This window comes from Poromitra crassiceps, assembly GCF_964638095.1.
Source record: "Poromitra crassiceps genome assembly, chromosome: 30".
Taxonomy (NCBI): Eukaryota; Metazoa; Chordata; class Actinopteri; order Beryciformes; family Melamphaidae; genus Poromitra; species Poromitra crassiceps.
This window is the reverse complement of record NC_139652.1, coordinates 21,487-165,665: the sequence shown is the minus strand read 5'-3', so window position 1 is coordinate 165,665 and position 144,179 is coordinate 21,487. Positions and strand designations below refer to the sequence as shown.

Genomic DNA, 144,179 nt, shown 5'->3' with positions numbered 1-144,179 from the left:
CCTCTCACCTGTAGTGCTATTTATCCATCTATATCGTTTTGTGTTAGTTGCCTGAGTTTTGGAGATATCAGCTGCAGAGTTTCTGCCTTCTCTCCAATACAATGGAACTGGATGGCACTTGGATGGCTTGTGGTGCTCAAAATGCCAAAGAAATACATTTGGAAAAACTCAACGGCAATATCTTTCCAGAAATAATGACCCTGTTAGTCAAGATAATCCACATACCTTGTTATGAGCAGTTTCATGGAGGAACTATTTTCTTTTGACCGAACTACACCCGCTAGCTGCTAGCCATTTCCTACATGACTGCAAAAGAAAATAGTTCCTACATGAAACTGCTCACAAAATCTGTGCATTATCTTGAGTGAAACGTAAATGCGTTTATGCGATTTTCAGAAAAAGTTTCAAAAGTCATGGTCCTCATTGTGAAGATTATCTTGAACACAGTTCATTGCTTCACAGACATATGTTAACCACAGACATTATTTCATGCATTCAACTGAAATTACCATACAAAACTACTTTTACAGGTGGGAACCAGGGACTTCTAGGTAAGCCTATAAAAATAAGTACTCGGTACTCTATAGTGTCAACAGTAGTTGATTGATATTCAGTGTCTGGGTTAGGTTAAACAAGATATCCAACACCAGACGGACAAGCCAAAACCATAATTCCTCTTGCCCGGCTATCGCCGGCGGAGGAATAATAAAACAAATGTCTGAATAAAGTTCACCTGAAGGTGTTGTGGACTAAGGGCAGGAGCACACGCCAACACACGACATCTTCGTCATGATCAGTCGTGGTCGTCATCGAACGAGCAGTCAAAGATATCCAACTCACTGCCGACGCATTCCAGTTCATCCAGCCAGATGGGACCAGACCCTAAAAAAAAACGACAGCGATGTTAAGAGTCAAACATGGTAGTGGTCTGACGACCATGGTCTCTCATATGGACAGATTACATTATTGATGGCAGGAAAGGATAACTTCTAATTTACCATAAGACTTGGGTTGGGGAGAGATACAGAAAGCGCAAGAGTGCGTGTGAGACAGAGGGAGAGAGACCCTGTCCACTCTTCCCTTACGTCTCCATTTAGTTTGAATACAGGTTTTTACTTTAGGCCATTTAGCCAACGATGTTATACAGAACTATTAAAGAGTATAGCAGGAGAATAATGTTGCTGTTGGGTGAAAACCTCAAATCCAATTTTGGTGGTTTTTACTCAATATTTGCACTTCTGTTGAACGATTACGGGTTGATAAAATTCAACCTCTTGGCTCTTATAGAACCTAGTGGATAAAACCAAACAAACGAAAAACTTTTCTCCTTTAGTTTCTGAAAAATGACAGTGAAGATTCAAGGTTTTCGTCCAATAGCGACGATAAGCTCAACTCCTAAATCAACAAGCAGGTGACAAACAGAACGACTCAAGTCAGAGACTCCTGCCAAGATTCAACTAAGACCTGGGATGGGACAATCTGCTTTTCTCCTGAGACAATATGACACGCAATGGGGTTCACGATTCAATAAAATGCATAGAGAAAAAGTTCAACAACAACAGTCACTGCATAATTATATTCATTTCTGAGCAACAAATTGTCCTAGTGATGTCATTGGCTGCTAGAATGTAAAATCAATTTAATAAACATTTCTTTACAAAATGACTACTAAGTTGGATGGAGAGTGTGATGATCCAACGTCTAATTTGTGATTACTACAACAGAATAGAACAAAGCCAATATTAAAAATCTTTTTTTGCCTCTTGGTCACATTTTGTATCGCCATGTATAAAATGTGTTATATTGTCCCATCGCTAACCACGTTAGATAGAATGATGATCTAGAAAGCAATGCTAGAAAGTTTAATAAAAACAAGGCCTAAGGATCGGAGTGGAAATGATTTTTCTTAATGAATACAATGAGTAGAGATGGGGGGGATGTTATGGAATGGCAGGGTAACAGCAGAGTTCGGTGTTCCTACCTCCACCGCGAGTCCCAGCACCATCCAGATCACCGTGGCATCCGCAGTGTCGAACACATCGTCACAGCCTGTCCCCAACTCCCCGTTACTCATCACCTCTACAGCGTAGTGGCAGCCGGCGTAGTGGCAGCTGCTGTAGTTGTAGCCGGCGTAGTGGCAGCTGCTGTAGTTGTAGCCGGCGTAGTGGCAGCTGCTGTAGTTGTAGCCGGTGTAGTGGCAGCTGCTGTAGTTGTAGCCGGTGTAGTGGCAGCTGCTGTAGTTGTAGCCGGTGTAGTGGCAGCTGCTGTAGTTGTAGCCGGTGTAGTGGCAGCTGCTGTAGTTGTAGCCGGCGTAGTGGCAGCTCCTGTAGTTGTAGCCGGCGTAGTGGCAGCTGCTGTAGTTGTAGCCGGCGTAGTGGCAGCCGGTGTAGTCGCAGCTGCTGTAGTTGTAGCCGGTGTAGTGGCAGCTGCTGTAGTTGTAGCCGGTGTAGTGGCAGCTGCTGTAGTTGTAGCCGGTGTAGTGGCAGCTGCTGTAGTTGTAGCCGGTGTAGTGGCAGCTGCTGTAGTTGTAGCCGGCGTAGTGGCAGCTCCTGTAGTGGTAGCCGGCGTAGTGGCAGCCGCTGTAGTGGTAGCCGGCGTAGTGGCAGCCGGTGTAGTTGTAGCCGGCGTAGTGGCAGCCGGTGTAGTTGTAGCCGGCGTAGTGGCAGCCGGTGTAGTTGTAGCCGGTGTAGTGGCAGCTGCTGTAGTTGTAGCCGGTGTAGTGGCAGCTGGTGTAGTTGTAGCCGGTGTAGTGGCAGCCGGCGTGGTGGCAGCCGGTGTAGTTGTAGCCGGCGTAGTGGCAGCTGCTGTAGTTGTAGCCGGTGTAGTGGCAGCTGGTGTAGTTGTAGCCGGCGTAGTCGCAGCCGGTGTAGTTGTAGCCGGCGTAGTGGCAGCTGCTGTAGTTGTAGCCGGCGTAGTGGCAGCTGGTGTAGTTGTAGCCGGCGTAGTGGCAGCTGGTGTAGTTGTAGCCGGCGTAGTGGCAGCCGGTGTAGTTGTAGCCGGCGTAGTCGCAGCCGGTGTAGTTGTAGCCGGCGTAGTGGCAGCTGCTGTAGTTGTAGCCGGTGTAGTGGCAACTGGTGTAGTTGTAGCCGGCGTAGTGGCAGCCGGTGTAGTTGTAGCTGGCGTAGTGGCAGCCGGTGTAGTTGTAGCCGGTGTAGTGGCAGCCGGCGTAGTTGTAGCCGGTGTAGTGGCAGCTGGCGTAGTTGTAGCCGGTGTAGTGGCAGCTGGCGTAGTTGTAGCCGGTGTAGTGGCAGCTGGTGTAGTTGTAGCCGGTGTAGTGGCAGCTGGTGTAGTTGTAGCCGGTGTAGTGGCAGCTGGTGTAGTTGTAGCCGGTGTAGTGGCAGCTGGTGTAGTTGTAGCCGGTGTAGTGGCAGCTGGTGTAGTTGTAGCCGGCGTAGTGGCAGCTGCTGTAGTGGTAGCAGGTGTAGTGACACCAGCAGTAGTGGTAGCAGGTGTAGTGGCAGCAGCAGTAGTGGTAGCAGGTGTAGTGGCAGCCACTGTAATAATAATACTTTAATATAACAAATTTGTATTCACCTTATGTAGCCCCGCCCACTTGACCCATTGTGTCATGACTTCCTGTTCAAAATGCCGGCTGTTTTACCTGCTCAAAATAGTCTGACTCACCTTGTCAAACCTAGTTTGACTCACATATGAGTAAGACTAGGTTTATGAGTCACAGGAAGTGTAAACATAATCAGAACTTGATTGTATTTACACTTCCTGTTAGTCTCTCAAGCCAGACTGTCTCTTCTACATAACGTGAATAGCACTTTGTAAAACAGTTAAAGTGCTTCAAATATAAACACACGAAAAACAAGTATACTAGTCTATAAGTTTACAAGCACATGTACAGTACAGGGTGGGAACATGTAGGTTAGGGTAACCCTAACCCAGGGTACACCCTGTACATATGACAGAAATTTAAGCCAAGAACCAAAAATAACACGGAAGTAAAAAATAATGTTTTATAAAAGGCTAACAGAGAAATTAAATGAAATTCCAGAAGCTGCTTAAAACAAGCCACAGCAGATGTGATGGGGAAGGCTGTTCCAAAATGTTGGAGCTACACCTGCAAAAGCACGATCACCTCTGGCTTTAAAATAGGAACGGGAACAAGTGATTGGAGTGGCCCGCCAGCTAGAATAGGGGCTCAACAACTGTTATGAAGCAGGGGCCAGACTGTGCAAGGCCTTCTACGTAATAAGTACAATTTTGACGTCAATTCTGTGCTTCAATGGGAGCCAATGAAGGGAGGCAAGATTTGGCATTATGAGCATGAGAGGACTCAGTAATGCAATGAAAAGTACAGTAGTGAGAGAATATCGAGTGCCAAAGTCATGCCCTCTTCCAGGTTTGGCATCTGCACCAAGGGATTTCATCCAACATTTATTTTTCATAGACATTTTGTAAAATGCATATAAAACATTTTACTTGGTCAAACCAAGCAATTCAGCTATATTTAGAATCAGGAAAAAGGCCATATAACAGGGGTGGGGTGTCCAAACCTTTTTGAATGGTAGCCAGATTAGATAATGTGAAAATACCAGGGGGCAGCTGCTTCTCGCATCATATGGGTTATAAAAGTAAAAATCACATACGATATAAGGATTTTGTTTACCATCTGAAAACATAGTTCTGCCTGTGTTGTTCCTACTTGGTGCTTGTGTACAAACTGTATGCTAGTGCCATCATTGTTAGGTGAATGGAAACAAATGCTAATTCAACTTGCTTGATTAACCAATACTGTGTGTGAAGGGGCACATAGTATATTTTGAGAGAAAAAGCGAGGGCCCCTTCAAACTGGCCCCTGGGCCAGACTTTGGACATGCCTGAGTTAAATGATTTTGCAGTGATTAGGAATTCTGTAGCTAAGGAAGTAGATGGATCATCTCTATATCAATATTAAAATCACCTGTAGTTGGGGCATCCCGGTGGCTCGCCTGGTGGATCGTGTACCATTAAAAAAAGGGACACTCAAGAGTTTTGCAGGCATTCATTTAGTTTGACAGTTAATTTGAGTGAAGTTGTGGACCAGTGATGTAATTCATGCAGAAATTACATCACTGGTCCACAACTTCACTCAAATCAACTCAATAGGCTTGGTCCTTCCCACAGCGACCCGCGTTCGGGTCCGACCTGCGGTCATTTGCTGCATGTCCTCCCCTCTCTCCCTGCTTTCCTACCTATATACTGTTGTATAAAAAAAAATCACCTGTAGTTGCGGCAGCTGGCGTGGTGGCAGCAGGCGTATTTGCACAAGGTGGGATGGCAGCAGGCGTAGTGGCTGCAGGCGTAGTTGCACAAGGCGGGGTGGCAGTAGGCGTAGTGGCTGCAGGCGTAGTTGCACAAGGTGGGATGGCAGCAGGCGTAGTTGCACAAGGCGGGGTGGCAGTAGGCGTAGTGGCTGCAGGCGTAGTTGCACAAGGCGGGGTGGCAGTAGGCGTAGTGGCAGCAGGCGTAGTTGCACAAGGCGGGGTGGCAGTAGGCATAGTGGCTGCAGGCGTAGTTGCACAAGGCGGGACGGCAGCAGGCGTAGTGGCTACAGGCGTAGTTGCACAAGGTCGGACGGCAGCAGGCGTAGTTGCACAAGGTGGGGCTGAAGTGGTGGTGGGAGTTGCTGACATTATCGCAGTGGTGCCAGTATACGGGCCTATGGGTATTTCTTCAAATCCCCACATGTTAAAGATTCCTGTGACAACTGTAGTCAACGGTGTTGGGGCAATGCTTGAGGCAGGTGAAGAAGTGCTTGACATTTTTGTAGTTTGAGCTGGGGGGACCTCAGTGAAGCCCCACAACTCCCACAGTGGTTGTTGTTGTAACTGCAGTGGCGGTTGTTGTAACTGCAGTGGCGGTTGTTGTAACTGCAGTGGCGGTTGTTGTAACTGCAGCGGCGGTTGTTGTAACTGCCGACGTAGTCGCGGCGGTGCTCGTATATGGGCCTCCTCTAGAGCTCTGGAAACACGGTGCGGCTTGATGTTTCCCAATGAGTTAAGGGGACAACCAACCACTGTTGTGCACAGCTCTCCTGCAGAGTTCATATAAGTCAACTGAAAGCCTGAATCCTGTGAACAGTCAAGTTGTCAGTCATACTGAACAAGTTTACAAGTTGGAATATAATTTACACAAAACATTTTACTCCTCCCTTACCATGTCCAATGATGTTGATATCTCTATGAATACGGCACCAGGTGTTGTCCAGTTTCTCACAGAGTATCCTTTGTCAACATTCACCCAGTGCTCAGTCCCTGAAAGTACATTATCTGGTTTAAATATGGTTTACAGATGGATTTTAAATACATCATTGTCATCTACTGTTTCTCAAGTACTACAAGTTGACCAGTCCCAATTCCCAAAAGACTGGCTTGTTTTCATATGGATGGATTAAAAATCCCTGCCACTCTTCCACACCTCTTCGTTTCCTGTGTGGTGGTGAGCCCCTAATGGAGCCAGTCGGCGTTTGGTTTTTCCCTTTTGACCAGTGGGCATGGAAAGTTAATCAGTTCTACGTTGTCTCATGACGTACTTCCCTACAAATTTCATGCAAATCCCTTCAAAACCGAGATATCCTTCTGACAAACAAACTAGGTGAAACATGACCTGGCCAACTCCATTGGCGAAGGTAAAAAAAACCTGCTCTTACCAAGCACTTTCACTTTCCGGAGGCTACTTCCAAAAGCCAATTTCACAGTGATGTTTCTTCTTCTGCAAGAAACCAGTGGTAGAGCTGCTGGCACAGTCGAGGCTGACGACATCATGGGACTTTCACAAGTGGCGGCGCTCATCACATTCTTCTGCAGGAGACGGTCAAAATACTGCAGTTTCAGTGAGCGAAACTCTGCTCCATCCTGAATCTGGGGCGAGAAACAAGTTGTCTGTTACATACAGCAGAGGATTAAGAAACAAGTTGTCTGTTAGGATTAAGGTTCGAGGGTCGTCTGACCTTTTTGCCTCATGCGTAGCCTGAACCCCCTTTTGCAAATTAGTTTGTGTTGTTATTCTGAGAGCAATCTGTTGATTTTAAAATTAAGTCACAATGACATGAACAAGGTGGAAGACAATCTTGTTGTCCCATCTTCTATGTCATAATAAGTCAGCTATTCAACAGCAAAAAAAAGCACATTTTATTGCAGACCCGGAACGGTTGGCCAAGAAACATCTCAGCGGCTTACTGACCCCATTGTTGTTGCCAAACCCGGACGGCTGCCGCTGCTGCTCAACACTCGCGCATGTTTTCATCAATGGGGAGTCAGTCAATCAGCCCCTCAGACGTTTCATGCCCGGCACCTTCGGGTGCCTCAGCAGCAGCGACGTGGTGCTTGCCTAGTCTTGTTTTCCTAATGAAAATCAGATTTTTTTCCCCCTCTTGGACAAAGTTTTTTTTTTTAAATGTCACTTTGTCTTACCGTTGGCAACAAACTCCAACCAATCATACCATCACACATCCTGATGCAATTTATTTAATGTTGATAAATTAGGAAAATCTGGATAACCGATATCTACAACCTATTCCATCTGGCTGTAAATAAATTTACCCATGCCAGGTTGCAGCCAGTATAGGAAAGTCTCAGCAGCAACCAAGGCCCATCAGTACGCATGTAAGTGCAACACCAGCCAGGCAGCGACAGCACCCACTTCAGCTCAACCCCATCTGTGAAGAGAGTTCAAGAAATGTTGGCCTCCAACAACACTACGTTTTTCAAGCAGGTGGACAAATCAAACTCACCTTTCAGATACAGACGCGTGTGTCTGAGCAATGAAAACCTGATTGAGAGCGCCTCTTCACCGCAGCGATACTGTGGCTGGTTCAAGTCCGACAACTCTCCACTCCCAGAAACTGGAAAACAGTTTGTCATGACAGTGTTAAAAATAATCAAAATGAGTAAAAAACTAAATCATTTGTATATCCTATATATCAAGCCTTTTTTGGGGGGGGGGGGGTCCAAGTTTCTATGGTCATTCGGAATAGCTTGGTTTGTCCAAATAAAAGTACGGATTTTAATAAAAGTAAGGATTTTCGCACTATCTGGCCCTTGGGTAAAAGGAATACACATCTTGCACGGCTTATCCAAGTGAAAACACTCTGCATAGAGTAGCTTTCCATTGTGATTTTTTTGCCTGTTTTGGGAATTTGACGCTTTAAAAAGAGGAAAAACGCTTTAACAAACTAATCATGACGTTAACTTCTCACCTGGCCGCAGGTACTTCCAGAGTGCTCTCACAGCCCACCAGGCCTGCGCTTCAGATGCTGGATCAGAGCCAGCATCAACTCGCTCCTGTTTGGCCGTGTGGCTCTGTTCTGTGCTGAGCCGGGCTAGCGTCAAACTGAGACAAACCCAAGCCATCACTGCCAGGGCTGTAGTGGTTAAAAAAGGGTCAACTTTAAGTGTCTGCAGCAGCTCTACCATGCCATCATAAAAAGGGTGGTTAAACTATTAACTTAGTCACCTATAGACCCTTTTCACAGCAACCGTTAGGGTGGTAAAGTAGGAAATTAAGCAGGTTGAACAAATACCATTAATGATGTTCCATTCCATTTACATGTTCCAATGCCAGGGTCCTCATTAATCTTATTGGTTACACCTGCTTTACCACCTCAAAACGGTTGCTGTAAAGAGGGCCTATATATGATAGAAAAACTGAAACAGACCAAAGACAGGCTACTTACTGTTACCATTACATAGAAATAGAGTACAAATAAGAAAAACAGAAGAAACAGGAGAAAAGTGACAAAACTACAAACTTTGCAAATAAGTGCAAAATATTAAGGTTTTTACATCTGCTAGAAGTTCTCATGTTATGGCTTTCATATAAGGCTATCTGGCTACTAACACTGAACCCTCAAGAGAGCAGTAAAGCCAATGATCTACTGGGGACACATGGATGATTGATTTTGGTGTAATTAAAGGTTCTCATTGGATCAATAGCTACTTTCCTTGGAAAAGAGTTGAGTGCGTGTGTCTGCTATCTCAGTTTGTTGGATCATAGGTTACCCTCAGGCTCTTCTAAATTCCGTGTCAACACTGCAGTTGGAAGAGCCCTCTCATCGAGCATAGGATTTTCGTTAGACAATCTGTGTTGGGCATTAAACTCACCTTATTTCTGCACTTTGAGCGGTTCTTTTTTTTAAGACAAAGTTTGACGAGAATCACCCAGTTGCCTGGAAACCGAGTCCAGACGCATGCGCACTGGCATCATTTTGTCTTGTACATACATTCTACAATGCATTTAGACAGACCACCACCGCTCACTTTTTTCGGCAACTAGGCTTCCGATATAATTAGTTTGCCCCACCCGACCCTACCTGTGACTTCAAAGTGCAGAAATAAGGTGAGTTTAATCACCCGATCTACTAGAATCACCTCATTCAATGGAAAGGAATTGCATTCAAATGCCCCCATCGAATGGAGAGGAGTTGTACAATCTCTACAACCCAGTTTCCCTGGGGTTGTAGAGATTACTTGCAAAACCGATTGTCTAACGAAAATCCTATGCTCGATCAGAGGGCTCTTCCAACTGTAGTGTTAACACGAAATTTAGAAGAGCCTGAGGGTAAGATCATAGGCATCATTCTGAGGTGGACTCAGGAAAAATATAACTTTCTATGGAAACTCACCCATCTTGGTTGCAACCCACATGATTCTAATCAAATAGGTGATTGTCATATAGGCTACCAGACGCTTTTCATGGCGCCATTTTGTGTTGAAAAGGCAGGGTAAACACAGGTGCAAGCAAAACAGTAATGACAGTCATGGAAGTTGGAAACCCTCAGTGCTTTGCTTGCACCCGTTTACCCTGCCTTTGACACAAAATTCCCCTGTGAGAAGGAGGCTATTGTATGGCAAACACGTGATGGGAATGAGTTTGTAATTATCTAGCCTACATGACAAAGTTAGTAATATTTGAATGTATAGGCTATGTACAGTGTGATGGAGGACGTGCAGTTGCACAATATCCTAGCAATCAATCAATCCACAAACCATCATAAAAAGGTGATTAAATGCTATAGTGTTCTAATTGTAAAAAGGTAGCCTAAACGGCGTTTACCCCCCATCACTGCGGACTGTGCCATGCTATCGTCGTCTTCCCACCAGACAAGATCAATGAGCCACTGTGCGCGCGCCTCTCCACCAGGTGTTTAAATTGACTTCACGTGGGCGCGCATCATTAAGCCAGAGGGAGGGAGGGACGGGACACTCTCACACTGCAAATTGAGCTCGACCGTCATGTGACTTTCCGTGACGTTTCCAGCCCAGAAGACAGTTCCCCAAATCCTTACCTGACGAGTTTTAAGGCTGGAAGTTCCACTTTACCCAGGGGGTAAAATTTGCGATTTTTTAAACCTGCTTTTCACTTAGTTTGTAGCCTAATTCTCGTTCACACTTTCTGCAAAACACACTATCTGCTCTCTCTAACTGTAAACTAATTTTATTATCAATATTGACTGTAGCCTATAGGACAAATCAGCGTGATGTCACCTGCCACCCAGAAATGCAGGACCCCGTGGCAGTTAATATGAGTTGTGCCAAACAAACTAATATCTAAAAAACTATAGCCTACATGACATCGCTTATATTTTGACATTCCGAGTGAGAGCACAAGTAGCTCAAGAGTTTGATGTAGGCCTATGCATGTCTTGTAAGTTGTGTGAACTGTGCAGTTTTTAATATGTAAACAGAGTAATGTATCGTTTAACTTTCATATTGTGCTCTAACGTTTATATCATTGTGTTACAAATCACACGCTTTGCTTTCTCAGTGTTTACTCACCACCTCCACACCGCACCAGACTGTCAACACGCCCCTTGCATCTTTGAATGACACAAATCAGCCAGTGACTTGAGCAGAGAGAAGTTACCTCCAGTCCTCTGCCTACCGAGGCATTTGCGTGGCGTTAAAGGAACACTCTGCCCATTTTCAACCAGCTTTGTATCATTAGAACATCAGTAGTATATCAGAAAACTGTAAACTGTTTTGAAGTCTGTCATTTAATTTGACCGTTATTGAGTGTTAAAGTGTGGACTGGTCCACACTAACTCAAATTAATAACTCATTAACTCAAATCAACTCTCAATAACTGTCAAACTAGATGAATGACTTCAAAACCGTTTACAGTTTGAGAGTATAAATAAATTAATAAATAATAAATTTGACTTGGCTCTTTGGTCTTAAGGGTCTTATACTCTACTAAAGACGGAGACAGAGACGGACAGAGCCTTCTGTCTGTACTCTGCGTTCATTTCATGCGTTTTCTGTCCGTCATCTGAAAGCTTACGGATACGCATGAAACGCAGCAAAACCACACATACACACTCATGCATTTGACTCTACTGTACTGCCCCCTGGTGAATGTATTGCTTAAGATGATACCAACGTGAAAGATGGTGCATGTGGGGCAGTGACGATAACATTTGAAACGGACGCATCTATTTACTTATGAAAATGGAGTATAAATGAGCCATTAGTCAGCACTTGTGCAACACAATTTTGTAGTACAGTAATTGTAGCTGATTTATTGTATTTGTTGGTCGAGCAGAAAGGAGTGTTACAATAGTCTAGTCTGCTAAAGTGCAGCAGTCTCTCTGTGCTGCTCACTTTAAAGTCCACAAAACAGTCCTGGAGTTTCACAGCAAAACATCATTGCAGCATTCTCTCAAACAATTGAAGTGGATGGTGACCAACTTTCAAACATAAAAAAGGCATATTCCAAGTCTCCAGAAGCCCCGATATGCCAAGTTGACTTGAAAATACGTCGTTTACAGCATTTTAGCCGAAATCTTCACTGTGCCGCCGCTGCCCCTCCCATTCTTCTTCCTTCTTCCTATGGCTACAGTTAAGATTTCAGATAAAAACGGTGTAAATTATGTCTCTTCAAATCAACTTGGCATATCGGGGCTTCTGGAGGCTTGGATTACGCTTGTGTGTGTGTGTGTGTGTGTGTGTGTGTGTGTTTTGAAAGTTGGTCACCATTCACTTCAATTGTTTAGGAGAATGCTGCAACTGTTTCCCTGGAAAACTCCATGAATGTTTTGTGGACTAAAAATCTTCACGTGTCCTTCATAGGCATTCCTGACGCCTCCTCACTTCAATGCAGGAGTGTCATCATGGAGCCTATGCTAAACTTTAATTCTGTTTGTATTATAAATATAATTATATTTATAATATACTATTAAATAAATATTATATTTATATATATATTTATAATTAGAATTATAAATATTCATTGAAATTTAATCCTAGTCTCTCCTGATTTAAATCGCATATGGCTCAGTGTTTCCCACATTACACTTTTTTTTCTTTTCAGATTTTTGCCCCATTGTCTCCCAATTGTACTTGGCCAATTTCCCCCTGCTGCCCCGGTCGCTGCTCCACTCTCCAGCCGCTTCTTTTCACCTGACAGTGGGGAGCTTCACCGCCAGGATGTAGCGTGGGAGGATGATACTATTCCCACCAGTTCCCTTCTGCCCCGAACAGGCGCCCCGACTGACCAGAGGAGGCGCTTGTGCAGCAACCAGGACACATACCCCTAATCCGGCTTCCCACCCACAGACACAGCCAATCATGCCTGTATGGACGCCCGACCAAGCCGGAGGTAACATGGGGTGTGAACCTGCAACCTTCGTGTTGGTAGGCAGGGAATCTACGCTACACCCGGACGCCCTGCCCACATTACAACTTAATCAGTCAAATCTATAGTATCAACTTCTGCAAAGAGTCTGAGATTATATTTCAGGAAATATTGTAACAAAGTCATATTACTGATATAAATAAATAAGTAAACAAAATGTTTAATGATAACAATTCCAAAAGACCATATTAATGGAATTAATGCAAATCAATCCTAATGATTGACTTCATGGTTCTATTGTCAGTGAAGAGACTAGCCAATACTAACATCTAGTGTCTGAACTGAACATTGTATTTGAAAGAAAAACAAAAACAAAAGCAAGATAACATTCACTCTTAATTTCATCATCACAAATGATCCGAATTTTACACTGGGGCGGTGTTGGGGGGGCGGGGGGGCGGGGGGGGGGGGGGATATTCAGCTAGTTCACATCTTGAATTATATATCGAACATCCAGCACAAGATTAGCAGTTTCCACAGCGACTTGCATTGCATTGATCTGGCCGTGAAGGAGTCCAGGACACGTGGCTGCACATTAGCCTTTCTAGACAGGGCTGCAGGGCAGAACTCTGAGTATTTAGAGTTTAGAAAGGTCCACTTCTCACCAGACCAACTCTCTAGAAGCCCACAGCCACAGCAGCCCAGAGTGTCCTCCCTCTGGCCTTCCACCACATCCGCAGGCAGAGTCCAGTGGTAAGTGTGGGTCTGATCTGCAGGCAGAGTCCAGTGGTGAGTGTGGGTCTGATCTGCAGGCAGAGTCCAGTGGTGAGTGTGGGTCTGATCTGCAGGCAGAGTCCAGTGGTGAGTGTGGGTCAGATCCAGCAGATAATGTTACTTTATGAGGTGCTAGGCTCTGTGTGGTTGCACACTTCACACAGCCCATGCAAAGGTTCTCTACATACCCCTTTGTGAAGATTTGTTTTCGAACCCTGTTTTCTAACAGTGTAGATGTAAAGAGCCTCTCCAGGCTCTGTATGTCAGCCAGGTTAAGATAGGGCTGCATGCTGGCACCATGACGGATCTGTTAATTGAATTGGGAACAGAGGAGGGGAGGTGACATAATGACACCTTTATGATGATCTGACTTCCTGTCTGTCACTCATTACTGCCTCTTTAACAAGACTAGAGAGGATGGATGGAGAGAGGGGGGTTGGAATGAGGGATGAGGGAGACAAGCTGACTGATATTGTTTTGCAGTAATTATTTCTTTTTTGTGTGTGAATTCAACCTCTCAATTATCGAAGTGTCAAAATATTAAATGATGGGGGAAGTGTGTATGGACAGCCATGTTTGTGTCTCAGTTATTCACTACTGTACATGAAGTAGCCTACTAGCTGACAGTAGAAATAGAAAGGTGCAGTTATTTTCCTCTCTTATAGTGCTGGTCCAAAAAACAGATGATTTTGAACAAACATAGTAGTGGTATGTGAGTTGACCATGCCGTAACAAACAATGCTATCACATTGTTCAAGATTAATTTGTATTCAGTATATGGCTTACGTGAAATTCAAGAACCTGAATGAAGGGCTACTTTGATATTGGGTGAGTTTTGTGCGTATACTGAACACTGGAACTTGACTTGACATGGTAGCAGTACTGGAATATCTGCTTGTCACTGACAGCCTGCAAATCATACTGTGGCTGCGGTACTTTTTGTAAGGTCGATAAGGTGATAGACATGTTTTCACTGAAATACTATTAGTGTTAGAAACAGGAAACTGTTTCTATACCCCTTGAGAATGTCTGAAACAGCATTCGTAAGGTTACTCTGGAGAGTTACTTCCGGTGTTGTTGCTGCGCAACACTGGGGGTACGGTGACCACACTCTTATGGGTTGGTTATGCCCACTGACGCCAAACTCAATACAAAAACCTGACCGTTTTACTATTGTCTTGTCATTAAGTGTGCCCGACCGCTATAACATGACTTTAGACCTGTTATGAATCACGGTATAAAAGTCGGTAGCTGCGCGGCCTCGTCCGCCGTGCAACTCGCTGAGCTGGCCCTGCAGCTCGCATACGCAGCTCGGCATCACCCGCCCTGCAGCTCGCCCGCTGTGCGGGCTCACTTGCTCTTATGACATCACTGATGACTATCTCGTAACGGGACAAGCCCCGTCTTTTATTGTCACACGAACACCACAATACATGCATGCGGCCACAACACACTCATGCTGACGGTGGCCGGTGAAAAGTGTCCTCTGCATTTAACCCATCCAGGCATGTCCTTTCCTCCGGGGGGCAGGCCAGGAGCAGTGGTCGCTTTCTCGTACAGCGCCCGGGGACCAACTTCGGATGTTGTCGTCACTGGTCGGATGACGATGACGATCTGATCTTCTGCATGTTTTTAGTGGGGGGGCTATATACGGAGGAACCCCCTGGGGGAGCACGGGGAGAACATGCAAACTCCACACAGAGAGAAAGGCCCTTACGACGAGATACCCCACCTGGGCAGTAGGCACTGAAGATATGGGGGGGAACACAACCACAGCGCCCACAGTGTCCCAGGCGAGAATCGAACTCAGGACCTTCTGACTGTGAGGCGACAGCTCTACCACTGAGCCACCGTGCCCCCGACCACTGCGCGTTGCAGCCTTGCCTGCTCTATGGCATCACTGATGAGATCATCACGGATGACATCCGGGGCGGCTGTAGCTCAGGAGGTAGAGCGGGTTGTCCACTAATCGCTTTGGATAAAAGAGGTCGGTGGTTCGATTCCCGCCTCCTCCAGTCTGCATGTCGAAGTGTCCTTTGGCAAGATACTGAACCCCAAATTGCTCCTGATGGTGTGCCAGCACCCTGCATGGTAGCCTGCCGCCATCGGTGTATGAATGGGTGAATGTACCTACTGATTGTAAAGCGCTTTGGATAAAAGCGCTATATAAATGCAGGCCATTTAGGCCATTTACAATTAGGGAAATCACAGAATAAAAAAAATGTCATGTCACCCACACGTCTGGTTCCTCCTCGATTCTACCTACTTATACTCCCATCACTTATCCTCAGACAGATGACATCACTGATGACATAATCACTGATGGCATCATCACTGATGACATCACTGGTGACATCACTGATGACATCATCACTGAACTATAGCCTCAGCCTTAGGGCAATCAGCTTTATGGCAATTAATCTGCCCTAATTTAAAAAATCTGGCTTCTTCAGGTCACCGGCACGGGTGCTCTTTACACTTCCTGAAAGTTTCAGCCTGATCGCATGTAAAACTCAACATGTTCTCCAACTTATACAACCAAAGACGTTGTATCAGTGCAATACAACCAAATATCACGTCTGCTAGACTAGCAGCGCCCCTCAGTGGCAGGGAAAAAGTACTACACAAAATCAAGTTGAAAGCAAGTTGAAAAAGTAACTTTTATTCCAAAAAACGAGCTGACAAAGGTTTTAATGTTAGGTTTAGGGTGGGTTAGGGTTAGGTTTAGGGTTACGCTGTGAGTTAGGGTTAGGTATTGGGTTCAAAGTAACTTGGAATGGGTGCTGGGTGGATATGACATGTGACTATGCGTCTTTCACGCTAGGGGCGCCAGGTTCAAATCCCACACCAGGTTACAATTTTACCAAACTCTGAGACTGGGCTGTTATTCACATGAGCGCTAGAGGTCACTTAACGTTGAAATGTGATTTTAGGTCGTATTGCTGCTTGTAAAAACCACGTTTTTCGTATCCAAAATTCTTGAAACAAACAGACAGAGTACACATTGCCAAATTTATAGATAGATAGATAGATAGATAGATAGATAGATAGATAGATAGATAGATAGATAGATAGATAGATAGATAGATAGATAGATAGATAGATAGATAGACTATGGCTGGATGTAATGGTTGAAAAACGAGAAATCTGTTTGATAATCATAAGGATTATGCTGTTTAAGTAGCATTTGCCTGCGTTATCAATAGATAGCAGAAATGTGTCACCCTTTGTTTTGTTTGTTTTGCCCCTCTCCATTAATCTGTCTCTCTTGGTCCCTTGCCCCCTCTCCTGTAAAGCGACCTTGGGTTCTATGAAAGGCGCTATATAAATTCAAGTTATTATTATTATTATTAATAACACATTTTCCTGTCGTGTGAAACACTCAAAACAGCACGATTTGGTGAATATAATGCTAACGTGATGTTATGTTATGCTATTTGTTCACTAATAGAATTCAACATTGCCTAGATAACTGCAAGTATAATATGAAGACGTAAAAACAAAACGTGCCTCTGTACAAAAGCTTCACAGCAAACTTAATTTAAGGAAAAGTGCAGTGTCCTGTCTTGTCTTGTCTGAGGTTAAATGCAAATACAAAAATAATAAAATCAAACTGCTTCATCTCCACTTCAAGCTGTATTGCGCAGTCCTACTGATAATCTCATAAAGCACATTAATATGAAATCAATAAGCATATAGCCTACATGTTTCACTTTATGCTCTGGAATTGTAGCCTACCTGAAGGGTCCTGATTCTAACAAGTTCAACACCACCTCCAGCTCTGCAGGAGCACCTGCTGCAGTGCTAGTGCTGCTTTTGCCTCCTTCTCCACTTTTGTGAAGAAAACCCCAAAAGCAATCCAACCCATACTTTCAGTTTAGCCACTACTGTTTACAGTTGACCAATGGGATTTTTTATATAGCCAAATATATATAAATAAATAAATAAATAAATAAATAAATACAAATTAGCGTTATTAATTAAATTTAATTGATTTATATTTGTGCTTTGCTTCAACCCATCCCCCAACCCATTCCACAGATCCACCCCACAGACTGAAATACACATACTCTTCTTTGTCATACGAACACATTTTACGAACACATTTTTTTAAATTAAATTATTCTCTTAAATTATAACCCCCCTCCCTATCATTTTTTAAAATATTGCCCGTTACTGAATTATTTCTTGCTTTGAACATACTAAGTGCAGTTTTAAATTTGACCAGATCCATGAATTTCAATGTATGTGACTTTAAAAACAGTGTGTTCATAGGTTCCCTATATCCGACATTATATCTTGATTGCTCTCTTTTGTAGTACTAGGCATCTCAAGCGCTCGATTCCTAGGCTCACCCGATGCACGGGCTCACCCGCCCTACAGCTCACCGTATGTGTACATAGGTGTACTATGTAGCAGAATAACTGAATATGCCCATTCAGGGTAACATCATATTTCGACATCAGCTGGTCGTTCCCACATAGACGTCTAAATCATCCCCAATTCAGCTGTGATTTGGCCTATAGTCCTGGACGTCACTGAAAGACGTCATCACAACGTCATCATGACGTAATTCTGCTTGCTGGGATTGCTGGTCTAAATGGAAAAAAAATATTTTAATTTGTACTATTTGTCATGGGGAAAGCTTGTATGTATGCACTTATCTTGCTTTTTTATCTAGATCATCTAAATACTCTCATTTCTATTGCAGTAATTATCCTCTATCATGTTGATTAGCTGCAGGTGTGCTCAGGTGTGTCTCTGCTACTTAGGCTGTTTCCCATTCTGTCTGCACATGACTTGACAAAGTCCACCAGGCCAAAACGTCTGTCAAATAAATTTTAAGTCTTGTGCTCACCTGGTAGCACACGTAGGAGGGAGACTCGGTCCTTCGCACGGCCGACGCAGGTTCGAATCGCACCCGAGGTCCTTTGCCGCATGTCACCCCCCCTCTCTCTCTCCCCACCTTTCCTGTCTGCCTAACTGTCCTATCCAAATAAAGGCAAAATGCCCAAAAAATTATCTAAAAAAAAGTATTTGCATCTGAGCCAGAGTGCGGTTTCCTCTTTTTCACTGGGTGCCTAGTATAACATAAACTAAGCTGAAAATAAGGTCCAGTTGTAAAAAAAAACAGGAATTCTCCTTTAAGCCTAACCCAAAGCATAATCCTAACCTTAATCGTTATTTTACTTGTCTAAACATATCCACAGTTGTTCAATTGGTTTTTATTTGCGTTTAATGTTGGAAAGGCAGTGAGCTTTTCAAATTAACCACTGTTTGGTTTAAATTTGTGTTGTACGTGTCCCATGGATTGCAAAAAGGTACAATGCCAACATTTTATTCTGATGTTTCGGTTGAAGAAAGGGGAGAAAGAAAAATAGAGGGATAGGAGAGGAAATAAAGTTGGGGTTTGACAAAGAAGAGGTGCAAGAATCCCCTCTAAACTCTTGTCAAAATCAGCATAGTGAAATATCCTCATGGTCAGCGGTGTAGTAGACTCTACACTATAGAGGACTGTTTGTAGAAGAAGGGGGCTGGGGGGGCAGAGAGAGGGTGAGAGAGAAGTGACAGCTGATGCCTAAATCAGGGGTTGGTAGAATATTGATGTGACAGAGACAGGCTGGGACTCCAAACCACTTTCACCACCTGCAATTACAACACTTAGATCACTATAGCCTATCCTACCCCCACCTCTCTCTCCCCACCTCTCTCTCTCTCTCTCTCACTAACCTCCACCTCTCTGCAATTAGACCTCTTTAGATCACTTTCTATCCATCTCTAACCCCCACCTCTATTTTTCCTCTCATTTATCTATCCCCTCTCTCTTTCCAACACTGCCTGCCCGCAAATATACCTATTTAGAGCAAATTCTACCCCCTTCAATCTCTCTGTCTCTTCATGCCCATCTGTGTCTGCGTTCCTGTCTCTCTGTTGTGATGGCTGACAGTGATCTGGGCTTGATGGGGAGGGGGGATAGACGTGTTGATGAATGGAGAATAACTGCCAGGATCATCTGTGTGAAATGGTGGCATTGCCCTTTAATAAGGGATGTATGAATGCTACTGTTAGCTCAGATTGTCATCTCTCTTTCCAGGCTTTCATCTGAATTTTTCTCATTAGATTTTTTTTTTAAACAGATTGTATGTATGTGTCTGGATGTGTTTTGAAAATTTCATTTTAACATTGTATTGTATTGTATTGTATTGTATTGTATTGTATTGTATTGTATTGTATTTGTATTGTATTTTGTTCACCACTTGAAAAGTGACAAAATTGTAGAGTACCTGGTTATCTTCAGTTACACCACCGCTTTAGTCCTATACACTATGTTTGGATCAGTGGGCAACAGAATGGGGGAATGTATGAGGCCCGTCCTGGAATTCCATTAATTTGAAAGTCCGTAGGGGGGGCGCACGTCAGGTCCGGAAGTGACGACACGTACATTGGCTCCAATTTGAAAATGAGCCGACTTCTCTCTCGTTCTGTGTCTTAAATAAACATTTTCCGAATGAGCTTATGGTCTGAATAAACAATTTCAAGTCTTTTTCATGCTCTCCTGGGCTCCGTTTTCTAAATTATGGTCCCATTTCGAGTAAAAGAGCAGATAAAAATTATAACTTTGGGGGCGGGATTTTCCCTGATTGATCTCATATTGCTTTGAAAACACCACATGTAGGTGTCTTTTGTGTTTTTGTTGAATAAAATGACATTTGATTGACAATTTACCTGTTGTGTGATCAGATAGTCACAGTGTGACATGCACTCCGCGTGCAATGACGACTTTTATTGAACGCCCTTTTCTTTTTTTAATATGAAAACACGTTTATGTCATATAAGTGCAAGTGTCTCTTGCTATGGGCTTGTATTTATCACAAACTTCCTGAATCCTGTGGTGTATTGTCCCATTTCTCTTGCCGTAACTAAACGCAGTGTTGTGGGTTTTGGATGTGCTATGCTGTCTGCTAAAATGGCCAAGTCACATTGGTTACATTATCGTAAATGATATAAATATACCTGTCTCATCGCTGGTTGAAATCATGAAACAGAATTAGCGAGGCAGCTAGCCTAGCAAATAGCAATGCAACTTCCAGTAGGGACCGTCATGTCAAAATGCCAAGTTCTCAATGTTAAGTATCTCTATATATGACCAAATCCGTACTATTTCTAACTAAATCCATAGCGTAATGGTTAAGACACAGGACTGCGAAGCGGGTGCTGCAGGGTCGAATCCCTGCCCCTTTTTTCGATGTAGCAAAAATCGTTGATTCTGGAGATACAGTAGGATGTATGCAACGCTGCTGCATGCACACTGTGCAGTTTTGTATCTGAATATAGCCGTTGTGGGAGCGGCATATTTCAAGGTTGTGGGGAAGTAGGCGAATTACGTCGCTACGATTTCCATTCCGGATATATTTTTAGACCCTGACTAGATGTAGTGGTTTGATGTGCAGCAGACGGTCGTTATACGTGAAAATGTTTGCTGGGTAGCTAGCAACATAGTAACAGTATAGATCCCCGTTATCAGGTCTGTTGATCAAAAGAACACCTAACGCTTAATCGTTATGTAATGTGACTTGTGACATGATCACCACATTTCAATAAATATAACGTTTTTGCACATTTGAATGCTGCTGGTCGTTTGTTTAATGCTGTATATATTGGACATTTCAAGCTGATACACAATTGTGTTGAGGTAATTCCGCAAAGCTCAGTTAAAAATATAAGGTGTAACACTTGAAACAATCAAATGTAACTTTTTCAAAGCAATACATACAGTCCAGCCCACCATGGTATGGGAAAGGAACCATTGTTTGAATTATATCGAAATATATTTGCATGGTGTAGCATGTAAATGCAGTCTGTTAAGATACTCTAAACATGCTAGATACTCTGTGACACAGAAAGGCAGACGAGCTAGCAGCAGGGATCTTGTCACCCTGATTTCAGATAAACTCGTTTGTCTAGCTAGACAGCTAGACAATATTACTGTACCATAATACCACAAGCTAAAGGCAGCATACACCAATGGAAGGATGGGTAGCATTAGCTAACGTCATCCAGGCTATACAGTAACGTTAGGCTATTATAAAGTTATGAAACGCTGATTCAGACGTTACAATAATATGACATAATATGAGCCAGTTTGCCTAGCTAGAGAGAGTAATTTCAGACCACCAGATATCACCATATTTCATTTCAATAAATATAAAGCATTTGTTGATTGAAGCAGACTGTTTGAGGTAGTGGCAGCAGAGTTAAATTGGCCGACAGAAATTGGCCTTTGTTAGTGCAGAGTGTCCTCGACGGCAAAGCTCAGAGAGCAGTAGCTGCTCTTGACATGCGCACAGGTTTGAAGTATGAACACTTGAAGAAAGCTGTGCTGGAGGCATACGGTAGTGTGCCGGAGGCGTATCGTCGCCAGTTCCGTGAGTTAAAACATAACAAAGATGAGTCTTATTTGGATGTCTGGCGTAGACACAAGGGTGGGTTTAGACCCTTTTTGGGTCCTGAGATAGTCTCAGCCCACCCTGGAAGATAGAGGGTATTTTTTTTTTTTTTTACAAAAATAAGAATAGCTGGCCCTCCTCTATTCATCTCTCATTCATGCTTTAAAGCCATACAAATAATAATAATAATGGTATTGGTGATTGGAGTATGCAACATACAACCTTTATTTTGAAAATATGGTTAGGTCTAGAGGAAGTTACTTATCTACACTCCTGGAAAATTGATCACCCAGGAAATAAAGAAGTGTTCTATTTCTCCTTGAGAGCCTCAGACTGACAACAGAGACCACCAGCAAGCCAATGTAGATTATGTCTCTTTTCTATAGTGAGTAAGATGTTAAACACCATGATCATTGAGTTGGTTGACAAACGAAGTCTTTATTTTAAGTTATATTTTGTAAATGAACTTCTTCATTAGTCAACCAGAGTTTACTATGAAGTGAATGGGGGCAACATCATGCATCTAATGTATTGGGTACCTGTGATCATCATTGTGGGGCTACTGAGCTGAGGTGTAAACTAGGCTACTAGTGCTCAGCTGTTTGTTAATGAGTCTGTTGATATGCAAATGCACACTAGCATAATGCTAAGTGGCCAGCCATTTTGGTAATGTATTAAATCGTAGTTTAGAATAGTCCCTGATATGACTGTTGCAGTGTTGCTTGCTATGTGTGAAGGTTAGCTTTATTCATGGTTGTTAATGTCATACAGTTTATAAAGTTAATTTCTTTAACTTCTTTGGTACCTCATTAACCTCAAGTCACTCTTAGATTATTGTTTTATTAATTGTGTGTGGAGGTGGAGAACAGAGGAACTGTGAGAAGAAGCTGTATCTGCTAAAAAGTACACACACACAGAAGAAGAAAAATAAGAAGACTGAATCTGATAAATTGATTAAGCTTTCTTCATAGATCTAGTCTCTTCATTTTGATCTCAAAGTGCACCAGATTGATCATTTTTTACTTTGAAATGTACAAAATCTTCTCCCGGGGGGGCATGCCCCCGGACCGCCCTAGGGGGTCTCCGGTCCACCATAATATATATATATAATATATACATTCTTTGGGGGCTGAGCCCACCCAAAGGTGTCATCCTAAAACCGACCCTGGTAGATAGGAAATCCAGTTTGACCGCTGGGTTAATGCATGTAAGGCAAATGAGTTTGTGGGGATTTCAGATTTCTCAGTTTCATTTTTTTTTTTTTTTTTTACCATTTAAAACAAATTTGTATAGTAGTCGGACACTGTCATATTGTATGCAACTTATTTGAAGATTATTTGTTTTGGGTTGTGTCCCATCTATGGTTGTGTTTTGGAATGATTTCTGAAAAGCGAAACAATAAAATAATTATATAAAAAAAGGCATTTCTACAACAGCATGAGTGAATACTGGATTCTGATTGGCTAGCAACAGTGGTAAATACGCCAACAATCTACAGTTCGGCTCCAACCGCAGTATCACTCCGCTCCCTGATGCTGACTCCGCTCCCTGTGCTGACTCCGCCCACTGTTAGCCTGTCAGTCTGCAAATCTTTAACAAGGAAATGGCCGATCTCTAACAAGGAAATGTCCGATTTCGTAGTAACGTTTGATTTACTGGGTGGATTGAGTTTTGAGCAGTGGTTAGATGAAGATGAAGGTGAAGTGAACAAAGAACGACATGGTGAAATTGGGGAGAGAGAACTGGCTGAGCTTGAGTTGTCACGAGTTCGGACTAGCGGGAGGTCGGACTAGCGGGAGGTCGGACTAGCGCCCGGACCCCGAACCTGGGACTGTCAAACAAACAAACGCCCTCTGCCGTCACCAGATATCAACACACCACCACCAAAACGGGCTGCTTTAGATAACTGTTTAAATTACTGTACTTTTACAGGCAATGTATCAATAACTGTGAATCCCGTTAAGGAATAGGTTAGTTGTTTTTTGGCTTAAAGGCAACTAAATGTTTAGTGCAATCATTGATCTTGTGTATGGAACTATATTCTGTGGCGGAAGGATAAATGTATTCTGAAACCAGTAATGATTATAAATCAATGAATTGGATGTTACAATTGTGTATTTTTTATATTATTTGGTAGCTGTTGTAGAAAACAAATTTACCACTCGAGGTCGGGGTTTGTGGGCACATTTACCACTGGTACAGGGTTTATAGCACTCGGCTTCGCCTCGTGCCACAACCCTGTACCAGTGGTAAATGTGCCCACAACCCCCTCCCTCTCGTGGTAAATTTGTTAAATTCATGTGATTCATGTCATATTCATATTCATGTATGCCACCAGCTGCTCCTCCAGGCACCAGTCCGTTAAGATCCTAAAGTTTCTGGATGACACCACCCTCATAGGGCTCATCTCAGATGGAGACGAGTCTGAATACAGGCAGGAGGCCAACCATCTTTTGACTTGGTGCAGTGAAAACAACCTGGTGCTAAATGCTCAAAAGACAGTGGAGATTAGTGTAGATTGCAGGAGGAACACAGCCCCACCTTCCCCCATCACCAGTCAGTCAACACTGTGGAGTCCTTCCTCTTCCTGGGAACCATCGTCAGCCAGGACCTGAAATGGGAGCTGAACCCCAGAGCTCTCACCAGAAAGGCACAGCAGAGGATGTACTTTGTGTGGCGGCTGAAGAAATTCAAAGTGCCAAAGGCAACGATGGGGCCCTTCCACACCCCCATCGTTGATCACCGTTATCACCGTCTGCAGCGCATCATCTGCTGTGCTGAGGTGATCGGATGCAACCTGCCATCCCTTCAGGACCTGCACACAGCCAGTACGCTGAAGCAGTCTCGTAAGATCATGGCCGACACCCTTCCCCCCCCCACGACCCTGGTCGCAAACTCTTCGAAACACTCCCCCTCGCCAAGAGACAGGTCTGTAAAGACCAGAACCTCTCGCCACAGCTTCTTCCCAGCTGTCATCGGCCTCATCAACAAGGCCCGAAAGCCCCTTCTACCAAGGACCCTACCAACCCCCCATCCCCCCACAAACTCCACTACCCCCCGAACTCAGTTGAATCCCCCCCACTGTCATGAAGCCCCCCTATGAAATGTCACTTTACAGCTACAGCAGCTGGACTACACTCTACTACTTTAAAGTATAGCTGCTTCTCCTAGCAGAACTTCTACAACATTAGATTACTCTACAGATTAGATTACTAATCTGTTACATCTATCTAAGTAATCTAATTACATTAGATTACTTAGATAACTACATCGAGCACCGCTTGGATTGTAATTCCTAATTAATTTAACTTGGACTGTGAATTCATATCTAATGCCTACTCAACACTATTCATGCATGTATATATTGTCTTTGTTTGGCTGGCAATCAAGCTGCTAACAAGATGATGTTACATTAAAGAGTCAAGCAGAGAGTGTGTGCGTGCGTGCATGTGTATGTGTGACACTACTGGCAGGAACTGTTATGACATGCCTATTGCTATAGCAACTCCAGGTGGAGGAGGGAGGGAGGATCTGTCAAGGACCATTTTACACTCCCACAGGGAGTGTACACATACACACACACACACGCGCGCGCGCACGCACACACACACACACACACACACACACACACACACACACACACACACACACACACACACACACACACACACACACACACACACACACACACAGAGTTGTTTACAAGTGTGTGTGTGTGTGTGTGTGTGTGTGTGTGTGTGTGTGTGTGTGTGTGTGGCAGGCTGAAACATGGCAGAGTCTCTTGGGTTTTCACTGTGTCAGTTTGGCCCTAGAAAAACAACTGTCCTCTCTCTCTCAGACACACACACACACACACACACACACACTGCCTGCATGCGAGTGTGTGTGTGTGTGTGTGTGTGTGTGTTTGCATGCATCTGTCATGCTTGCTAATAGGTGAGAAACCGCTTTAAAGCAGTTTGACACCTGCTCATTATGACCCAGTGGTTGTCAGTGTTCCCCTCTGGAGAGCCACTTTGAAAAAGATGTAAACATTCTGGAAAGGAGGAGAAAGGCATCAAACACATGGCGGTTTGCTTTGTCCCTCTTCAACCCTGGTCCCATCTGTCCATGGAGTCAGTCATTCTAGTGGTGGTGGACCGGTTTTCCAAGGCCGCTCAGTTCATCACTCTGGACAAGCGGTCGACTGCATGCAGGAGATGGCAGCGTTGATGGTGGAACACATTTATGTCCTCCCTCGTGATTGTGGTGTCAGAATCAGAATTATTTTATTTGGCCATAGTATGTTTGCACATACACGGAAATTGTCTTTATATTGGTGATATAACTATTACATAATACATGATTTGCAAGTCCTTTGAAGTTCTACTAGGTATGGGTTTATAAAGCGGGAAAGCAGCTCTTCTCAGTTTGAACTGTAAGTCACAGGTCGGCTCTTAGGTTATGACAAAGATGACAAATGGGCAAATGCGGAGAGCCGCTGCTCCTTTGCGTAAAAGGAGCCAGTTGGTAGGGATGCCAACTACTCGCCTCCCTAGGGAGGTTTTCCAGGCACATCCAGCTGGGAGGAGACCCCACGGGCAGACTGAGGGCTAGGTGAGATTATGTCCACACTGGCCTCGTAACACTTCGGGATCCCCCAGATCCCAGGCAGAGCTGGCAAATGTGGCCTGGGAAAGGAAAGTTTTGGGTCCCCTGCTGGGACTGCTACCTCACCTTGGGATCTCACCGGTGTTGCGATCACTGACGCAGGCTCCTTATGAGCCTATGGAGCAAGCAGATTTTAAGTCCCTCTCTCTTAAGACGCTGTTCCTCTTGGCGATGTGCTCAGCGAAAAGAGTAAGTGAGTTACACGCTTTATCTGTGAGTGAGCAGTGTTTGAGGTGGAAGGCTGACGACACTGGGGTGTCACTATGGCCCAATCCCTCGTTCCTCCCCAAGGTCGTGAACTTCCAGACGGTGAACCAAGTGTTGAAATCAGCTCGTTTCAGCCTGGGTCGGCCTCTGCTGTGGGCAACATAGACCTGCAAACATTGTGTCCAGTAAGGGTGTTAAGGGCTTACGTGTAGGGATGGGACTCGTTTTTATTGATATTGATACCATTTTCGAGTCTGCTTAACGAACCGGGTCCTTATCGGGTCCACTATTGATACTTTTCTTTTGTATTATTTGGTGGAAAGACATGATGACAATTTTTTTTTTACAGAACTGTTTTTTGTATTGCTTAACTGTGAGTCTGTGACTGTTTCATTTCTGAACAGAAGGATTAGCCTCACCTCCAATAAACAAAAACTGCTGATGCTGTTGCTGTGCATTTATTTGAAAAGGAATAGGGCCCACATGACATGCAAATAGTGGGTAGGCCCCATTCAAATTATTATGAAATTGATGGTTGTATTTTCATTTAAATATTTGCTTTGATTGAAACAAAAATCTTGGCATTAGTATTTTGTATAGCCTATAACAAGCTGTTAGGAGTTAAACAGGTCATAATTCCCTCTCTCAATTTTATATTGCTGTGAAAACACATTTATTGTGGACTGCAAACTATTTGGGCTTATTATTATTTTTACGGAATACACATTGAATATCCACACTGTGTAGAATAGCCTCTATACCTAATATATACAATCAATGCTCTATACCCACGTTCACCTACAGTATTAGGCTACATTGCCGCTTGCCCTCCTAATGGTGGGACAACGGACAATGCATACCTTGGGTGGATGATGATGATGCTGCGATTGGAGCAGACGGGGTTTCCTTGTGAAGACAGTCAAAGGTGCTGCATTTCGCTTTTATTTGATGGCAAATGTTAATGTGCTTATTCTTGGAGGATGTGTTTCCACCCTTACAAGCAATCAGCGTGTCACAGATTTGGCTAAAGGCTTGTCTTTCATTTTGGTGAAGTGAAGCCAAGCTTTTGAGCGTTTCAGACGTTCAGCCATCCTGTCGCTTCACTTCCTCCTGTGTCTGTGTTCGCAATCGCAACCAAATGAATGATCAAAGGAGAATCACGTGCCTGATGCACGTGATTCAATCCTTAATCGAATTAAAAGTTGTATTACAGTCACTCACGTGCACGACAGGGCAGCACACAGGCTTGACTGAGTCAGTGACAGGGCGCTTCACAGCGAATCCAGCGCACAGATCAGAGAGGGGAAACACTCGGCGCAGCGGACCAGCAGCGCAGCGGCCATTACTCGATAACAGTATCGATAAGGTCGGACCTTATTGATTTTCGGGTTTCGGCTTATCGATACCCGGGTCCTTACGGACCCGGGTATCGAGTCCCATCCCTACTTACGTGGCACACACTCAGTCCCTGAGGCACTCACACTCACAGCTGTTTGTCTGTTACGGGGGTAACAAACTGGGCTTTCCCGTGTCTAAACAACGGTTATCACATTGGGTGGTCGACACAATTTCTCATGCCTATGACGGGCAGGACCTTCCTGTCCCTAGTAATTTGGTGGCACATTCGACTAGGAGTATGGCCACTTCCTGGGCTGCTTTAAGAGGGGTGTCTATTGCAGAGATCTGCGCAGCAGCATCATGGAGTGCTCCATGCACTTTTGCTCAATTTTACAGGGTCAACGTGGCGGCACCGGCACCGTTGGGGGCTGCTGTACCGTCAGCTGCTGGACGGAGAAGTGACTGCGTGGAGTTTTCCGTTCCTGGCGACCCTGATGGTATGAGTCATCCACTGTTAAGACCGTGGTGACGGTCTGAGTGAGGTCGAAATAGATAGTAAGTTATGACTATAACCTTGGATCTATGAGACCAAACGATGACCGTCACCATCTCGGGCTGAGGCGTTCCAGGCAAGAGGAAGTCGGCGCGGACACCTAGGTGTATTTATAGGCTCCGCCTACGGGTCCAGCCTCCTAAGGTCAGTCACATGACTTTGTTGATATAGAATCTCGAGGATAAGTAGAAGGAATGGCATTCCTTCACTGTTAAGACCGTGGTGACGGTCATCGTTCGGCCTCATAGATCCATAGTTATAGTCATAACTTACGTTTTCTTTCAGCCCTTGGTGTTTAGCAGTAGGTGCTGTGCTGCTGCAGTCCGTCCATGTGTGTGTATGTAGGCGCGCCCGTTGTAATGACGCTGCGTCCCAAGCGGGCGGGGTCAGGCGTATTGAAACCCCCCAACCCCCCCCCTTCGGGAAACGAGAGTGAAACTCACCGAGCATCCCCGAGAGTGAAAAGCATCCTAAAAGCGTCCTTTGCGTAGTATGACTGATCCCATGATCCTCACTGACTTTCTGGCGATTTGACCAGGTGCTCCGCACGTGGTAAAAATAAGAAGAAATATGATCACAAAGTTATGAGGCACATAAACACTTCATATGCAAGCATATAACATATAACACTATTTATTAATTGATGCTTGCAGCTTTGATGTACATTTTAATTTCAATTTGGGATGTCGAAGATCGATTAATTAAGTTAAGGATTTGCTTGAACACGTGAAATTGACTCGATCTACTGTCAAACAACGTGTCTCATATTATATTCTAGCTGTCAGTAAATTGTGTATACTTTCAAAGTAACCCACCAGAGGGTGGACCCAGCGCAATATAACTTTGACGAGGCAGCCACCTCAAGGTCTGGAAAGAGAGGAAAAACAAAGACGAGAACAGCAAATCTTGAAAAATAAAGCGGCAAACAGAAATGAGAAAATAATGCCACCTGCAAACACTGTGTACATACAACGCGACAACCACAATGCTCTTCCACTTGAACAGCTTGCCTTTTTATTAACATCATTTACTTTTTATGTTCAATACTTAAGTACATTTAATATCCAAAAATTACTTTTGATACTTAAGTACAGTAAATATCAGATCACTTTTACTCCAGTAATACTAATAGGTGACTTTAACTTTGACCAAAGTCATTTTCTGGTAAGATAGGCCTATCTGTCCTTTTACTCATGTGTGGCTTTCAGCTAATTCACCCCCACTGAGCTTTTCTACTATAACAAAACTGACAAACAATGGTAGCATAGCTGGCATAGTTGTTTCTGAACCACATTGTTTTTTGTCACTCCATTTCAGCTGAAAGCACTAATTTCAGTCAAGCTAAATGTTGGTGATGTAACATTATTGTGTGTGTGTGTGTGTGTGTCTGTGTGTGTGTGTGTGTGTCTCTCTCTCTCTCTGTCAGATTCTCCATGTCTCTCGCTCTCTCTCCCTGCCTCCACCCCCCCTCCTGTGGTAGAGTTAACATGTGGCTCCTGCTGTTTTAATCTTTATTGTCGCCTCTTCAGCTGTGCAAATCCACCTCCATTTTATTAATGACGTTTTTGTCACAGTAATTGTAAGAGCTGTTTCTGTGTGTGTGTGTCTGTGTGTGTGTGTGTGTATGTGTGGGTGTGTGTGTGTGTGTGTGTGTGTGTGTGCGCGTGCGTGTGTGTGTGTGTAGCTCCACTATACACCCCTGATCACTGCCACTCCAGTGTTTCCCCTATGCATTCAGCAGCGGTACACCACCGCAGAAACAACGTTATCTTTATTATGTTTTAATAATGTTAGTAGACTGTATAGGTCCCCACAAAATAAATCGTGCTCGCGCATAATAAATAAATAAATAATATTTAGGCTTATCTTCTGAATTAATACATTTCTCTAATAGACATGGGAATGTAGTGAGCCAAACTCAAAAGGCTGGGCACATGCATGTTTGAATACAAAATTGTCAAAGTTGTTCTCTACATGTGTTGCTGGAGTTGTTGACCTCTTGAATTTATGGAAGAGACAAAACACACTTGAATCAGATTACGGTAGTTTCATCAACAAATGACAAGCTCAACGTTGATCTTGTCTACAGGCAGCAGGAGAGAACATTGAGGGGACAAACATAATGACTTTCAGCAGTCTAAACAGGACCCTAATTGTGTTATTGACAATATTGGCCTAAATGTTGATACTCGACTGTAGTAATTCTCAGGCTGTATGAAGCAATGGAGCTGACTTCAATACAGTGTGCGGACTCTATTTATTTTCTATGTTATTTGCTTTTTGTCCTGCACCTGAGCCCTACAAGCGGATGTGCACGCCCTACCTCTCTCTTCTGTATGAAGCAAACCCACATACTTCTCAGTTAGTGTGTGGTGACACCCTATTTGGTTTGTTAAGTCAGCGTTCAGCTCCTGCTCAAATAAGTCAAGCTCAACTCTTGACTGAGCCCCACATTCTGTCATTCATTCATCCAATAAGCCAGGGACTGAGAGAAACAGACCCCAGGCTGAAGGCTTCCAGGTAGCCGGCCAGCCAGTGGAGAATACTGAGCTGTTGAATGGTCTTCTAGAACCACATTGAAGCTGTATTTAGATCTAGTTGTATTGAGATGTACTGAGCCGTATTAACATGTAGGGATGGTATTCCTGAGACACATTGAGATGCATTGAAGTTGAATTGAGATGTTTGGAGATGTTTGAAGGCATAGTGGAGCTGTATTGAGATGTACTAGAGCACAGATAATTGAAGCTGAGCAGCAGAGAATGTCGTGCATTGTGTCTGAAGGGATTGCCCGTGCTGCAGCAGCACTGCATTGTGGGTAAAGGGATCCTCTGTGGTTTGGTGGCTAAAGGAGATTAGCCACCAGGAGCACTCGAGCTGCCAGAGGGGATGTAAGCTGTTCTGTCTGAGCTTCCAGGCCTAATAGGAGAGCAGAGGGGAGATGAAATGTGTCCTAATGTGTGGCCCAGACCAGTGATTCTCTCTTTTTCACGTCAAGGACCCTAAACTAACACGAATTAGACCATAGACCTGATCTGATCTGATAAGATTTTTGGTGTAGATGTTTTATTACAGAAGGTGTGTATGAAACCCATGACCAAAACAGTCATACATTCTGTCATTGTGTTACTTATGGATAGAAAATTAATTATTCCCCTTTATGGGGACCCCCTGGAACAACCTCAATGACCCCCTGGGGGTCCCTGGACCCCACTTTGAGAACCACTGGACCAGTCCAACCTCCTTACTTAATGAGGAACAGCCTATCCTTATTGTTACGTCACTGTACTTACCATAGGTACTCTCGGAAAATTACTAAAGATGTTTTTATATTCACTTTTTTTTGCCAGGCAGCAGGCTGCCGGCGTACATCTGGCTTTGTCTGAAGGAAGGAAGCTGACTGACAACCCTCAAAGGTCAGAAGGAAGCTGACTTCTTCTTACTGGTATTAAACTTGTTTTCGAGCTACCCACTCAAAATGCCATCTAAATAGTATATAATATCAACTTTAGGACACAGGCTGTTGCTTGTCTTAGCTACTCAGGTCTGCATGAAAACTAGGTAAATAGAAATATTATAGGGCTACATGAGAGTCGGTGGTGTCAGTGAGACAGTAAGAAGTAACAGACGGGGAAAAAAGAAGATTGCCAGCATAAAAAAACAAGTTACTTTTATTATACAGTAGAAACCCTCCCAGATCTCACAAATACTTTACACGTTGACGCAAGAAACATTCATATTGAACACACAATTTATTGTTCACTATCTTTAAACTAATGTACCAAAACACAAGAGTGGTCAGTAACCAGTGAATGTGTGGATTTACGAGCTTTGGAGTTTCAGAGTGAAAAGACGCCCCCTCCCCCGACAGTTTAGGCTACTTCAGTTCAGGATCAGAGCAGTTTGCAGATCATAATCATATCCAAGTCATTTTTACAATGCCAAACATACAGTATCACCAGAGGCAAGGCTGGCACTTTTGGAATCTGCTGATGAAACAAATTCATGGCAGACAGTTCATTTCAAGTTCCATAAAGTTATTCTCTACATGTTCAACTTTGTTGTTTCATTATGTAATCCTTATTACTACATACAAATGGCCAAATGACAAGAGAAAAATACACCATGATATAAATTAACAATAGTTCTTCCCACAGAATGTTTCAATGTGCATTGAACAAGTTAGTCTCTGTGGTCCAATCAAAGTTCATCAGTCTCTGTGGTCCAATTAAAGATCAGTGCCAGAGGACATCAACCTTCCTGAGGGTGGTACTCATCTGTCCTTCCTTCCATCAGTTAGTGTAACCAGAGCTCCACATCTGTCAGCAATGAGTGGTCAAGTTTTCCTTTTGGACTACCCTCTGAAGAAACCTCTTGAGAGGATTACAATTCTGTTCAAATTAAACTCTAAAATAAAGGAGACTCCCAGAAAATAATGGAGGGTTTGGCAGCCAATATAACATATATAAATTCTGATTTACCAGCCCACTGGCTTGTGGGGTGGCAGTTTTCCTTGCTGACAAGTGCTTTTTCATCTGGACTAGTGCACAAGTGTCCTTGGATCTGATGGAGATGGATTGGAGAGAGATCTCACTCAACTTAAACGTGCAATGTTACTGTTGGTGTACTGCAATGTTCAAATCCTTAAACAGGAAAAGTATCCAAAATATTTTTGCCCTGCTTGTCTCAAGAATTTTTCTTGAAAGTTGTTCTGGACAATCAAAACCTTATATTTTTTTTTTAAAGTCCCTGTTTATCTATTTAGGGCTGTGCCGTCTGTTTCAGCAAGTTAGCAGTTCTATTTGACATTCAAGATGTTCTGTTTGATGTCACTGTAGGTGTGGCCAATACTGTGACATGTCCGCTTCACTTCCTGGGACTTGGACTGGAACTGAAACCCCAGGGGAGATCAGACCTGACACAAGAAACACAGAGCACCCATTAGAATACATTTACTAAACAGCCATGACTTACGGAGTGACACAATGGACAACAATGGCAAAATGGCCTGCATTTGTATAGCGCTTTTATCCAAAGTGCTTTAGAATCATTCACCCATTCACACAGACATTCATACACCAATGGGGCAAGCTACCACGCAGGGTGCTGACACACCATTGGGAGCAATTTAGGGTTCAGTATCTTGTTCAAGGACACTTCCGACTTGCAGACTGGAGGAGCTGGGGATCGAACTACCAACCTCTTTTATCCATAGCGATTAATGGACGAGCCGCTCTACCTCTTGAGCTATAGCTGCCCCGATGCTGCGTTCCATTTGCACGGGGATTTCCCAGTTCACAAACGGGAGCATCACCTGAAGTTGTGGGTTTCCTACTCTGAAACTCACCGGAATCTCACCAATCCCGACCTCAAAATCCAGGATGGCAGCTCCCACACCAACAGTAGTGAAAGCTTTAGTAAATTATTATTATTATTAGCACTTCTGTCTTATTTGTGTCTCATTAAATCAGTCATACTGTCTAACTTCTATCTGTGGACATGTTGTTACGGTGTTTGTATTCACAAAACACTGCAAAATGCATTGTTATCAAAAGTTATTGCTATTGTAACAATTAACAAATTAACTTTTTGATTCACCGGCCAAGTGTCCAGTAGATGGAAAAAATCCACTCACCAAGCACGTATCACATACTGTATATCAAATCGGCAATACGTCATTTCGTACGCGGCTCATGATCTCGCCCCCAAAACACAAGCACTCGCCCTTGAGTTCAATGTAAAATAGCAGTACCAAATATATATATATATATATATACTCAACGCGTTCTACGCTAGGTTTGACCCGTCTGCCAGAGCGCCCACCCCCCAACACACCACCTCTCTCCCCCACCTCTCCCCCCCACCTCTCCTCCCCCTCTCCGCCACCAACAGGAGCACAGTGGATGCAGTAGCACATGTACTCCACACCGCCCTCTCTCACCTGGAGGGGAAGGACACCTATGTGAGAATGCTGTTTGTGGACTACAGCTCAGCATTCAACACCATAGTACCCTCCAGGCTGGTAAGCAAGATCAAGGATCTGGGACTAAACACAGCAATGTGTGACTGGATCCTGGACTTTCTGACAGACCGCCACCAGGTGGTGAGAGTGGGCAACCTCACCTCCTCCCCACTGACCATCAGCATAGGAGCGGCCCAGGGATGTGTCTCCAGCCCCTTCTGGTACGACCCATACGCCCACGACTGCGTGGCGACTCAAACCTCGAACACCATCGTGAAGTTTGCAGACGACACAGCAGTCATGGGGCTGATCTCCAGGAGCGACGAGATGGCCTAGAGAGAGGAGGTGGAGGCCCTGGAACAATGGTGCCAGGACAACCACCTCTCTCTAAACGTCTCCAAGACCAAGGAGATAATTGTAGACTACAGGGGGGGGGGAGGGCGCACCCCCCCAATCACCATCAATGGCACAGTGGTGGAAAGGCCAAAAATCTTCAGGGACTTCTACAGAGGCACCATTGAAAGCCTGCTGACTGGCTGCTTCACCACCTGGTACGGGAACTGTACGACTATGGACCGCAGGGCGCTAAGAAGAGTGAGGCGAGCGGCCCAGCACGTAACAGGATGTGAGCTGCCAGAACTGTACAACCAGTGGTGCCTCAGGAGATCCCTGAAGATCATCAAGGACACAAACGACCCCCACAACAGCCTGTTCTCCCTGTTACCCTCAGGGAGGAGATACAGGGCCCTATCTTGGTACAGGCCTTAGGCGCAAAAACTGGCGTTAAACGCAAAAAAACGTGCCTTACGCCTGCCTCAGGAAGATAGCAACAAGGTTTTAGGCCCCGAAATGCTCTTTACGCCAAAGAGGCGTGGCGCAGTGCCAGAATAGGCCAGAATGGGCGTTTCGGCCTTAAATACCGGCCTAACGATATCTTCCGCCCTGGCGTTAATTTAGCACTTAGCGCTTTTCAAAACTAGGCCAATTCAGTGCGCCGGTTGCGCGGAGCTCTCCTCTGCCATCTCACTCTCTGTCCCCCCTCTCTCTCTCTCACTCCCTCTCTCTCGCGCATCAGACAGGCACAAAGCCACACATGTGAAATCTCCCAGTATGCATTGACGCCAATACGTTTGACCAGAAATAGCAACCAAATCAGCTTAAATAGGGTAAGTGGTAGATCGAAATAATGTTTCTCTTAACACAACATGCAATTGTGGAACATTTCAATATTGGACAAGATAAAATCGCGAAATCAAAACACAACCCTATGTGAAACATATAATCCTGGTGGTATATATATCCCTCGCAGATTTAACATGATTTAGATGAGTGACAGCCGTAACACGGTTCTACTGTGACTTCCTACTGTGATGTTGCTCCTCCAATACTTCACATTTACTTTTACAATAAAAACACATTTCTGCAATGACTTTACATAATGTAGGCTATATTTATGTGCATCATCCTACCTGTGCAGCAGGGGAGAGAAAACGATATTATTCTGGACAAACTTTCACCAATCTAATCTCATCATGACATAGGGATAGGCTATATTTTTCTAGCCAATGCGTTTAGAACATTCTTTTCACTTTGATCTAAACACGATTTCAGACGGAAGCCCGTCTTTATTGTCACACACGTTCTGGGATGTAACAAATGTGTGTTGGGACAGGGATGGGCGGAGTCTAGGGATGTTGCAGATGTGGAAGAAAGCAGACTGGGTGATGTTTTTTATGTGGGGTGCAAAGGAAAGGGTGCTGTCCAGAATGATGCAGAGGCTCTTGACTTGGGTGGAGAAGGGAACAGGGAAGCTGTCAATGATGATGTTTGGGGCAGTGGTGTTTTGAGCTTTGGAAAGGATGTTTTTGGAGCCGATGAGCAGGGCCTTGGAAATTCCTGCTCATCCAGCTCCTGATGTCCTGGAGGCAGGCGGTGAGGGAGATGGGAGGAGGAGCGGTGGTGGGTTTGGTGGAGATATAGATCTGGGTATCATCGGCATAGCAGTGAAACTGGACACCATGGTGATGGACGATTTTACCCAGGGGGAGGAGGTAGGTGAAGAATAGGAGTGGACCCAATACTGACCCCTGGGTCAAACGGCAGAACACCCGGAGGTGTGGTTCCCTAGTTGGACAAACTGTTGTCTGTCGGTGAGGTAGGATGCAAACCAGGGAAGTGCAACACACCAGTGATTGGTTCGCCAGGTACTCCAGAAGTAGCGGGTGGGAGCATCATCAAAAGCAGCGGAGAGGTCAAGGAGGATGAGGATGGTGAGTAGTCCAGAGTCAGCTGCACGGAGGATGTCGTTAGTGATTTTTACCAGGGCTGTTTCAGTGCTGTGATTAGGGCGGAAACCATATTTAAATGGTTCGTGGAGGTTGTTTGAGTCGAGGTGGGACTGGAGTTGGGCGGCAACCAACCTCTCAAGAGTTTTGGAGATGAAGGGGAGGTTGGAGATGGGATGGTAGTCGTTCAGGTCAGATGGGTACTGTAGCCTATAAGTTAAGAATGCTCACTCTGATGGTCATCATATTTGGAGAGGGAAATACCAGGTGGCTGAACTACATCACCAAATTGTCAGAATGTGGGTAACCCGATAATATAAAGTTTACTTAAATTACAAGCCTCTAAAACATAGAAATACAATGTGTAAATATTGTTGAAGTTTTATTGAAACTGGAACATTAATCCAAAGTATATAAATCAGTAGTATCTCCTGTCTTCACATGACAAAATAATACAAGTATAATAGTTATCATAATACATTTGTTTTATGGTCGTCTCAAATCTCAGTGTTTCATTTCATTTCATAAACAAAAACAGGAGAATGGACTGGAAAACAAAATAACCAAGGCAAAAATAAAACAACAGATCCTGCATCCTCTGTTGGCGTTAGATTTGCAGAGGCTGCATATGTTGTTGATGCAATTATGAACCTCAGTTCATCCAAGTCTGTGAACATCAGTCCATTTTCCTTTTTTTATGCCTCCGCCGGCGATAGCCAGGCCGGAGGCATTATGGATCCGGGTTGTCCGTCCGTACGTCCGTCCGTACGTCCGTCGGTCCGTCCGATGTTGGTTAACGCGATATCTCAGGAATGCCTTGACGGAATTTCATCAAATTTGCCTCAAACATCGACTTGGACTCAAGGATGCACTGATTAGATTTTGGTGGTCAAAGGCCAAGGTCACTGTAGTCTCGCGAGCCAGCCTCTCTTCCCTTCCGTCAGAGAGTCTGGCGCCGCAGGTTTCCATTGTGGGATTGCGAAAAAAATGGTCTGTTTGGGTTAACCAATCATCCTCGTCTTGGGCGGTGCTTAGCGTTAGTGCCCTTGGAAAATAGTTTTGGGGTGGAACTTGTGTCGGCGGAACATTTACACAGGAGGAGGAGAGCTCACAGGCATAAAGTCACTGTTAGACAGCAAATGTTCTAAACATATTCTCTTGATATCTTTACAACCATCCACCGAAAGTGCCGAGCAGGCCTTCTTTATTGCACAATCCAAATATTCTTCAAAACTAGCCATTTTCAGCGTGTAGCAATGAGTTAGCCTGTAGGTTTCTGCCGTTAGCTTTCTACGCTAGCTAGTTAGCATTCGGCGGGAGCATTACAGCGACACACATGGGAGCGGAAGCCGCTCTGATTGACATATGGTCGGAGCCAATGACAGAGCGTGACAGAGCTTGCAAGTGGGGGAGCGGATATCCTGCTGCCACCGAAACAGCCGCTCGAATGGGAGAGCAGCTTTAGAGCAGGGGAGGGCTGATCCCCGTTGCCTGTTTCCACGGCGCCAGACTCTCTGACGGAAGGGAAGAGAGGCTGGCTCGCGAGACTAAGGTCACTGTGACCTCTCGAACGCCAATTTCAAGCTTGTTAACGCGATATCTCAGGAATGCCTTGACAGAGTTTCATCAAATTTTCCTCAAACATCGACTTGGACTCAAGGATGAACTGATTAGATTTTCGTGGTCAAAGGTCAAGGTCACTGTGACCTCACGAATGCCATTCCCAAGTTCGTTAAAGCGATATCTCAAGAACGGCTTGATGGAATTTATTCCAATTTGGCTCAAACGTCGACTTGGGTGCAAGAAATAACGGATTACATTTTGGTGATTAAAGGTCAAGGTCACTGTGACCTCTCCAATGCCATTTTCAAGCTTGTTAACGCCATATCTCAGGAATGCCTTGGCGGAATTTCATCAAATTTTACCTCAAACATGGTGGTTGTCTTTCCTATTCTGTACAAACTTGTTGTGTCACAGCCAGTGAGTGCATGACATGCTGGTAGACAGCAAGAGCAATGTATCAGACAGTGATATGGTGTCACAGTCACATGCCCCAACCCCTGTTATGTAGTCCTATCGGCAAGGGATGGATTGCCAGAGATGGAGCAATTTGACCAGTCCTATTACAAAAACCCCAGCACCTACAGAAGTGAGAGACATTACTCACTGGTATTGCAAAGATGCAAACTGTGGAAAGAGTGGAAAGTGCCAGTGCTTCTCTGTTGGCCTTCCAACATCTTATGTACCCGCAGCAACAATGAAAGATCCAAATACTTTGAAAAAAGGTTTACAGTATGATACACAGAAGAGGGAAGAATGTAACATTGTGATAGCTTAATCTGACAAATGGACAATGATACCAAGGATACAGTATATTAAACATGATTGTCTCCAGATTGACAGGCTGCCTACAGACTGAACAATATTTAGACAGTTTTGTTTGCATCAGTCTTTTGCAATCCTTACAATTGCAGTCCATGGAGTATAAGCTTGTGAATGTGCCCCAGACTCCCAAACACTGGCACAATAATCTGGTAGGGTCATAATACGTTCAACAAAGGGCTGATACTGTATTTCATATTTTGATATTTGGACTTTGCCTGTGAAACAAGTGTCCATATACCAGGTCAAATGAGCAGCCACTTTTTATTCCTCTGTTCTGTTTTATTTTTGCCTTGGTTATTTTTTTTTCTAGTTCGTTCTCCTGTTTTTGTTTATTACATTAAATTAAATGAAACACTGAGATTTGAGGCTACCATAAAACAAATGTATTATGATTATTATACTTGTATTATTTTGTCATGTCAAGACAGGAGATACTAGGCCTACTGATTTATATAGTTAGAATTAATGTTCCAGTTTCAATACAACTTCCAATATTTACACCTTGTATTTTTATGTTTTAGAGGCTTGTAATTTAGATCAACTTTATTTTATTGGTTTACCCACATTCTGACTATTTGGTGATGTAACTACATCACCAAATAGTCAGCCAGCCACCTGGTATTTCCCTCCCCAAATAAGATGACCATCAGAGTGAGTATTCTTAACTTATAGGCTATTATGCCACTTATCCCCCATTCACTCTGGCCTAATTTGACTGTTTCAGAGAAGAGGTAGTAGGCCTATGTCTAAAGAAATCTCATTTGCAATAGTAGTAACTGTACCAGATATCTCCATACAACTACTGGTTAGTGTTCAATAGCACCCTAGACAATTCAGTAATGGTATATTTTTTAGGGATTTCTGTTTTTCTGATAGATGAGAGAAAAGTGATGGAGTCCTATGTTTCTATCACCACAAAGTACAATTTCCATCTAAACTAAAGCTATCTACAAGACTATAATTCATGATCTTTTTAGGTAAATCATTTTCTGAGTATTTGGTGATGTAGGACAGCCACCTGGTTCATACCTCAGCAAATCTGATGAGGAAAAGAGTGAGCATTCTCATGTTATGGGCTTTTTTGTCACCTTTCCCCTATTCGGAGTCTGAATGAGACTAAAAATGCTCAAACTTTTGGTCGACTAAAACTTGACTAAATAAAAACAGGATGAGGTTGACTAAATATGATAAAGACTAACAAGGACATTTAACACGGGACTAAGAGAGAGAGAAAGAGGGAGAGCGAAAAGATAGCCTAGATGGGGAGAGGGAGAGAGTCAGAGAGAGGGGGGGGGGGGGGGGGGGAGAGAACGAGAGAGGGAAGAGATAATTGGAGGATGAACCAGTTCAGATTCGTAACGAAAATTGATGCTTTTGTAATTAGTAGCCTTTCAATTAGTCGTTTCGCTCATATAGGCTATAACATACACATTTAAAAATATCCGTTTCTTTAATAGGGTAGGGATGTGTGAGATTTTATTTCAATAGCCTATACCAGAATTGTCCACTCGGGTTAAGCTATTGCTGCATGGTTACTGTATACTATCAATGGTTACTGTATAGCCTACTGGTCGGTGTTGTGTCAGAAACTGATTTTGATCCACGGGACCACGAACAGTGCTGCCTCTGTGCCTCGGCAGTGCCTCTACCCACCCCGCCTGCCTACCCGGCCCAGCTCAAACGTTATCCGTGAAAACCCCCCTTCAGGACACGGCACTAGCCGAACACAAAGCACCCCTCCCCGTGCTACACACAGACTCCCGCCCCGCCAGACCCTCGTTCCCCTGGTAATCCAATTCAAAATGCAAATCACTTTTTCACACAAAACCATGACGAACAAATTCTCATTGTTAAGTCAAGGTGTGTTTTTTTCTGCAGTGTAGGTTAGTTGAAAATCAACGTGGCATTGGAGGGAAGTGTGTCCGCCCGTGAGCTGTGCGTAATGCTGTCTGCGCTCAGGCGTACGCCTGGCGTAGTGGGGTTGTTTGCGCTAAGACCAGCTATTTGCTGGCATTAAAGGAGAATTACAGTGTATGGGGTTACAGTGCCGATCTTCCCCCTCTGTGAAACCTTCTTCAGAGAAACCACAGAAGGGGGAAGATACGCACTGTAACCCCATCCGGGGCAGATCAACGCTGACTGCTGTGTTGTTGTTAGCTTAGCTTCTAGTTATTAGCTAAATAATTATATTTACAACCATAATGAACCGTGATCTGACAGAAAAAGTGTCATTTAGAGAGCGCGTGCACTCCCGTCCAGCATGCCCCACGCTGGCCGCAGGCTCTCGTTATAGCCTGTTTGAGGAGACTACTCGGAGCTCAAAATCTTCCGTGGGCATCCGAATGAAGCCAAACTATTTCGGTGAGTAAAACATCATATTTTAACCTGGAAATGAGGACCGTGGTGTAAAAAACCGAAATTCTCCTTTAAAATTGAGAGCACCCACGGCCCCTTTTTCTAACACATTGCGCTGGAACGCCTATTTTGGAACGGGCAACGCCCAAACCTCTCTTTGCGCTCGGCACATATCGACGGTATCTTCCCCACAGCGCTAAATGACACTTGCGCAAGACACATGATAGGCTAGAGGCCCACCGCCACGCCTGAGCCATGCCTACACCTGTGTCACCCCAGCGCAAAACTGGACGGTGGAGGCAGACGATAGCTTAAGACGCTGGGAAGATAGCAATAAGAGGCGCGCAAACGCAGTGCAAACGATAGCGCCGTACGACGATAGGGCCGTACGGATCAATGATGACATCACAATTCCTCAAGTGAAATCACTGATGACATCACAATTGTGACAGACACCACCACAGACACCGCCACCCACTTAGCCAATTATAACTAAGATGGCACAATGAAGCAATGAGACACATCATTCATGGAGGGTTTCATCAACATTCAATCAGTGGCATCCAAGATGACAGACCAAGTTGTTTGCCCGATTTCATGATGGGGAACAATTGAAGAGTTCATTTGCAAAAACAGGTATTTCCGTTTGTATTTTTTATGGTTTCAAATTAGATATTGATGTATTTATATTGTAATTTATTTATTTTTGGTACATTTTTACTATCAATCACAACTAAAACATATTAATCTGGTAATTTTCACATAAATTACCTCAAAAATGTTTTGTATGTGCAGTCCAGGGAGTATCAAACAGGTGTTGTTTATTCATTTTAAGAATGGCGTTTACCTGTTTTTGCAAATGAACTCTTCAATTATATATACATTATACATGTTATTGATCCCCAAATGGAAATTGAGTAATGCTACATTTGCTCACACTCAGGTAGGGAAAAATATAAATATAATAGAGACATTGGTAACACTTTACAATAAGGGTACATTAATTAATGGTTAATTCATTAACCCTTAATTAACAGGGCTAGTAAAGCTTAGTAAGCATTCATTAACCCTTAATTAGTGTTAACTAATGTGTAACACTTTTCAATAAGGGTGCATTAATTAAAGCATTAACCAGCCCTTAAAGGATAATTCAGTTTTTTTCCCTGCAGGGAAGATAGCAGTCCGCCTTGCGCAAGTGTCCAGGTGTTATGCCGAGTTTTGCACCCCTGCCGCCAAACGCATCCCCACCTCATGGGAGCATATTGTAATGATGTTTAAAAATGATATAATTGTCTGGGTAGACATGGCCTCCCTGTTTTTTAAGTTAAAACAGCCACAAAATATGGTGGGGATGGTGGGGATTCTCGGCGGGGGTGCGGAACTGGGCACGGCACCTGCCGCAGGTGCAAATTGGAGGCGTGCCAAGTCAACTGTGCCCCGCAAATTGCCAGTAATTGCTGTAATTCTCTCCATGCGCAATTTGGATAAACCTATCTCACACCATCACATCATATACCTGTTAAGAACATCTGTGATTTGATGCAATTCGGGTTATTTTGTTGACTGGGAAATAGAACCGTGTTCGCAGCGGGGAAACGGGGGAGACAATAGAAAAGATGGGAGGATTTAGAATGGACTCAATTAAAACTCCTTTCCCATTAACCCCTCTTTGCGATGTGATAAAGGTTTTTCAGTGAATTATAGTTGATTGCCTCACTGAATAATCTGCTGGCAGTGGTTACCCAATTTTAGCAGCATAATTTGATGTCCTGGCATGGCACGTCCGTGTGCAGGGGCACGGCCAGGGATTTTGGGCCCCATATCAAGGATACCATATCAGGCCCACTAAAATTTTGGCCATTTGAAGCCCGATTTGGAGGAATATCTCATTTTAAATTAATATTCAGATTAGACTATTGTAATGTAATTATTTGCCCTTTCTTACCTCCATATCATCTATACCAGCTCTCTTTGCCCTGTTGAATCATCATGCACTCTCTCTCTCTCTCCCTCTTTGCTCTGAATACCCCAGAGTGAACAAAGAAATACTACTCAGTAAACTAATGCAGTGGTTCTCAAATGGGGGTCCGCGGACCCCCAGGGGTCCGTGGCACTTCGCCAGGGGGTCCGCGAAAAGTTGTTAATTTTTTTTTTTTTTATTAAAAAATAAAATGCTACATGTTAATTCTTCCTTCTCAAACTACTTCCTACATGGTGCTAGTCTATCAAAATATCTTGGCTGTCATTGATTGTGTTGCATAGTGGTTTTCTGTACTGTTGACAAATTGTGATATTGTAAGTCGCTTTGGACAAAACAAAAGTGTCTGCTAAATGACGTAATGTAAATGTAATGTAATAAAAAAAAAAATTTTTTTTTTTTGCAAAATCTTCATAGTTCAACGAAAATAGTTTATGCTTTAAATCTAAAATAGTTCATGGATTACAGTCTAATAACAAACCTATCAAATTAAAAGTCAAGCACGTTACCGTGGAAACAATTAAGCTTAGCCCAAAATCGACCTAGGACCAGAGATGCGGGCATGGCTACACGACACCGAGTTGGACCTCTGACGTTACACGAAAGAAGAAGCCCAAAATCACAAATCAGAATGAGGGGGTCCCCGGTATATTTTCTATCTTGTAAGGGGTCCTTGGCTGAAAAACATTTGAGAACCTCTGAACTAATGACTTAGAAAGAATATTGATACACATATGAGTCTCTATCATTGCAACGGCCTAAAAACTGCGCTTAGTGCCAGGCGAAGCGCAGATTAGTGGGTGTGGACCAGGGCACTCGATATTTTGGTGTCGGCGCTACAGGCGGCCTTAAGCATTACAACCACGCCTTTTAAGCGTAAAATTATGAACAATCTGCTCATTGGAGAAGTGCAGTAAACGAATCACAAGCTTCCCTTTTAAGCTCCAATTCCACGGAGTGATCCAGTCCGGTCAGAAAAGCCAAGCGCTCTGAGCTCCCCCCCCCCTCCCTTTCATCCCCGTCTGTCTCATATATATTATTCCATATTATTATGCTTCTCAAACCAATCTAACTGCAGTTTAAATACTGCAAACATGTAAATACGCTACACTATAGCAAGATCAAAGTGAAAATAATGTTCTAAACGCATTGGCTAGAAAAATATAGCCTATCCCTATGTGGCCTATGTCATGATGAGATTAGATGGGTGAAAGTTTGTCCAGATTAGAATGATATTGTTTTCTCTTGCTACCTTTTCTTCTCCAGTGCTGCAGATGATGCACATAAATATAGCCTACATTATGTAAAGTCATTGCATAAATGTGTTTTTATTGTAAAAGTAAATGTGAAGTAAGCCAAGTCTTATTGGAGCGGAGCGGACATCACAGTAGAACCGTGTTACGGCTGTCTCTCATCTCAATCACGTTATATCTGCGATATATATACCACCTGGCTTGCATATATGTTTCATAGGGTTGTTTATGGATTTCTATGTTTTATTTTGGCCAATATTGAAATGTTCGAGAATTGCATGTTGTGTGAACAGAAACATTATTTCTATCTACCACTTTAGGCAATTTAGGCTGATTTGGTTGATATTTCTTCTCGAAATGTATTAGCCTCAATGCATGCTGGGAGATTTGAGGGAGTGAGAGAGAGAGAGAGAGAGGGAGAGAGAACAGCTTTTTCCATCTGTCTTTGTGCTGCGCGAGAGAGGGAGTGAGAGAGAGAGAGAGAGAGGGGGAGAGAACAGCCTCTGAATGACAGGGGCTCAAAACTACGATATAACAACTTTTTTCCATTGGTCTTTGTGCCTGTCTGACGCGCGAGAGAGAGGGAGTGAGAGAGAGAGAGAGGGGGGGAGAGAGTGTGAGATGGCAGAGGAGAGCTCCGCGCAATTACGCACCGGCGCACTGAATAAGGCCTGGTTTTGAAAAGCGCTAAGCGCTAAATTAACGCCAGGGCGGAAGATATCGTTAGGCCGGTATTTAAGGCCGAAACGCCCATTCTGGCCTATTCTGGCACTGCGCCACGCCTCTTTGGCGTAAAGTGCATTTCGGGGCCTAAAACCATATCTATCTTCCCGAGGCAGGCGCAAGGCACGTTTTTTTGCGTTTAACGCCAGTTTTTGCGCCTAAGGCCTGTAGCAAGATAGGGCCCATGGAGTCCAACAGGAGTCTGTTATTATAGACTCTTGTAGGCCAGGGACAATTGATTTATTATGAATGGCTTGCAAAAAAAAAAATCCCTGCATTGATTAAATATTGGCTAGAAGAGGAGCAAAATTTAAACACTTTTCTGTGAAGTAACAGCCAATTTCACTATGGACTAACAGCTTAATTTCCAGTATGGATATACAAAAGTTGATTAACATTCACTAGGACAGTTCTATGGTTAGGGCAAGACAAGAGTTTCACTATAAACTCTCAGGCCCTGTAAGTCCACTGAGTAGGAAATTATTATGTAGGACTAGTATAGTATAGCTATCACAGGAAAAAAGGAGATTTGGACAATATCACAGCATCATGTTCAATTTAACATACATTATCTTGAATATCACAATCAAATTAATTAATATCCATAATATTTATTACTCTTATGGAGCACAGGAAAGTTTTGGAGAGAGAGAACGGAGATGTCTGACATCTCAGAGCAAACAGGTTTGGAACTAATTAAATTACTACTTATTTTTCGTTCTCAGGCTTTCATATATTTCTGCTTACGTGTAAAGTGTAAAATCCTCCTTCTTTTCAACAAAATAAGGTATAACACTCCATGGTTTTGTAATGTGATTATCTAAACAGCTGTTCTAATCATTCTGATTGTGATTCCATAGGGGAAACCGCATTAAACTATTTAGAAATACTCGGGCAGGGGAGGGGGTGCCTATCTAAAATACCTTAAATGTCAATGACAACTTTGACGATTTAATTTGTTTAATTGGCTCTCTTGCCTTATATAGACATGATGCTGCTGCCTGCTCTCACTCACTGCGCGTTTCTGATAGAAGCCAGGGCAGGCAACAACTCTCTGCGTGGTTTGGGGGCGGACTTGATTGATTGATTGATTGATTTATTCGATGAATGAAAAAAGTAGAGCACATCATACACAGGAATATAAAGGCCACTCATACATCACCATCAAGGATAAAAACACAATAAAGTCCGAGGACTTGTTTCCATTGTGGTCCTTGGTCTCGGACAAACAACTCAGACCAACATAAAAACAGGCATAACAACAAAGAAACATAAAACTACTTCAATCATATAGACTATTAAAAAAAAACCATTTAAGATGTTAAAACAGTTTTACCAAAAGCAATATAAAAGACATTTGAAACAAGACCCAATCCCGAAAATAAAGAACACATTAAAAGGCTAAAAAACCAATCTGACTAAGATAAATAAAATAACTTTAAACAGGCTATAAATTAACAATACTCAAAAATATTTACATTTACATACCAGAACCAGACATGAACCAGTTTTTGAGAGAAGTTTTAAAGCTGCTCAAGGTGTCAATCAGCTTCAGGCTGTCCGGAAGACTGTTCCACAACAGCCCGGCTGAGTATTTGAAGGAGTTTTTGTTCATACAGCTCTTAAATTTAATGGGGACAACGTTGTGGGAGCTCCCTCTGGTGGAGTAGTTATGAACATCACTTACCTTGATGAAATAATTTTGGAGATATTTAGGGACCATGTTATGCAAGATCTTATGGACCAGGCACAGCTTGATTTGATTCACTCTTTCCTCCACTCTGAGCCACCTGAGGCTGGAAAAGTGGCCAGGCAGGAGGTGGGTTCTGGGATGGAGAGAGTGTAACAGCCGTACTAGTTTGTTTTGTGATATTTGAAGTTTGTTTTTGAGGGCCTTGGTGATGCCGGTGTACCAGGAGGTACATGCGTAATCAAAGTGACATTGTATCAAAGCGCCCGCCAGAATTTTTAAAGTACTTTTGTCTAGGAAGGAGGAAAGTCTGGCCAGGAATCTAACCTTCTGATTTATTTTGGAGATGGTTTTTAACGCCATACTCTCTCCCGATACTTTATTGTCCAGGATACAGCCGAGATATGTGATTTCCTCCTTGCTTTCAACGGTCACGTTGTCGACTGTGATGGTGAAGCCAGGGGATTTTTTAAGTTTGGCGTTAGAGCCAAACAGGATTGACTCGGTTTTTCCTAGATGGAGAGATAATTTATTATCTACTAGCCATGTACTTACTTTCTGGAGTTCTTTGCTAAGGATAAGTTCTACCTCCTCTTTCTCTTTGTGGGAGACCAGGAGAGCCGAGTCGTCCGCAAAGAGAAACAGGTCGCAGTCACATGCCGACTTCATATCATTTACATATATTAGAAAAAAGAGTGGACCCAATATACTCCCTTGGGGCACCCCGCACCGTAGGGGGAGAGGGGAGGACAAGGTACCGTTCACATCGGTAACCTGCTCTCTTCCCTTTAAATAAGACCCCACCCATTTGAGGGAGGTGCTGTTAAATCCCAAGGACCTGAGCTTGTACAGGAGGATGTCATGGTTCACTGTGTCGAATGCCTTCTGAAGGTCCAGCATGACCATCCCACAGTATTTACCAGAGTCTACTTCACGCCTTATGGAATCGTTTAAATAGAGCAAGCAGGAGTCTGTTGAATGTGACTTCCTGAAGCCAGATTGAAATTCATACAGCAGATTATGCAATGATAGATAACTTTCTATCTGATCAAAAATGACTTTTTCGATTACCTTTGATATTGAAGAAAGAATTGAAACAGGACGATAATTGCCTGGTTCCAGTTTGCTTCCTTTCTTGTGTAACGGGGCTACTTTAGCCAATTTGAATTCACGGGGAAACTGACCTTGTGTTATGGACATATTAATTATAAACGTTATAGATGGGGTGATGACTTCAGCTGCATCTCTTAGAAACCTGGACGGGATATTATCAAGACCGGTTGCTTTAGATGGGTTCAGGGCCTTGAGTCTTTTAAGCACCTCCCCTTCAGACACTTCTGTAAAAGAAAAAGCATCTGGCTGAACGTTCATCTTTTTGTAGAATGAATCAACATGGCTCTCACCAAAAACCCCTGTAAAGGTTGGAAGTTTGTTTACCAGGGTGTCTGCTATAGTGGTGAAGAACCTGTTGAAGCAGTCTGCAACTTTAATTTTATCTGATGTAACTGTACCATCTATAATCAGGGTCTTATTTATAGTTTTTGTCCTAAGTCTGTTATTTTGCCCTAGGTGTTTCAAGGTTTTCCATAGTTGTGAAGGATTATTTTTGTTTTCTGCTATAGACTCCCTGAAGAAGTTTGCCTTGGCTTTCTTAATAAGCTGATTTGCCTCATTTCGCAGTTTTTTAAATGTGCGAAAAGAGGCGGGATCTCTGTGTTTTCTAAAGTGACCAAAACTGACATTTCTTGCCTTTATAGCCTCTATTATGTCAGAGTTGACCCAGGGTTCTGACCTGGCTTTGATCCTGGACGTCTTCAGGGGAGCAAATCTATCAACAGCAGACAAAAACAATGTTTTAAAGTAGCACCACGCTTCCTCCACTGAGGAGCTAGAAAAGACATCTGACCAGTCCAAACTACCCAGGAAGTCTAATAGAACCTCTGTATTGTAGTTTTTCAGAGACCTGGACCTCACTGAGCTGTGACAGTTAAATACAGATCTACGGGTTTTTCGAGTGCAGAAAATCATCGAATGATCACTAAGACCATATTCGATGACACCACTATTTGATATTTTGGACTTGTCAGATGTCAACACCAGGTCTATGATGGTCTGAGAGGAGGTAGATACTCTTGTAAATCGGGATATCAATTGATGCATGCTGCATATATGGCTGAAGTTCCTTAAGGATTTATAAATAGAGGAATCCTTCTTCAGTATATTGGTGTTAAAATCTCCCATCAATATCGCCTCTGTTTTACCAAAGTTTACTGAGTTTAAACACACCTCCTCCAATTCATCATAGAAACGGCTTTGATCTGGTGGCCTATACAGAGCTCCGAAAATAATGGGTTTAGAGTTTGGAAATATAATATCGAGCCAAACGGCCTCGATGTGGCCGTGGTCAAGGTCTGCCCGTACATTATAACATATATCAGATCTAACGTACACACATACACCCCCACCGTTACGGTTTCGGTCTTTTCTTATCACAGCATAGTTTTCTATCTCAATTTCAGAATCATTTATAGTGTTATCAAGCCAAGTTTCTGAAAAAGAAAACAGGCAGGACTGAACCATTCTCTCGACAGGACTGAACCATTTTATGAAAATCGAATGATTATTTTTTTGGCCAAAATACAATAAATATAAAAATAAACCATTAGTTTTATTCGTACAATGTGAATAAAATATTATAGTACTGATGATAGGTTAATCATTTAGTACTGCAAAAATGTTTTGTCTTCAATTTCTTTTAGGGCCCCTGTCAGTCAAGGGCCCTTGGAATCTAATACAATACTATACAATACTGCGCCACTGTCCGTGTGTAATGACGTATCCAAAAGGAATTCCTCTGCACTGCGCTGCGCAGCGCGGAGATTATGGTGCGCTCAAGCGCAGCGAGGTATTTTTGCGCTTAAGAGGTGCTTTTCAAAGCTCTTAGCACAAAGTGACGCTGACGATGGGAGAATGCCATCTGCAGGGCTCAAAATTCACTTTGCAAACTAGGGGGGAATTCCCCCCTTATGTTCTTCAGATAGGGGGGATTTATACATTTTGGGGGGGATCTATAGACTTTGGGGGGGATTTATAGACTTTGGAGCGAGACACTAACCCGAGTTCAACTATGTGTCTTACATGGTCCTATTCTTCCCAGGCACCGTGGCAGTACACAAATTCCCAGTAAAAGTGCAAATATTCAACTAAAAATAGACAGGTAGAAGTTGAAGTAGGGCTTCAAATCCTTTAGCCTACTCAACTCATATTATAAAAGTATAGTTACAGAATGTTAAGCAGCTGAATTCACTATGTTATTCACACAGCACCATGCATTTTAAAAATTGAGCAGCTCATTTCACCCTCCTTATGCTCAAGTCATGGAAATAGTATGTACCATTTCTGCTGAAACTTATCTTTAGGTTTGATCTTTTTCGTCTTTACATTGTGGGTGCTGCGTGTCTCGGGTTCATTAACGTTGTTCTCGTTCTCTGGATCATCAACAACGTCGACATCACTGGCACTCGGCATCGGGAGAATTAGCAATATTAATGGCATTGTCACTATCGATTTCTTCATCGTCAATAACGTAAACATCACTGACACTGACGTTATTCGGTGTTACGTTAACGTTACCACTAGAAGTGCTTTGTTGTTCGACTTGTCCCGTTTGTTTTTTCTGAGCAGATCCCCCTTCTGACGACCTAGTTTTCCTTTTTAGCCAGCGATCCATCACGTTTGCAAGCAGCTGTATCCACCGAGAAACCAGCGTTGATGTCGAGAGAGGACTGAGCGGACAGAGCTAGCGTGCTAATGTTTGTTGTCAACTGGCCAAGGAAGTGAAATTCGGTCCGCGCGTGTAGCGTCCGGCCAGTCGTTTGAATGCAGCGTGTCCCCGCATTTTGCGCGGACACGCCTGGTTTGGCATGTGGCACGCCTACCCCATGCATGTCCAGTACAATTATAACAGGCATACAGGCAATAGCGTGGCAGGGAGAATACAAATGCACTTGTGCACGCCCCCAATTTGCATTGTGCACGGCGTTAAACGAGCGCAAAACAAGCGCAAATGCAAAATTAACAATTTTGCGATGACAGGGCCCCAAATCTCCAGCTACAGTATCCAGTCGGCTAAAGGGCCAGGCCTGCTAGCGAGCGGACATACAGTACAGCTGAATTATGTGTTACATGTGTCCGGGGGGGTAGTGGTAAATACAGAGGTGAGTAAACTATCCAAGCTGAGTTAATCACCTTGTTTCCCTTCATTGCTTGATACAGTTGATCTGAAAATATGTGGGTAAACTCTGCCTCATTTCTCATTTCCAAGAGGTGGGTAAACTGCATTTACCCTCCACTACATGCCTGCATGCGTCAGGAACGAGGCTCAACTGGGGGAACTTCCGCAACCGTATTGATTGAGTCAATCACCTGACTGAGACCACACTGGAGAGGCCAATCCCACCACCGCGACCAATGGACGGGTCTCGAAGCGGGGATCTCTCGCACACTCCAAACTCCCAGCCGCAGTATCCAGTTGGCTAAACGGCCAGGCCATAGCGAGCGGACAGCTGAATTAAATATTACAAGAGTTGAAACTATTCTCATGGTAAGCCAGCTAATAACTTCTTACCTGTTGATGCTGTCGCAGAGGTCATTGATTGGCTGCTGATGCATCGTTGCATGTTTGGGGGAGTGTATGTTTCATAACTTCTCCCATTTACTGTTGGGTTGGTGGGGAGCATGCAGGAATAAGAGGTCTGACTTGATGCCTGGAAATATAAATATTACATATTAATATCACAATGAGCCATTCACCATTGGACTGGTAGGTATAGCATGTAGTAATAAAAGTTCTGACTGGACACCTATTAAGATAATTACTTGAAAATTAACAATCAATGAACATTAATTATTAATCAATTAATAGCATGACCCATTTACGGACGGCTTTAGCTCAGGAGGTAGAGCGGGTCGGCCAATGACGCAAGGGTTGGCGGTTCGATCCCCGCTCCCTCCCAGCTGCTGTCGTTGTGTCCTTGGGCAAGACACTTAACCCCAAATTGCTCCCGATGGTGTGTAGGCACCCTGCGTGGCAGCCTGCCGCCATTGGTGTATGAATGGGTGAATGTAGACTATCTACTCATTGTAAAGCGCTTTGGATAAAAGCGCTATATAAATGCAGACCATTTACCATTTACCATTTATGGCATAAAGCAGAAGCAGAAGGGGTTAAGGCCTACACTGTAACCGATTTTTGTAATTTGAACAGTATATCACTGTAATATGTACAGTAATATACTGTAAAACAGTATACAGTATATTACTGTAAGTAGCAAAGGATTATGGGAAAATATTTGCTCACTAATGTAATTCATCTCTACTGTAAACCAACTCGTGATTGGACAGTATATTACTGTAATATGTTCAGTAAGATACTGCAAAGTGTGTATACAGTGTATACGAGTGGATTTACAGTAGAGATTAATTACAGTAATTAACTGTAATTAATCTCTACTGTAAATCCACTCGTACTTTGAACAGTATCTTACTGTAATATGTTTAGTAAGATACTGTAAAATGTGTATACAGTATAATTGCGTAATCAATCTCTACTGTAAATCCACTTGTATTTTGAACAGTATCTTACTGTAATATGTTTAGTAAGATACTGTAAAATATGTATACAGTATATTTACTGTAATTCATCTATACGGTAAATCCATTTGTACACTCTTAAGACTAGCTCAGCTATTATGTTTTGACCCTGTTTTCTACTCATTTAAATGTTATATTTTACTCATAATAAAATTGCGTTCTCTTCTGAGTTCTCAGCAGCATACCCCACAAGTTTGAAGTCCATCAGATGAACAGTTCTTGAGATAAACTGCTTTTTGTGTTGCCTTTATATTAAAAGGGAGCAAGTGGACAATGTTTTTTTTTTTTTTTTGGCCGGACACAGCTATGCCGTGCAATCGGGCTGGCCAAATCTGGAGTCTCGGCGGGCGCAGGGGCCCTAATAACATAAGGCAGTTTTTCTCATGAGTCGCCCAAACGGCAGCAAGTAGCCCAAATGGTACCAACACCGTTTAAATGTAAATCTGACTACAACTACATCTACACTATAATGACAGGAGTGTCTGTCTCTCTGTCTGTCCTTCACGTATCTCAAGAACCGTTGGTCGGATTGACTTCAAACTTTGGGAGTGCGCTTTTATGGAGTGCAGTGCCCTGTTTTCGTGCAATTCGGCATAGCGCCACCTACTGGCAACAATTTTTTTTTTTATCTTGACAACCGTTTGTCCAATCGACTTCTAATTTGGGGAGTGCGCTGATGGGAACTCGACACAGTGCAGTGCCGAATTTCGTGCAATTGGCACAGCACCACCTACTGGCAACACAAAAAGTGGATTATCTTGAGAACCGTCCGTCCGATTGACTTCAAACTCGGGGAGTGCGGTTAGGGGGACTCAACGGAGTGCAGGGAGCTGAATTCTGTGCAATTTGGCATAGCGCCACCTATTGGCAACACAAAAAGCGGTTTATCTCGATAGCCATTCATCTGATCGACTTCAAACTTCGGGAGTATGCTGCTGGGAACCTGACATAATGCAGTGCCGAACTTCTTGCAATTTGTCATAGCGCCACCTACTGGCAACACAAAAATCAATTTATCTCAAGAAACGTTTGTCCGATTGACTTCAAAATTGGGGAGTGCGCTGCCCCGACCCTGATGGAGTGCGGTGCTGCATTTCATGCAATTTGGACTTATGCATAGTCATAGTGCCACCTACTGTGTACACAAAAAACTTTATCTTGAGAACCATTCGTCTGATCGACTTCAAACTTGGTGGGTGCATTGCTGGGAATCCGAGGAATTGCAGTGGTAAACTTTGTGCCATTCAACCAATAAGATCACAGCTTTCACGTATATCCAGGACTGTCCATCCGATCGACTTTTTATGTCTGTTCTTGAATGTCATGAATGTCATGAATGACATGAATGTCATGAATGTCATGAATGACATAAATGTCACTTGGTCTAGTTCAAAGACCATTACACGTATACCTTTCAAATCTGTTCTAGATTACCAAGGGGACCCTACACTCTCACCAAGAAATACTTTCAGATTTGTGAAACTTTTATCATGGTATGAGCACACTTGAACACTAGACTAGGGAGGAATGGTGGCCATCTTGGATTTGAGGCCAAATCTGACTTCCCTCCACATCTGACAATAAACCTTATGGTATTCACTCACTATGTGAGAAATGTCATGCTTTTTTGAAGCAGTGCACAAGTGTTATAAGCACATTTGTACATTAGACCCGAGGGAATGACAGCCATCTTGGATTTGAGGCCAAATCTGCCTTCCCTCCACATCTGACAATAAACCTTATGGTATTCACTCACTATGTGAGAAATGTCATGCTTCTCTGAAAAGGTGCACACTTTTTACAAGCACATTTGTACATTAGACGCTGGAAAATGGCGGACATCTTGTAATTTTGGTCAAATCTGACTTCCCTCCCAATCTTAAAATAAGTCAAACCACTACATCTAGTCAGGGTCTAAAAAACTATCCGGAATGGAAATCGTAGCGACGTAATTCGTCTACTTTCCCACAACGTTGAAATATGCCGCTCCCACAACAGCTATAATCACATATTCAGATACAAAATCTGCACAGTGTGCATGCAGCAGCGTTGCATATAGCCTACTGTATGTCCAGATTCAACCATTTTTGCTACATCAAAAGAAAAAAAATATCACCTCGGCAGAGATTCGATCCAGCGACGCCCACTTCGGCGTCCTGTGTCTTAACCACTAGGCTATCGATTTTGTTAGAAAGACTTTGGATTTGGTCATAATAGAATCCTTAACATTGAGAACTTAGCATTTTGACGTGACGGTCCCTACTGGAACCTGCATTGCTAGGCTAGCTGCCTTGCTAATTCTGTTTCATGATTCCAACCAGCGATGAGACAAGTATATTTATATAATTTACGATAATGTAACCAACCATTATTTAGCAGACATACAGCAACATCCAAGACCCAGAACACATTGCGTTCAGTTACGGCAAGAGTAATGGGACAATACACCACAGGATTCAGGAAGTTTGTGATAAATACAATAAGAGACACTTGCTATGGGCACTTATATGACATTAAAAAAAAAGAAAGTGCGTTCAATAAAAGTTGTCATTGCACATGGAGTGCATGTCACACTGTGACTATCTGATCACACAACAGGTAAATTGTCAATCAAATGTCATTTTATTCAACAAAAACACAAAAGACACCTACATGTGGTGTTTCCAAAGCAATATGAGATCAATATTTTTTGTTTTGAAGTGACAGTGTAAACGTTACTTTGGAGGAACGTGGAGAGAACGTCAGACTTTCTGGGTAGATGCCAAACCACAATTATATCGTCTGGTGACGTCGCGGTCAAGACGATGTTTGCTGGGTATGTGTGAAATTTCACATTTCTCTCCAAAAGTGCACAATTAATTTACATACATTTACATTAGGTCATTTGGCAGATGCTTTTATCCAAAGCGACTTACAATAACACATTTTTGTCAGCAATAGAGCAATCAACTATGCAACACAGTCTATGACAACTACAACCTCTGAAGGAACAGTGGTACAAGTTTAGTTAAGGTTAGTGTTTTTTTTCTTTTTTTTTAGAAAGATGGAGAAAGAAGTTAGATCAAGAAGGGCCCAGATGGAGCCTGAAAAGGTGTGTCTTTAGTCTTTTCCAAAAGATCGGCAGTGATTCAGCTGTCCTGACCGAAGGTGGAAGCTCGTTCCACCATTGAGGTGCCAGGGACGAGAAGAGTCGAGATCGGGATGAGTGACTTTTGAGCCCCCGAAGGAGGGGCGAGGCGTCCAGCGAAGGGAGCGCTGAGAGGTTACCATAGATTGCAGGTACAGGGGAGCTGACTGGTGTACTGCCCTGTAGGCCAGTACCAGTGTCTTGAATTTGATGCATGCCGAGATGGGAAGCCAGTGGAGGTCTTGGAATTCCTCTATTTTTGGGAGCTAATCCGCTCTACTATTATGACATTTTAAATTAAACATTTAGCCAACCAGTGCATTGTGACTAGAAAAATAACGTACCTTCACACTAATCAATATCGTCTCTTTCAAGCTATAATTGAACAAAACATGACAAACATCTTTGTGTTTTGTGACACATTGATGTTGTAGCTGGATTTTAGCTGTTAAAAAGAGGGCGAAAGAGGTCTGACGTTCAGACGGAATATTCTTTCAAATAAAATTCAATGCTCAAATGCAGGTTGGTGCTAACTGGGTATTATTGAGATTGCAAACATGATGGCATATTATCCATGTCACAAGCTGCATAGACAAAAACAAAACAAAACAATGAAACGGTTTGGGCTAGAAGTGCGTTGAAAAAAGCGGGGCCAATTGGAAGCTAAATCGTGGCTACGCATGGGGTACGCGTAGACAGTCAAATCAAATTAACCTAACACCTTGTGATCACTGTTGACTTTGCTTACAAGCTCCATTGGCAAAAACGACATCTAACCAATTTCAAGCTCATTTTGGCGAGAAGAGGCCGGTCTAAATTGGGCTCTATCTAACCGAGACGTTGAAATGACAGCTTGCTGGGTTGTTTTCCCTACTGGATCATATAAATTATAATAATTAAAAATTAAATTATTATATTTTATTTGTTTACATCTCATATATTTGTTGTTCGAAATGTTGCATGAGCACCAATCACACCAGGACAATTTCCTAGTATGAATAAAAATAATTCTGATTCTGATTCTGATTAAATCGTGTATAATCATGTACAATTAATATTATACATAGTGTGTAATAATGTACAACAACAACAACAACAACAACAATAATGATGATGATAATAATAATATAATAATATAGCCTATAATAATTAAACCGCCCAAGTATCTTACTTGCATAGGCAGGCTGGCTGCCATACTGAAACTTGGCATGGCTGGTAGGCCGTAGGTGTTGGACAGAACTGAATCTGATCTCCCCAACATAGGGGATGAAAAGGAAGCTAGAGAGAGAGGGGGGGATAATGTTAGAGTTCCCTGATATTTGTCCAATATCCCAAGCAACATCATTTCAGATTTATAATAATAAATAATAATAATAATGATTGGATTTATATAGCGCTTTTCTAGACACCCAAAGCGCTTCACAGAAATCATTATTCATTCACACCATTCGTACCAGTGGTGGTAAGCTACGGGTGATGTAGCCACAGCTGCCCTGGGGAAGACTGACGGAAGCGTGGCAGCCATTTCGCGCCTACAGCCCCTCCGACTACCACCAACATTCATAGACATTCATACCCATTCATACGAGGCAATGAGGGTTAAGTGTCTTGCCCAAGGACACAACGACAACAGCTGGGAGGGAGCGGGATTCGAACCGCCAACCCTTGAGTCATTGGCCGACCTGCTCTACCTCCCGAGCTAAAGCCGCCCCCAAGCCTCTTTTATATATACTATGATTCTCGCACGCTCGATTCCTAGTGTGGAGACTCTGGAGATGATGCCCATGGCTGCAGTTATGGAAACCGTGGGCTCCCAAAATTGTGACTGACTGACAGACAGATACGTCAATTGTAACTAAAAAGACTAGGAATCGAGAGCGCGTAGGACTGACAGACAGACAGACACCGCCCACCCACCTAAGAGCCATCAGGCCGGGAGCCAGACCCACTCTTCAGGATGTTTTCTGCTACCTTTTTTTCACTATGATTTCCTGTTATCCTATACCTTGGGCCACCTCAAGACATAGTGATCACGTTCGGGGCCGTTTGGTCTCAGGGGCACAAAAATACCCATTTTTGGGACAAAAATCATGTAAATGCAAATAATAAGCAATGGCATAAATAGTCATGCAAGCATGGAATGATTCAGGGGCTTGCTGCAATTCAATTTTAAAATTTCACCCACAAAATCCGCAAAAATACAAAAAATACTGTCCATTTTACAAATTCTCCTCAAAAGTGATTATTTTCTAGCACTTTATGGTCATTATCACTTCCTCACTTGTATCATCATCATCAGTATATAAATGGGAGATAGGGCTCTGTCTGTCTGTTTGTTTCTCTGTCTGTCTATCCCACATCAGTGATGTCATAAATGACATCAGTGAATTATTCACACACACAAGGCTATAGTTATAGATCTTCCATTACTATCTAGATGATTCACCTCAGGCTCTGCCAATTCTAACAAATGGTCACGTGGTCACCTCTCCCCTGTGAGAGGACTGTGCCTGGTGACGCAGGGTTAGTGCTGACCTAGCAAGCTAACTTGAAATAGAGTATCGTGAGTTCCCAAACCACACATATAAACTTAAAGCTGCCCGTTATTAGCTCAATACAGTTGAGACTAAGATATTCCATTAAAAAAAATAGCGGAGGGGCAGGGTAGGTTGGAGTCCACTCCACTCCAGTCTGTGCGGCTCGCTTCACCTCACCGCAGTCACCGGCCCCTCTTCCCCGACCAGCTGCAGTCCACATCACCGCTGCCTGCTGCTATCTGTCAGTCACATTGTAACGTGGATACAGGAGAGGACTATTTGTTTCGTATTGCGAATAGAACGACGAACATAATAATGAAACACATCGGACCAGTGTGCAAGGTTTTCTGTGCGAGATGATTTTTTTTTCGAATGGCGGATTAAAAAAAAACGGACTTTGTGAGTCAACTCAAACTCATTTCCTCATCTACTGTACTCAATAACAGCCAAATCCACAACTGTAGAGTGGGCATGGCTTCGAAGGTCTCTGGGCTCCAGACCTATTAGGCTATAAACTCCTTGTCCATGGATAACATTTTGACGTTTATTTATTTTATTTTATTAGTTTATTTGACTGGGACATATACAAAAAAAACATTAAACACCATAGGGGAAGATATGCTTTGTAACAGATTTAGCCATAGGCTACTTTCCATCTGGAGCCCCTGTTCTGTTGCACCTTTTTTCTTTTGGAAAAGTAAATGCATGATTGCTGTGGGATATACTGGTTGTTTTATATTCATTGTATTTACACAAAAAAGAAAAGCTCTTTCCAGTAACCTGGCACACTTTTATTTTGAGATGTTTTTGAGTGAGATCGTCCTACCTCATGCGAATGATAAGAAATGTGACATGAATGTAAATTTTCTATTAAAGCAAAGTTAAAAAAAAAAGAAAAAAACGTCAAAAAATAACCCGTCAATTATTGTTCTTAGAAAGAAAATCGGAATCGGCCAAAATCGGTATCGGCAAGTCAGACTATTCAAAAATCGGAAATCGGAATCGGCCAAGAAAATGGCAATCGGTGCATCTCTAGTGATGATGTCACTGATGACTGATCACTGATGACTGATGTAAAGGTAAAGGTAAAGTCACATTGATTGTCACACAATGTGTGAAATTTGTTCTCCGCATTTGACCCATCCCCTGGGGGAGCGGTGAGCGGCAGCGTGCGCCGCGCTCGGGAATCACATGGTGATTTAACCCCCCAATTCCAACCCTTTTGATGCTGAGTGCCAAGCAGGTAGGCAAATGGGTCCCATTTTTATAGTCTTTGGTATGACTCGGCCGGGGATCGAACTCACAACCTCCCAGTCTCAGGGCGGACACTCAGACCACAAGGCCACTGAGCTGGTTTCATCATCAGTGATGTCATACATAGGCATTGTGATATCATCAGTGATGTCATAAATCCACTCTCTCTCACACACACACAAGGCTATAGTTCAGTGATGATGTCACTGATTACATCACTGATGAAGTATCAGTGATGTCATAAATACCACTGATGACATCATCAGGGATGTCATAAATCCACAAATTCACTCACACACACACACACACACACACACACACACAAAGTAACGAGAGAGACTGAGGGAGAGGGAGAGAGAGTAGATGGAGAGGAGGAGACGGAGGGAGAGAGAAGAGAGGGGGGGAGACTGAGGGAGAGAGAGGGGGAGAGAGAGAGGGAGACATTGTACACGTGCCATTGTGTGCGCACCAATTGGGCAGGCAAGGCCACACAGCAGCCGAGCTGCGGGCAAGGCCGCACAACGGGTAGTAGGGTGTGATTATGACCTGGTGCAGTGTGTTGTAGTTGGGTTGTGATTATGACCTGGTGCAGTTGATTGTGTTAGGCTGTGATGACCACACAAAAAACCCCAAATCAAGCAGGTTCCTCAACTTGCACTTTTCCCCCCATTTCCCACAGTCTCACAGCATGGGAAAAAATCTCTCAAATTGCAATTTTTGCAAGTTCCCGCAATTTTAACGATCACCTGGTGCAGTAGGTGGCGGTAGAGGCTGGTAAACACTGCTGCTGATGGGAATATGGCTGGAGGAGTTGGAAGCCTGACGACGTTGATTTCTCAACTTCTCCTCTCTCCTCCACTTTGCTCGTCTGTTGGAAAACCAAACCTACACACACACACACGCACGCACGCATGCACGCGCGCGCACACACACACACACACACACACACACACACACACACACACACACACACACACACACACACACACACACACACACACACACAAAGAAGAAGAGCTAAGTTGGGGACCTGTGATGTCATTTGTGCACCAGTGATGTAAGTTGTGCACAGATGACATCACTGGTCCACCTAAACTTAAAGGATGGCTTTACCGACAATCAACCCACATTGTATCATTATAATCTCGGTCATATAATGAGCAGTGTTTACCTTCTCTCTCGGTTTTCCTCATGAGAATTCTCTGCCTGCAGAACCTCCACCCCTGCCAGCTGCAAGTCATTAAGGCTTGTTAAGGCTCTCAAAGCAATTCTCCTGGATGTGCAGATACTTCAAAATAAAAATAATCAAGAACAGCCACCTGGGAGCAGATTCCGCATCTTGAGCAGAACTTCCGCAGTTCTGTTATGATGCGTTGTGACGTAAAACATGGAGCATTTTGCCAGAGGAGGAAATGGGAGCTCTCCATGAGGAAAACAAAGAGAGAGGGTAAACACTGCCTATCTGCTTATATTACCAATATTATTAATTATAAAAAGTATTGGTAAAGCCATCCTTGAACTAAATGCAGGGATGCAAACTCACCAGGGGTGAAAAAGGTGTGTGTTGGAAACATGGGCTGTTTATATTCTATTAGCTCCGCCCTTTTTAGGGGTGGTGCCTACTGGAGATATCCCCACGCACAGCATACTGACTGAAGATTTTTCATACTTGGTGTTGCCAACCACTGTCACGCCCCTTCGCCGGCCTTGCTGATTCAGGTCCGCAAGGCGGGTATAACCTAGGGCATGACTATCGTTCACCTCCCTTTTCCTTCACAACGACCCGTACACGACTCGAAGAAGCTACAAACAAGATGAGCGGTGAAAACCAGCAAGATGGGTGGCGTGCACCAGCCGGCAGTGGAGCTCCACAAAACGGAGCCCAACATAAGCTGATACACGGCCGCTTCCCTCCCGGCGTCCGAACCTGTTCAGAATGCCGGTCCGGTTACATCAATGCAGATGACATGCACCATGTGTCTGGGACTGCGCCACGTGGGGCTTGCCCTTCATCCCCTCCAGGCTGCGTGTCCTTACTGCAGAGGAGCTTCACCGCCGCATGGAGTATTTCGCCTCAGTCGACATTGACTGCTGAAACAGCATGTGATGCATGTGGTCCTGGGCCGAAGTTGCCCTTGTTTTTCTCTTTTTTCTTTCATTTTCTTTTATTCTTATTTGTTAGTGTTTGTTTTTTTGTTTTTTTTGCGTGTCTGTCTTGTAATGTGTATTTTTGTATCGGACCCCAGGAAGACTAGCTGTCGTCTAGGCGTCAGCTAATGGGGATCCTTATAATTAACAAACAATAAACTTTAGGTTCATATGATACCAGGATATTCACTCTAGCTTTGGCCCGGTACAGCCTCTGAAAGACAGTAATATTGGTTGCGGATGCTGCCGTCTGCGAGGAGTTCATGAGGATATTGGCGGAGGCATTTTGAGCATATTTGAATATTTGGGGGGATGTGTCCTTCCCAATATATGATTACGGCCATGTTGTGACACCATTTTTAAAGCGAAATAAATCTAGGAGATGAAATGGTCCAATGGAAATAGTCTACCCCAACCCCTGAAGTCAGTCACACACACACTCTCACACACACACACACACACACACACACACACACACACACACACACACACACACACACGCACACACACACGTAAGCCTATAAATTAGACTACCGGTACCTGTATTCGTGCTTCTGGTAGGTCTATTTTGGCAGCAAGGCGTTCTCGGGCAAACACATCTGGATAGTGAGTCCTTTCAAACTCTGAAACAAAAATATTGCATCATTACATCATCATGTTAGCTAAATCTATACTATGCAACTTTTTCTAGCTTTCTGCTTGTAAACACACTGAATGCATTCAAAGGTGGCCCCTTCCCCCAGCTCCACAAGCCAGGAGTCAAGCGAGTACAGTTGGGTGGTCGAGTGAGGTTGACAATGAATGGAGAGAGCGAGCGGGGCAAAACCGGGTGAAACAGTAGGATTAGGCTGTGTGTCTGTATAGTTATAGCACCCTTTCCTCATTAAAAGCAATGGGAGGCGTCTGCAAGGTGCAAAAAAGGGCCAGATATTTTTCCTCAGAGCGGAGCCCTTTCACAACTTCAGAAATGCTCCACTTTTCAGAAAAGTGCCGGGTGACGTGAAACACTTTCCAGACAACCAATTGCAATGGTGGAGACGCTGGCCGTTTCTCAAGTGCTGGTGGTGGAAAAATAGGATGTTGTAATTACTGAACTTAGGTTACTGTAACAGCGATCTTAAAGGCAGTATGAATACCAGATGTGTAAGGGACGTTGGAACTATTTTGTTGGAGCCACACCCACAAATCCAATGTTTTTTTTCCTTTTGTTTGGATCTTTTTTAGCCATATTTAGAGGAATATCTCATTTTAAACACACCAGTGTTATTGTCTATTGATTTAATTTCTCTCTCTCACACACGCACGGACGCACGCACGCACACACACACGCATGCACGCACGCACGCACACACACACACACACACACACACACACACACACACACACACACACAACACCAAAATTAGGATGTGGTGACCACAAGGCTGATGATCAGTAGCGGCTCCAGCCAATTGTGCCTGGGGGGGCTAAGGGGGGGCTTAAATATTTACAGCAGGGGCTAACTTTTTCTACATAAATAGACAGTGGTTCTCTTCTCAACCTGTGGTACAGGTACCACTGGTGGTACGCGGGGGCCCCTCCCTCTCATACATTCATATGGTGGTAATTTCTCAGGTACTTGTGTAAAAAGGTTGAGAAACACTAATATAAGAAATTATAATAATATGATAGGGTGTGAATTAGGCTCTACTATTAGACAAGGAGGGCCCACTGCTTTTCCTTTGAGAGCCAAATCGCCAACCCAACATTATGCATGTGAGTGCTTCAATGAGCTGAAGACTGACTGTGTATTTAGCCCTATGTCACACTGTATATGTTGAGACTGATGAGTCCAGTTACACAAGGCTATATGCAGCACACACATTTAGATGGTAAATCAAGAGTTTATATTCACAATTTACACAAAAGATTTAAAATGTGCTATATTTTAGGCTAATCACTGCATATAGGCTATATGTAAATAAACAGTGCCACATACACAGGCACATCCATTCATCAATAGTCTGTGCCAGAGTAAAAATAAATAGAACCATTGATAAATTGCACTATATAACAATCACGCCAGTGACAACAAGACTGTACAATTGTTGCATTTGTGCCTTGGTTCGTTTGTGTTCACACAGCCACAAATGAAATGGTCCAAATAGTATTGTCAAACTTCCTGGATTGGCCAGCAGACACGCTGATAGGCTAATAGCCTCTCTGGATGGACAAAATAATTCCCAGAGATTTTCCTATATGATTATAAAAATGCGTTTTGTTAGACCTACATTTTAGGCTATGTCGGGCGTCCGCCGTGCGAGGAGAGAGAGAGAGAGAGAAAGAAAGAGGGAGGGATCGGGAGAGAGAGAGGGAGAAAGTTCTTTATTTATTTATTAATGTAGGCTATGCTATGTAGCCTATGTAAGCCTATGTATTTATTTAGCCTATTTAGGCTATCGGGAATTTGGAGATCAAAGACCCTCGCAAATTCTGCTATTAGGCTACTATCACGGAGATGGGGATTAGCCGAGACATAGGCTATATGAACACCTGTCCTGTCAGGAATAAAATATTAATAAATAATTTAATAATAACGGACATTTCGAGGAAGACATGCAATCAGTCTGATTGTCTGATTGAACCAGACAATCTTATCACAAAGAAGGCTGGCCACGATTTGTTTTCATTTATTGAATAGAGAGCGAGAGAGAGGGAGAGAGAGGGAGAGAGAGGGAGGGAGAGGGAGGGAGAGAGGGAGCCAGCAGCACACCGCACACAATTTACAGGCAAAATCCGTAGAGATTCAACACATTAACGTTGCTTCCCATGGTCCGAGGTAAGTTGATTGAGTTCAAACTGCTGATGTGATGATCCAAAAATCCCCCAAAGTTTATCGATGCAAGTCACAAGTCGCCAAAACAGGATCTGAAAGATGTTGTTTTTAAACGATAAAAATGTTCGTTCTTCAGGCCATTACTACGCACAGCGCAGCTGACTACGGCAGCTGGTTTATCCAAAAATGCGCACCGTTTACTGCTGTTGTGGCGGATCGAGGTCGGCTCACGTTCTCACCACAAACGAACCGCACCAGAGTTCGTTTAAAAGGGGACCGAGACCACCCTTTCTTGGCGATCTCGGTCCGCTTGTTTTGTCCCGCATCCGAGTGCGATTGCTGTGTTCACACTCCCCCCAAACGAACCGCACCAAGGGGGAAAATGCTCTCTGTTTCGGAACAACTGCTCCAAACGAGATAGGTGTGAATACACCCTAAAACAACAAACTTTCATGGGAGAACGACAGTTATGTTCACATTCACACCACACGCATGAGCACGGCGGCCAAAAAACACAACAGCACAGTAGGCAACCAGTCTTAACAAAGCCATTATGTATATCAAATATAAATTCCATGCCCTGGCAGCCTACCTGGCTGTTAAGTTACATCAGTGCGCTCGATCTGAGGAGTCCTGTGCTGTCCACTGTGTCCAGTCCAGTCCGTGTACAAAGCAAAATAAAGTATCTCCTTTGTGATAGCCATCAACATAAACGCTTGATCAATATAAAGGTGCGCGATACTAACGATAGTCGCTTGTTTTTATGTCCATTTTCCGTAGATATTGACCTATGATATTGACATGTGTATAGGTGCGTTCACACCGACCTATTAAAGTTTTTTGCTGGCATCGAGTTTACATACAAAGTCAATGCAAACGAGCGATTGAGCGTATATTCGCCTGGGAGAAAAATCGCTGGGCGTCCGAGCGGCAGAGACAGAGCGATAGGGAGAAAATTCGCTCGTCGCTCCAGATGAAATATCCCAACTCGAGCGAAAATACGCTGGCATCAGTCGCTCGCCGCTCAACGCTGATTGGCTGCCGTGTGAGAGCGAGTCAAGGATCACACTGGCTTGGAACACACCGCTGGTTTATTGTGTGGCAACAAACCGCATTGACAGGATGACAGCTGACATGAAGTGAAGTCTGTACTACCGGTATGGAGCTCGCATTAGGAGCACGCTGATAGGCTTTAGCTTGTAAACAATGACGGTGGCTCGTAGTGGACAAACATCATGACATTGCGTAACGTTATAACCCCCACATGTCCGTAATTTCGTGTGCCTGTTGATGAGCGATTTAAACAGAGCGACAGAGCGATTCCAAAGGGTTGAATCAAGCGACAGAGCGAAAAATAAATATCTCGGTGTGAACGCACCTTATGTCAGGAAATTTAACTTCCGCGGCGCGGACCGAGAGAGACGCTTTGAGATGGAGCAGGCCACTTTGAGCAGAGCAGAGGGGGAGGTCCTTCTATCACACCATGGCATAATACGCGCCATAATCACTTGCCAGTAGGGTGAGAACCCCTCCATAAAAAATGGGCCGGCCCGGTTCTCAGACAGCCAGAGGTGTGTATGCTGTGTTCAAGTACGCTGGGAATTTTCACTTCTACTATGATGTATTAGCCTAGTTTACAGGGGGGGCTTAGGGGGGGCTTGGCTAATTTCAGGGGGGGCTAAAGCCCCCCCTAGCCCCCCCCTGGCGCCGCGGCTGCTGATGATCCAAATATCAAACATGTGAAATAGCTTAGTCAGCCACTAACAAATCAACACAAGGTAGCAGCTTATATCAGTAAGGATAGAACAAGAAATAACAAAGAGAACCCAAACAGTTAAAGCAGTCAGGCATATGAAAAACAAATGTATATGCTACAAACTGTCTGTATAAACCTGAGAACAGAATAGCCTATACTTTAACTTGAGCAGCAAGCCTTAGGGCTCTATCTTCCTGACGGCGGTAATTTTGCGTTAGCGCCCGGTTTGCGCTGGAATAGCGCCGCGCAAAGCCCTAATTGTGGGCGTGTCGGCCCGCTGCGCTTCACATCATCTCGGCGCACATCTCCGTATAGACGTGTTTATGCCCAAAAGCATTGTGGAGGTGTGGTCATGCCCATAAAACCACAGCGTCACGTCAGCAGCTTCCTCCTCACTCAGAGGGACGAGTTAGAGAGAGAAAGAGGGAGAGAGAAAAGATACTATAGCCTAGATGGCGAGAGGGAGAGAGAGAGAGATGTGAGGCTGTCATGCATATAAATCAAATAACATGCTCATGCCCACCTGTGAACGCTAAAAAGGGCTGCTGCCCAAAACGTCTGACTGTATGGACGTATGCGTATTCCTTTTCGGGCTCTCTTCTCCTGCATCTCCGCTGTGGGCCTAATACTGCATGCGTGTGATGTGTGATGCTGCTCTATTTGAAGTTGAATTTCATTCCACCAGCACACATTTTATTAATCAGCTATTTTCTTTTCGTTTCATTTTATTAATCAGCTATTTTCTATTCGTTTCTATTAATATATATACATCGAATCCCACCAATTTAGCCCGTCATTTTCCCCTTGGCGCATATAAGACACATGCTTCCATCACTGTCTGCTTGATGGCGAGAGGGACTTCACTGTAGGCTACTCAGGCTAATTTTCAACAGTTAACTTTTGCAGCTAGGCCTATAGGTTACTGGCTATTACGAGGTGAGGCAGTATGCCCCATGTCTCTCTCTCTCCCCCCGAAGAGGGAAGTGGAGAGGGCTATTAAACGTATAATGGTTGGAAAAGATCAACTTTTGCTTTTTATTTTCTCCTACCCTCTCCTACCTAAAGTAATCTAATGTTACACCACAGACCTGTATGGTCGGGAATTATGTAGCCTAATTTGTCATGTGGCCCCCCATGACAAATAATTGCCCACCCCTATCGTCTGCCTCCACCGTCCAGTTTTGCGCTGTGATGACACAGGTGTAGGCGTGGCCCAGGTATGTCGGTGGGCCTCTAGCCTATCATGTGTCTCCCCCAAGATCATCTGTGCCGATGGCACACCTGAGTGCGTGGCCCTGGAATTTGTGGACTCCTACAAATACCCTCAAACTCGCAACCCTGACATCACTTTCCATCTTCAGACAGAAACTCCAACAGCTCTTTGTTGACCGCTGTGCCTGCTTCCCCCCCTCATAGTACCCCCCCTCCCCCTTCTCCTTTTCCTACCCCCCCATCTTCCCACCCCCCCCCCCTCCCTCTTTACCCCTTCCCCTTCTCCTCCCCTCCCCCTCCCTTCTTCCCATCCCCCCCTCCCTCTACCCCCTTCCCCTTCTCCTCCCTCCCCCCTCCCTTCTTCCCATCCCCCCCTCCCTCCCTCCCTCTCTACCCCCTCCCTCCCTCCCTCTACCCCCTTCCCCCATCATGCTGTGTTTTGTTTGGTTTATCCTGTATTGTTCTGTCTTGTTGTGTTGTGCTGCGTTGTGCTGTGTTGGTTCTATGCTGTGCCGTGTTGTGTTATGCTGTGTTATTTGGCTCTATCCTATGTTATATTTCTCTAGTGCACTTTAGCCATTTACCCTGTCTCCCCCCGCCCACCCCCCCTTACCATAATCCAGGTTTGCATCCTCTTCCCACCCCTAACCCCATCCTCACCCTTTACCCTAATCCGGGTTCGTATCCTGCCCCCCCCCCTCCCTCCATACTTTATATGTGAATGTTGATATGTTTTATACCCTGTTTTATAATGCAGTTTTTATCCTTTTTTATCCTTAACATGACTCTTTTTGCAGCCCCTCTCCCTTACCCCACAGGCCGTCAGTGTAAATAAGAATTTGTTCTTAATGACTCGCCTGTCTAAATAAAGGTTAAATAAATAAATAAATAAATAAATAAAAGGCTTGAAGTTAACTTTTTTGACCACCTGCCAATATGGCTGCTAGATTTTAAAGTTACCAGCAAATAAGAATTTCCACTAGCCAAAATGTTTTTCTTGAAATCAGTGGCCTCAGTTCAGTAAAGGCCAAGGTATGGAAAGGTCCGCGGTGGGGGGGTGTAGGGTGGGTATCCCCCCCTTGCTTGAAGATTTTTTGTGAAATCAGTTGTGCAATAGTCAATTTTCATGAGTTGTTTCTATGCAATTAATTTATATGACATAATGTCAACCTTATAAGGTTAACTAAGGAGACAACTACAGTATAAGTAGTAAACATATTTTCTTTATTCCAGTCACTGTAAAACTAACATAAGTGCATTTTATGAATGCTGAACAAATTACTGATTAGCCTACTATTACTGATCCATAACATTAATTCTAACAGGATGAAATCAAATGGCTACAATTATACTCCCCTTACTATTACAGAGCCAGAAATAAATGCCATTCACTTATTAACAGGTTTCCACAAACATATTAGCAACTGGTAATTTATAACTCACGTTTTACTAGCGAGGCTTTTATTGTGAAAATCCACACTTCCTGTTGCAGTTAACTATCTTAGCTTAACCTCGATATAAACGCAGGCATTTAATAATCACTTCGGGAGGCTTTCTCCATCATAAAACATCATTCCACACAATACCAACAACAGGTAATGAATAATATAACATAAGAACATGTTCAGGACTCGACATGACATATTTAACCACGTCGGGGGCTGTCAGGTGAGGACAGGAGGATCATTAATTAGCGGACATGAACCGGCTATTATTAGCGCATTTGGGAGCGAGAAAGTTTGAAGCATTTCCCCATAGCAGGTGAGCAGACGCAATGCAACAACTCTGACGCACCATCGAGTTGGGCACAGGGCAAGCAGGTTTATCACTTGCACCTTTCGGAACTGCTAACCGCTAACGCTACGCAGTCCCTTATTAGTACACCGCCGAAATAGCGTCCACAGGTCGCTCCGTCTGCTAAATCTTTCAAACTACTCGATAAAGTTTTGCAAATGAAATTTCAAATGTACTTACGGAGCGAAAAGGGTTGTGTGAACCTCGGCGCATGGTGTTGAAACAATAGCGCCACTAATAAACATGTTTAATCCCTCACTGAAACCCGGGTGTCATTTCCTCAAAATGAATCAGCGACAAACACTCGTCTTCTTCTGCGCTGCTGGGGCCGGAAGTGATAGCGAGCGCTATGGTTGCTATGTGCACCACCCATGACAGCAGGATTAAACATGTTTATTAGTGGCGCTATTGTTTCAACACCATGCGCCGAGGTTCACACAACCCTTTTCGCTCCATAAGTACATTTAAAATTTCATTTGCGAAACTTTATCGAGTAGTTTGAAAGATTTAGCAGACGGAGCGACCTGTGGACGCTACTTCGGCGGTGTACTAATAAGGGACTGCGTAGTAGCTTAAACTAGGTTAGCAGTTCCGAAAGGGGCAAGTTTATCACATGATCTTCTCCCCCTCCAAAGAGGGACTGGTACAAGGCCTTTCTCTTTGCCGACTCATTGATCATGACGAAGTTCAGTTCAGTGTATCAGCAACCAGGCGCACTTTGTTTTCAGTTTGAAAGACTAAATAACAGTGATTTTCCATGCCAGTTGATTTGCAAAACGCTGGTAATCGTCACTGAAGAAGATAATCGTTTTTGTGAGTTATACACGGACGCTTCGTTTAGAAAACGTTGGACATCAAAGGGGCTACCGCCGCCGCATTGTATCTACTGCTTGAGTTTTAGTCCATTGCGGCGCTGTGTTAGAGACTCCCACTGAACAAAAATATACTTTTACCCTTGTCTCGGTTGGAGACTGTTGGTGTGTGCACAGTCGGTGCCAGAGAGCCAGAGAGAGAGAGAGGAATCAACTCATTTGGGAGGGGATTCTACTGCTTCGCCTGTCAACACTGGGTGAGTGAGAACCGCGCCAGTCAAGCTGATGATCTGCGTTGAGTTGCATTGCCAGTCAAGATAGAGAAGGGTCTGCTTTGAGTCACCTCGCCAGGCAAGATAGTGATTTGAAGGCCAATTTAGGGGTATAAATATTCAGATTTTAACCAGATTAGGAGGAATATCTCATTTTAGCCGAATTACAGTTGCAGTTATTTAACTCCGTTTTTGCTACATAGACCACCATAAGATGTGATTTGCATCCAGACCAGGGGCCTGCCCTCAGTGCCCTGGCACATAGACACAGACTTTAAAGCATAAAAAAGCATCGCGGTGATTTCCATGTTTTGGGGACTCTCTCCTAGCACATGAAGGCTGAGTTTGGTGCTTAAAGCCCAAATCAGTAACTTTTTCACCTTAATATAACAGCTTTTTAGTCATTGAAGATGGTAGAGTGACTTGTAACAGGGAGAATGTCACCTCTATTGGTCACACACCGCCCTCCAAAGGCCTCTCCTGGGACTAAGCAGTTTGGTGCCTGCATCCTGGAGGCAAGATTCATGCACTCTACAGCGGGAGCGTTGTGTTCCTAGAAACAAGGAAGTAACTTGATGCGGATTTGCTACGAAAATGACGTTTCACGTAACTATGGATTATTATTTCATCATCATTCATCACGTGGACATGATGTCACAACATGAGCTTTCTGGCGCTGTGTTTTGTTGACTTTGAACGGCGATATCGATATTGATACTATTGCATGCAGAGGGCGCAGTTTCCCTAATAGCAAAACTTGGAAAAGTTGCTGAATGGGGCTTTAACATCCAGGTAGAGGTGATCTCAACATCTTGGGGCTGGCGGGGTGTAAAACAGCATTACAGGCTGCTGCATGCCTGTCTGCACCGCCAAAATTTCAACATGAAACTGTAATGGGGGAGGGGGGGGTGGCTCTCTGTATAATTCTTTGTTTTGACAAACAGACATACCTGATTCACGTTGACTGGTATATCTGTTAGTGTGCGCCTGTGCTGCTGTCGTTCAATCTGCATGTGGCTGAGTGCACACTGCTGGAGTGGGCGGGGACGGGGCCATCTCGCTCTCAACAGTCAATGGGCAAGCCACGTGTGGTTTTTGGGCTGCTGCCTTCAGGGGCGGCTTAGAAAAACACTGGTCCATGCTGAGGCCTATTAAATGGTGCATTCAAGGCCAAGAGAGCTCGGAAAAGGCATTTATCTTTGAATGCTGCCTTCAGTGACGGCATGGAAAGGGCATTTTCCATACAAAGCACCATTAGAAATGCTGCATTCATGGTCAGGAAAGGGCACTTTTTACAGACAAAAAAAAAGGCTCAAGCCCCCTTTGATGTCTATGTGTGCACGTGCCTGGTCCTCGGGTGTCTCCGGGCAGACATTGAATGCATCGGGAAGAAAATGACAAATGCGTCTTTGTATTAAGGGATGACCCGAACGAGGCCAGCAGTACCTCAGTGTCGGGAATTGTGGGCATGAACGTGTTTGAAGTTCTCCACGGTCTGTTTGGTGGCACAAAAGGCATCCGAAGGATGAGGCGTCACAGCACGCAGAAGGGAGAGGCACAGCTGAGGTGCATTCTGGCACACATTGACAAGAGGGAGCAGTATGTAAGTCCCGATGGAAGGATCGGCTATGTCAAGGTGGCAGGGAAACAGTCTATCACCATCCCACCACTCAGTGAAAAAGTAATTGAGGGCCGCTGCCGACTACCTTCCAAGACAAAATGCTAGTCTTCCCAGTGGACTATTCGGTGGGCCTCTAGCCTATCATGTGTCTCGCGCAAGTGTCATTTAGCGCTGTGGGGAAGATCCGTCGGTATGTGCCGTGCGCAAAGGATTTGGGAGTTGCCCGTTCCAAAATAGGCGTTCCAGCGCAATGTGTTAGAAAAAGCGGCCGTGGGTGCTCTCAATTTTAACGCCAGCAAATAGCTGGTCTTAGCGCAAACAACCCCACTACGCCAGGCGTACGCGTGAGCGCATACAGCATTCTCCGTGCAGTACAGGAAATCCTTGCTTGGATACATTTACACACGGCATGGATGTCACTCTCCTCGCGCCTGCACACACTCTTCTCTCCTTGGAATGCCACGTTGAGTTTCAACTATAGCCTGTATTGCAGAAAGAACGCACCTTGATTTAAAAATGAGAATTTGTCATGGTTTTATTAGGCTACATAATTCCCGACCATACAGGTATGTGGTGTAACATTAGATTACTTTAGGTAGGAGAGGGTAGGAGAAAATAAAAAGCAAATGTTGATCTTTTCCAACCATTATACGTTTAATAGCCCTCTCCACTTCCCTCGTCGGGGGGAGAGAGAGAGACACGGGGCATACTGCCTCACCTCGTAATAGCCAGTAACCTATAGGCCTAGCTGCAAAAGTTAACTGTTGAAAATTAGCCTAAGTAGCCTACAGTGAAGTCCCTCTCGCCATCAAGCAGACAGTGACGGAAGCATGTGTCTTATATGCGCCAAGGGGAAAATGACGGGCTAAATTGGTGGGATTTGATGTATATATATTAATAGAAACAAATAGAAAATAGCTGATTAATAAAATGAAACGAAAAGAAAATAGCTTGTTATTTAGTTTAATGAAATTATTCATTCATTAGATTTTATTTATTTATCGTTTAATTTTGTATTATTGATTTATTTAGTTTTATTTGTTCATTATTTATTTATCTATTTGTCTATTCATTTATTTGTTTATTCATATATGTATTTATTCTTTTATTCTTTTCTTAGAGACTTTTAGCTTGAAAAGTACATGTACAGCTTGAACTGACAGAGCACACTAGCCAATCAGAAGCAAGGGGCAAATTGCGCAAAATAACTTGCATTGACAACTAATACATCGTCCATTGCAACACCAGCAAATAACAAATCGCCCCTTCCACCTAGGCAAAAAAAAAAAGGATAGGATGGAATAATAAAGTAATGCTAATTACTAGGACTGTGTATCAATTAAAAATAATAATAATTAATTAATCACGCCAGAAAGAGTTGAACTGGACTGCACTTTCTGTCCCAAATGGATGGAAATCTGACCAAGATATATCTCAGCCCTGTAGAGAAAACAGATGATGAACAGAGATGGACAGACACACGCACACGCGCACACACACACACACACACACACACACACACACACACACACACACACACACACACACACACACACACACACACACACACACACACACACACACACACACACACACACACTATGAATCAGAGTGGCTGCGGCCTAAAACTCCATCCTTGTCCATGGAGAAAATAATGAAATTGCAAAAATGAATGCATTATGAACACATTAATGCATTAACTTTCTCCAGTGCCTCTATCTAGTCCCTAAATTAACACATTAATGCATTATGAACACATGAATGCATTACCTTTCTCCGGTGTCTCTATCTGCTATTAAACGAACACATGAATGCATTATGAACACATGAATGCATTACCTTTCTCCAGTGCCACGATCTGCTCCTAAATGAACACATGAATGCATTATGAACACATCAATACATTACCTTTCTCAAGGAGTCACGTGATGTGACAGGCGAGCATGGCACGCTAGACGCCATACCGGCTCCCCGCATTTAATGTTTTTTGGTTAAAATAACCAGTGAATTCAGTCTTGTTTCCCGGATTTTGTTAATATATTAACTGTTACATCCGGGAATGACAAAACCTAAACGAAATACAAGAAGCAGTAAGAAGAATATCAACTCCAACATATCGGGCGCAGCGTGCAACATGGCATCCGACGATACCTCTAAAGACTCCGCCGCTGAGCAACAACAGGTGGAGGAAGATGAGTCGGCAGCTGCCCCCAAATGGGCCAGAAATATGACCTTACAGCTCAAAGAGATTAGAATGGACTTCGGCACGAAAATGGACAGTATGACTGAGTCAATTTCCACCCTCAACAAAGACACCAGAGCCATGCCTAATAGGCTGGGCAACGCGGAACACCGGATTGGGACGCTGGAAGACCAGGCGGGGAGCTCCGCCAGCTAAGGCCTTGGCCACACTGATCCGTGGTGTCTGTCCGTGTGCGTTCATTTCTCTGTTCACTTCCATTCATTTTCAATGACAGCTGTCCGACTGTCCGTGGAGCACTCGGAAGCGTACGTATCCAGAAAATTTGCATACGTTTTGATGGACAGAAAGTTGAAGAGGGATGAACTTTTTCTGGATGGACGTATCGGATGGTCGGATAGTCACTGTCCGTTTAGCCAATCAGAGTCGAGGTCTTGAGAGGAGGCGTTCCGAGATTTGTTTCAACTTTTCAAAGAAGATGGCGGCCGAGGCAGTGAAGGAGGCTTGAATGCTGTGTACTAGATCACCATGATGCGATTGTCTCCCAAAAAGTGATTCTTTCTCCAAATTTCTAGTGACTAACGTTATGGGAAACGACAGTGTAGTCAGTAAACTAGCGCAACGTTTTGAATGAGTTTTATCGGGCGTGCGCTATGAAGAAGCGTGCTTCTCATTCGGGAGAATATCTCCAGCCACCATTTTCGGGAAGAGCTGGAAAACTTCCGGTTAAAACTTTCAAAATAATGTTACTTAAACAAAAGTAAATAGCTTATTGATGCACGTTGGAGGATAAAAGGTATTTCAATGAATGAAGCAGCATCCTTGTATCAAAATACTCGTTGTGATGTTATATGGCGTGAAACTGTGGCTGTAACGCATTACTCAAAATAAATAAGGTTACAATAAGCGTTTTATTTTGAAAGCAACAAAGCGGATGACGTACTTGGTACATTCTGGCTGACTTGACGCCTGATAGTTTAGTCACAAGAAACCCAGGCGTGTTCGTTGAATGGGAGGGAAACAGCGAGACCGGCCGTGCAGTTGCTGCTGGTTGCTGCTGGTTGCTGCCAGATCCACATGACTATGCGTGCGTAGATCTTCTACCATTTTTGAAGGGGTGGGGAGTGGGGCGAGTACCCGAACAGCAGAAACGTTACTCGAATACTGACGTTATGAACGAGTGCTCGAGTACCAGAGTACTTGCGCCCATCCCTACTGTGTACACCATCCCGCTGTTGTACAACGTGATAGTCAGTGTCACCGTCTGATTTCACCATCTAATCTGTTCATTCGGTGGCATTTTATTGCCACATAAGTAACGTAGCGCACAGAGCTAACAGCTAGCTGACGCCAGCTTTCTTCTTCTCTCGGTTTATAGGCGGGTCGCTGACACCTTCAAGCTGCTTACCGCCACCTGCTGTACAAGTAGGTTACTTGTACATGCAACGGACATAAATCTATCTGTCTATCAGTTCTGTCCATTTTCTGATGGATCAGTGTGGCCAAGGCCTAATACAGTCCCTACAGCATCACTTTGATGATATGGAGAACAGAAGCCACAGAAACAACATAAGGCTCGTGGGGCTGAAAGAAGGTATCGAGGCGGGTGATTTATACACTGTGCTGGACAAGATCCTATGCTATATTCTGAACCGACCAAGCGACCAGCCGGCCCCAGAGATTGACCGCGCACATCACACACTGAGACCGCTGCCAAATCCAGACCAGCCTCCCCGTCCTATCATCCTTCGTCTACTGCGGTGGAGAGATAAGCAGGACATCATCCGATCAGCCGTCAGTAAACAGCTAACCTGGGAGGGCCAGCGCTTCTCCGTCTATCAAGATCTTTCTGCAGAGGAGTCGAGGAGACGCGCCCAATTCAACAATGTGAAGAAGCAGCTCCATAAAGCGGGGTGCGGTTTGGAATAATCTACCCCGGTACCCTCATTGACGGGGAGAAGCTCACCTATACCTCACCCAAAGATGCAGAGGAAGACCCTGAAAAAGCGTCTCCCGAGTGCTTTCGGGCAAGGTTGATTCTACTGTGTTCATGTGTACTTAGTGCACCCGACACACTAGCTCAGGTTGGATAATTAAACTTTTCTTTGATTTTGCATTTCAGAACGAAGTACAACGATTGCAATTATATAGGCCTATAGGCTATATATATATATTTTTTTTTTCTTTTCTTTTTCCCAAGATGACTGATATATTCCTGCTATCATTGGGGCTGACAGACTAAGTTATACAAGTACCCCTATTTTGTTTCTCCTGTTTCATGTTGAGGGTTATTGACAGGCTGATATAATAATTCATTCCCCCCTCTTTTTTTTTTTTTTTTCCCCCTCTCTCTTTCTTCTTCTCTCTCTCTCTCTCTCTCTCTCTCTCTCTCTCTCTCTCTCTCTCTCTCTCTCTCTCTCTCTCTCTCTCTCTCTCTCTCTCTCTCTCTCTCTCTCTCTCTCTCTCTCTCTCTCTCTCTCGAGCCATTTCTCTCTTGTTTGAGCCGGATATTTCATGTTATACAGATGCTCCCATGGGCTTGTTTATATATGAATGACATGTCGTGCATACATACATGCACTGTATGTGTGCACGTGCATATAGGCTGTGTGTGTGTGTGTATGCAGATTTGTATAGTAGCCTATATTGTATATTATAAAACGGCTCTCTCAAATCAAGCAATCTGATTGGTTCACAGCCATTGTATAATTCCAGTAACCGAGTTCAATAACCCATGGCCATGGGTTATTGGTTGTCATGGCAACTCTCTTACTAAGAGAGTAATAATAAGGCTTACCTCAAATGACAACGTAGAAAAAAAAAATGGCGGAGACAGCTGTCAGATCCTTGTGAATCGATCTTCGCTTATAACTTTACTAATACTTCGCAGAAAATGATGTTTTGTACAAGAATAGATGCGGGCTAATGTCTTCTTTGCAAAAGAAAGGCTGTTAACCCCGCATTTAACCCCGTAACGTTAGTTGGTGTCGGGCTTTGCAGAAAGCATTCAGCTTCTCAGCAAGCGCTGAGAATGCAACGCTGCGCTCGAGCTGCCTGTCGGGGTTTCCAGAAAGCTCTCAGCTACTCAGCAAGCGCCAGGATTGGCCAATGTCAACTTCAGTCTCCAGAACGATCCAATCAAATCACCCGCATGTTCTTGCGGTCCCGCCTTACAGTAGTGTTTCAACTGACTCTATCAGAATGACATGCCAGTCGGAGTCGGACTTATAGTATTATTATTATTATTATATTATCATACTTGGAAACCGTTTTTTAAAAGCAATATAGCACTCGAGCTGCGTGTGTTGTGGAATATATCCCCCTGCTCAGCAGTTATCCCACTCGGCCTGCGGCCTCGTGGGATAACAGCTGATCAGGGGGATATATTTGGCACAACACACTGGCTCTCATGCTATATTGCTTAAGTATATGGTGCGTGCGAATGAGTGTTCTCATTGTTTTCAGTATTGTTGATATTATGTATCAATGATAATGAATATGGTATTTTCATTACTGTTGATAATGATAATATACTGATATAATTGATAATCGTTAGGAAGGGAAGGGGGAAATTATATTTATACTATACAGGGGAGGGGAATTTCATCCCAGTTTCACTGGATTCATTTACAAGGGGAAACCTAGGTTCTAGCTGTGTTTACGCCGTATCATCGCAGATATATGGGAATTTCTATCCCAGTAACTGGCTTTTTGGCCAGAATAGGCCAGAGGGCCATCGTGTCTATGTTCATGTTTTTGTTTTTTATCTTCTACCCTTTTTTAAACTATGTTTATATGTTTTCCCCCTCCCGCCCTGATGCAGGGGTGTCACCCTTCCTGAGTTCATCTTCATATGCTCTCTCCTGTAGCTGGTTTTGGGCATGCGTCTCCCGAGGCGCGTCCTGTCAACTGCCTGCCGCTGGCCCAGTTGCTGTGGTCAGCGCGTGCTTGGTGCTGGGTCGCCCCCCAGTGACATGCTGCTCAACCGACGTTTTGATTTGTAAGATGTAGTTTTTCTTTGATAGATGGATACACGGTTGAATAGCATAACTCTGGTTAGCTTGAATGTAAATGGAATTCAGAATCCAATTAAAATATATATAATATTGGTGTACTTACAATCCCTTAAATGTGATATAGCCATGCTACAGGAGACTCATTTGAACTCTACAGATTCTAAAAAGTTAAGACAGAGATGGGTAGGGCAGGTATTCTCTTCCCCTGGTGATAAAGGAAGCAGAGGCGTCAGTATTTTGATTTCTAAGAACATGTATTTTATATCTACAAGTGTGCATTCTGACCATGATGGAAGATATGTAATTGTCTCAGGCAGGTTAGAAAATGAAACCATGACACTTGTGAACTTGTACGCCCCAAATACATCACAATCTAAATTCTTGTCTGCTCTGTGCCCCATTATAACTCAGTCCATGGTAGGTCCTCTCCTTATAGGAGGTGATTTCAACTCTGTTTGTGATCCTACATGGGACCGATCCAGCCCCCCCCTCCCCTCAGACAAACGTATATCGGTGGCCATGAGGGAATTTCAATCTCAGCTCGCTGTAACAGATGTGTGGCGCTTAATCAACCCAGATGCACAAGAGTATTCCTTTTATTCAGGGGCACATAATTCTTACTCTAGAATAGATTATATTATGATGTCGACAAACCTGATTCAAAATGTTCTTGAGGTCAAGATGAAGAGTATCTTTATAAGTGACCATGCTGCAGTCTCGGTAAAAAAAATTCCTCTGGCCAATCCCTACAAATCCAAACTGTGGCGACTCAACACATCTCTTCTTATAAATACAAATGTTACCCTCCGTATAAGAAGTCAAATTGTTGAATTTTTTGAGTTAAACTTAAAGGCCCAATCCGTCAATACTCACTATTACTGACGCCGGTGGCCGTTAGTGTAACTGCAGGCAGCGTGTGAACGAGCTGACGGCTCGGGCACCATACTCGCACGCGCACAAGCAGTTGCCTGGCAACAGCATAGCTGTTCGTTGCTTTGTAACGTTAACTCATAAAAGTCACTTGAAAACGGCAACCTGGACAATTTATTGGTCAGATCAGCCTCGAGATGCCCAGGAAGGATTCTGGATGAATTAGGGGACGTTATTGTGGCATGTTTGGTCGTGTTTTGGCTTGCGTTGGCTGCGGGCAAGTCGATACTCATGTTAGCACAAGCCAGGAAATAGCCTGCTCCCCCTGTATGTACGGTACCGTGTAATGCCTGGAGTTGACCAAACTGAACAATCAAACAATGTTTCATAAGCATAACAGTAACGTTAGGCATATTTACGACTGTTAAATTCATTATCCACACAAGACGGTAACGTTATAAGTGGGGCTGGTGGTAATTTCTATAAATGTAAATTAATATTAGTTAGCCGCGATTAGCATCAAGCTAACGTTACTAGTATGTGCAGTCCCACTGCAGCCAACTGCAGTCAGAGCCTGCTGGCTGCGGGAAGTGGATACTCATGTTAGCACAAGCCAGGAAATAGCCTGCTCCCCCTGTATGTACGGTACTGTGTAATGCCTGGAGTTGACCAAACTGAACAGTCAAACAATGTACCGTAAGCATAACAGACAGTAGGCTAGGGCTGTGCGATTTTGCCTAAAACTAAAATTGACGATTTTTTCTCTCAAAACTCAATTTTCGATTTCGATTTATTATACTATTATACTTCTCTAAACTTTTGTTGCCCTGCAGAGCTCTTTTTTCCCCTTTTTTCCATAATTGACAATTTACGCTTTTACTCTGAAGGCAGAACAGCCCAACTTCCTGTTTTAGCTTGCCGCTGCTATGCCTAACTTCCTGGCTGTTGCTTGCTAACTTGACACTGGTGGATTTGCGTGTTGTGTTCCTCCGTGAGATAATTATATTAGTGTCTAGCGACCACCCGTGCTCGGAGTTATATCTGTACTAGAATAACACAAAGTCACAACAGGAATGCGTGGATCTGCGATAGCAATTCAGACACACACAGGGACAGGTGAGTCAGCTGAGGCTGCTAACTTACAGCCATGAATACAGCCAATCTATCAGTACTCGGTGGCCTCACGTGTTGTTTTGTTATTATGTGAACTGTAAAGGCAACGTTTCATCGTCTGGTGATAACGTCTGTGTTCGTGTGCGCGCGTGAGTGTGTTGTGGCAATCGTTATCTTGTAGGCTACAGCCCGCAGTGCAACAAGCTGCGCTCAGTGCTCACTCTGTGCTTTTTGGTCGGAGGTGTTGAAATAAGTCCATTGAGCTGCTGTCTTTAGTAGCCAGTATCACAGCCTCTAGAGAGACTTTACAGCGGGGAGAATGGACAAGTAGCAGCATGCGTACATGAGAGAGAGCCGCCCCGGTAACGTACTTACCCTAGCTAAAGTGAAAATTAAATTTAAATTAAAAAAAAAAAAAAAAAAAAAAAAACGATTTTACGATTTTAATTTTTTTAACATCGTCCTAACTAATTAATTCGATTACGATTCAAAATCGATTAATCGCACAGCCCTACAGTAGGCTAACGTTAGGCATATTTCCGACTGTTAGATTCATTATCAACACAAGACAGTAACGTTATTAGTGGGGCTGGTGATAATTTCTATAAATATAGCTAAATCTATTAGTTAGCCGCGTATAGCATCAATCTAACGTTATGGTTCTAATAGGCAGACTCACAACCGCAGCTAACTACAGTCAAACAATAATGTTCCATGACCATAAGCATAACAGTAGTAACGTTAGGGTTGCATTACTTCACACAAGATGGTAATGTTAGCAGAGTTTCTGACCAGGTGGTCAGATACTTGTACTACGGAGTGACAGTAAAAATCTTGAATCTTGAAAATCCATTAGCAAGCAGCTAACGTTATCTGGTCAAAACCACATTACAGTAGCTACAAGCAGCAAGTTTCCTTCATGAACCGAAAACACAGTCCTGACTCTAGTTTCCCCCCGATGTCGGTCACATTGCTGCTGTCTGGCCAGACGGGCTTCATTAGATAAATATTTATTTATTTAGTCTGGACTTTTTCTGGAGTCTGTGTTGTTGTTTCCTTTAGCTAGCAGCTAGCGACGAACGTAACGTTAAAAGCTACTTCAGCCATTTCCTGTTAGCGTCTAGGACAAGAGACAAGCTCGTGAACGCGCGAGACGTCACATCCTCTAGCTGTGGCGGGAGATGCTATCCACTTCAAAACTGCGGTTTTTCCATGTATCTTCTGAACGGCTGGTCTGAGAGAAACGCCCCTGGTCGCCATTTTTAAGTTACGTCAAGGCGCATTCACTCAGTGCCAATAATAAACACTTTGTGCACATTTATTTCTCGCCAAAACCAACGGAATGGGCCTTTAAAAATTCGGTATCACGTGTGGCCACGGTCTGGGAGGCCTTTAAGGCTACTTGCAGGGGCTGGCTTATCAGCTTCTCCTCAGCAGAGAAAAAAAAACATGGCGAGGTTAAAGCTAAGCTAAACCTCAAACTCAAGTACTTAGAGGAGCTGCACATGCTGAACCTCTCCAACTTAGAACTGAGGAACTCCCTCCTGACCACCAGGGCAGACTTACAGAGGCTCATTCATGAGGAGACAGCTTTTTCCCTTTTTCGTTTGCGTAGGTCATATTTTGAAACTGGAGATGAGTCAGGGAAGATGCTAGCTCATAGATTAAAGCAAATAGAAAATAGACAGGCAATCCCACCAATTAGAGATGAGAACGGGGTGTTACAATGTGATGCATCTGCAATTAATCAATCTTTTAAAAAGTATTACTCTAAACTTTATAGTACAGTAAGCAATGCAAATGAATCTGAATTAGAGAGTTTCTTTAAAAGCTTCAACCTTCCCACAATTAGTTTGGCTGACAAGGACCTGATGGAGGCTCCCGTTACACAGGCTGAGATTGAGAGTGCAATTTTAAAGATGGCCTCAGGAAAAACTCCAGGGGATGACGGCCTGGGTATTGAATTCTACAAATGTTTCAAAGAACAGCTTTCTCCCTATATTTTGTTGTTATTTAATGAAATACTTAAATCTGAATCTATGCCTCCCTCCATGTGCAGGGCCATCATCTCTCTGTTGCCAAAATCAGGCAAAGATCAGGCGCAGCTGAGCAATTATCGTCCTTTAAGTTTGTTAAACTGTGATTACAAGATTTTGGCCAAGATTTTAGCTCTTCGATTAGAGAAAGTTGTCCCATCTATTGTACATATAGACCAAGTGGGTTTCATCCCAGGCCATCTCTCCACATGCAGAGGGTTTTCCAGGTTATGTTAGAAGCAAGTTCCAGTAAGTCACCAGTCATTGCAGCATCTTTAGATCCTGAAAAAGCGTTTGACCAGATAGAATGGTCCTATTTATTTTATACATTTAAAAAATTTGGTTTTGGCCCTAAATTTACCAGCTGGATAAAAGCTCTCTACAACTCCCCATCCTCCTCAGTCAGAACTAATGGTTTAATCTCAGACCCCTTCCTGTTACAACGTGGCGTGAGACAAGGTTGCCCTGTCAGTCCTTTACTCTTCATCGTCGCCCTAGAACAGGGGTGCCCAATACGTCGATCGACCGGTCGATGGCGAAGGTAGTGTGGTCGATCGCATGGCATTGAGGGGGGGGGGGTTTACTGTTTTTCCACTGTTTCCACTGTTTTTCCACTGTTTCCACTGTTTTTCCACTGTTTCCCCACTGTTTTTCCACTGTTCCACTGTTTTCCACTGTATACTCAGTGTATATATATATAAATAAATATGTTTGGTAGATCACTTTGACTTGGTCATTTTAAAAGTAGCTCCCAAGCTGAAAAAGTGTGGGCACCCCTGCCCTAGAACCACTAGCGTGTGCAATATGCTCTGGCGGCAACATACACGGTGTGAACTTCCATGGTCATAATTTTAAATTGAATATGTATGCTGATGACATTTTGCTCACCCTAAGCAACCCAACTACCTCTATTCCTGCCATTCTTAATTTGGTTAATTTATTTGGAAAAGTTTCAGGCTATAAGATTAATTGGAACAAGAGTGAGGCAATTCCTCTTAACTCTTATACATTTAAATCAGATCTAAAGGATGCTCCTTTCATTTGGAAAACAAATGGAATGAGGTACCTTGGAATCAATATCGTCTCGCCTATTACTAAAATATTCAGCCTCAATGGCCCTGGTACGCTTCAATCTATCAAAGATGACATTAACAGATGGACAGTATTGCCACTGTCTTTATGGGGCAGAGTAGAGATATTGAAGATGAATGTTCTACCAAGACTTACGCATATAATTTCATCTATTTCCCTTAGAATTCCGCAGAACTGGTTTAAAGACGTTAAATCTCTTTTTATTAATTTCCTCTGGAATAACCAAAAACCAAGAATTGCTTACAAGAAACTAAATATACCCAGATCGAGGGGAGGACTGGGAGTCCCTGATGTATTCCAGTATTATCTTTCATATAATGCAAAGTATCATTTGACTTGGGCCTACAAACCTGACTCTGTGCTAGGTAGCTGGGATTGGTTGGAGAAATCCATCATGTCTAAATGTAAAACAATTTCCTTGGCAGCACTGTGGTACTGTCCTAGTCCACCTCCATTGTTAGACAATATCATTATCAGCTTTTCTTGTTCTGTTGTAAAGCAGCAGCATAGGATATTTAATATTGTGGGGCTTTCTCTCCCATCCTGCCCCATTTGGAGTAACCCCATCCTCTCAGCAGGAGGTGGTACTCTAAGTAATAAAACTGGGCAGAGGCATCACAACAGTTGGTCAGATTTTTTAAGATAATTTGCTTTCATTCCAAGAACTTAAAAATCAATTTAGCCTTACTGACTCCTCCTTTCTAATATACGCACAATTATGTTCTATCATAAACAAGAAATGTGGGGAGGGAGTCATGCCAGCCTCTTGCTCAGAGTGGGACCAGCTCTTCAAGAATACAACACTGAAAAGAGGTGTGGTCTCAAATATTTATAGTTTATTGTCCAGGGCCGCCCCCGATGCATATTCTCCTGTTCAGCAGGCCTGGGAGCACGACCTCAATGTATGCTTGACTGCCCCTCAGTGGAGTACAATCTGGAGATCAGCTCTAAGATCGTCTAAATGTGTTAGATTCAGGATTATACAATTCAAGATACTTTGTAGAGCATATATCACTCCTGTTAGAATATCAAAAATGGATGATAAATGTCAAGACTTATGCTGGCATAACTGCGGCAATCGAGGTTCATTACTACACTTGCTTTGGGACTGCCCAGCTGTAAAAACATTATGGTCAGATGTAATAGCCCTAATGTCGAAGTTTCTTAATTTTCTTTTTTCTGTATGTCCTATAGTATGTCTGTTGGGCTTAAAAACAACGTCTCTGTTGACCGACTCTGGACACTGGCTTGTTTAACCACTAAGAGACTAATTATTTTACATTGGAAGGAACGCAAACCAACCTGCTTCTCCAGGGACTCATGGTTGGAGGAATACATGGACTTATTAAACATGGAGCGTGCAGCCTGTTTGTTAAAGGACTTTGATAAGGGTCTAGAGGAGGACCACTGGGATATTGTTCGCAAGTTCCTTACCTGAGTACGTAGGTTTTTGTTGTTGTTGTGTTGTTCTGCTCTGTACCTTCTTTCTTTATATTGTCTTTTGCTGGTAATGAAGCCCATGTCTAATATCTGCGGCATCTTTGTTGTACAAATACCATTGTATTCTATGGCGGGCTCAGGTTGACACCCCTGCATCACCCCCCTTCCCCCCCATCCCAACTATTGTTTTTGTTTTTTTAAATAGTCTTAGTTTTTATTGTCTTGTCCTGTATTGCTTTTTCGTCTCTGTCTTTGTTATGTTATGTTTAAAAATGGCAAAAAAAATAAAAAAATAAAATACATTACCTTTCTCCAGTGCCTCGATCTGCTCCTAAATGAACACATTAATGCATTATGAACACATGAATGCATTACCTTTCTCCAGTGTCTCGATCTGCTCCTAAATGAACACGTGAATGCATTATGAACACATGAATGCATTACCTTTCTCCAGTGCCTCAATCTGCTCCTAAATGAACACATGAATGCATTATGAACACATTGATGCATTATGAACACATTAATGCATTACCTTTCTCAAGTGCCTCGATCTGCTCCTGTGTGAAAGATGTTCTGTTTCTCTGGAGCTTCCTCTTCAGCTGGAGCCTCATGTGAGTCTCATCACAGTCTTCACCATTAGAGCTCACTGAGATAGTGTTCTCCCCTCCCTCTGCGGCTGCACAATCTGCAGTGAAGAAAGAAAGACAAATGAAAGACAATGAAAGAAAGACAATGAACAAAAGAAAGAAAGAAAGAAAGAAAGAAACCAACTGGTATTCCTGCATGATGGATCTCGGACAGTAATGGACCCAGAGGGTTAGATGGTTGAGACCTGGACCCGTACAGACCCAGAGTCACTACTTTTGAATGGACCTGAGCCCCCGCTGGATTCCTCGGGTATTCATCAGGCATACCCAAAGACCTCTCTCTACCTACTCTGCATCTATAGAGGCCTATACATACTCTAGTTCACTCAACATATATACTGTACAGAGGGTTATACATAGTTCACTACATGGATCACAACTGGACCATGTCAAGTTGGAGAATGGCCACAAAGGCTGTGTGCTGACCCTTAGCATTGTGTATCTTCTATAGAGTATAGAGCAGGGATGGGCAATTGGCGGCCCGCGCGCCGAGTGCCACCTGTGTGCAACATGCAAGATACCAGCTGAATAAGTGTCCAAATGTTCATGTTCGCTTTCACATATACTGTAAGCTGGTGGACTCGGTGCGATTCGGGGGGGGGTGAAGTTGCAACATTGTTGCGATTTTGATTTGGTTCGGTTCGCTTTCACACAGCAATTTGTCAAACTCACCAAACTAGACAATGTCACGTGGTTGAAACAGTCACTCGTCTATTGGACAGAATAGAGAGGGGAAATCTCTCCTCTCTTCAGCAGGCTTCTTGCCTGGCTGAGCGCTGACTGAACAACACAAGTGAATCCGCAAAACACAAACCATGGAGCAACACCACCGGCGATATTGGGATTTCTGGTTTTACTATCAAATAATTATTTAACAAGAATGTGCCCAATATGAGCAGCAGATGAGGCAGCAAGCTGTTGAACATTTCATTCTGCAGATGAGAGTAGCCTACGTACCGAAGGAGATAGGCAAGCCGGGGCCAGCTGTTGAGTAGTCTCGGTTTCCAGACGTTTGGTGAGCGGCGCCAACAGCGCCACCTAACCACCAAACGCCTGGGAATTTACTGTTCCAAATCTGGTTCAGAGCCCGGCGAGAACGGCCGGCAGCAGACACGCCTACATTTATTATTCAAATTTTATTTGGTGTTTCATAGTTCCAATATAGAGCAAGACACTGATGTGCTGCAAAGAGAGTTTATACCTGTTGTTTATTTTAGAATAATTTTTCCTACCCGGAAGTGGTCCGCTTGCTACTGTGAGTCAGGCAGGCTCTGTAACGTAGCCTGGGGAGTCAGGCTTATCGCTGGGGGAAAGACCTCTAGCCGCCGGGGCCGGATGAAACGCATCCTATTAACAGGTTATGTATGTTTCTAAGTGATTAATATGTTTATCTGCAAACGCGACAGCACCGGTTCTGCAGAAAGCAGGCCCGCCCACAATGCTCATGATTGGTTCTCCGATGCAGGCCCGTATCCAGGGCTGGTCACTTAGCATTTTCAGAAGGAGCATGTGTGCCCCTAAGTTGAAAAAACTAGGAGCACACAAAGAATTTTAGGGGCATGATAAAAAATTTATTAAATAATGCGTTTCTCCTTAATAAAGGGATATTTGGAGACATTTTTAAACAAATAACATTTATTTGAATATGAAACGTACACTACGTTTTAAAGTGTATTCATGTGCAACTGAGGTATATTTTCAAAACGGCAAGTTACATTCCTCAAATTAAATTCACAAACCTGTAGAACAAGAGTGCAGAGAGAATACAAATAAAATAAAATAATAAATCCTAGACGTGTGCGGGCTGCAGAGGGAGTGCAGAGAGCGTAATCTAGAGAGGAGAGTACATGTGGCTTCAGTGACTACGTTTACATGCACATAATATTCCGCTTTTTGCCCATATTCGGAAAATGACAATATTCCGACTAAATTAAAAATCCACTAATATTTCTATTTACATGCAGCCGTAGCTCGCCCTCCCCGACACGTGAGGGAGGGGGGGGGGGGGGGGGGGGGGGGGGAGAGAGAGCTAGATGCAGGTAGGCGGAGCCGGGGAGTTTTTCTGTTGAGAATAAACAGAGCAGCACTATTCTTACGAGCATCACTTGGTCCATTTCAGGAGCTTGCTGCTGAAAAGTGTGGTGTTGCGCATCCAAGTCTTTCATAAAAAAGTAGGCTAGTAGCCTACGTTATTACCTCGCAGGCTCGCAAGCATTGTGGACTTCCGTGGGCACTGGGTGGGCACTATGACTACTCTCTCTCTCTTTAAATTAGGGCTGCCACAAACGATTATTTTGATAGTTGACTAGTCACCATATTGCACAATTACTCAATCGCTCTGATTTAGCTATCATCAGCTTCTAAATTTAGCTTCAAGTTGTTTTAAGCATGTGCCAAATAAAAATAAAGACAATTAACATGATAATTCACTCAAAAATAATATTTTCATTAACTTTAAAGTTTAGAGCATGTAGCAGAATATTTATTTCTGGCATCAATGTACTTGTATGTAATATAGTGCAAATTGCAAAACTGCAAAATAGTACACATTGAAATTGAAAACATATAGTGCAATGACATATGTACTATCCATTGAATGAATAATGCAAAATAAAATTAGGGCACTACTAAGTGGAATGGAAATGGAACCAAAAACTATTCACTATGTATGCAACCAAAATATCAACAAAAATAAATAGTTTCAGTCTTCTCAGGCATCAAGCACATTTTTAAATGTAGTATGTAGAGTGCAAACTGCGGAGTAAAATGAGGTTTCCAGTATTCCCGTCAGCAACACATGAGCTTTAGCTCAGGAGGTAGAGCGGGTCGGCCAATGACGCAAGGGTTGGCGGTTTGATCCCCGCTCCCTCCCAGCTGCTGTCGCTGTGTCCTTGGGCAAGACACTTAACCCTCCTTGCTCCCGATGGTTGTAGGCACCCTGCGTGGCAGCCTGCCGCCATCGGTGTATGAATGGGTGAATGTAGACTATCTACTGATTGTAAAGCGCTTTGGATAAAAGCGCTATATAAATGCAGGCCATTTACCATTTACCATTTAACGTTGCTATGATGACAACGTTACAGCAGGCTTTTAACGTTAATATCGTTAGCCAATAGCTAACGTTTGCAGCTCAAACTTAACGTTGCGGTTGCCTGTGAGCTAACAAGCTAATTAGCCTTCATCTGCATTCGCCACAACGTGCTTCCTTTTGAGATGATCGTGCATCATACTCGTTCTGCTATGATAAGCGAGTTCAGCTTATTTAGCAGATTTTGCACTTCACATTATTGTGCGTGAAATGCTCCCACACTTTGGACGGATGAGGACGGTTAGACATTTTTTCTGTGGCGCACTGGGAGCAAGCTGCAAGCTGCTTGTTTTTCCGCTGACGAGATATCACATGCTTTTTTTCACCAGTCACCATTGGTTCAAGGCAACGCTGTGTTGCGTTCCAGTGAACTGGGACACAGGCTCTCAACTTTAATGCCGTTCTGATTTAGATTTTTAAGGCTCTGAAAAAACCCCCATATATATTGAAGGTCGAATTCTGTACTCGCACACGTGCCCCAAAAGGCATTTTACAATTCGCACTGTTCTATTTTTAGTCGCATATGCGAGTAAAACGGGCGCAGTCACCAGCCCTGCCCGTATCTAGCTATGAGGTCACCGAGGTCCGGACCTCGGTAAGAATTTCAGAGAATTTTTTTTTTCCACTATTTTTTTTTTTTTTTTTTTTTACAAATGTAATTAAAAATATTTTGCAGTGCACTATGTTCCTTTCTTGTTTAAGAATGTTTAGGGAAATGAAAATGTAGCCTATTTAAATAGAATTATCAACAATAACAATCAAGGAAGTTACATGCTTGTAGCCTAGAGAAGAAGAAGAAGCGTGCATGCACGCACATGTTGTGTTGAACCAACCAACAACCAATACGAATTGTTTAATCTGGCAATAAAGAAATGTGAACTTGACATGCTATTTTAATAGCCTACTCAAAAATGCACCTCCCACTATACAGCAAAGAGAGGAGTCAATGTTTCTTGATATATGCCATTCAGATCAGAATAATTAGTCTAGTCATTAAGTTTGCTGATAATATTTCTATCATGTTAAGTCTGTGTCATGTTTCAAAGTGTATTCAGAGCAAATAGGGAGATATAGAGCATTATCATTATGCTATATATCTCCCTCTTTGCTCTGAATGAGTGAGAAAAGGAGAAAATACTGAATAATTACATCACAACAGTATCCTAATGTTAATTAAAAATGAGATATTCCTCTAAATATGGCTAAAAAAGGTTATTTTTTTATTTTTTTTATTTAAAAGGATATATTACTCTAAATATGGCACAAAAAAAGGGGGGGGGGGCACTCAAACTTGGTTTCGGCGGCGCCCGCCAAATCCGCCTCCCCTTGCCTTGTCTGGACCTCCCCAATTTCAAAACCCTGGATACGGGCCTGCTCCGATGCAAGGCTTCCAACAGCACCACCTAACGTTATGAAAAGATTTAAATAGTAATATTCTCAGTCTTACAGTAGTGAAACGGATTAAGACTGAGAGCTGAGTCTAGCTGTTGAGAAATGTGATGTTGTTATGACGACGTATGTCACGACGCAGCGCGCAGGTACTGTACACGTGTGCACGCCGCAGTGTTTGTTTTCCTCCCGTCTACCGTCTTCTACTCGTGCATCTCATGCACTGCATGAGTGCATGAGATGCACTGGCGCTCTTGTGTTTAGTCCGGGTTGCTTTCACACAACAAACGAACCGTGCCAGGGTTCACTTGGAAGCGAACTGAGACCCACGTTTTCAAGCGCGCCAGAGTTTGTTTGTTTGTTCTGCAACAGAGTTCGTTTGCGCTTTCACACCACCCCAAACAAACCGTACTATCTGAGGAAACGAACTCCCTAACCTAACCTTAAAGCGGACTAAACAGCTTATATGTGAAAGTGACCTAAAAGGCTAAAAGTAATCTCATGTGTAAGAAATGACTGTTCTACATTGATTTATTTTTTATTTTTTTTTATAATTAACTCGTTTTGGATTTATTTAGCTTCAAGAGTGCATTTTTGTTCTTGTGTGACCCTCAACACAGGCTTTGAGAATCTCGGGCCACTTACTGATACTTATGCTTAAATTAACTCACTCATATTCTGGTTTATTTCAAGAAAAACATTTTAGCTAGTTGAAATTCTAATTGGCTGGTAACTTTAAAATCTAGCAGCCATATTAGCAGGTGGTCAAAAAAGTTAGTTTCAAGCCCTGCAGGGAGAGGAGGTGGTGACATAGGAGTGAGTGAGTGAGACAATGGTCAAATATTGGTGGTTAAGACTGAATAATGACATCACAACTGTTAATTTAAAATGAGTTATTCCTCTAAACCTGGCTTCAAATGCCCCAAATTTTCCGCGCTGGCGCCGTTCAGCCCCCAGCCCTCAGCAAAATCTGGCCCTCTGGTAGCAAGGTTATTTTTGTGCGGCCCTCTCGATCACACTGTTGAAAGTGGGCCGGAACCGTCCGGTGCTGAGTTCCAGGTTCCAGGTTCACTTCCAGTTCACTCCCAGTCTCAATGCCATCTGGCAAATCAACTCATATGACAAATATGTCACAAGACAATTTTGGTGAAGATGTATGCAGTATTGACAACAGATTGTGAGTATGCGGTATGAAAAGACAGTTTGACAATTTTATTATTTCACCTATCTATCTTCGTACGGCGCTATCGTTTGCGCTGCCGTTTGCGCGCCTCTTATTGCTATCTTCCCTGCCTCTTAAGCTATCGTCTGCCTCCACCGTCCAGTTTTGCGCTGGGGTCTAAGCACAGACACAGGTGTAGACGTGGCCCAGGCGTGTCCGTGGGCCTCTAGCCTATCACAAGTCGCAAGTGTCATTTAGCTCTCTAGCGAAGATACCGTCGGTTTGTTCCAAGGTTTGGGCGTTGACCGTTCCAAAATAGGCGTTCCAGCGCAATGTGTTCTCAATTTTAACACCACCAAATAGCTGGTCTTAGCGCAAAAAAATCTCTACGCCAGGCGTACGCCTGAGCGCAGATAGTATTCTCCGGCGCAGTGCAGGAAATCCTCGCTTGAATAGGCCCATTACGCACAGCTCGCGCACAGACACACTTCCCTCCAATGCCATGTTGATTTTTAACTAACCTACACTGCAGAAAAAAACACACCTTGATTTAACAATGAGAATTGGTTTGTCATGGTTTTGTGCGAAAAAGTGATTTGCATTTTGAATTGGATTACCAGGGGAACGAGGGTCTGGCGGGGCGGGAGTCTGTGTGTGGGGAGGGGTGCTTTGTGTTTGGCTAGTGTGCTGTGTCCTGCAGGGGGATATCCCCGGAGAAGGTGTGAGCTGGGCCGGGTAGGCAGGCCGGGTGGGTCGGTGCACAGGGTGGGTAGAGGCACTGAGGCAGCGCTGTGGATCGAAATGAGTTTCTGGCAGCAAATCACTTTCTGACACAACACCAGCCAGTAGGCTATACAGTATCCATTGATAGTATACAGTAACCTCTCTCTCTGCAATTGCACCATGCAACAATAGATTAACCCAAGTGGACAATTCTGGTATAGGCTATTGAAATAGGCTAGAATTAAAATCTCACACATCCCTACCCTATTAAAGAAACAAATATTTTTAAATGTGTATGTTATAGCCTATATGAGTGAAACGCCTAATTAATAGGCTAGGCTACTAATTACAAAAGCATCAATTTTCGTTACGAATCCGAACGGGTTCATCCTCCAATTCTCTCTTCCCTCTCTTGTTCTCTCCCCCCTCTCTCTCTCTCTGACTCTCTCTCTCTCTCACTGTCACTCTGCTTGCACTGAGCAAGAAAGAAGCTGCCTCCTGTCACATAACAGACGTGATGGCGGTGACGCTGCGGCTTTTAAGGGTAGTGATCTCAAAAAAATAAAGAGAGTCCCGCACACTGTCCAAACTTGCAAAATTATAAATTTAATATTGTAACGTTTCGGTCTCAGACCTTTCTCAAACAAAATCTCAAATTTGTTTGAGAAAGGTCTGAGACCGAAACGTTACAATATTAAATTTATAATTTTGCAAGTTTGGACAGTGTGCGGGACTCTCTTTATTTTGTGTGAATTATATCCTTGTCCTACGCACCTGCCCCGTAAGAGAGATGTGCAGAGTTTTCCTTCGAAGGGTAGTGATCTCACCTTGTGAATCCTGTTAATATGGGCATAAACACGCATATCGGGCTCTATCGTCGGCCTATAAACTGCACCCAGATTAGTGGGCGTGGACCAGCCCACTCGATATTTTGGTGTCGGTGCTACAGGCGGCCTTAAGGCGAGATTAAAACTTTGATCAAACAACGCCAGTTTGCCTTCCACAACAATGAGACCGACAGATGGAAAGATCTCAGGAATAAAGTGCAATATAAAATAAAATTAGCAAAAAAAAGGTTTTATAACGATAAAATAAAAGACCTTAAAAATCAGAATGCCTCCGAATGGCACAAACATATAAAAAAAATTGGCCAATCTCTCACAGGGTGAAGCAACCTTTCACATCGAAGACACTGACTATGAAGATCCGAAAGAAATAGCTAACATAATAACAGTGTTGGGCAGGAAGTAGCGAAGCTACATAGCTTAACTACATTTCTCAGTAGGTTGGTGGTAGCTTCACTACTTTTGAACCAAGTAGCTTTTTCAGTAGCTAAGCTATTTATAGACCCAAGTAGCTTGTAGCTTCCCGCAAAAGCTACAAGCTACTCGCCAGAGAAAATCCATGAGCAAAGCACGCAGTGAAGATTTCTGCTGTGGTTTGGATTAAACAGGAGGAGACATTGCATATGTCAAGTGTGCCTGTGTAGCCAATAAAGCACTTCCAGTTCCATTATGACGGACAACAAGTGTTGTTGTCTCATCCTTGCTTTTTAGCATCCTTGCCTCTCTTGCAGCAAGACAAGGGAGCCACTGGCAGTGATGAAGAAGACGTTCAGCTTTTATTGTCTGTTTTTGAATATTGTGCCAGTGAGAGTTTCAGTGTGTTTTATAATATAATAAACAATCAAAATGAGATTTGTACAGTATGTGTACATACTTGGCCAATAAAGCTGATTCTGATTCTTTGTCAAGCACATTTAGCGGCGTCCTTAACGCTTTATGAAGCCTATCTCATTTGATAGAACGCACTCCAGGGAGCAGCACACAGCTGTGGGTTCAGGCAAAGGTCAAGCATGCCCCCGGGCTCGTCCTCCAGTACGATTTGGGAAATACGGTAGTGGGGACGATAGTAAGGGCGGCCGGATTCGGTTTTGGCAGGAGGGGGGGGGGGGGGGGGGGGGGGGGGGGGTAGGTTTAGGGTAGGGGTAGGGTCTTGCATATCACAACAGTACCTCGTCAATGCTTCAGCACCTGAACTGTAAACATCCAGTCTACGCATCCACCAGCGCATCTACGTCGAGCGGAGCAAGGTAACGTAACGTTAACTATACACAACGCTAATGTAAATGTTTGCTAATGATTGCTACTTGATATTAAGACTAGTAGTAGTTGTGCTGCTGGCTTGCCACGTTGCCAATATGACTATTAGTAACTGCATTCACGCTGCATTTTTTTGATGTGGCTTGCCGTTTTCTGTGAGAAATACAAAGCTCAACCTAACGTTAACGGCTAATTTAACAGCGTTGTGTGTGTGTGTGTGTGTGTGTGTGTGTGTGTGTGTGAGATCACACTAGCCTGTTGGTGTGTGTGAGAGAGAGAGAGAGAGAGTGAGTGTGTGTGAGAGAGAAAGAGTGTGTGTGTGGAGAATGTACATTTACACACCCTAGACCGGTCGACTCTTCTCATGATGATTGCAAACAACTATTTAATTGGTGCATTTTAGGCTCCAATTATTACACCACCTGACCTGTTATCTTGCTATTCTGATATTTGTGTCAATAATAGGCAACAGGTCTAGGGTGTGTAAATGTGCATTCTCCAGTTTTGTTATGAACTTACCTAATAAATATCAATATTAATTATTATTTCACCTCTTTTTCAGCGGATCACAGCGTACTATGGACAGCTTTGTAAGGACGGGTCCATCATGTTCAAGTGAAAAGATGAATGGTGCCACTGCCAGTTCTATGCAATTTAAAAATAAAAATGTTGTTTTTTCTAAGAAAGAAACTAATGTAGTTGTATATTTGAAGAGATTTATCTTATTTTTTGGTGTATATTTACGATAAGCCTTTGAAAACACAAAAAAGGGTTCTTATCCGATTACTCGATTAATCGATGGATTATTCGGTAGAATACTCGATTACTAAAATAATCGATAGTTGCAGCCCTACAATAGTGCTCAAAATGATGACAATGCGTTGGTTTATATGTAATCAAAAGGTGGGCCATTTTTTAAACACTCCAATTTAGAGTGGTGATCATGATCTTTCAGCAGATGGAGCTTGACTCAGGCTCCCTATAGGATGCATGTTATTTGTGGTGCTAGCCTAATTATGCATTATCCCCAGCAGACAGAGCCTGGAAAACAGAATGTGTCACAGTCAGTCAGGCAGAAACAGACCCTTCTCTGCTGGCTAGTGTAGTCCCCAGGCACTGCTGGGGTACTAGGTGTGAATGTGCCATAATGTGCCATAAAGCAAAGGAGGCTCTTCACCCCCCACACATTATACATTTTGATTTGAAAACAACTTGGTTGAGGTTAGGCAAATAAAACAACTTGGTTAAAGAGGACATGAAACATTTGATTACCGTAAAACTTCCAATAATAGCCGAGTCCCCAATTGCCGACGAGTTTCCAATAACCGCAGCGAGTCCGAGTCAATTTAGCATAATAACCGCCGGTCTCCGTTAACTGCCGGGGCATTTATTAGAATAAATACAATCCCCCCCCTAACCCCCCCCCCCCCCTCCTCCCCCCCCCCATTAGGCCTACGCTATGTTTTTGTGTTGACTGAATTCAGTCACTTACGGTAATGACGTGTGTTTTGGAGGAAGTCAGGCGGAAGTCAGTCGTGTTCAGAGATTGTACTTTCTCCCCCTGTCAGAGTTTTATATTTTATTTATATAATATAAAAAAAAAAAAATATATATATATATAGGCCTAACCGACATGTTTCAAGTATGCATACCGCATTGTTTAATGCTACGGATTGTAGCATTGGAGTATGGACGTGTAGGCAACGTGCCGGAGAAGCTGTCTAACCGGGAGCGGTGGGCAACTTACGCTAACGTAATGTTACAGTTGTGGCTTGTAAAAGTGCATTTCTCTCAGCGGAACAGCGATCATAAATGCAGTATGGATTATCCCCATTATACCGGACATGTATTGGAAACTCGGCGTCTACGTATTTGGTAAGTCTGCTTGTTTGTCTAGTACTGCAGTGCTGTTTGGTTAGTGTTAGCTTGGTAGCTAACGTTAGCGTGCGTTCTACAATGATGTTGCTATGACTTTCCAATGAAACACAAACAACTGAATGTGTGAGCGGTACGCTAATGTTACTTGTTTAAAATATGGTATGGCTGTTTGGCAGAGGAAGAAGAGGAGAGCAATGAACTGATACCGTAACGTAGTTGGATGATGATGATGATGAAGGCTATCAGTTGTTTTTATTCATTCCAGTCCGTTGTACAATACTAGGCATGTTCAAAACTGTATGTACCTACCCTCTTGTGTGTATTAAGTACTATCTCACTGGTTTAAATAAGCAATTTGATACTTTCCGTTTTTGCTGAGCAGGAATTCTGTAAAAAAAAAAAAATCGGCTGGGTCGATTTCGTGCAAAAAAGAAATAAACGCCTGCCTCCAATTGCCACCTGGTCTCCTTTAACCGCCTGGGGTCTGCATCAATTTAGCATAATAAACGCCCGGGCTATTATTGGAAGTTTTACGGTATATGACTAGTTAATTTGCATTTCACTGCTTTCAAGTCTGAAATTTACAGAAAGATGAACATTTCAGCTTTTCACCAACTAGCATGCTGTGAGCCTTGTTAGAATACAAAATAATATCAAATTTCAACCAATAATATCATGACATAAGAGCTGTCAATCAATCTTCATGGAAAGAATAAAACTGCAAGCAGGAATGCAACATGGGCAAACTTTGCTAGCCCATAAATGTTATATAAGTTAACAAAATGAGCCTTTAACATAAAAATAAAATTAACGTAAATGTCTTTGTTTATTGTAGATGCAAATTACATATAATTGGCTAATTAAATCGCATTCCAGGAATATCGCGACTTACTGCGGCTCGTGGCGTGCTTCGAGACCGCCCGCCGGCTCACAGCATGCTGTTGTGTTCCCCTCTGGAGGGAGCCAACCGCCGGTACTCTGCTCTGGGGCTGGGTGCAGTGAACCAGCCAGTGAGCACGCAGTCCACGACATTATATTGAGTTTGTAACATAGACTGCTATTGCAATGTGACTGATAGGTTTCAGATTTGTCAGGTATTAAAGACATTATTTAGCGGACTGCTTTCTCCCTCTGCTCGGAGGCAGTTGCCTGGGTCCAGACACTTGACTCACCTCGCATTCAGTCAGTCCCTCATCCCAGACACGCCCACTTTTCAATGGTCAAATCAAACTCCTGCAAACGCTATGCCCCGCCTCTCTACCCTGTTTCACTTAGGAATACATCACGATAAATACGTCACAGACTTTAAGAGACCTGGGGCCCTATCTTGGTACAGCTGCTATCCCCTATTTACACTTGCGCACCTGCCTTAAGGCAGGAGAGATAGCCGTCCGCCCCAAATTAGCGGTCCCGCCACGATACCATCCAGTTTAGCGGCAGGATCTGCAGGTGTGGGCATCCGCCAAGCCAAAACAGGCGTGTTTCCGCTAAATGATTGCATTGTGGTATCGTCAACATGCTGAAAAGCAGCTGTAAGCAGCTGTAAGCAGCTCAGCGCAAAAAAAAAGAGGCCCTGCTGCGTGAGCAGAAAAAATATCTAACCTGACCCAACCAAATCTACAAACTACAGAATTCCTGTAACCAGGATGAGGGGAGAATAGAATAGAATAGAATAGAATAGTAATAATGTGCTAAATAAATAAATAAATAAACAAACTACCTAACTAACTAACTAACAATACACCATAGTAGGCCTCCTCATGTTCTATCCCTGGGCGGACCAGTGGATGACATAGGCCGGGAGTGGAGGGAAATGGGAGGAGGAGAGGGATAATTGTTCTTAATCTCATCCGTGTGTGTGTGTGTGTGTGTGTGTGTGTGTGTGTGCATGCACGTGCGTGCGCGTTACTGCCATAAATGTTTTTCGGCCTTTCTCAGCAGCCTGCGTGATTAGTGCAGCCGCGGATGAGGCCTCTGATGTACTTCAAATGGATATGTTCCCCAAACACAAATATTCGTTAGCAGCTTTGTTTCTAAGTATGTATTTTAATTAAACCCGAACTGGTTGATTCAGAAATTCATTAGAGAATTGTCAGTATCGATTTTTTTTGCCAAGCATTCTCATTTCCACCCTTTTATGCCCGCATAGGCAGCTGCAACAATTTACTGTAGCCTATACTGAAAAACAGACCAATTGATGGCAGGTAGGTGTAGGTGTGTGTAGGTGTGTGTGTGTAGGTGTGTGTGTGTGTGTGTGTGTGTGTGTGTGTGTGTGTTGTTGGAAAAGCTGAACTTTGGATGAACTTTTGCTCCGCCACCTGCCGAGGGGGCAAAGCCGACTGGAGGAGAGGAGACTCCTATTTAATCTGTGTGTGTGTGTGTGTGTGTGTGTGTGTGTGTGAGCGAGTGAGAGCAAACTCTTTGATGCATGATTTTGAATCAAAAGGTCAACTAAGTAGATTAACCAAAGTAGGCTATTTAGTCAAAATGGAAGAATAATAGAATAGAATAGAATAGTTTACAGCAGTCCAAGCTGTTCTCAACCTTTTGTAACTTAAGGCCCACTTCTGATTGTTAAAACAGTTCCAAGTACCACCTTCCCAGATAAATGAAAGAGAAAAAAGTCATCGGAATTATGCATTTTAATTGAGTTTTTAAGTTTTTAATAGAATATAATTCTTGAGCACATTTAGGGCCACGGCCCAGTGGTTGAGAATAGCAGGCGTTTTTACAGTAAGCAGCAGGAGAAAACAACCTATGAGAGAGCGGTGATAATCTATCATAATTTACAGTGTGATTCCTTGCACCTGTTTGGCGGCCTATATAAAATGTATGCTTTCAAACATCGCTTCTAATTTTGATGTAACCTCAGTCCACCCAAGTTGTGGTGCTGCCCATTGCCAACCTGAGAGGAGAGAACACGCTATTTGCTTTTTAGCGCTATATAATGATGCTGGGCGTCCCTATATACCAAACCAGGCGTTTCCTTGTTAACTCATTGAGTGCCAGCCACTTTTGGAGAACGGATGCTCCCAGTGCCAGAGTTTTCAGAGCGTTTTCAGTGATTTCTCGAGGCCCACAGAATATTGTGTGATATTACTATGTAAACACCGAACACGCACAAGAACGAGCTGGCTCTATTGTATCATCAGCAAAAAAAAGTTTATTGATACCATTTTCCGTTCTTTAGTTATGAGCCGGAGAAGATAGGTTGTTTTCAGCGTTTTCAGGCTTTTCAAATTATTAGCTGAGATAATCCGCCTTTTGTGAAATGCAGGATTTCAAGCACATTCACTGAGTCTGAAGATAATATTTTCTGATGTAGTGACGTAGTTGTTGTGTGATGCCCTGCGTGCACCACCCCCCTCCCCCCCTCCCCCCGTAAACTCCTCCCCACACTGCACACAGCCTCACGCAACCATTATATTTTCGGAGTGCTGCGTTTGTGTGCTGCTGTCGGCTCTCAGCGCCACAGCAGGGAAGAGCCAACCCGGATTGCTGAATGGTTTGGCGTCAGGGGCTGCTTTCCTGGCTGCTAATCGGGTGGAGAAACTATACAGACAGACAGACAGACAGACAGGGACAGAGGGGCTCAGTTGTGAGCGCGGATTGACTCCTGTTCGGAGCCAATGTCAGCTCCCGCGACAGAGCAAATGGCTCTGGGAGCATGCATCGGTTTGTCTTTGATCCACGGCTTTTAGGCTGTTTCTCGGACCTGTCTCTAATCTGGACTGCACCGAGCAAGCACTGTCGCCACCTAATGAGTCCGTAAAATAGGTTATACACCTCCAATAGCTACTATAGTTGTACAGGAGCTGCGGAAGGCTTTGATCGACGTCCCACCGTCAAAAAACGCATTGGACGTCGAAGGACGTCCGTGGCACTCTACGTCACTATTTAATTGGACGTCGAAGGACGTCCATGGCATTCAATGAGTTAAATATATAAAAAAAATATATATATATATATAGATTGGGTGGTGAGCACCTCTGTGCTGGAAATTGCTCAGAAACCCTCTTTTTATCAATATACCTAGGAACGCCATAGAGCCCCTGAATGACCTATAGGTCTCTAGTTTGTGGTTGTAAAGTTTATTTATAGCGGCTTCCACACGGAGTCATATAACCCCACAAAACTTTGTAGGAAGTTTGGTCATGCGCCAAGGAAGAACAAGGAAGATTAACTTGCATGCAAGTGGCAAAACCAACCATGCCCATTGGCCAAAAGGGGGTGTGGCAATTGGTGTAGCAAATTACAAAATGCATCGAAGTTCCAAACGGATTCACATAACACCACAAAACTTTGTTCAAAGGTTGGCAGAGATTTGCCCTCTAGTTCAAATTGCATTTGGACTCAGCTTGACAGCATTTACAGCCTACTCTTCAAGAGGCTAATTGATCTTAAAAGCTTTCACAAAAGCAACAGTAGAAAGACTGGCATAGTCCTAATAAACACACATTTAGAATGACCAGTAACTTTAAGTAAGTGCTTCAATTTTAAATTAATGAATGTCTTGCTCCTTATTAAAATTATTGTCAGAAAGCTCTGAACAAATCATAACAAGTTATCACAACAGTCATTTAAAATGACTGCATAGGATTGGCATAAAGTCAGCATGCCTATAAAGGGGAGACTCGTGGGATATCTTGAGGTGAGAGGGCAAGAGTCCCCTTTGTATTTACAGTCACCAAAATGTTTCCTAACTTTGGAGCGCTATTTATCAATCAACCAATGGGTGCCTTAGGTCTTAATTTCATATGATACTGTAGCAATATCTTCACTAGCTTTAAATGAGCCTGCTACAGCCTCTAAGGGCCCTATCTTCGCAACGGCGGTACATTTGCGTTAGCGCCTGTTTTGCGCTGGAATAGTGCTGCGCAAAGCCCTAATTGTGGGCGTGTCGGCCCACTGCGCTTCACGTCATCTCGGCGCAAACCTCCATAGGCGTGTTTATGCCCATAACAGGATTCACAAGGTGAGATCACTCCCCTTAAAAGCCACAGCATCACCAGCTTCTTTCTTGCTGAGCGCAAGCAGAGAAACAGAGAGAGAGAAGAGAGAGAGGGGGGGGGGGGGAACTAGAGAGGGAAGAGAGAGAGTGCCGCCGCGCAATTATGCAGTGATGTCCCAAAGCGTGCGCTTACTGTAATTAGATGTTTCGTTCATATAGGCTATAACATAGGCCTACACATATTAAACTTAAATTATACTAAAAATATTTGTTTCTTTAATAGGGTAGGAATGTGTGAGATTTTACTTCTAGCCTATTTCAATAGCCTATGTCAGAATTGTCCACTCTGGTTAAGCCATTGACTGCGGTCACGCCATCCGCACTGTGGAGAAGCTGGTCTTGCATGCGTGCAATTGCAGGGAAAGAGGTTACTGTACTGGCTGGACACAGGTGTTGTGCCAAAAAGTGATTTGCGTTTTGAATTGGATTAGGGGAACTAGGGTCTGGCAGGGCGGGAGTCTGTGTGTAGCCCGGGAGGGGTGCTTTCGGTGCCGGGTGCTGGAGGGGGGTCTCCCCCGGAGAAGGTGGGAGCTGGACGGGTAGGCAGGCTGGGTGGTGGGGTGGGGGTGGGTCGGTGCCCTGGGTGTTTTAGACTGGCCATGTGGCTCACTATGGCACAACACAGTCACAACTTTCTCAAAAGCAATCTACTGTTACCTCACACCACAAACCTGTATGGTCGGGAAGTATGTAGCCTAATAAAACCATGACAAACAAATTCTCATTTTTAAATCAAGGTGTGTTTTTTCTGCAATGTAGGCTATAGTTGAAAATCAACGTGGCATTCCGAGGAGAGAAGAGTGTGTGCAGGCGTGAGGTGTTGAAGAGTGACATCCATGCCGTGCGTAAATGTATCCAAGCAAGGATTTCCTGCACTGCCCGGAGAATACTGTCTGCGCTCAGGCGTACGCCTGGCGTAGTGGTTTTTTTGCGCTAAGACCAGCTATTTGGTGGTGTTAAAATTGAGAGCACCCAAGGCCATTTTTTCTAACACATTGCGCTGGAACGCCTATTTTGGCACGGTCAACGCCCAAACCTCTCTTTGCTCTCGGAACATACCGACGGTATCTTTGCCAGAGCGCAAAATGACACTTGCGGGAGGGAGATGATAGGCTAGAGGCCCATGGACACGCCTGGGCCACGCCTACACCTGTGTCTGCGCTTAGATCCCAGTGCAAAACTGGACGGTGGAGGCAGATGATAGCTTAAGACGCTGGGAAGATAGCAATAAGAGGCACGCAAATGATAGCGCCGTACGAAGATAGGGCCCTAAGGGACAGTAATGTTGGCCAACATTTTCTCCCCCTCTTGACTTCCCATTTCCACCACTGGTCCCAGGATACTGTAGTAGCAGCAGTTCTAATAGCTCATGTCTTAACTAGCTAGTCACAGGTTACCACTGTAGTAGTAGTAGTAGCAGTTTGTCTCTTAACAGAGCTAGTCCCAGCTGCTGTAGTACTAGTAGTGTAGTTTTATTAGTAGTTTGTCACAGCTGTAGTAGTAGTATTAGTAGTAGTTTGTCACAGCTCTAGTAGTAGTAGTAGTAGTAGTAGTTTGTTACAGATGTAGTAGTGTAGTAGTAGTAGTAGTAGTAGTAGTTTGTCACAGCTGTAGTAATAGTAGTAGTTTGTTACAGCTGCTGTAGTAGTAGTAGTAGTTTGTCACAGCTGTAGTAGTAGTAGTTTGTCACAGCTGTAGTAGTAGTAGTTTGTCACAGCTGTAGTAGTTTGTCGCAGCTGTAGTAGTAGTAGTAGTAATTTCACCATTTTCATCCTTCGTGTCTGTAAAGTCCCTCGTCTGTTCAAACAAAGCAATGAAAAGGAGAGCGAGCATGCAATCAGATGCAGATCAGTGCCACCATGTTCAGCTTCTTTTTCTCACGATATGAGATTTCATCTCAACGATACGTATTGTCATGTTTTGATATCGCGATATATTGTGGGACGATATATTGTGACATCCCTAATATATTTATATAGCGACTTTCAAGACACTCAAAGCGCTTCACATATCAGGGGAGGGAGGGGGAGGGAACTCAACTCATCCACCACGATGCGTAGCACCCACCTGGGTGATGCACGGCAGCCAGTTTGCACCAGAACACTCACCACACATCAGCTATCACGGTGGAGAGTTGAGGACTGAATGTGCCAATTAACTCATTGAGTGCCAGGCACTTTTGGAAAACGGATGCTCCCAGTGCCAGCCCTTTCAGAGCGTTTTCAGTGATTTCTTGAGGCCCACAGAATATTGTGTGATATTACTATGTAACACGCCCAAATAACGATGAGACTATTGTATCATCAGCAAAAAAAAGTTTATTGATATCATTTTCCGTTCTTTAGTTATCAGCCGGAGAAGATAGGTTGTTTTCAGCAAAAACAGACATTTCAAACTAGAAGCTGAGATAATCGGCCTTTTGTGAAATGAAGCATTTCAAGCACATCACTGACTCTGAAGCTAATATTTTCTGATGTAGTGACACCTCAAAAATAATTTCCTTCAATAAAACAGCGAAAACAAAGGAATTTTGTTTGGCAAAATAATATTTTTTAGCTGCAACCAGCAGCGCTGGCCCCTGCGTGCGCAGACCCTATACCTTCTTGCTGGTCTTGATTTACTGCTGGTGGGCATCAGATATTCTAGCTTGTGTTTGTAAATCTGTCCATCGAGCCTCCTGCTGTCTGGTTTGGTGTTGTATGCTGCCCTGCGTGCCCCACCCCCCTCAACTGCACACTCCTCCGTGGGAGTGTCTCTGGTGGCTCTCTGCTGCGTTTGCTCTGCACTGAAAAGTGCGCTGCACCCCGCTTTTTCACAGCGTAAAAACGGCGGCTCCCAGCGCTTCCAGCTGAGAATAATGTAACTTTTCAGAAAGACGCTGGTGTCAGCAACTAATCATGTGGAGGGGCTATCGCAGCGGAGACGGAGGGGCTCAATTGTGGCAGCAGATTGGCTGCTGTTCACAGGCACAGCTAACGTTATGCTTCATGCATATCGATGCATACCGATGCGGTTTCCGTTTCCCCATGACTTCTTCTGTTTTTTCCTCACCTTTCTCTAATCTGGAGAGCACTGTCGCCACCTAATGGGTCCGTAAAATAGCTTATACACATTCGACATCCACCATATTTTTACAGGAGATGGATCAGGCTTTGATCCACGTCCCACCGTCAAAAAACGCAATTGACGACTTTAGTCTACGTTACTATTTGAATTGACGACGATAGTCGTCATTGGCACTCAATGAGTTAAGGGATGATTAGGTGGCCATGATTGAAGGAAGGCCTGTTTGGGAATTTAGCCAGGGCACCAGGGTTACACCCCTATTCTTGCGTATAGTGCCGATGGGATCTTTAACTCATTGAGTGCCAAGGACGGACATGTTCGTCATTTCAAATAGTAACGTAGAGTGCCAAGGACGGACATGTTCGTCAATTGCGTTTTTTGATGGTGGGGCGTCGATCAAAGCCTTCTGCCTCTGATGTACAAATATTATAGCTATTGGATGTGTCTAACCTATTTTACAGAACCCTTAGGTGGCGACAGTGCTCTCCACATAACAGAAAGGCAAGGAAAAAACAAAGAAGAAGTCGTTATGGAAACGGAAATCGCATCGCATCCGTATGCATCGATATGCTGAAGCACGTTACTGCAGCTGTGCCTGCAGCAGCCAATCTGCTCCCACAATTGAGCCGGACAGCACATCCGCACATCCACACCGTGGAGTTGTTATTATTCTCAACTGGAAGCATCGTTGCCGGTGACAAACACACGCGGAACGCTGTAAAAAAGCAGGATGTCGATGTCCCTTCACTGTGCGCACAGCAAACTCAGCAGAGAGCCACCACAGACAGGAGGAGGAGTGTGCAGTTGAGGCGAGGCGGGGCGGGGCGGGGCGGGGGGGGGGGGGGGGGGGGGGGGGGCACGCAGAGCAGCGCGCAACACCCAGACAGACCCAGGCAGCAGGACAGGATTGACAAACGCAAGCCAGAATATCCGATGCCCACCAGCAGCAAATCAAGACCAGCAAGAAGCTGCAACCAGCAGCGCACGCAGGGGCCAGCGCTGCTGGTTGTAGCTAAAAAATATTATTCTGCCAAACAGAATTCCCTGGCCTTCACTGTTTTATTGAAGGAAATTATTTTTGAGGTGTGACTACATTAGAAAAGATTAGCTTCAGAGTCAGTGATGTGCTTGAAATGTTTAATTTCACAAAAGGCCAATTATCTCAGCTTCTAGAAAAAAATTGCTGTTTTTGGATGAACCAAGCTATCTTCTCCGGCTCATAACTAAAGAACGGAAAATGGGATCAATAAACTTTTTTTTGCAGATGATAGAATAGAGTCTCATCGTTCTTTGTGCGTGTTCAGTGTTTACATAGTAATATCACACAATATTCTGTGGGCCTCGAGAAATCACTGAAAACGCTCTGAAACTCTGGCACTGGGAGCATCCGTTCTCCAAAAGTGGCTGGCACTCAATGAGTTAATGACCACAGAGAGTCAGGACCTTAACGTCTCATCCGAAGGACGGTGCTCACTCGCAGGCAGGGCTGTAGTGGTGGCTAAACGCACGTAAACGGCGTTTACGTACCTTTTTCAATGCTCTGCAGCGTTTAGGCACCTTTTAAGATCGTTTACTCACATGTTTAAATCGTTTATGCACACTTATTATTGCACGAGTTTTAACACGTTTGCGTAAACTCCGTTGATGCGGAGACCACGCCAAGCACGTCACACACCAAAAGAAAAGAAAAAAGATTACACATGGGCATGGCACTGACCAGGATCTCCGCGAACCGTAGCCTATTTTTGTGGAGCGCTCCGCGGGAAAGGTACACGGCCCCGGTCACGTTGGTGCCTTTATCGAGCTGTGCTTGCCTGCCCAGACAGCGCTCCCTTCAAACAACTTAACGGTGCCATGGTGCCAGCGATGCGCAATGCGCATTTGGAGATGTGCATTTGGAGACCAGCTCATGGTGAGCTGAACATAGGTAAGGTTGGTTAAAAATGTGTGTCCGGAGTGGGGAAAATCATATAGGCTCACCGTTTTACAACTGAAGAGTGAATCACTGGTGTAAGAAACATGATTGATTTCCCTCTGATCAAGTAGCTAAAGTTTGTAACATTAGGTGCGTGCGAGTCGACTTGAATAGTCCAGGTGCTACTGTATAAAGCCAATATAATACGACCATGTTGAAAACTATCTAGAAACATACTGGTGTTTGTTGTGCCGATTCTGTATAAATAAATATTGGCTGACTAAAATTTAGTGGCCAGAGTGGCAGAACCACTTTTATTTCCATGTACAGTATGTTGTCTACCTATCCTTGCCCAATGTGTTTGGGGACAGTTTGAATTATATATTGGTATTCAAGAATCACAGATTCAATCTGTCTACATACTTTTAGCTATAAAGCTGAAGCTGACAATCACAGGTACAGTGTGTGTGAGAGAGAGAACTATATTACTCTTCAAACTGTATATACAGGGTTCATACAAGGTCCTTTAAAGTAGGCTACCTACTGTATAATTTAACTTTTCATACCTGGAGAAATTCAACAAATGTTCAATAAATACATTTTATATTGATTGTTTAGGGCTAATTATTTGTAAAGTCACAACACATTAGAGATGTGTGTAGTTCATTTTGCTCTCAAATGCACCAGGTTGATGAATTTTACTTTAAAATGTAAAAAAAAAATCTTCCGGGGGAGAATCCCCCCGGACCACCCTTGAGGGGCAAGGCCCATCCCATAGCCAGCTACTTTTTCTATCTGGCTGGCTACTCAGAAATGTGGGGGAACCCCCTGATATACCTTATAGGGCTATATGATTCAGATTAAGTTGTTCTACGTATATACTCTCATATTTTGCCTTGTATATCGGTCACAGAAGCTTATTTATCGGCCGTTATAACACTGCCGGTGCCGTGTGAGAAAGCTGCCTCGAGTCAAAAGTATAGTTTACCCACTTTTTTTTTACCACTACAGCACTGCTCGCAGGAGTCCCTGTCTCTGCCCTGGGGCATTGGGGAGATTATTCATCAGATCAGATTATATATTATTACATTATTAGATTAGACACACTCACACACATATATATATATACTGTGTATATATATAGCCTAGTAGTAGTAGTAGTAGTTTGTCACAGCTGTAGTAGTAGGAGGAGGAGGAGGAGGAAGGAGTTTGTCTCTTACCAGAGCTAGCTAATGTAGTCCCAGGGTACCACGCTGATCGTCCTCCCCAGTTGCTTTGTCCATTGAGCAGCCTGAGTTTGTCAAACATCCCTTCAGTCCCCGCTGCTGCCATCTGTTGCTTGTCGCTGGCCAGTTTCCTTAGCACTCGGTTTATTGATGATACCTGGTGAACAACAATCAACTTATATGAGGAGAGAATTTCTATCTCAATAAATAAATAAACAAACAAACAAATAAACAAACACACACACACACACACACACACACATATATATATATATATATATATATATATATATATATATATATACCGTAATTCTGCCAATAAGAGCCCGGGCGCTTATTATGCTAAATAAATTTGGACCCGGGCGGTAAAAGGAAGACAGGCGGCAATTAGAGTCAGGCGGTTATTTTCATTTTGGCATAATTGAGCCAGGCGATTATTATTTTTTGAACAGAAATGCCTGCTCAGCAAAAATGGAAAGTATCAAATTGCTTATTTAAACCAGTGAGATAGTACTTAGTACACACAAGAGGCTAGGTACAGGCAGTTTAAACCAGTGAGATAGTACTTAGTACACAAAAGAGGGTAGGTACAGGCAGTTTTGAACATGCCTAGTATTGTACAATGGACTGGAATGAACGAAAACATTTGATAGCCTTCGTCTTCATCGCCATCATCATCATCATCATCATCCAACTACTGAATCAGTTCATTGCTCTCCTCTTCTTCCTCTGCCAAGCAGCCATACCATATTTTAAACAAGTAACATTAGCCTACCGTTCACACATTCAGTTGTTTGTGTTTCATTGGAAAGAAGTCATAGCAACGTTATTAGTCTCGCTTACCAGACACTCCCAGCAAAGCAACATAGAAGGCACGCTAACGTAGCTAGCTACCAAGCTAACACCAACCAACCAAACAGCACTGCAGCACTAGCGTTAGACAAAACAAGGAGACTTACCAATAGGTAGACGCCAAGTTTCCAATACATGCCCAGTAACCAATCAGAATTCCGTTGAGTTGTGGGTGGGATATTTACAGGCATTCGCAAATACAAGCCAACCAGGAGACTAGACGAACGGCAAGGAGGGAGGAGTTTATGATGATGTAGTGGATGTGATGAAGTTGGAAATGGATGCGCGCAGTGGTAGTTTTCAAGGAGTAAGGATTTCAATGCTTGAAATCTGGAGCTGTCAAGCTGCAAAAAGCTATATTTTCGCTATTTCCAGGGTAGCAAATGGGAACTTTACGCTTTTACGTGCTTTTAATTTCTGAGTCTTTCTGTGTATTGAGCTAATTGTTAAAACTGTGGTTGTGTTACTGACAGTGACATCCATTTGTTTATGCAATGTCATTTTCAGCTGAACAGTAGTGGAGTAATTATTGTGTCTAACAATACAGCGACCTAAAGAAGCTGGCTGTGGAAGACAACTCATCATAGTCCGCCCTCACCAATGCGTAACCTCAGACTTGCACGTACAGTAGGCTATATATATATTGTGTGTGTGGGGGGGGGTTAGGGTATAGAAGGCCCGGTTCTGATAGGCACGGTTCGCCACTGTATATATATATATATACATAATATGTATGTATTACATATACATACATATATACACACACACACACACACACACACACACACACACACATATATATATATATATATATGAAATTGCTTAAGTGGACGAGTGGGCGGGTGGCAGTGTGTCTGTCACGATTTGCATCATGTTCAGGCCCGATGTCACTTTCGCGACCAATACCACCACCTCTCTCGAACACTCACACACATACACAGACCGCTATTCAGGTTAGCGCTACCTACTGGCAAACACAAAAATTGGTTTATCTCGAGAACCAGAATCGACCTCAAACTTGGGGAGTGCGCTTAGGGGGAGCTGATGGAGTGCAGTGCAGAATTTCATGCAATTCGGGATAGGACCACCTACTGGCAACACAAAAAGTGGTTTACCATTGACAAGTGCCCGCCTGTTTATTCCATTTAGCTAATGCTGATGCTAGCTAATGCTGATAGTTTTAGGTCTACCAATGTTAATATGGCACTTTATGAACTTAAAAGATTTGTAGTAGACAAACGTAACAATGTAGATTCCCGTTATGAGGTCAGTTTATCTAAATAATGCTAATTTGGATTTTAAATTTGAGAGGACCAGCCGGGACCTGGGGCTAGCTGACCAGCTAGCATGCCAAGCCAAGCCAACATACAGCACTGCCTCTCTTGGACTTTATTAGGCCTATATAACATGATGTTACAGAGGTCTGTATAACCAGGGGGAAGTGACGTTGCCTTTTCCCGCGGTGTGCCGCTTTGATGAAAAAAAATAGGCTGCAGTAATATTTATTAGACGATAGGTGGCAGCAGATCACCTGAATCTGCTGAATCACCTGAAAAACCGATACACTGTGTGACCACAACATGGCAGAGTGGCGCTGTCCACTATTTCTGTTCATTGACTCCACAGGAAGTGCCTGGAGTGAACCAAAGAAGAAGAATGCTGTCTAACGTAAATAAATAAATAATAGCATTTTCTGCCACGCTGTGGAAATAGTGTGTGCTGCTCATCCCTTTACAAGTCCAGTTCACTCACGATTCACGATTCACGATTCGGCTTGGTTCCAGTCTTACACCCGTTATATAAGGATTTTTCGAAAAGTCTATGAAGAAAATGAATGGGGAACTTACTTCCGGGGCGGGAAACGTCACGAAAAGTCACTTGACTGTTGAGCTCTATTCGCAGTAGTAGTAATAGTACTAACTTACACTGGGTATATTTTCATTGGTGCAGGCTCCCTCTGCTAGCAGCCGATCTCTGATCTCCCAGGCGAAGATGGAGGGACTCTCTCTCTTGTAGTGAGCGATCTTGCTCACCACCTCTGGGGTGGCCACCCTGGGTTTGCTCCCTCCGATGGCCCGAGGTCGGATTGACCCTGTCTCGTAATAACGGCCCAGGATCTTACTCACACAGCCATTAGAGACCTGGACATAAAGACACCAAACACAAATCACACACATTATTGACCGCTGCTCTGTGCTTCAATTTGGTGAATGTTAGGTGCTGTTTAGTGCTTACATTTCCTCTGGCCTGCAGCTGAACCCTAGTGTCAGCTGGTCTCTATAAAACAAGAGATAAGGAGGTAGATAGATTTATACAGCATGTTTTATACAGTGTTTTATTAGTGCCATTCATCGGCCGATAGACAAGAGGAAGCAAAAATACAGAGCAATACAGAGAGTATTTTATAAAATACTTTGTTGGCATGAACCTGTCTATCACACAGGACATAGGATGGTGGATATAATGTACAGCAGGCCCGTAGGCCAAGTCCGGCCCAGAGGTGTCGGGGAAGCAAAGAGGATAGACGTTCTTTGGGGGAGTGTCCAAATTGGTCTCACTTACTCCAGCTGACCGCCATCTTGTTGTCTGCCTGTGAGCCTGAGACTCCAGCCTGATAACTGCTGCTAACTGCTGCTGAGACTCCACAAGATAAACTTTATAACTGTGGTGGATTTGATCGAGCACTCGGTGGTGCTCTGCTGTTTGACTGTTTGAGTGATGCTCATGCCTGTGTAACCGAGGTGAATCAGCGCGGATTCCTCGTGAGTCCAGTGTGGTAGCGAGTGGATTGGTTAAACTCACTCCCCAGTATAAAGGCATGTTAATCAGCTCCGCCAAGGGAGCTAGTTCTCTTGGCACAGTGGTTAACTTGTCGGACTCCCAAGCCGAAGGTCGGCAGTTCGTATCCCACCCCTGGACAAGCCCTTAACATGGGTTGCTGCAGTACCATCTACACAACGCCGTTACACCTGTTTGTAAGCTAATGCTAACTCAGAATTAGCATCGTGTGCTAATGTAAACATGGTAACTGTCTGCCTTTCCGAAACCCTGCCACTCCGAACGTTAACTTCCATTATTCGGACTGGCGGTCCTTCACCTTTTTTTCATAGGTCCCACCATTACGAAAATTCCTGCCTTCATTATTCGAAATGTCGGCCCTTCCTCTTTTTTCTAAAGGATCCGCCATTCTGAAGTTTGGATATTGTGGAATATGGCACAAAAGTGCAGACATTTCAGTCGCACACTGTGCGTCTCAGCAGCGCAGCAGTAGCCAATTAGAACTGGGCTTTTACTGATGCTTTCTGAAGGCTATTTACTTGATTAGACTTCTATTTTCGTTAGGATATATATTTTTTCGTTATTGTTTAATTGTTTTCAGTGAATCAGGCAAGCTTATCCTATTGGAATTTATAATTATTTCGTATGACATTTTACACAGCTGCAGGGCGCATGGAGGGACAACAGAATGAGGCTATGTTCCCGCGGGTGTGTCAGCATGTGTGTGCGCTGCTCTCTAAGCAGGGTGTGTGCATTGTGCACCCGCCTATAGAGACACATATAGCCTATTACTATCTTGCACATTGTGGAGTTAGAGGGAGCACCAACAACATCTTTGAACAACACGTCTTTATTTTAATTTTGTTGGGCTCCACAATCATTTCGAGGATTCGAGGCAACCCATTTAGCAGCATCTGAGAGATGTGCCTGTCTGAACGAGGTTCAGCTGCCTGAACGTGAACTGGAAGTCAAATCAAGTTCGGAGTGGCGGACCTTATGAAAATCAGAGTGCCGATATTTCTGAGTGTCGGGAACGTCGGAGTGGCAGCACGTCGGAATGGCGGCATGTAACCTGTAAACATGGAGTAGTTCAAGCCGTAGGCTACTAGATAGCTCCGGCCAGTGTGCTGACCTATGCTGCTGACAGACCCATGTTATTTTCCTTCACCCACGACATGTGATCAAATAATATTCGAATGACGGGGTTTATGTTCATAATATTGTTGTTGGAATTGTATAACATTACAGATTGAATGGCCTGCGGCCTGCAGGCTTGTTAGCCTATATTAGCCTAATGTTAGCACAACACATAGACTATGACATTATTAGCAAGGTGGCTATGGCACCGTAGGACTGTAACAGAAATTTGGACATGTGGTGACTAACGTTAATGTTATACAATGATTAATAAATCTGATATCCATGGGCGTAGGATATAGGTGGGACGGTAGGGACATGTCCCACCCACTTTTCCGAGTAGCTAAAATTGTCCCCACCACTTTTTTCAAGTAGTATCCAACTGCATTTCATTCTCTCCTTGTTTACTGCCGTGTAAGTTATCATCTGGGACAGTGATTCCCAAACTGTGGGTTGCGAGTGGTCTGCCAACACTCCCAATTTTTGCGGGCAATCAAATGGCTGTAGCAGGGTAATTTCTAAAGAACAGGACAAACTAGAAGACCTAAGGAATCCATTGGTAGCAAGCATAATGTGCTAGCTTGTTGGGAAGGGTGCAGGGCCGTGCAGAGACCCTTAGAGGGGCAGGGGCTCAAAAGTTAAAAAAGGGCACAACACGGTAGTGTTGTGAAACGGCGGTTTCACTTTTGCTGACCCACCAGTCAGAGCTCGGCAGCTGGGCAGTGGGCAGGATGGCAAAGGCATGACCCGCCCATCTCTGCCTCTGTTTGGCACAGGAAACGAGGAGAGATGCAGGATAGCATAGCAAAGCGAATGTGATTGGATCAACAATGTTTGATGCTAGGCCAATCAGAGGCAGAGAAGGGCGGGTCATGCCTTCGCCATCCTGGGAAAAAATGTCACGCACGAGACACAGATGATTAGGCTACTTAACACATTGAGTGCCACAGCGCTTCAGTAAAATTGTCTGCAGCCTGTGCCAGATTCACTTCCATTCAGTTGAAAACAGCTATAGAATTTTTTCTATTATGGCTATATTGACGGGGCTGGACTTTAATGAAACATTGAACACTCCTGCTTCTTCCAAAGAAGACATTTTGTTTCTAGACAGTTCCATTATGAAATGACAGCCTCTGAAAAAAGTGCACTTTCAAGGGTTTTCTGTCGTTTTTTTTTACTTTCCAAGATATAGTCACTTTTATGAATACCTTTTGCACTCTAATTTCGAGCACATTCACTGACTCTGGCTGGTGTTTTCTGAAGTGGTGGCGTGGTGTGGTTTCTGTGCAGCCTGCGTGCCCCCCTCTCCCCCCCCCCCCCTCTCCACCTCTGAGCTGCGGGCTCCTCCCACACGCACAGAGTTTGTTTTCTCGACTCCGTTTTTGCCCCGGACGGATCCCAGCGCGCATCAAGGAAATGATGCGCGCTGGCAAACGCGACTGAACGAAAAGGCTTGGCCGTTCGGCTTCGGATGCTGGCTTTCTGGCAGGAAATCGTGTGGAGATAGATAGAAGCATAAGAGCTCAGTTGTGAGCGCGGATGCAGCCGAGCCCACTCTCCGCTGCAGACAGAGCAATCTGTACGGCTCTGGCTGAAGCATGCATCGGTTTCCTCTTTGATCACGTCTTTCCCTGCTGTCTCATGCACAAAGTAAAGGATCTGAGGTGGGTGGCGCAGCTTCCGTGACGATGTTTAAGGTGGCGCCGTGTGATCCCTTGAAGGGATTCATGCTCACTGGCTAGGTACGACCTTAAACAGCAGAATTATGGAATAATATGAATTATGATTTTAGGACGTTACTTTTTTTTAGGACGTGCACAGACGTCCTTGGCACTCAATGTGTTAACTTCCGGTTGAAAGGTCAACATGTGTAAACTGTCTGGACATTTTATTTATTGCTAAATTGTTATTTATTGTTACAAGTTCTTCTTGGAGAGCGGTGGACATGCCTTAAAGGAGAATTTCGTTTTTTTTTAACCTGGACCCATCTCCTGGCATTAATTATGATTTGGCCACTCACCCAGCGATCTCCGCGGCGTTTCTGGCCGTCCTAGCGTTGTTTTGAGATCAATAGCGTCCAAGTCAGTCGTAAAATGGAGCTGATTTGGGGCCAAGTGTGAGCCTGTCTTTCCTGCATCTAAATAGCTATTTTTATTCCCGTTTTCGCCGCATATCGCCATAATCTGATCCGTCAACATCCACCATAGTGATATTTCCCCCCAGGCTATTTCCTGGTCTCTCCCAGGGACCAAATTACCTCAAACGTGATCTCGGTCACCAAGTCTCGTGAAGTCCCGCGATACTTTCCTGCCGACTGGTCAACTACAGGTCGGACGCTTTGCGGTGGTGGTTTTAGCGTAACCTATGTGGGGTTTGGCATAACCTTCGTTATTTCGAATCCCACATAGGTTACAACAGTGCAACAGGCATAAGTCCACTCTAAAGACTGGTCTTAACTAAGACCAAGGTAGGAGTTACGACCAGGCATAGTTAATTCTCCCCCTTAAGGGGGAGAAAATGTTGGCAATCTGTTTTTCAGTATTTTGCCTAAATGTTTTTGTATGTGGATGGATTATTAATTTCCATTATGCCTAAATTCACATGCTCTGTTAATGAAATAAAAAAATTATAATATAAAAAAAAACATACAGGGAAATACATCATCTTAGTCTCGTGTTTTTTTTTATATATATATTTTTTCCCCCCGATTTTTTCTCCCATTTTTATCCCCCATTTAGTGCTAATTTTAATTTATTTATCCTGATTGCTGCCCCCCCCCCCCACCCGATCTGGGGAGAGCCGAAACTGGCCCCATGCTTCCTCCGAGACATGGGCAGTTAGTCTCGTGTGTTGATCAGAGTTGTGATTAACTCATTGAGTGCCAATGACGACTAAAGTCGTCAATTGAAAAAGTAACGTTCAGTGCCAATGACGACTAAAGTCGTCAATTGCGTTTTTTGACGGTGGGACGTGGATCAAAGCCTAATATATCTCCTGTAAAATTTTGGGGCATGTTGAATGTGTATAACCTATTTTACCGACCCATTAGGTGGCGACAGTGCTCTCCAGATTAGAGAAAGTTGAGTAAAAACAGCAGAAAAAGCCGTGATGAAACCATTCTCATGTCATGCTTTTCGCTGTCGCGCTTGGAGCCGGCGCACAACGGTGGGGGGCTCCGAAAATAGACTCTGGGTGCAGCACACTTTGAAACGCGCAGCAGAAAGCCCAGAAAGCCCAGAATCGGACGCAGCTTCATCCCAGCTCACAACCGAAACCCCAGAAACGAGCGAGCCCGATCCAGACTGCCTCAACGAGCGGCCGCCATCCAGGCAGCAGAGACTCGCCTGACACAAGCAGCACTCAGAGCGAGCAGAGCCACCAGAGACACACCCACGGAGGAGGAGTTTGCAGTAGAGGGGGGTGGGGGTGCTGTTATATTGAAGGAAATTACTGTTCAGATGTTTCAGGTCAGAAAATATTAGCTTCAGAGTCAGTGATTTGCTTGAAATGCTATATTTCACAAAAGGCTCAATATCTCAGCTTCTAGATGGAAACGCCTGTATTTGCTGTTTTTGACCTATCTTCTCCGGCTGATAACTAAAGAACGGAAAATGATATCAATAAACTTTTTTTTGCTGCTGATACAATAGAGTCTTATCGTTCTTTGTGCGTGTTCGGTGTTTACATAGTAATATCACACAATATTCTGTGGGCCTCGAGAAATCACTGAAAACGCTCTGAAACTCTGGCACTGGGAGCGTCCGTTCTCCAAAAGTGGCTGGCACTCAATGAGTTAAAGGGTTGGGTGGGCTCTGGAAGATTTTCAGATTTCAAAGTGGGCCGCTGCATTCTTAAGTTCGGAAACCCCTGATCTAGGATATACATATTTTGCAGTGCTCGAGTTTCTATTGGTGCTCGCTTTGTCCCCGGCTCCTCTACATGCTGTACAACAACATGATGTAATCCAACGTGGTTTACATTTTAAACCACACAGTCAGAGCGAGAGACACCGCAGTCCGTGTCTGACTTTGTGCTGAGTCGGAGGAGGAGGAGCAGAGGAGATGATAGAGACTTCAGGCTGTGTCCCTGCATAACAGCTGCTGTATGCCTGGATTTTAAAGCCACAGTGACGTTTCTGGTGTCATATGAAACTAGGCATACATTGTTATCAACCTAGCTTGTCAGGAAAGGGTTAATCTCTCGAGACAGACTTTCGACTTGCATCGAAAATCTGTCAGCAAGCTCAGTGAAAAGACGAATAACATCGCTTGTATGGGGCAGGCTCACATGCTGCGCTTTATCTGATCAAAATGGAGTGGACCTGACCGAGAGTCAAACGGCTAACTTACCATTTTCAGCGTGTAGCAAGTTGCTACTTGCTACTAGCAACAAGCTAGTGTTGTTGTTGTTGTTGTTTCATAGCGATGGAGGGATTTGAGAGCGACACAAAGGGCGCAGAAAGGAAATCCATAAATGGTCAGAGCCGGTCGGTCGGAGCCAATGGCAGAGCTTGCAGGGAGCGGAAAGGGATTCCATTGAGTCCCTTGAGTTCTAGTTATTCATGCACTCAAACGAGCCTGCCCGCAGAGGTTAGAGAAAAACCGTTGGGTTCCCAGATTGGGAAAGGGGTGTAATAACATCACAATACGCTACATTTACTAAATGTAGCCTAACTTGGCTTACAACATGTGGGGCCCTATCTTCGTACAAGCGCTATCCGTTTTTTGCGCTTGCTGGCTGGTTTGCGCGCCTTAAGGTGTGTCTTATCTTCCCTGCCTCTTATGCGATCGTCCGCCTCACGCAAGTGTCAATTTGCGCTCCCGGCAGGATACCATCGAGTTTCGTGCTGGGATCTGTGGACAAACGCAGCTGTGGGCGTGCCCCATGCCAAACCTGCTGTGTCCCCGCAAAATACTTGCCTTCTGCTATCGTCAGCATGCGCGCAAGACTTTGCGGTAAGAGCTCTGACAAGGAGCTATTAGCAGCTCTTAGCGCTAAAAAAGGCCCTGCTGTCGTGAGTATCTTACCACGGTGCGCACACGCAAATCCACTCTTCAGTCCAAAAATATCTAATATATCTATTCCTTTAACTCATTCTCTGCCACAGTTTTTCAGAAAAAGTCACTAGCCGTTTTTGATCATTTTCATTAATTTCCAAGACCCACAGAATATTTTCTTCTATGACTACGTAAGGAAGGACTACGTACTGAATATCCCAAAAGAAAGAAGAGAGCCTCGACTTTCATATGAAAAAAAGTTTGATTCTACCTTCATCCGTAGGTCGTTTTCACCAAAAACAGCAGTCTCTGACCAGAAAGCGAAGTAAAGGCATTTTTGTAAATGAAGTCATCTTCACGGCTCCTGACCCGAATAAATGCCTTTGATGGCAGGTACTGGTGGTGTTACACTCAACTATGAACCCTAATGATTTTGTTTCCCCTTCCAGTCAAAGTCGCCCGTGGGCACAGCTTTTACCGTAACACCGGTGTGAGAAAGAGATTCACCCCGCTATGAGAGAGGGGAGACCGGCTCGCATGTTCGTCTTGTGCGGGGGGACGACTGGTTGTCTGTGTAGCCTACTGTATGTCAGGAGCAATCTACCGGCTGAAATGTACATGGTGTCAAGAGTTTAGGAACTGGATTAATATTTCCTGAGGACAAGTGACTTGTGGATGTGCGTGGTAGCCTGGGTAAACCCAGCCTCCACGTGACCTCTATCTATGTGCTATCAGTCACAAGAGTCTGGAGGCTGGGCTATTCAGAGCGATTTCTGCGGACAGGGAGGGGCGGGTGTACCTCCCTTGATAGACCACTCCATCAGCCAACCAGCTTAGCACACAGAGCACATGCGCAGTGCAACAGATGGCGTCATCACTCAGCTTCAAAGAAGCTAACACTACGCCATCAGTACTGCTAGCACGTGATGGCTCCCACCAATGTGAAATTCTTTTGCAGGTTTTGCAAGAAAAACCTTCGTTTTATATATAATAATTAATAAAGATTCATATTTATCTCAGTGGCCTGGACACATTTATGTCCGTGATACTGGGCGAAATGGTCTGTGCGGTTCTCTGGTGATTAGCTCATGTCTTTGTAGCATTAATTATGATTATGATTTAATTCATTATGGAAGATACATGTTGGTTTAACAGATGCAAATCATTTCGTACATAGCCTCCATGTAAAGTGACGCTATGGGCAGACCATTTGGGCTCTAACGTGACAATCACATTTCAATAAATATAGTTTTTTGCAGATTAATGCAGTTGAATGCTCTTCTGTATTGGACATTTAAAGCTGATACACACTTGTCTTGGGGTAATTCCACCAAGCTTGATCAGTTAAGAATATGGCGTCATTGGAAAACATTTATCGATAGAGTGTAACACTTAACACAATCAAATGTGTAGTCACCTTTTCACAGCACTGTACAGTGTTACTGTATCTTGGTTGGTGTGCCTCGTGTCCTCTGGTCCAATCTTCTGTTTGTGTCATAGTTCGTGTTCACTCGACATCAACACTCTTTATTATATATCACATCTGATCATTTTATCCAACCTGCCTCTGACCAGACAACTAATGGGCTCCTTCTGCTTCATATTGTGATACATTCAGGTAGCCTACATGATATTCCGAAGTACATAGCACAATAACAACAAGGCTATTTGTTGGCAATGTTTATTGACAAAAGCATTAAAACAAGCAAATAACAATATAATTATCCGGTCACTGGCAGATAGATCACTGGCAGATAGATGCGTACAAATAGTTCAAAACAAATCTCTCAAAGTCTCAAAACGGTTGGCATTTGACTTGTGTTATATCTTATGATGTTGAAACAACTGATCAGCAGCAGTATTAACCTGCACAGTAGCCTAACAGGTTAACGTTATAATCTCAGGAGAGATTGAGTAGGCTAACCATACACATGAGAATTACCGTTAACGTTATAGCATTTAATAACGTAAATTTTCGTGTACCCGATGCCAGGATATTTTGCCACTTTGTTTTCATCAAGTTCTCTGGACTTGCATACACAAGCTCACAGCATCCATGTAAGTCCTCATCTTTATCATTCTCCCCACCGATCTGAAACGCCTTGATTCCCAGATTAGAAGCCTCGCGTATCTGGTCCTCCATTAGCGCATTTAGCGGCGAGACAACAATAACAATAACGAACTGACAGCTGTTTTCACTTGAATTTCCTCAATGTAGTTGCATAGCCATATAGCTAGCTCCGTAGCTATGCTCCTGAGAGACCAAATGCTAATGGCTAGTAATGCAGCAGCCGCCACAGCTGTTACACGTCATTGACAAAGACGCACTCTCTGATTGGCTGATCACGGCAGGAGCTGATGTTGGCAGTCACGCTGTCACTCATTGTGCGATTGAATTCGCCTCGCGCCAGAAATCGCTCTGAATGGCCCAGCCTCCAGACTCTTGTGACTGATAGTACATAAATAGAGGTCACGTGGAGGCTGGGTGTACCCAGGAGGCTGGGTGTACCCAGGCTAGTTGCCTGGTGCTTTGTGAAAACAAAATCCTTCATGTTTGAGTGACAGGCTGCCCACCTGCTGTAATGGAATCCAATCCTGTATCGATAAAAGCTGCTGGACCAGCGTTTGAGCCGTGCCAGGGAGCTGTACCTTTTCTGATGGGAGATTGTTGCTTTTTTCTGCTTCCTGGTTTTGTTAGACAATCGTGGTCGATCCTGTACACCTTTAGACGTGCTGTACTATTTCACAAGGTGAGTAAGAGAGCCATTTATCACATGACGGTGAAAACACTTATTGCCGTCCGATGACGTCAATGGCGGGGAAGCGTTGTCTCCTAAATGACGTTCCATGACGCCATGGCAGATAATGAGTTAATACAGTAGTAGAGTGGATAAGCTCCCAAAAATAGAGGAATTGTGCACTTTTTTTGAAAGAAACGTGAAATGTCACACAGTTAGCAAATACCATAAGGTTCATTTTCAGATGGGGATGGAAGTCAGATTTTGAACACATACAAAATGCAGACGGCTTCAGATTCGCTGTCTGATTTCTTTTAATTACCTCATGCGCTCTCAATTGGTCACGTAGCCTCATGTTGCAGTAAAGTTGAAAAATAGATCACAGTCGAGTCCACACAGAAAATCTGCGGTGGCATTCGTTTTATGGACACTTCAAATAATAATTACAGCAAAAATGTTTGTTTTGAGAGCACATAGGCTACCTCATTTGAAGCGTTTCTTTACTCCACCATGTAGGCTAGAGAGCGCAGCAGGTGCACTGCAGACGGCTTCAGACTCGCTGTCTGATTTGTGTGAGAGAGAGTTCACGTCTTAGTAAAGGGTTACTCTGCTGTTTCACTGCTCTAACTAAATTATTCAATAATATTGTTTTATCACGTTCTGAGCCTGCCCCACCCGCCCCCGCGATATTTTCATAATTTGCCAACCCAGACCACCTGCATGTATATTGCAGATGTATGTTATGATTATCTCCTTATTATTGGTACATATATGTGATTACTGTGTGATGCATGCATCTGAATGTATAATTGTGCAGGTACATATGTGTGCATAATGTGTATGATGGTATATAAGTATCTGCGTTATGTATATATATATATATATATATATATGCTACTGTACATGTTCTATACAGTTCACCTCAAATAAGATACGCATCAGTTATTGTTATTATTTTTGCTATATTATCTAACTGATATTTTGGTGTTAACTGCCGTAGTTGTAGCCTAGTGTTTTTGTCTTTGTTGATTGTTTTGTCTGTCTTGTCTCTTTTGATTTGAATTGTAATTTCCTTGAATCTTGTTTTTGCACGTTAGGACCACCTTGAAAACAAGATGATTCATCTCCAGGTGTCCCTCCCCTAAATTAATAAACTTGAATATATATCTGACAATAAACCTTATGGTATTCACTTACTATGTGAGAAATGTCATGCTTCTCTGAAAAGGTGCACAATTTTTATAAGCACATTTGTACATTGGACTTGGGGAAATGGTGGCCATCTTGGATTTGAGGTCAAAGCCGCCTTCCCTCCGCATCTGGCAATAAACCTTATGGTATTCACTCACTATGTGAGAAATTTCATGCTTTTTTTTAAGTGCACAATTGTCATAAGCACATTTTTACATTAGATCCGGGGAAATGGTGGCCATCTTGGAATTTCGGTCAAATCTGACTTCCCTCCCCATCTGAAAATAAACATGGTATTCCCTAGCTATGTGTGAAATTTCACGTTTCTTTCAAAAAGTGCACAGTTATTGTGCTTATCTGCTGTACTATAACCAGGATGGGAGAATATAATATAATATAATAGGTTCAAATATACATACTACTGCATGCGCTGGGACGCGTCATCAGTGATGTTAACTGGGGTCGTGGGGTGTTTCGGGTCTGTCAACATCATACACCCTCGCCCAGTAGACCCAGCCGAGGCCGATTACGACCCTGACCTGCGCCCCAGAAGCAGCCGCTCACGGATCAGCCTTCCTACTCTGTCTGCAACGTTGCCCGCGGAAGGGTTGATCACGCCTAATCCGCTGCAATAGAGTTTAGTGCTACACCGCAGTATTGAGAGAGACCTTCGGTGCATGGAGGTCTAAGGCCCTGTGGGGTGATTCCAGGCCGGGCACCTCCTTCGTCTCACCAGAACCTCCCGCGGAAAAAGGCAATCCTACCATGCCGTACCATGGGCAGGGAGGATGCCTCAAGGAGGCCTATGCGCTGCACGTCATTCACCTGCGCCGAGCACCTCACTCTAGCCTGAAGGACCACAGGCCGCGCCGATGTTTACGCAGATTTTCAGGAGGCTGATCCGTAGCATTTGTGGATTTCTCCCTCACGAGAGAGCCAGGCTGGGGTGCTAAAACCCATCCCGTACCGGATGCCGTCCGACCGTCAACTGTCTCTCCAGCTTGTCACCAAACTATACTTGGTTGTCACCTAGTCTATTCCCAAGTGTCACTGGCCAGGGGGAGCCAGGGGTATAATATAATATAATATAATATAATATAATATAATATAATAGTATAAATAACAGGCAAAATAAATAAATCAACAATACACCATAATACTCATGTTCTATCCCTGGGCGGACCAGTGGAGAAGATGACAGTAGGCGAGGAGTGGAGGAGGGAAATCGGAGGAGGGAAGTAGAAGAGAATAACCTTGCATCTTTATTGTGTGTGGTGTGTGTGTGTGTGTGTGTGTGTGTGTGTGTGTGTTAGAGCTGTCACTTTTTCCAAAAATAAAGTTCGAACGAACTTTAATTGACCCGCAATTTGTTCGAATATATCCGAAGTAATTGGTTAATTTCGCCCCCAGCTTGTCTTGTGTCTCTCATCAAACAACAACTTGTGTGAAGACATGTCAGGTGGTCAGGATAGGTCAAGCTGTTAGAGCGGAGCGCCCTCTGCTGGATCATCAAGAAATTACATAAAAAAAATCCCCTCACCGCAAAAAACAAACAATATTATTATTATTTTAATTCGGATGGGTCAATTACATATTGAACAACCCCCCCCCCTCCCCCACATTCGAAGTTACATTCGAATTTCGATTAAAAAGTGACAGGTCTAATGTGTGTGTTACTGCCATAAATGTTTTTCAGGCTTTCTCTCTCCTGATCTCACTGCTGCGTGATTACGTGCAGCCGCTGAGTGATGCCTTTGATCTCTTTCAAATAGAACTTTGTTTCCCCACCAAACTTTTTTGTTATCAGCTTTTTTTTATTAATTTCTATTGATTTATTCACATTAAATCTGACGTGTTTCGTCCAGGAATTCATCAGAGAGTTGTCAGTATCTATTTTTTTCTGCCAGAGGGAGAGAGAGAGACAGAGACAGAGAGAGACAGAGAGATCGATGATGCTCACGGCGGAGCAAAGCGGAGTGGAGGGTGACACTTATGGGCAAACTCTTTTTGATGCATTATTTTGAATGGATAAAAAGTTAGCAAAATAGATTAACTGAAGTATTTCGTTTGATAAAGATTTGATGTGATGGAGATCGGCAAATTCATTCAAAACAGTTAAATGCCATTCTTTTTTAATAAATTCTTTAGTCTTTTTTCAATAAACATAACTATACAAATTAGGGATGTTCATCAATTATCGAAAATCGATAATTGCTCGTTAAGGATTGGAATCGATCCTGTGGCATTTGGATCGATTTTTTAATTATTAAAAAAAAAAAAAAAAAAAAAAAAAAAAAAATTTGACTAGGTTTGGGTGGAATTCGTTCCTCCTCGCCCCACTCCATTGCACAGCCGACTAACGTGAGGTGGAGCTTCATATAGTCTCTAGTTTTCTGGCTGGGCACGGGCCTTTGTGCCAACAAAACTGTTTTAAACATGGGAAATTCACACCGGCATGCGCCGGGGACAGTGTTGGAGAGGAGACACATTAAAGTAAAGAGTTCATTGAGGAGAACACGTTGTCTTTCGTATTTTCTGCCATAGGCATTCATTTTGTTAAAAAAAAAAAAATGAAAAAATTACGAAAAATTGAAAATTTTGATCGATAATCGATAATTGATCGTTAATTTTCACCAATTATCGATTTTGGAAAATTTTCAAAATGAACATCCCTAATACAAATATACCAACATATATAAAGCAAATAAGACCTAAAAATCCCAGTGTCCAACTTCATTCCACCATACAGTCAATATACAACAAGGCTTGCTAGACTGCATTTTCCTCTATATCTAATAAAGTAGCATATCAGTCATCTCCGTGATCATGTGATGACTTTTAAGATAATCAATAAAATGACCCTTCTTCAAACATCTCTTGATTCCCTTTAATAGTATATGTAATTATTTCTAATGATAAACAGACGATTCTTTTAGCCATTTATGAATATTTGGTCCATTTAAATTTTTCCACGATAATGCTATCATCCGTTTTGCCTGTAATAAACACAAATCCCCCCAAATTTGCTGCCTTTTACTTATATTATGTTCTATCGGATAACAACATAACAAAAAAACTTGGGCTCCATAGTTAATTGTATTGACCAAATCTCTATACCATATTTTTTACCTCTTCCTAGAACTTTCTTATTTTAGTACATTCCCATACACAATGTAAAAATTGTCCCTTGAATTGACCACATTTAAAAGACATCTGGTATACCACTATTGTTTAGCTTTTCAGGGGTAATATGTGCGCACCAGCCAATTGTATTGTAAAAGCTTAAAGGGCCCATATTTTGCTAATATAATGTATATTATTTTATTGTTGGCCTATTGGTTAGAGTAGCTTTACATGATTCATATTTTTAAAAACTCATTGTTATGCCTCCGCCGGCGATAGCCAGGCCGGAGGCATTATGGATCCGGGTTGTCCGTCCGTCCGTACGTACATATGTCCGCCCGTACGATATTCGTTAACGCGATATCTGAGGAACGCCTTGACGGAATTTCATCACATTTGCCTCAAACATCGACTTAGACTCAAGGATGATCTGATTAGATTTTGGTGGTCAAAGGTCAAGGTGGGTAATGAGGTTATTATGCATATACTAATGTGGGATTGTGTTATTGGGAATGGGTGTTGATAGGAATTTGTGGGTGGATTTATGATGTGTGTGTGTGGGTGGGTTTGTGTACGTTTGTGTAATACATGCATATATGCATGTGTGTGTGTGCATGAGCATGTGGGGAGGAGCGTGGGAGTTGAAATGGGCATATAATATGGGGATGTATGTTTTTGTTTATGAATGATTGGGGGGCAGGACTCGATAAGCCTAGGCTTCTTCCTGCCCCTTTTCAAACAGTTCATCTTTTTTATGTTTGCATTTACGTTTTTTCCTTTTGATGAAGTCTAGTTGACTGTTATGTTTACTGTTTTTTTACTTTATGTATTGCCTTAACTCATTCACCGCCAAAGACGTCTTTGACGTGTTATCAGAAATAGCCCTCCCCGCCAATGACGTGTTTGACGTGTTTTTGTTTTTATTAGTGCAGCGCTTAGTTCAAACACTTTCCCAGCCTGTGACACAGACACAGGTCCCTAACCTCAAAGTCAAGCCGACAGCACGTTATCAAACACATACCGCAGCTGTTGTTTGAAACGAGGAAGAAGGAGGAAAGGAGGAAAAACAGAGAAACGCGCTTCCTTGTAGAGAGGAAAAAACGCCATTGAAACGCCTCTTGGCGCGCTGCACTGCTGCCTTGCTGCAGGGCGAACCTGGATTGCCTAGTCAAACCCGTGACGAACATGATCGATCCGGTTCCAGCAGCGCCTGGTCCCAAAGCCAAGCCGTCGTGTCGCAGCATTCGTCCCAGCCCGAACGAGAGGAGGAAAACGAGCAGCAGAGGAGGCAAAACGCTGATGGGGAAGGAGGGGGAAGGAGGTGCGATCTAGCAGCAGCTGTGGACAGAACTCTCTCTCTCTGTGTGTGTGTGTGTGTGTGTGTGTGTGTGTGTGTGTGTGTGTGTGTGTGTGTGTGTGTGTGTGTGTGTGTGTCTGTCTGTCTGTCTGTCTGTCTGCACACTCACTCACACTGAGCAAACTGTATTGTTGAATGTAAAAAAAGCACTTCATATATATATATATATTTTTTTTGTCATTTGTGTCATAATGAATAATATTTACATGTCTGATGTCAATACAGTTCAAAATAAAAGAATTGAGAGCGAGTTCTGCCTGATATTGTGTGCTGTACATAAATGCCATTTTCTGCAATTTATTTTCTCAGAGAGACCTTTTGGGTGAAAACAGGGTGTATATAAATGGCTATAAGTAGAGTACAGAACATGCTAAAAGCTCACTTTTTTTTCTCCTGGTGAACCCAGAGACGTACATCTTCATTTTGAGGTATTGCAAATCACTTTGGTGCTAATAGATAATTTACTGTGGGTCTTGAAAGATGACCAACAATTATGAAAATCTTTGGCCTGTGCTAAATATTGGCAGTCCTAAACTGGCGGTGAATGAGTTAACTGTTTGAAATAAATCGGTTCAATCAATCAATCAATCAAGGTCACTGTGACCTCTCGAACGCCATTTTCAAGCTTGTTAACGCGATATCTCAGGAATGCCTTGACGGAATTTAATCAAATTTGTCTCAAACATCGACTTGGACTCAAGGATGAACTGATTCGATTTTGGTGGTCAAAGGTCAAGGTCACTGTGACCTCTCAAAAGCCATTATCCAGCTTGTTAACACGATATATCACGAATGCCTTGACGGAATTTCATCAAATTTGCCTCAAACATCGACTTGGACTCAAGGTTGAACTGATTAGAATTTGGTGGTCAAAGGTCAAAGGCCAAGGTCACTGTGACCTCTCGAACGCCATTTTCAAGCTTGTTAGCGCAACATCTCATTAATGCCTTGACGGAATTTCATAAAATTTGCCTCAAACATTGACTTGGACTCAAGCATGAACTGATTAGATTTTGGTGGTCAAAGGTCAAGGTCACTGTGACCACTCGAATGCCATTTTCAAGCTTGTTAACGCGATATATCAGGAATGCCTTGACGGAGTCTCATCAAATTTGCCTCAAACATCGACTTGGACTCAAGGGTGAACTGATTAGATTTTCGTGGTCAAAGGTCAAGGTCACTGTGACCTCACGAACCACATTCCAAAGTTCGTTAACGCAATATCTCAAGAACGGCTTGATAGAATTTCTTCTGATTTGGCTCAAACATCGACAAGGATGAACTGATTCCATTTTGGTTATCAAAGGTCAAGGTCACTGTGACCTCTCGAATGCCATTTTCAAGCTTGTTAATGTGATATTTCAGGAATGGCTTGATGGAATTTCTTCGAATTTGCCTCAAACGTCCACTTGGACTCAAGGATGAACTGATTACATTTTGGTGGTCAAAGTTCAAGGTCACTGTGACCTCACACTCCCAATTTCCAAGCTCCGTAACGCAACATCTCAGGAGCGCCTTGACGGAATTTCTTCCAATTTCCCTCCAATGGCGATTTGGACTCAAGAATGAACTAATGGCGGAGGCATAAGTCCGCGTTGTGGTCGTTTATAGTAGTTATAGTAGTTTATATTGTACTGGTTCTCACGCGCCCCCTTCAGTTCACCCTCTGTCTGAAACGCTCTGTTTTAGTCTTCTTCTGTGTTTGTGCCTATCTATCTGTCTGACTGTCTCTGTCTGACTGTCTGTCTAGATATATCACGTAAAATATTGCAGTTATAGCGCCAACATTTGGTAGATTGGTGTAATTTTTTGTTTCTGAGTAGGGGGTGACATTTCCAACCTATGTGCAAAGTTTGGCTGCTGTGGGCCTTATGGTTTCTGACGTGCATACTGTTTTAGGGAATAATAATAATAATAATAATAATAATAATAATAATAAACAGAGCAATTACAATAGGGTTTCCAGTCCCTTCGGGGCTTGAACCCCTAATAATAATATACCTGTAGTATTCTGGATATGTCACAGGGTCGAGCTCCACTATGGGCCAGCTCCACAATCTTCTGTCTGGTAGAATCAGGTAGAGGTCTGCCATTCACAAACACACCTCCCAGCTGGTTTACCCCACTGTGACCTACACACACACACACACACAAACACACACACACACACACACACACACACACACACACACACACACACACACACACACACACACACACACACACACACCAGATAAGACCACGGTTTCATATTTCCTAACCCTAACCCTAATCAGCATCAATAATGCAATTAGTGTTAGTCTTAATTTAATCAATGACTTCAATCTAAGCATTACAGAGATGTAACAACCAAACTGAACATAGAGGCAATAATGAAAAACGGAAGACTAACTTGTTCTCATCTAAGTTTAACTCAGTTTTGACCTACAACAGAGAATACCTTCAATTAAGGTGAGACATGGCAGGTGAAAAGGCTAGAGACAGTTTTCCGTTTCTATTCTCATACTCTGGGCCAGAAATCTCCACTTCAGTAGCACTTACATCAAACTTTCCAGTTTTATTCCTAAAACCATGGCGAAAATTGATTTTGTTATGACTGTTGACAGTTTTTCCCCCTGATTTATGGAGTGAGTGATCATAAAAAGAGATATCCAAAATTCCTCTTCCTCTTTTAAAAACCTTTGGCTCTATCTAATGTGTCAACAAAATGAAACTATAATTTTGAACCTGGCTTTAGGCAATCTTCAGATTTCTGTTCTGGAAATGTATGCAAATGTAAGCAGATTTAGGTAGATAATGCCTCATTTGCATAATCATTATCATCATCATCATCATCATCCATATAATTGCCAAAGTGGCATTTGTCTGTCTGTCTGTCTGTTTGTCTGTCTGTCTGCGATTTTGGTCCCACATTCTGAGATGTGTGATGATTTTACATGATTGTGATGATTTTGGTCAGTAATGACATGACTGATGATGTCACAATGTCTATGATATCATCAGTGATGTCACTCAAGCAATTGCGATGTCATCATGTCTATGACATCATCAGTGATGTCACTTGAGCACTTGATGATGGCATCAGTGATGGTCACATCACCTATGCTCTGTCACTTCCTTCTTCATTCTCCACTTTTCTCTCACTACTTACTGATCATCTGTTGTCCTGCACCTGCAATGCTCGTGACTAACACCGCGTTAGGCAATGGACTCTGTTTCGTGATACCTCAGGATCATCAACTCGAGCTCCTGAGAAAAGGACTATGATACGGGTTATATACTGCTGAGAAAAAGCAAGCTCTATGTGCCAAAGAAGCTGCTGAGACTGCTCCAGCCAAGAAACCCAAGACTGATACTGAGCAAAAGCAGGCCTCCAGGGCCAGAAAAGCTGCTGAGGCTCCTCCAGCCAAGAAATCCAAGACTGATGCTGACTGCTACACCCCGGTAAAGGTGGAGCCAGAGGAAGAGGTGGACTACTTGAAGGGACTGACAGTGGAGATGTTTGAGAGTGATGAGGAGTTTGAGTGATGATGCCAGTAAAATTGCCCACTGCATTAGGCAACGGCCTCTGTTTCGAGACTATGACATCACTGATGATGTCACAATAAAATCTGTTTTATGTCATCACTGACAATGTCATCATGACTAACCCAGGGATTAAGGTTCTCCGTCGCTATGACGGATTTCCGTCTATTGGAGCCAGATATGAAATGTAAAAAATACCAAAATTAAAGCCCCTTTGTATATTTTCAATGTGTATTGAGTTTGAATGAAAGCTTTTATTTTGAAAAATTCCGACTGGACGTCCAAATGATTCTCCTGGGCTGTGTTCAAGCCACAATAACTCTGAAAATGTATTGCTACAGTTTCCAGGTTGAACGTCATGTTTCCTTGCCTGTTTCAATGCACCACTATGTTCGCTGATAAATGTTTTGCTACGTTGTGCTGTTTTCGGCCCGCTGAACGCGACCCTGCAAAGCCACTCCATGTAACGCTAAACAAAACACTGTTGCAGATCTGCCTCTCAGACAGCATTAACGCGCTAGTTCCTAACGTTAAATTATCCCTAATGACAGCATTGGACTGAAGAAGTTTGTTATTGTGAGAATTGGAGTTAATTTATTACTGCAAAGGTGGAGGAACTTTGAAAACATGCGCAATGCGGAGTTGTCTTTTATTTGACAGGTAAAACTTGCTAACACACACGCTCAAACATTTGCTGCAGTAATGTTAACGTTATTATTTTCGGTGTATTTTCGCCCCTGACAGCGCGGGGGGTTGACGCTTTTTCCACGACCACATGTCACTAATTGTCATTTCCACCATAAAGATGCATGTCAGCAGAATAACGTTATTTGATGGAGAGAAAAAGTCTAGTGGAGTTTCACTAGCGTCAACGTTACTGAAAGCTATAGGCACCTATCTGTAACACAACGTGATAACATTAACAAACAACTGTTGCTAGTGCAGTAACTAGTTGGTTACTAACTTTCTGGTTAGCATTAGATGTGTCAGCTGCTGCTAGTCTCTGAGTTAGTTGATAACAAGATGTTGATTTCATCTGTTACCTGACTCCATGATAGTTCTGTAATTCTGAGGGATGTTTTAGATGTAACCGTGTGCAGTGGGATGTTTCCTCTTCACTTGATGCTGAACTGTAACACTAGCGTTAGGTGGTTAGCCTAGGCAGGCTAGGTGTTGTCTGACAGTATTAATTGGTGTGTTTTCATAACAGTAGGCTACCAGACCATCAGCTCAGTGGGACAGGAGGGGTGAGAGTTTGGGTGGAGCTGAGCTGTGTGACTGGTGGAAGAGAACCTTCTTAGTTGGGACATATGTTTGACAATGTTGTTGTAGTTCCTGTGGCTACTGTTAGTTATAATTGTTATACTGATCCCTTAATCTACTTGTTTGACTCGATAAAAAACATCTATATATTAATTGTGATTTATTATAGCCAGTAATTTTCACGTCTCTGTTGGCATACCTACGTGGAACCTTATAACATCAGCCCAGAACACAATTCATGCATCATTAGGCCTACTGGATGTTTGGGAACTTGAGAGTGAAATTAGTGTGATGTACAGTGTGATGCAGTTTTTTACATGAAAACCCATGTGAAGCGACGGCACGATGGGGAAAAAGCGGACACTCTAGAAAGCCCGAAATAGCTAAAATAGGCCTTGAAAAATTTTCAGTATTTTGCTTTAACCCCTGCTAACCTATTGATGAAGGTCGCCATGACCGAATAATGTACCTTCTACAAATAAACTGGAAGTTAAATCTATATGCAATGTACGGACTCTACTTTTCTCTCACTACTGATCACTCACTGATGTCATCAGTGATGCGAAGTTAAGCAATTGTGCGCTGAGTGATGATGTCACTCGAGCACTCCATGATGGATCAGTGATGGTCACTCAAGCAATTGATGTTAACAGTGAGTGATGTCAATGCCAATATGACAATAGAGCAGGCGCGCCAGCGGGTGAGCTTCGGAATTGAACGCGCGTAGCGCAAGCGAGATTTCTAGTTGAACAAAATTTCAGAAAACTTGAATGTCAAAAATGATTGTCTTAATGTAAGTAATCAACTTGCAAATTTTATGGTGATATCTATTAAAGTTTTTACCCATTCACCTGAATGCAAATACAATTTTCCGCTGCCTATAGCTTTCCAGTAGCTAGTGGACCAGGTTCTGAATGTGCACCCAGGTTGTGATCCTAGAAGGTAGATAGATACTGTATCATTTTTCGGGGCCAACCTTTTCTAACGTTCCATGTCTGATTTCCCCAAAAAAGGGGGGTTTGTTTGGGTTTGGGTCCCCAGAAAAAAAGTTTGGGAAACACTGCCCTAGACTATACGATGCTAAATGATATTATTATATACATATATATTTTTTTTTCTGATTTCCCCACGATTTTCTCCCCTCTGCCGATCTGGGGGGAGCCGCAGGCTATAGCACCATGCTTCCTCTGACACATGCGCAGTTGCCGGCTGCTTCTTTCTCACCTGACAGTGGGGAGCTTCACCGGCAGGAGGTATCACGCTATTCCCACAAGTTCTTTTCCACCCCAAACAGGCACCCCGACCGACCAGAGGAGGCGCTAGTGCAGCGACCAGGACACATACCCTTAATCCCAACACGTTCTCATTCCGAGCACGTAGCATATTGACGCTCTGTCCCGTCCCTTGTGCGTCGCTTGTTACTAACATGGTACCGTTGAGCGACCCATGAAACGACTTGGGCTTTCCGACTAAACTCAATGTAAACCCATGGAAGTCATCTTTGACGCTTATGGCAACTGCTCCCCCATTAGTCAACTGCTCCCCCATTAGGGTCTTGGGGGAGGTTAGGTTTAGGCGTGGGGGGTGGGAGAGGTTAGGTTTAGGGTTAGGGTCTGGGGGAGGTTAGGTTTAGGCATGGGGGGTGGGAGAGGTTAGGCTTAGGGTCTGGGGGAGGTTAGGTTTAGGCGTGGGGGGTGGGAGAGGTTAGGTTTAGGGTTAGGGTCTGGGAGAGGTTAGCTCCTCCCCCCAGACCCTAATGGGGGAGCAGTTGACTAATGGGGGAGCAGTTGCCATAAGCGTCAAAGATGACTTCCATGGGTTTACATTGAGTTTAGTCGGAAAGCCCAAGTCGTTTCATGGGTCGCTCAAGGGTACCATGTTAGTAACAAGCGATGCACAAGGGACGGGACAAAGCGTCAATATGCTACGCGCTCGGAGTGAGAATGGGTTGTTAATCCGGCTTCCCACCCGCAGACACAGCCAATCGTGCCTGTATGGACGGACGCCCGACCAAGCCGGTGGTAACATGGGGGCACGAACCTGCGACCCTCGTGTTCGTATAGACACTACACTACCCGGACACCTACTAGATGATATTATTGATCAGTTAAACACATTGGAGACCCAGAACTGTAACAATACTGTAGCAGCTCTCCAACACATTGCATGTCTGAAGTCTTTCAAGTCTCTTTAGGTCGCAGGCTGTGGACCTGTGCTGGGATGCTGTGCAGATTAAGCAGATTAAGATGCAATCAATTATCTATTGTTTGTTAATGGCTCTGTGGGGAAAAGCATATTGCAGATTTATAAACCTCTCAACGGGACATTCATAAATCATACAGCCAGCCAACACACACTCACATCACACACAGTAATACACTATACTGCTACACACTCACATCACACACAATAATACACTATAGAGAGCTGCAAACCCGAGGGTACCCTCGCGGGGCCCTCGGGCCTGCCAATACGGGCCGAGGCCGGGCTTGTTTTTTATTTATTTTTAATTAATAGGGCCGGGCCGGGGCCGGGCCGTTTCAATAATTAAATTAAATAACGTTGTGTTACTCGCTTGATTTTACACAGCAGAGCAGTCAGACAAAGAGGAGGAGTGAACAGACACTCCCCCCCAGCCACACAGTCACACACAGACCCTCACGTGACGTTAGTCTGCCAGGACTCATGTCATGACATGTAGTTTTCCGCTCAGTCAGCAACAGACAGCGTGCTGTCAGTATGTAAAAAACAACGAAACAAGCGTGTGTGCCACGTGTCCATCGGTGTACAGCAGCGGACTGCTCCCGAACAGAGAGAGAGAGAGAGAAACAAGCCGGCCCCTATTCTCCCACAGGCCTTCGGCGCTAAAACGGGCCTTAAACTAAAAAAAACGTGCCTTGCGCCTGTCTCGGGAAGATATCAACATGGCTTTAGGCTGGTAAATACGCTTTAGGCTGAATGGGCGTGGCGCACTCCCTGAATGGGCGAGAATGGGCGTTTCGGCCTTAAATGCCTGCCTTAATTATATCTTCCGACCTGGCGTTAATTTAGCGCTTTGCGCTTTTGAAAACCAGGCCTATTCAGTGCGCTGGTTGTGCGGAGCGCTCCTCTCGCTCTCCTCTGTCACCCTTCTCTGTGTCACTCTCTCTCTCTTGATCAGTCTGACAGGCACAATACAACTCTCTCTCTGACTCCCTCGCTCAGACACACACAACACACGTCCCATAGAAAAAAGAAGTTGTAAGTTCACTGCCTGGCTTGTGAAATCTCCCACCATGCAATGGGCTAATCCATTTCGCTACTAAATAGCAACCAAATGAGCCGAAATAGATATAAAGGTATATCTAAATAATGTGTAATGGTAACACAACCTGCAATTGTAGAACATTTCAATATTGGACCAAATAAAACATCGAAATGAAAACACCACCCTATGTCATCCTGGGCCTATATATATCCCTCGTCGATTTAACGTGATTTAGATAAGTGACAGCGTAACGCGCTTCTACTGTCATGTGCTATACTGTGATGTCTGCTCCAATAACTTGGCCCTACTTCACATTTAGTTTTACAATAAAAACACATTTCTGCAATGACTTTACATAATGTAGACTATATTTATGTGCATCATCCTACCTGCAGCAGGGGAGAGAAAACGATATATTTCTGGACAAACTTTCATCAATCTAATTAATCTCATCATATAGGGATAGGCTATATTTTTCTAGCTGATGCGTTTAGAACATTCTTTTCACTTTGATCTTGCTATAGTGTAGCGTATTTACATGCTTGCAGTATTTAAACTGCAGTTAGATTGGTTTGAGAAGCATAATAATATGGAATAATAGCCTATATATGGAGACAGACGGGATGAAGGGAGGGGGGGGGGGGAGCAGAGCGCTTGGCTTTGTCTAGTTTTACTGGATTTCTCCTGGAATTGGAGCTTAAAAGGCAAGCGTGTGACTAGGACTGGGTCGGTTTGAAAATTTTAAAACCGGTTCGATATTGCCGTCTAAACCGGATCGAACCGGTATACCGATTTTTTTTGTAATAAAAAAAAAAAAATGTTTTTTTTTTTTTTTTTTTTTTTTTTTTTAAGCAGGGCTCCCGAGTGTGGCCCATAACTGTCTGTAGTGCAACTTCAGTCCACCTGATAGCGATAATACACCTCTAAGCTGGTATTGTCAACCAGCAATGATACTGAATAAAAAGAAGCAGGACACCTGTGTAACAAACACACCCTGTATTTATTTCTCATAACTATTCAGCTCAACTTTTCTTCTAAACATCAAAATAATAAATGAAATAAGACTTCTGCCTATAGTGCAACTTGAGAAAAGGCTAATAAAAACACAAGCAGTGCAATCAGAATGGATTGGCTTACAGCTGAGCTGCCTTATAAACTTCAAAACTCACAAATTCACACAATATAGGGCCTAGGCATGGGTCGGTTTGAACATTTTGAAACCGGTTCGATATTCCCCCAAAAAACGTATCAAAGCGGCTGCAGTTGGTGGCGATAATGCACCTCTAAGCTGGTATGCTGCCAACCAGCACGAACACTGAATACAAATAAGCAGAACCTTTTAACTGTAACAACACACTGTTTTTATTTCTCATAACTATTCAGCTTAACTTTTCTTCAAACATCAACATAATAAACAAAATAAGACTTTTGCCTACTAGTGCAACTTGAGAAGAGGCTAATACGAACAATAGTGCAATCAGAATGGACTGGCAAAATTTTTTTTTTTTTTTTTTTTTTAGGTTTTTTTTAGGTTTTTTCGGTTCGCACGTGATCAAACCGGTTTGGGCTCGTATACCGAACCGAACCGGTAAAACCGGAAATCGACCCATGCCTACGTGTGACTCTTTACTGCACTTCTCCAATGAGCAGATGGTGCATAATTTTACGCTTAAAGGCGTGGTTATAATGCTTGAGGCCGCGTTAGCACCCACACCAAGATATCGAATGCGCTGGTCCACACCCACTAATCTGGGCTGCGCCAGGCCTTAAACGCAGTTTCTACGCCGATTCAACGATAGGGCCCTTGAACTACAACTCTTTTGTGTGTGTGTCCACTTCTAGGGGGCCCCTCCACGAGCCTCCACAGCTCCGAAATCAAAACACTCCGTCAGCCATCTTTTCTGCCCGCATCGGTCTGTAGCTAACTTCTCACACTGATACTGCTAAAGCAAAGCTACTACTACGACTGAACCATGGCTGAAGGAAATATTCCTGATGAAATTGAAGAGTTTGATATGGATGAAGATGATTTCCAAAGTGTGCTAATGAACTCTGACATTCAGGGCTACTTAACGCCATATGAGCCAGACTACAGTGCAGAGGAATTGCGCTGTATGGAAGGAGAGGCAGTTGAGCAGGCCGCCGGAGACGAACCAGAGCCCCCCGAGGCTCCCCGTGCCGGGGACAAATTCTGCATCGTGCTGCTGCCACAAATGTGCTCCGATGGATCGCTCTGCTACAGCGAGAAGCCAATTTCTTCTTGAAGAAGTCGCTGAATATGCCGAGGAACGAGAGGGATGTGTAAGGTTGCATCAAAGTTTTGGACCATGGATCGTTGGGTTTTAGAGACTTTTTTGAGGAGACGGAAAATAAACTGGAAGAGACAGCCAAGGCCAGCAGCATCGAGTAAGTATTGTAATGGCAGAACGTGTAACAATACATTACTATACTGTTTTGGTCTTAGAAGAGTGGCGTCGGTAAATAAATTAAATAATTATGTGATGATGTTTTTCATAGCGATACGATACGTGTAACAATACGTAACTATAATGTTTTGGTGTTAGAAGAGTGGCGTCTGGGAATAAATTAAATAATGATGTGATGTTTTTCATAGCGATACAATGATACCTGTAACAATACGTTGCTATACTGTTTTGGTGTTAGAAGAGTGGCATCTGTGAATAAATTAAATAATTTTGTGATTATGTTTTTCATAGCGATACAACGATACGTGTAAAAATATGTTACTATACTGTTTCGGTGTCTGTGTAAGGTTAGTCCTGATAGCTAGCAGCAGATTATCATGATTACCAATAGTTTTTATGCCTCCGCCGGCGAAGCCAGGCCGAAGGCATTATGGATCCGGGTTGTCCGTCCGTACGTACGTACGTACGGCCGTCCGTACGGATGTCCGTCCGTACGGATGTTTGTTAACGCCATATCTGAGGAACGCCTTGACGGAATTTCTTCAGATTCGCCTTAAACATTCACTTAGGCTCAAGGATGATCTGATTAGATTTTGGTGGTCAAAGGTCAAGGTCACTGTGACCTCTCGAACGCCATTTTCAAGCTTGTTAACGCGATATCTGAGGAACGCCTGGACGGAATTTCATCAGATTCGCCTTAAACATTCACTTAGGCTCAAGGATGATCTGATTAGATTTTGGTGGTCAAAGGTCAAAGGTCAATGTCACTGTGACCTCTCGAACACCATTTTCAAGCTTGTTAACGCGATATCTGAGGAACGCCTGGACGGAATTTCATCAGATTCGCCTTAAACATTCACTTAGGCTCAAGGATGATCTGATTAGATTTTGGTGCTCAAAGGTCAAAGGTCAAGGTCACTGTGACCTCTCGAACGCCATTTTCAAGCTTGTTAACGCGATATCTGAGGAACGCCTGGACGGAATTTCATCAGATTCGCCTTAAACATTCACTTAGGCTCAAGGATGATCTGATTAGATTTTGGTGGTCAAAGGTCAAGGTCACTGTGACCTCTCCAACGCCATTTTCAAGCTTGTTAACGCGATATCTGAGGAACGCCTGGACGGAATTTCATCAGATTCGCCTTAAACATTCACTTAGGCTCAAGGATGATCTGATTAGATTTTGGTGGTCAAAGGTCAAGGTCACTGTGACCTCTCGAACGCCATTTTCAAGCTTGTTAACGCCATATCTGAGGAACGCCTGGACGGAATTTCATCAGATTCGCCTTAAACATTCACTTAGGCTCAAGGATGATCTGATTTGATTTTGGTGGTCAAAGGTCAAAGGTCAAGGTCACTGTGACCTCTCGAACGCCATTTTCAAGCTTGTTAACGCGATATCTGAGGAACGCCTGGATGGAATTTCATCAGATTCGCCTTAAACATTCACTTAGGCTCAAGGATGATCTGATTAGATTTTGGTGGTCAAAGGTCAAAGGTCAAGGTCACTGTGACCTCTCGAACGCCATTTTCAAGCTTGTTAACGCGATATCTGAGGAATGCCTGGACGGAATTTCATCAGATTCACCTTAAACATTCACTTAGGCTCAAGGATGATCTGTTTAGATTTTGGTGGTCAAAGGTCAAAGGTCAAGGTCACTGTGACCTCTCAAACGCCATTTTCAAGCTTGTTAACGCGATATCTAAGGAACGCCTGGACGGAATTTCATCAGATTCGCCTTAAACATTCACTTAGGCTCAAGGTGAACTGATTCCATTTTGGTTATCAAAGGTCAAAGGTCAAGGTCACAGTGACCTAACAAATGCCATTTTCAAGCTCGGTAATGCCATATCTCAGTAACACATTGACTAAATTTCTTCACATTTGGCTCAAATATCCAATTCTGCACAGAAACGCCTTGATGCAATTTCTTCCTATTTGGCTCCAACATCCACTTGGACTCAAGAATGAACTAATGGCGGAGGCATAAGTCCGCCTTGCGGTCGTTCTAGTTATAGTCTTTGGTATGACTCGGCCGGGGATCGAACTCACAACCTCCCAGTCTCAGGGCGGACACTCAGACCACAAGGCCACTGAGCTGGTTGATTTTCACACCAACCTATAAAATGTCTTCATTTATGCCAGTAGAAATCACACATCAATTTGTGATAGAAATCCTACTGCATGTTACAATCCCCAAAATACTTCATTTTCTAAGACAGTGGTTCTCAAACTTTTCATGTCAAGGACCCCTAAACTGACCCAAATTAGACCACTGACCCCCATTTGATAAGAGTATGTCCCAGACATAATCCCCCCCATCTGATAAGATTTTTGCTTTAGATGTTTTATTACAGAAAGTGTATGAAACCCCTGACCAAAATAGTCCTACATTTGGTCATTGTGTTACTTATGGATGGAATTCACATGTGAATGTAAACATATTTGGATTATTTCAAATCCTTGACTTGCTGTGGTAAGTGATGTAAAAAAAAATATATATATATAACTTTATAATTCACAAATAGAAATTGATGATATATGCCAAGTCCTGGAAAGTGAAAATGTAGGTAGGGAGGGGAGGCTGGCCAGCGAGGATGGTGAAAAGGTGACAAGGGCATACATAAAACCACTCAGAAATCCTCACATTTTGGGATGAAAAAAGTGACGGTCACCTAAAGGGGACTATTTGCACCCCTGCAAATCCTACGAAGTCACATACAGAGAATTTAGCCTAACCTTGAAAACAATCTCCTCAGAATCAAGCATTTTAAAATGAAATCAGAATTAATCAAATATGTAGGCTATATTGCAGCTATCGACATAGAGCTGTAGATTTGTATTGCAAGCAGTCTTCCCTCAGTCTTCTCCGTGGCTAGAAAATAACGTTCATAGTCCTCCTCTTTGAAATGGCAAACTCGCAGATCCAAGCTAGCTGAATGCGAAATAAGCGCTTTGCCTGTTTCCTCTGCTTCTCTCCTCTTCTTCGCCATGCATGAGCTAACTACACATTTAACCCTTGCTATTATCATTTGATGAACAAACGAAGTAAAGCTGAGTAGTAGAAAGTTTGTGTGAAGAATGTTGCTGTTTTTTTTACGACAGCCAATCGCCCGTAAAATCACCGGCCAAGCCTGCGGGCTGGGCGTGGACTTAGAAGGCCACGAGCCCAGTGCATTGTGGGAAGTGGAGGATTTCTGCCCCCCGCACCCGCCCCTCCCCTAACTATATTTAGCATTCCAATTTCATAATCTTTACACAGAATGAAAGCCATTTTTTTCCTTTTTTTTTTTACTAAAATCTGATGAAACCTCAAAACAGCCCAAATCAATATTTTCTCATAAAATAACTTTCTACACAAACGGGCCTCTGCTACATGTGACTGATTTTGTCAGAGCAGGTCACATTTATTTACATGAAAATCTTTGAGCGTATCACTTTAAGAAATTACCAATATGTATACAAAATGACAAAGAATGTAACACTTAAAATGTATTATTGCAGTGCCAAAAGGCGTGGTGAAAAATTTGGGTGCACCTAAATTATGTGCTGGTGCACCTAAATTCAAAGTTAGGCACACCGGTGCAACCACTGTAAAAAGCCGCCCTGATTCGTGTGATTTTATCGGGAGCTTACCTATGTTCCCCGGGTTCTATGTTCCCCGGGTTCTATGTTCCCCGCTCCTGCTAAAAAGGGTCCTATGTTCCCCGGGTCCTATGTTCCCCGCTCCCGAAAAAGGGTCCTATGTTCCCCGGGTCCTATGTTCCCCGCTCGTATGCGTAAAGTCGGCGAGTAGTGCACCGCCGGACTCCTCCACAACCATCCTTCACTTCACCCCCAGCACCCAACACCCACTGCCCAGAGACAGCGCACCTTCTTCAGCGTGACTCCATACTACAGTGCACTGCCTCGGGTCTCTGGCTCTCTCTGGCTCATCTTGAAAATATGGGGTTCGGCTTGCAAAAGTTTCTGCGATGCGCTATGGCGCAGTATAGGCTATGCCTCATGTTTTCCTGGCACAATGCCACGATAAAAAGTTTTCCCTAGCAATTTGTAACATTTATACAGAGGCTAGAGAAGCATATGTCGGCCACGTAGTGATATAACACTTATTATTTCGCTTTATTTTTTCTTCGCCCATTATGCTTGCGAAGTAGCCTGTGGGAAGTAGCCTGTTGCAGAGGAAAGCGAAATTAAACAATTTATTTGAATGGCTTTACAGAACTTGTGCATGTCTGTGGGTTATATAGGCAGAGGCAATTTGTGCTGTGTGAATGTTGCAAATATTGATCTCTCTCTCTCTCTCTCTCTCTTTCTCTCTGAAAAATGTAATATTATGGATAGCATGTTGCTGCTCCTGCTGCTGAATGTGTGCATATATCTGAGCCTATAGACTCGAGCTTTCCCTCATGCAGTCTGTCAATGAAGTCTCACAACCTCGAGATATTGTGGTTTGCACTCGCCGACTTTACGCATACGAGCGGGGAACATAGGACCCTTTTTCGGGAGCGGGGAACATAGGACCCGGGGAACATAGGACCCTTTTTCGGGAGCGGGGAACATAGGACCCGGGGAACATATAACCCTTTTTAGCAGGAGCGGGGAACATAGAACCCGGGGAACATAGGCATGACCCCGATTTTATCAATAGTCACTCCAGCAGTATTCTGAGCTGTCCCGCTTCCTAGACTTGCGGTCCTCAGGTGTGGGGGTGGGTATAGCTGCCAGATCAGCCCCAAGTCCACAAGGCTGATGTGGTCTCATATTTCCTCAATTAGCCTGTTTCACTCACTTCCCACCCAGTTCAGCCATTTTGTGTCTAAAAGGCAGGAAGTTAAACAGCTGCAAGCAAGACATTGATTAGGGCCCCAGCACTGGAACACCTAAATGGATTGGAAGTTGGAAAGTTCAGCATCGCACACGCACACGCACACGCACACGCACACACACACACACACACACACACACACACACACACACACCCTGCCATGACCTTATTCCTGCTATCAGTGCTTTTCTCCCAATGAAGAGAGAGAGAGAGAGGTAAATCCCCTAGCCGGTTGGTCGGGTGTCATTGTGTGTCAGTGGGTGTGTGGTGTGGTTGCCTCGTTAGTTTGGGCTCATTAAAAAGCAGCCAGACAAAAGCCCCAGCGGGGAGCCAAATCTGAGCAGAACAACTGACAGAAAGGAGTTCTACTGAAAACACTGATGACAACATCAGAGTTTCACTCAGCTGCCTTCACCCAGAGAAGAAGAGGTCTGAGAGAGGGCACTGCCCAAAAACTGAAGGACGTACTCAATATCGCTTTGAATTCCTGGCTTTTCATCCTCGCTGGTTCAGCACTCTGCATATTGAGCTGCAATTTGGTATTAAGTTCACATTTAGTGCAAGACTGCAATGACAAGACTTGGTTCTTCTCTGTAATAATAATAATAATAATAATAATAAATATAGCCGCAAGCGGCGATGCGGGGTCCAAGCTTCCAGTGACTTGGGGGGTATGTCAGATAATATAGACACTGAATAGTGCACATTTATTCAGAGTTGGTATGTGCACAAGTAAACAAAGTTTGGTTGAGATCCGGTGACCTGACGGTTTCCAAGCAGTAGTAGTAGTAGTAGTGTTGTAGTAGTGGGAGTGGTAGCAGTAGTAGCAGCGCTAGTTGTAATTGACCGGTTAATGAGTTGTGGGCAATTTAGTGTCGGGGTGTGTTTCATTAAAAGTTTAGAGATTTATCATTTCAAAACTGTTTCACGTATCCAAAATCCTTTGATAAGTTTAGGTCAGGGTAGTCTGTAGATGACCCAGAACATTTTTTGTGTGATTTGGCCGGTCTAGGAGGAGTTAGCAAAAGTAGGTTTTTGATCAAATTCAAAATGGCGGAAAATCTACCAGACAGAAATGGGCGTGGCCTAGTAGGTTAGATGCATGATGCTCCAGGGAAACCAGTAGATGTGGAATTTTGATTCTACGGCTCGTGGTTCAGAAGTTATGGACCGAAAAACGTGAAATTGCTGTTATAGCGCCACCATCTGGTGAATTGGTGTATTTTTTTTACTCTGAGTAGTGGGTGATGTCGTGAACCTGTGTGGAAAGTTTGGGTGATGGGGGGTGTATGGTTTCTGAGATCCACACACTTTTAGGGCAGGAAAAGAACAAAAGCAAATACACCAAAGTTTAGACATTTATAATTTCAAAACGGTTTCACGTATAAAATCCTTTAATAGCTTTAGGTCGGGGTAGTCCATAGATGACACAGAAGAATTTCCGTGTGATTTGGGCAAACGGTCTAGGAGGAGTTCGCAAAAGTAGGTTTTTGATCAAATTCAAAATGGCGGAAAATCTAGGCACACACAAATGGGCGTGGCCTATATGGATAGATGTGTATTGATCCAAGGAATCCAGGAGAAGTGACATTTTGAGTATAGGACACACGGTTCAGAAGATATGGACCATAACGCGAAATGGTCTGTTATAGCGCCACCATCTGGCAGATATGGGTATTTTTTTGTTTCTTAGTAGTGAGGCACATTTACAATCTATGTGCCCAGTCTGGCTACGCTGAGCATTACAGTTTCTGCTGTACATTATTTACCAGAGAAGAAGAAAATAATAATAATAATCGGAACAATTACAATAGGGATCCACGCACTTCGTGCTTGGACCAGTAGCGTAGCCAGACTTGGCTCATTGGGTGTGCCACGGAAGGCCAGGGTATGTGGCCGCCACCCCAAAAAAATTGGGCCTTTTCAAACCAGATTTAGAGGAATATTAAGATAGGACCATATGACCATAACCATCAATGTTTGCTCCTTTTCGCACTCATTATTAGCAGGTAGAAGCAGTCAATTATATTGTATTTTTTGGCAACATGTAAAACCACTTTGGTATCTCAAAAAAGTCTCACCTACTTTTTCCAATGAGTGTTCTAGTCGGGAAAGAACGCAAGTTTGGTTGGCATGCAGGTTCGTCTACTGCAGAGAGATCTGTAGTGTTCTCAGTGTCCTCAGACTGCTGCTGCACAAACCATCAGTGTGTTTTTGGCTGCATCCCCCCGCTGTTATTAACTCATTCACCGCCAATGACGTCTTTGACGTGTTATCAGCAATGGCCTTCCCCGCCAAGGACGTGTTTGACGTGTTTTTGTTTTTATTGGTGCAGCGCCTGCAGCAAACACTTGCCCAGCCTGTCACACAGACACAGGTCCCTGCCTTCAAAGGGTAGCCGACAGCACGCGATCAAACACATACCGCAGCTGTTGTTTTGAAATCTAGCAAGAGGAAAAGCAGAGAACGGGTAACGCTTCCTTGTGCAGACAGGAGAAACGCAATTGAAACGCCCTCGGCACGAGCTGGAGTCGCCTTCCTCTGTGCCAGCCAGGAGAAAACGGGAGAAAGTAATCAAGAGATGTGTTTGATCATCGGAGGAATGAGGAAATGATCGATCAGTTTGCGAGGGCGGTGAGGACGTGTTGAATAGCCGAGGGGAAAACGGGAACGATCAAATAGCAGAGTTGATAGGGAGACGGGTGTACCAGAACAAATCAAAAATAAACACAGGAACAGCTAGGCAGCAGCGGGCAGAAGGCACTCACAGCAGCCCGCTGTCCTTCTCAAGAGCTCTTCAGTTATGAAATCGCTGGGCTGCGTGCCCTCCAGTGTTGCTCCTGGCCAATCCCAGCGCCACAGGGCGTGGTTATTGCTTATCCTATGTTGGGTTAGAAATCTAAAAGGGGGATCGTGTGTGTGTGTGTGTGTGTGTGTGTGTGTGTGTGTGTGTGTGTGTGTGTGTGTGTGTGTGTGTGTGTCTGTCTGTCTGTCTGTCTGTCTGTCTGTCTGTCTGTCGGTCTGTCTGTCTGTCTGTCTGTCTGTCTGTCTGTCTGCACACTCACACCGAGTAAACTGTATTGTTGAATGTAAAAAAAAGCACTTCATGTGTGTATATATATATATATATATATATTTTTTTTTTGTCATTTGTGTCCTAACGAATAATATTTACATGTCTGATGTCAATACAGTTCAAAATAAAAGAATTGAGAGTGAGTTATGCCTGAGATTGTGCCCTTTTACAAAAATGCTTTTTTCTCCCTTTTCTCTTCCCAGACAGGCTTTTTTGATGAACATGGGGTGTATAAAAAGGGTTATAAGTAGAGTACAGAACATGCTAAAAGCTAACTTTCTTTTTGGGGGTGAAAGTAGAGACTTAGATCTTCATTTCGAGGTATTGGACATCACTGTAGTCCTAGTACAGAATTTACTGTGGGTCTTGAAAGATGACCAAACATTATGGAAATACTTGGCCTGTGCCAAAAATGCCAGTCAGATATTGGCAGTGAATGAGTTAACGTCATTGTTTCGGCTGCATCATCTTCATCATCGTCTGTCTCAGTCTCCACTGTCCA

The 144,179-nt window shown here is 43.6% G+C and overlaps 1 protein-coding gene across 1 annotated transcript; it reads right to left on the bottom strand.

The window, feature by feature from the left end:
- Positions 1 to 33,362: 33,362 nt before the first annotated feature.
- Positions 33,363 to 127,447, bottom strand: LOC310800336 (paired box protein Pax-6-like; the record flags this gene model as incomplete). The annotated part of the gene is made up of 9 exons (XM_083662929.1): positions 33,363 to 33,448; positions 51,792 to 51,930; positions 57,115 to 57,221; positions 60,481 to 60,619; positions 62,423 to 62,505; positions 85,464 to 85,616; positions 107,133 to 107,295; positions 109,916 to 110,131; positions 127,313 to 127,447. Coding segments are annotated over 9 exons (1,221 nt in total), but the record flags the coding sequence as incomplete, so codon positions are not given.
- Between the last annotated feature and the right edge of the window lie 16,732 nt (positions 127,448 to 144,179).